The following is a 144,179-nucleotide window of genomic DNA, read 5'->3' as shown; positions in this document are numbered from 1 at the left end:
TTTTCTATTATCAATAATACATTAGCATGCTTAATTTCTGTACGCCTGGTATTCACACCTGGCAAGCATGTTTCTAGTATGCTCTTCCCGTCATCTTGCATTACACTTCATGAATTAGAGCAGATATTCAGACTACAAACCTCCATCTCCATCATCAGTGACACCCAGCATCAGACGCAGCAAGAACTGTGCCTTCTTCTGCTCCTTCAGCAGCACCTCAGCATACCCTGGCAGGCGCAGAAATAGGCCAAAGGCAGCCAGAGAGTGGGGAGGAATGGCCGCTGCCGAGCTCCCCATGCTGGGCCCTGACGTTGAGCCTTGAGGGGCGCAGGTGGAGGACGAGGAGGAGGAGGTTACCGTGGGAACCTGGGGAATGTTGGAGAGGTACGCCGATGGGAGCTGACTGGATCCACCAATCTGGACATTAGGTGCATTGGAGGTGGTAGTGAGGGTACTGCCTCCCACTGAGGTGATGGTGGTGTTGGGTGGAGCCTCCATGATGACAGGATACTGTAGACAACAGGAAGCAGCCATCAGTCATTCACTCTTAACACCTCATATTTTGTTTTGAAACATTGCCCTTGCACACATGCCCCTTCCTATTGTGATAGCTTCAGTTCTTTGTGTTCTTAGAACTATTCTATAGGAGTAAACAATTGTTTACCAATCAGCAGTGCTTTATCACACGACTTAAATGTACGAAATCCACATTTAATGGCCTTCACATTATATCGTATATACATAGTGTATAAATGATTTGGCCAAAAACCACAAATTTAACTCATTAAGAATATGCAAGATAGCTCTCAGCAATGAAACTATTGTTCCCCATACATGTGCTTACTGTAAGAAAGAGCCATGCTCCTGGTAAATCATGCATCTATTTGCGAAATGAAACATCATTAGTACTGTCATGCAACAAAAGTTATTGCAGGGCTCACCTCAAAGTCCTCAAACTCTCCCCAGTCCTTGAAACCTAGATCTGAGCTGTACTTCCACCAGTTGGAGGATGAGGCTGAGGACGCTCCTCCAAGCTTCTCTGAGGCACTCCCACCGTTGGTGCCTGCTGCGCCATTCTTGGCTTGCTGCTGGGCGAGAGGGGCTTCCTGGTAGAGCTGTGGCAGGTGCTCCGCAATCAGGGCCAAGCCTCCAAGGCGGGCAAAAACCTCCAGGAAGGAGGAAATGGGAGGTGTGTCCAGGAGCACCTGGTCTGGGATGTGATCAGATTCTCCAGAACTAGCCATTGCACTTGCTTCACTGCGACCTACAGAGCAGAAGAGAATTCATTTAGGAGGCAAGGAACTTTTCTGCAGCTTTTCTTGATTAAAAGACAAAATTTAAAGAAAAAAATTAAAGCAGGGCAGAAAATATCATAGAATAAGAATATTCTGCTGACTACTCTAGTCTGGACAAACAGGAACCCTTGTTTGTTGGTCAAAACAGCAAATATAAATCTATAATGGTAGCATTAAATTCAAGTAAGAGCACATGGCAATGATTGTAACAGCGCCAAGATATCAGTGTCAACTGTGAATGTCAATTGCAAATCCTAAACAGCTGTACATAGATAAGTCAGAGAGATAATGACCTTCTTGTGCTTCCTGTGTCTTGGAGCTGTCAGTCTTGGACACACCTAGGAGGGAGGAGCTCATCTTGATCTTCATCTCCAGGGTTGGACATCCCTCTGGGAGACCACGCCCCTGCAGGATGGTAATCACCTGACCAATGGTCAGCTGACCAGGGAAGTTCTGGCTGGCCATCAGCTCATGGGAGAGGACCAGGCCAGGCATGCTGAAGGAGTTACCGGCAGAGTTTGGGTTGGGGAAGGAGGAACCCGAGAAGAATGGAGGCCACTGATCCATGGACTTGGAGAGGAGATCAGCAGGGAGGGATGAGACTAAGGAAGAAGGCAGAGTGTTTCCTGGGAAGGAGACTGCCAACTTCTCCACGTATTTGCTGGCAAAGCTGGCTGAGGCTGTGGCTCCTGCATTGGTTGACGAGGACTGGGGAATGGTGGAGAAGATACCACCCAGGTTTGGAAACTGCGATGGCGATGGTGACGAGGATGTTGATAGCTTTGCCGCACCTGCCTGCTGAGATTCCGAGCTGGTCTTGGGCTTTATGTCTGCAAATGTCAGAAAAGAGATTCATACATATGGTTACACAGCACCTAAATAATATTACAAACCTCCTCACCGTCTCATATTCTTAACCAAGTAGACACATTTTACATCATTGCACTGGAGTTCAGAACATCCAGTCACTTGCAAGTCTGGGTAGCAGAAGATATCATTCAAGTCTGAAGGCTGAATTCAACGAGAAATAAACATCTGATACTACTCACTACTATGAGTATAATAAGATTTGATTAAAGTTTGATGACTAGATTCATTGGTGAATGAGTGATAATATCTTACCGATGGAGTTGCCCATGTTTCCATTGATTTCCGTTTCTGTGACATCCAGCTTGTCTGGAGACAGGTTGACCATGACAAATGACTGTTTGTCAGTCTTGTTGTTATCACTGCTAGACTTGGTCTTCTTGTCTCCCTGGATGCTCTTGATGCCCAGTGTATCTATTGAGAGACAAAATTATCATGCAGAGTCGTCAGATCTAGGGCATATACATAATATATCATCCCTCGGGTAACAAGACCTTGTATCTCAATTCTCATATATCAAAAAACCTTCTACTCAAATTCTAAATATCAAAGATACTGATTTCAGTTTTAAAACAAAATTATTAATGTAATCCTTAACAATTTCTTTTACATTATGTGAGGCCAACACTGTTGCTACTGTTGTACAAAATGTCTCTTTTTTTTCCTTGTAATTTTCTCCTTCATCTAACCACATATCTAACACTTATGACTAGAGTTGTACTCATGTCAATTCAATTTATCTGAACAGTTAACTGAAAGATGTTTCCAAACAGCTTTGACAGAAATCTTTATAGCATGAAACTTGTTCAATTAATCCTCAAAGACACTCACCATTAAGGTCTGAAATGAGCTGAGAACATGTCGTGGTCAGTTTGGTTTCCAGCAGGACATTCTTGTGCCCTACCCCATGGCTGGGATGGACAATGTGGCCTGTCCAGGACTGTGGTCCCTTGACCAGCTGGCAGACAGAGCTGATGGCGATAGCAACACTCTCGTCTTCCAGCATCAGCTGCAGGATGAGGCGGCGCATGAAGCCAGAGATGACGAAGGGCGATCCCATCTGGAGATCCTGCCCACAGATGACATCGCAGATGACCTGTGCCAGCAGTTTCTGGTTGCTAGGATGACAGGAAGTGCAGCTGGAGAAAAATGCGATGCTCGCATCCTCAAGAGCTGTCCTCTGTGCTGCACTCAGCAGGTGCTGTCGTCGTGGGGCACCACCAAAGCTGGGCATGGCACTCAGAAGAATGGTGGCTGTGTTGGATGTGCATAGAAGAGTCAAGAGTGGGGCCCAGAAGATGACACCATCGGGTGACGCCAACCAGTCCTTGATTTCACTCTGGGATGACAGGTCTTTGAAGAAGTGTAGGACTGGAGCAACAAGATCTGCTGTGAGAACAACCAAGGCATCGGTCTGGAGAGAGTCTGTGCTGCTCCTACGGGATGCTCCTCGAGGTGAACGTGGTGATTGGACGCGAGAGCCAGATGCCTTCAGCTTTGAAGCATCAGTCAATGGGTCACTGGAACCATTCAGTGTCTCACCTCGCATTAATTCCTTAGGAGGAAAAAAAACAAAAACAAAATAAGCAATACACGAAAAAGTTGCTGATGATGAAATAATAACCATTTCTTTATCAGGTGTGTCTCATAAAGAAATGTCAGAGAGAAAATGAGAAAGACTGCAAGGGATCTCACCTGTGCACAGAACTCCGATAGAGCTTCGGCCAAAAGGACCAGGAACTGAGAATCCAAGAGCTTCTTGGTGGCCACCTTGGACTGGCATGCCAGTGCCAACAATGACAGGTGGGCCTCGTCAATGATCACATGACTGAACTCCTGCCTGGTGATTGGCTGGTTGATGGACTGTGGGGGAATTTGTGGCGACACAGACTGGTGGAGCTGTTGTCGATTGGCTCCTTTGGTATCATCAGTGAGGGAGGCATTCATTTCGCTGCCTTTGCTGTCATCTGTGGTAGACATATAAAGAAAATGGTTGCAGACATGCACTGTGCTTGGAAGGAAATGAAAGTAAGAAGTATACTGCTCTAACCAAAACACTGTCAAGAACACTGACTTGCAACATCAATTACTATCCTTGAACCAGCAAATTTATCCTTTGAAACATTTTTACATGGTATGATAGAAGCCACTGTTGGTTGATTAAAGAACTTTTAAGGCAGGCCCCTGCTTAGTTGTAAGATTGCAATACATCAGTGTGAGTGTTGCAATACATCAGTATAGGATCTTAATTTTGCCATGAACATGTACAGTCTAGTATGTTTGTGATAGTACATCTCCTTCGCTATTCAACAAACCATAGCACATTTACCAATTGATATCTCATTGACTCAAGTCATTCCTATTGGTTGTCATAATGTTGGTTCAAAGCATTTTGTTTTGTTTCACATCAGTTGACAGATTTTACATTCGTTTCTTTCCCATTGTGAAACCGCAGTGTCGCTCTGCTATACCTTTGCTACTGGTTGCTGAACTATACTAGGACATTAGTCAGCTCATAAACAGCTTTGACCTGAACAACTCACCAGTCGTGAGATAAACATTTCTGCATAAGCTGCATAAAAAGTCACCAACAGCCCACAATTTCACCCGATAAAGAAATGGACACAAACCTGTGAGCGGTGCCTCTGTCTCCATGGCCCCTCCCACTATCACACCCATCCACTGCAGTAAGGAGTCAAAGTGTGCTGGCTGGATCATACACATGGCACACAACACAAAGTCAGCGGATCTCTTGAGGGCTGAGCTCACAGGGAGGACAGTGGACCACTCGTAGATGGAACTGTAGGGAAAACACACACAAGATTTAAAGGGATCGTACCATTTTGGCTTAGATGGGGCTGCAGGTTTCCAACTTTTTTGTGTGTCTGTTTGTGAAATAATGAGAACCCTTCTATGACATATGAAAGGACATGTAATTGTTACAGGAATTCAAAGTCAATTTGATGAAAATTGATCTTGAAATGGCTGAGATATCCAAACAAAGCCATCCTAATAAAATGCGACAGGCCACCACTACTATTACGATCACTTTGATTTACATTGGTTTTGGATATCTCACTCATTTCAATTTCAAAACCACTTTTCATCACATAAACTTAGAATTGTATGCTCTCTAACATTTTATTGAGAGGTTTCTAAATATCTTGCCAAATGTTAAAAGCTGATCCTCACCTCAACCAATACTATGCCATCTCTTTTAATAAAAAACTCACACTGCTGATTTGTAGATGATTGAATAATGTCCATTTACATGTTGACATGATCTCAGATTGGACTGTCTTTACTAGAATACATTATCACACATCCATATTAGGTTGTACGGACAAAAACAGGTACATATTAGCTCATATCACAAGTAGAAAGATATGAACACATAAATCTAAAAATCATCATAGATTTGATGTCCTGAAGGATTTAAGAGTGACAATATCATCACTGCTTTTACATGTACCTATCTTACACTCTTTACGATGATCATGAGATCGTTTCATCAACGAGTTCGTCGGAGTTTTCACCGACAAATTTGCCATCAGGCAATCAGACCAAGGATTTCATTAGCTTTTAACAGTTGTCAGTGTAAATCCTTGCGTCTGATTGGCTGATAGCAAATTTGTCGGTGAAAACTCTGACGAACTCGTTGATGAAACGCCCCCCAATGTGTAATGTGTAATTCACATTATCCATGGTCATCACAATGAGACAAATGAATTTAACTGAAACCGTTGTGAGGGATTTCTGACTAATCCATGCTTCTTACCTGAAGAGCTCTGTAGTGATCATATTGACCATGTTATGGATAGTGCTCTGTGTGAAAGTGGCCCACAGGACGGCTGCCACACAGTGGACATGGATCGGTGCTGGATGCAGCAGCCCAGACTCGACCGGCGAAAAGGTATGAGGGGCTCGCATGTAACTGCTGTGCATATGGAGTGCCACCCTAGCTGTATCTCCCAGCCAGTCCAGTAAAGTTTGCAGTCTGTATGGTGATATGTTGGAATTAGAGACATATTATTTCTCATAATGGTTACTTGGCAAAGTAGTGACACTGACACTGTAAACACTTGAATAAGAGAAGACATTGCTTGACCAAAGGCAAGAAAATTGTATGCAATGTCCATTTTCCTCTTACCTAAAATTTAAACCATAACTTCATAGCAGGCACTGTTCTTGTAAATAGGCTATAAATTGTCAAGTAATGAACACTCCACTCACATGACTAAACTTCACATATTCTCTGACTATACCAGATGCACAGCCACCAATAGATAGTGAAAGAGACAAAAATATCACATGACATCCCTATTATTCAGATATATAAATTGAGTCATAGTTCGAACACATATATCATCGATACAAAGACAAAGATATCTTTGAGATACACACCTGTCTCTAGTCCCTGAATCTGAGCCTGTTCCCAGTTGGTAGATGATGTCTACACTGGAGTCTGAAGCCAGACAAGATGGGCGTCCCAACAGGAACATGCCGGATTCTGACAGAAACAGAAAGAACAATCTGTCAACTCTCACAAAGTTACCTTGAAGAATCCTCAATGCCTTTACATTCTAGACTGCTTCTATAAACACCCTTTAAATGACATAAAACATATGATGTGGGGCTATCATTAGCTTTCATTAGCTTTCATCAGCTTTTCCTTTCTTTTCTTTTCTTTTCTTTTCTTTTCTTTTTTTTTTTTGTCTACAAGGGATCTAACATTTTTTTTAAAATGTTGATTCAATAACTATGAATTATTTTCTTCCTCACTATGTAAGATACAAGTATATTGTACATGGCAAATTACGATTTAAAATCATAACAATAATCATCAATGGCTTTACTACTCTGCACAAATGCATATGGGTGTTTTATTCAAAGAGTTCCAAAATAGCTTCTCACCTTGTTCCCCATGACTAAATGTGTAGTTGTTGCGTAGGAACATGTCCATGAGGGCTAGGCCCACCTCAGTCCTGGACCTGCTCAGCTGAAGGAGCAAGGACTCAATGTCCCTCCTGTAGGGCCGACAGTGAGGGGAGGCCAGCAGTGCCATGCAGGTGGTCAGCAGGCCAGGGGTCTGGGCTGCAGTCTGCGCAATACTGGACACAGTGCTGCTGAGGAAAGTTCCTGCCAGGCAGTGGTGGAGCAGTCTCAACCACCTGGTGCTATGAGTAGTGATGGAATGTTTGGTGGAGAGATGGTTGGAGAAAGAGATATATAAAAAGCAAATATGCACAAATCTCAAAATGAACACAGGAAACATAGAAAATAACTTGCATACAAAAAAAGACAAACCTTGGAGACACACATGAAGAAGGGTAACCATTTGAGTTGCTAAAAACAGTAACAAAAGATCCTGACGATAGAAAGTGCTCTTTCATGTAATGGATCTCACAGAGTAATTTTCGAAGTAATTTCAAGCTGGCTGAAAAGAGCTCTCTCCTTTTGAGAGGGTTTAATTACATCAACCCTCTTTTACATAACAGACTGGCAATTTAGTAATATAATATAGGATATAAATTTTATTAGAAAGGAAAGATTGCCCATCACAATTAAGTAATAAGCCAACTGTGATTAATTCATAAGCCATGGATGCTTTTCGTAGTGTCTCAAATCATCTGCATCACTGCCAGTATTCATAACAATCTACATAGTCTTTAAGCATAAAGCACATATCCAGCCACTGAAAATTAATATTTTTCTTGTCTACAGGAACAAAGCTCAATGTGAGTGATCCATCTAAACTTTTCTCCTTTACCTTCCTCTAACAGCTTCATCTTCTGCCATCTGATGGCCTGAGGCTCCCAGGAAGCCACTCAATGGGTGACTCACACCCCCTCCAACACCACCACTTCCACTCGTGGAACTGGCCCCAAATACTGTAGTCCCAAGCAGTCGAATCCGTGTCAGAGCCATGAGACTGGACTCTCTGGGCCGCCTGAGCTGCAGGCAGACGGATGACGTGACTGATGGATTTGGCATTCTGAGCTTGATGGAGGTAAGGCCACTGGTAGCTAGGGGAGGACAGACGGGCACTGGAGTGGAGCCATTGGGGCTGATCTCAATAGAGACTGCCGACGGACATGCTGTTGGTTTCAAACAGGAAAAAATATATCATCAATATTCCCAGATTTACAGTTAATACAATTATTTTATCATAACTGGAAATCTCACAAATCATTATGACAATTGCATAACACAATAACCTGGCAAGCCTGGTACACCTAGAGCAATATCATCCTAAAGGCATCACAAAGTTTGACTACCATATCCATCATATTTCCAAAAAAGTAACAAAAATTGTTCTCCTTCACATACATAATAAATCTCAGTGGATTATTTTCTGATGCTACAAAAATAAACCAATTTTTACTTACTCGCTAGGTTGGTGACATGCGGTAGAATGTGAATTTCCTCTAGTACCACAGCACAGGGAAGGGTGATGGTAAGGTCACACCATGTCTCCTCAGAAGAGAAGGTGTGGGCCCATGACTGCCTGCTGCGCCGGTTGGACAGGGTGGGCAGAAGGAGGGACTCCGCTGGCCGAGTGGTCATGTTGCTGCAACTTATCACGCCTAAACAGACACAGTCAGACACCAATGATGAGAGATCATAGTCAATGAATCGCATGCATCATCTTACACAAAGTCATTCATAATCACATGTAGTGCATATATTAGGAATTATGCACACTTGATGTATCCACATTTGAGCATATACACAGTGTGGGATGCAAAATAAAGGAAATCATGCATGTTCTACGGTGGCTTGAACTTAACTACTTATGAAATAACAGTCTCCTAAAATTCCAAGAAACACTACTTAAAGGTGCATAGTCCCGGTAGTGTAGAGGGCGCTGTTGATGATACTGCCGATCACTGTTAGCATTGATACGAAGATTACCGAAGTTGAGCTGTCATCAAGAGTAAAGTGCATAGGTGTTGCTAAGTAACGTTGCCTTTGTTGTCTTCTCTGCGCATCGCGCAGTCTGTAGTAATGCCAGGGTGCGTGCATATGTGCTTCTTATTATGACATCACAAAAGAAGTTTGCTAAAGCTGTCATCCCCCTCAGCCGAATCATGAGCCGAACTGTGATCGGACCACTGACTACAGTGAATCGGACTTCTTCGGACTCGGGGAAGTGGGCCACAGCGTAAGCGCTAAAGAGGAGTCGATAGCGTAGGTCTCTATAGGAAACTTGCGCCGTGCGCCCGCGTACGCATTTGACTAAAACACCGGGACCATGCACCTTTAACATCACAACATGCCCACACTGATCTGGATTTTAATCAACATACCAAAACTTAGAGCAACATCAATTTTGTATTATTTGAGATATTAGCCCTGATTTCAGCCATCAGATCTTTCCTAATTTTGATCATTACAATTGCAAAACGATCTACTACGTCTTCATATGCCATTTCCACTATATGCCTTTACAATTCATCGGCAATGAAAAGCATCAAAGTTGTCTATGTACATACCATAGGGTGCAAAGTTTGTCAGCCCTTCTACACTCTCTTCATCTGCAGTGGATGGCGCCCTCTTGGTGAAGCCCGGTGCAGAGCTGGTATTAGAGTTGGCCACACTGGTAGCCGCCGTCGGCCGAGATGGGTAGGTCAGTTGCATGATGGGAGAGATGATGCTGGGGTTAGGGTCGATGCTGGCTCGGCTGCTGTTGACCAGGTTTGTGCACAGTATCTCAATGCCTCCTAAAACAAATGAAAGAAAACAATGTCATATTGAATACTCTTGTGAAATGACAGGATGGTGTAATTAACATCATGTACAGTAGACCGAGTTCAGGGTGACAATCACAAAATATGTACTGCATGATTTCTGTGCTTCACTTTAACCTGCTTAAGACTAGTCCCGGGAATACTGGGCATCGTCCTCAACAGGTTAAGGTGACAACTTTGTCTATTGTTCATTAATGTCAAATAACTTTTGTAATCAAACGTGAGACAAATTCTTCAAAACATCATGGCAAAAGATGTTACATTCACAGTCACATAAAAAGTAAGTGTGACTGGCAGACAGGTCAGTCAGTCAGGTCATACCTATTTCATGCATAGAGTCCATGGCAGCTGGGCTGCTGAGGACACTGAGTGTGTACCACAGCAGCGGTTCTGACAGGATCTCCCCTCGTCGTCCATTCATGTTGTTGAGATAGGAGAGGATAGCCTGCAGGACAATCTTGACATGAGATGCCTCCTTGTTGAGGGTGGCCAGGATCTGGAAGATGTGATCTCCAATGGAAACTGGCTCCGGTCCCATAAGGGGTTCAGAGCCCTGGGAGAAGAAGCCAGGATTCAGCATGGCCGCCATGGCCATACTGCTGGAGTGACCTAGAGCATACAGGAGATTGGAAATGGTCTCCTTGTTGGTCAGCACCAGGTCGGTCAAACGTACGGGTGCCGAGGACTGAGGTGGTGTGGTGGATGACCACGATGATGCAAATGCATTGCTGGCTGCTGCAGAGAGTCCAGCATCTCCATTGCGCTCCTTGTCATCATCACTTATCGATGCTGGCATCAGGTTTGACGTCAGCGGGGTTGGATAGGCCACACCTCCACTGTGAAGCGAGCCCCTGCCAGCGACAGGAGACCACACAGATGTACCAAATGGATCAGGGGAGACTGTCATCTTTAGGAGTTCATTCACCAACTGCAGGAGTCCACACATGAGTGCTTCACGACTGTTTTCATTTTGCAACACCCTGGATGCGCTTCCTTTCAGCTTGCCGGCCAGGACATTGGCCAGGTTGGCTTTGGAGGAACCATTGGTGTCATTGCTCACTTGGGAGACACCACTTCCATCAATGACATGCTCATAGATGAGCAGGGCAATGTTGTCCACCATAGCTGCTATGCTGCCAAGGTCTGTGGAGCTGAAGGTTTGCTCAAGGATGAGTTCCAGGAAGGTGATCTGAGCATCCAGTGGTCCTACACCAGCATGAATGGCCTCTCTGAATACAAAAACAGAAATAAAACCCAACAAAATCAGTTTAGTTCTTATTCAAGTGAAACACACTTCATACCAAGGACAATCATCAATGTTTCGTTCTATTAAAGTACAATCATTGCACATTTTCCACAATACAATTATGACATAGAATGCTTAAGAATGGTTTACCATAAAGCTTATAGAGAAAATAAATTCACTGAACAGCATGACAGTGTCTGTTGTATATTGGTGATAATCCTACGAGTAAACACATTAATTCTGATGGGATGACAGCCACTTACCTTGGCTGTACCAGGGTCTGCACCACTCTGAGGAGGAGGTTTTTGAGAGCCTTGGCCCCTGATGAAGGTCCTGAGAAGACTCTCAGGTGCAACCTTAGAAGAAGCTGATGGAAGGCTAGGGTCACCGTAGGTCCAACCTGGCCAGTGAAGGAACATCAAACATTAAGAGTTTACAGGATGTGACGAAAAGACAGGAGGAAACTTGCCTAACAGTATAAGAAGACACAAATCTTCTCGGTCAAAAGAGAACAAATAGCAAAATACATGTAACATGGCTGTGCAAAATGAGACCCAAGAGATATGCATAGTTTAGTCCTTTACAAGGATTATATTTACGTTGTGAGATCACAACCATTTTAAGATATCAATTTTTTAGATATAATTTGTAATCAGAATTCACAACTTTTAATTAGTTATCTACTTCTATCCAGACTAATTAGTTCTTATCTACTTCTATCCAGACACACAATTTTTCATTTGAAATAAGGCCTACCCTGTTTCAGAAAATCTGAAATTTTGTTTTACACTGGCTGAAAAGCAGAAATTGCACACTGCCAAAGACTTTGCACATGAACAATAAGCAAAATTCAGATTATTCAAATTCATGAAAATTCATATCCTACTCTAGTATGTACGCCCATGATTTGTTATCACAGCTACTACTAAAAAACACTGATCAATTCAGTGCTTATTTACGTCGATGTAGGGCAATTTGTCAATCAGTTGCAATAAAATTCAGATTATCTTATAGTTCCACTTTTTCATATTCTGCCTGTTTTCCCTGGCCAAAGAAAATTACTGTCCCTCTCGATTTTCAATGTTTTACTCTCTTGTACACAGGATACCATAACTTGGATATACATTGATTACATGAAGTAGATATTTATACGGGAAATCTGGATATTTGCTCTGGACATACATGTAAGTAATATGACAGACCTGGAAATCTTGGTGTCCTGATCTGCGGCCCTGGAAAGACCCACCAGACAGGAACTTGACAATAGCGTGGAACATGTTGGGATCATTGACAATGGAGTTTGCTATCGAGACAGCTTCCTTGGTAGAACCTCTGGTATTTATCTGGACAGTCAAAACCCTGAAGGCTAAACACCAAGTCCATACACTGAGATTTCTCTCTTTCCTCAGAGTGGAGAGGAGGTGGCTAATAGAGGGCTTATCCAGGGGATAGCTGGGCACCCTGGAGTCATTGAAGTGGCTGGTGTTCCCTTGTAAGTCAGTGACACTCCCCTCATTGACAGTGAGCCACAGCTGGAGCAGGGAATGTACTCGGATGTGTCCCGTCTCCAGCTTAGCAAACAGGTGATGGAAACACGCTGAGATGAGGTCTTTGGAGGACCTGGCCGAGGGATGGAGGTTGCCACTTCCACTCAAGGCTCTGCTGGCTGCCAGATCGTCGTCAGTCTGTCCAACATCAGATGGTTCTAGTTCTGGCTCGGCTTCTGGGGCAAATGCTGGAGGTGGTGGAAGACTGGTGAATGTCTGACTGACTGTCTCTGCTTCCATCAGGGTGGAAACTTTCAGGAACCATTCTGCCCCCATCTCCAAATCCTGGTCCAGCCTTGCATCCACTGCACTTGACATGCGAGGGGTGAAGGTTGACCCAGAACCCTCGCCTTTCCCATCCCCTCTGACGAGAATCTTAAGCTTGTCCTTTCGATTCTTCTTAGCATAAGCAAGAAGGGCTGCTGCAGGGAATTTTCCCACTGGATCCACCAAGGTACCACCGATACCCTTGATGACAGGCTTCTTGGGAGTGTTCTCTGGATAGGCTATGCCGGCACCTGTCTTCCAAGAACCGAACAGAGCGTCCATTTGATACTTGTACAAGTCCCCAAGTGGGTCACTACCAACATCAACACCACCTTCAGGATCAGTACTCAGCTCATCTGTGGATCAAACAGATTAGTGATATAACAACATATTTTCACTGACTTGGAAAATAAGTTTACGATACAAATGTAAAAGTAATCACTTCAAAACGATGGTCTCGAGGACTACTAACATTCACACATTAAAATCAGGGAGGTTTCAAAAATGTAATTTCCTTGAGACTACCCTGCCCATACAGAGGAAGAATACCTCTGAACTACATTAATTGCACTACAGAAGATATTGGACATGAAACAGCCCACATGCAAACACTGCTATATGGACAGAGATATTTAGCATGGCTTTGTGTACTCAATCTCGGCTGCATCTGTCAAAGAGTAAACAGGGAGATATTTGTGTGTGACATGTATCTCAAATAATTTCTAATCCAGGAGATGGGGGAGGCTTTTATATTCTCTTTTCACAAAACTATACACTCCTTCAGGGAGACTACTGCAGAATCAGGGGGACAGGGGCAATTCTGCATTCTCATTTCATACTTATTACATCAATAACCGACAGCTACAATCATCTCAGCAACCTCCTCACCTATGATGAGTGGTTCCTCCAGGCCCTCGTTATCCTCTCCTTCTGCTCCTGCTCCTACAGAGTCATACTCGCCACCGAGGGCGCTGTTTGCTTCTGCATCAGCATCAGACATGGCATTCTCCGACCCGCGACTCAGGGCATCAGGGAGCAGGTCTGGGTCAGCACCTTGAGCTCCAGCGGGCGGGGCATAGGCAGCACCTCCAGTGGCACCAGCTGGCTCCTCTACATAGGGAAACATTCTTTCCCCTGGATGATTGGAAATCACAAACAAAATCAGATTATAATCAACTACTGACACAGGTTTCATTGCTCTTATATAATGAATCTTTTCTTACTGCAGCATCATGTTGTCATTGTCATTTTTACAAGATTTATACCACTTCAGTCAAAAGAAACATGATCATAAATATCACTTCCCTACCCCCATGTACATCATACATTTAATATCTGGTGCATTTCACATAAAAAAAACAGTGTGCAACAGCACATTAAAATTTTGCACCCACTTGCATTAGTAGTGACAAAAACTATCTTTACTGTAACAAATACAAATGATATTGGCATTCAAAAAAAATCCAGGAATGACTCTGAACACAAGCAATTAAAATGGCGGTATTTACCCGGATGTACTCTCTTCTAAAAGCACTGTTCCCTGATGACCTTGCCATTATCATCAAACAAACACTGCCATGTATTCATTACACATAAGGGGTTACGGGGATTATAGTGGTTAAACATTTTGTCCAAGCAAATACAGTTTGAGTAATTTTTTAACTTGAGATCCCAATTTAGGAGTCAAGAGCCTTCTCACAATGCCACCGAGCTGCATACATGTAGATTCTCCCCTCCCCTCCCCCTTCTTCAAGGACTGAGCCTAACTTTGCAGAGAGCTCCTTCTCACCTTCTAGTACATCCAGCATGAGGCATGTGATGGCATGGGAGGGCCAGGGACCACCCCATGAAGAGCTCCCTGAGCAGTACTCATTGCTGCAAAACCTGGACACTAGCTGGATCAGCTGGTCTTGATTCAGCATCTCAGACAGTGTGATGGCCGGACGGGTGGCATTGGCTAGCCGGGCCAGCACCTGGTAGAATCACAGGAGAGGCAACACAAGACATTATATACTTCATTTGATGAATCCTTGATTCTACATGATTAAAATCAGGGGCATAAATTACTGTATACGTCGAATATTTCACAAGGTTTTTATCTTGTGAATTTCATGAGTTGGATGCTATTTGCGAATTCAAAAACATTTGAAAATATTAGCTCTGATCATGACATGAATGTGACATGTACACACACATTCCTCCGTTCAGTAATGTACTCTACAATTGCAAATTTAACCACTCACCAAATTGTCAGGAAGTCTGGATTTGCAAAAAATTAGACACACTAAATATATGGCATATACATGAAACAAATGTCCACACGCAGCCCCATAGTACCAAAACATCGCTATAGTGCCATAGGGCCCTCAAAAACATGTAGTATACATTCTATTGTTTAATCCATTTTCATATTCTTGCATGATGGTTGTCAAAACCACACTCTCCTTTTCAACAATGAAGCACAAATAATTCTTCCCACCTTGCAGGTGACCAGGAACAGATCAACATGGCAGGTGAAATCCATGGCTAACAGGAGTCTCACAAGCCCCTGGACGACAGGAATACATTTGTCTCGAGACAGCAAGACTGTGGCACACAGGTCCATAGAAGCAAGCATGCTGTTGTCCACACTTCCACTGCTGCTCTGACCCTGCGCTGCCCGCAGGCTTCGGGCGTTGCGAGCCAGCATTCGGGCACGTAAGACATTGCGACACTCCTGTGTAGGGTTTTCATGGTAAGATTAAAAATGTGTTACAAAGTGTTGATAGGCCATTAGAGATGTGTAAACTGGCTTGACAATTTTAGACAACAATACATGTTACGAACTGAGGCTAAATTCATATTTCCATTTGGGAAAGAGATCTGACATTATCATTTGTATGAATGAACTATTAAACAATTTTGAAGCTTTTTTAATGACTCATGACCAGGTACGATATCATTTACACTGCAATCAGAAAGATTAACTTTGACAACAAGCAATTTATGGATAATGAGGGAAATTGACAATTTCCCACAAATGTGAATAAGGAACTGCTCTGGGAAAAGCGAAGAAGGAAACATGTATGCAGTGGCTTTCTTCCATCATCACTTTAGATATAGATTATATGTCTGTGCAAGAAAAGAAAAACACAACATAACAAAGCAAAAACATGAAATGAATTTTGTGGGACTATAAGGTTGCAAAGCTTTGCTTTATGTGTTAATTTCTTTCAATGAAAGCATGAACAAAGCCAAACCATGACATGAAAAGAGAGTACTGTTCTGAATCATCTGTTATCTATCCCCAATGACACAACAATCGCAATATCACCATTCAAAAGAAATTTCTAATTTGCTGGCAAAGCAAAAGCAAGTTTTCTGTGTGTGTGATTGCATAAGATATGCAGTTTTTCCTAATTATGAACTACATGGAAAGTTTTCATGAAACATTCGTTCTACATCCATGAAGTTAAGTTCATAAGCGATCATTAAGTACCCTTTTGATCATCAATACACAATGCGCGTTCTGTGGGACACCAGAAATTTAATCAGTTCCAGTTTGTTAGCTGATGGATAATAAAATGATTGAACAAAATGCCTAATTAAAGTAGCCATTTCACCTGTCCAACACAGCACAATGAAGGAAACCACACACATGTATGAGTTTTCCATCCATCTCGATTAGACAATGACTCACCATAAGTGTTAAGACTATTTATCATCTCATGTTAGTTTCGTACGAAGCCCAATTTACATGTCTGCAAACTGATAATCTCTTAATAATCCTGAAGTCTACATTTCTCAGAGACACACAAACACAGAGTTTCTATGGTGTGAGACTACAGTACCTGATGCCAGAGAGCCTTCTTGGATATTGGATTGCCCTTGGAATCTTCTCCATATTTGGCCTGACTTGACTTCTGAGAAGGAAAATGGGCAAAACCAGCCTAGCATTGCTTACTTTTTCTCTTCCTATTTATTTTGTGAGCACGCTCCACGGAAAGATTAAAACAGCTGTCTATTCAAGCAAATGGTCTAATACCTCATATATCTAGCCACACAGCATCACTGCAAACCATATCTCTTTAGAAAAATTAATCAGCGCACACCACGAGCAATAAGACCAGCAAACACCATCACTGCATTTTCCAGCAATATTTGCCCTGGCGAAATGATGAAAGTAATAAAAATTGCACTGCAATTGTTTGAATTGCAAATGCATGAAAATACAGGTTAACATGAGATGGAATCATTACAGAACACTCCACAATCAAATTAATCACAAAAGCCTAAATGATCATCAGCTTGACGACCAAGATGTGTAACATACAAATAAGTGAAGATTACAGGAAAGAAATCCCATTGCTCATTTTGAAAATGGGGTAAAAAAAATATGTTTGTGCATCATGCAAGGCACTTTGTTTCTTCTCACTTTTCAGTTGATTACATTAACAAATCATACTCATCTATATATAACACTATATTTGTCCATTCAAAATTAGGCCTAATATCTTGAAGCGACTTAATCAATTGTGAAAGATGTCTCTTGCTAAAGAAAAAAAAAAGAAAGGAATTGGTGTCAAGCTGCTGCTTATGAATGAAAAAAGCTGAAATGCTCATGAGGTTTGCTGTCTGATGACAAGGATAGATGTTGCATTTTGCAAGGCTCTATGGTGGTTGCTATGGAGACGGCTCGCCCTGCAGAAGACGTACCTTGCCACCTTTGATGTCATACAGCAGGTCCTTGTGAGATTGAATCTGTTTCTTGGCATTGCGGACCAAACTCTTGGAGCTACCTTGGCTGGAGTGGTGGGAGTTGCGTCCTGGAGCCTGGAGCTGGCTTGTCAGGAAGTCCCAGCGATTTGTCTCACTGCAGGCTGGAGCTAAGGACACAATGAAAACAACAAGGTTGACAGAGCAATTCACTTTCTTCTTACACATATAGCTAGCTATAAATGTTTACCCAACTCCCCATTTATCTACAAATCTATAAATCTATTTATCTCTCCACATACATATCTCTTTCTCTTTCCTTATGTTAAGACATCTTCATGCTGATCTTTGGCAGATCTGGAAAGACTAACATACTTTTTACTGTTAAAGTCATTATTTTTTGGTTTCATTTTTGCATAAATCAGACATGTCATTCTCATGTATTTCATACCTATACTACAGATATGTTCAACGCAAGGTTGTTCATTGCATCAAAACTGCCACTGTTTGGGCATAGCATCATAATCGACAGACATTACCTGTAAGCCAGTAAGATTTGCTCGCGACACCTGAGAATCTAAATTTGCCACCAATGCTTGACGAAAACAATTAACGAAGGAAATCATTGTAATTCTGTGCGCTTCACAGCAACATTCCACAATATGTTGACCCACTTCCCCCATGTAAACGATGATGAGAGAAGCATTTGGTACGTGCTGTAACTCACGTTTGTCCTGAGTATTGTCAGCCTTGGTGGGCGCTGCAGTTGCTCCAGCCGGGGCATCGGGGTCCTGGGAGCCCTCTTGAGACGTGGCTGACCCCTGACCACCACTGCTGTGGTCAAGCACACGGGACAGGAAGAGCAGCACCCATCCCACTAGAGGGAGGTCCAAGGATCCTGAACAGATGTAAAGAAAAGAAACAATTCAGACTTCTGGCAGGCGTTTCATGAAGCATTTTGTCCGACAAAGTTGTCTGACAAATTTGCTCTCAGCCAGTCATATGAAAGAATTTCAGTAGCTTGTAACAGTTTGGCAGAAAAATATCAGAACAAAATGTTTCATGAAATGCCTCCCTGATGTCAGCCAAGTAAGTAGTCTTACTTCATTTTGCAAGTTTCTTACATTTCAGATTTCAGTTTGTTTCATTTTGTTTCTGCATTTTTCCCTGAAAATCACATATGAAATAACAATAAATATGTTTCAGCAAAAACCTACAAAATAGATGCACAATATATGAGTCACACTAATTTTCATTAAATTGGATTAAAAAGACAATGATACAACTAATTCAAATTTAAGAGAGAGACAAGAAAATGCAGAAGTCTTTTACCATGAGGAGGTGCTTGATAGTTGATGGCAGCATCTCTCCCTGTATGAATTTATGTCTTAATCTAGACAAATACACCTTTATCAATGTCCATCCAGTATTTGCAGTGCTACAGTCTCCCAAGTTACACAGCAGTAACTGAATGTAAAGCAATGAGGCTCTGCCAAACACTTTGGCAAATATATGTACATATTATATGTAAACAAGGGATACCATCAACAGAATCTATCTACAGTCAAACCTGCCCATAGCGGCCACCCGAGGCAGATATAAAGAGTGGCTGTTATAGACAGGTGGCTGCTATATACAGGGTCTTTAACACTGCTTTTCTCTCGGGGGATTTTTTTTTAGTGGCTGTATATGGCAGGTGGTGGCTAGACAGGTGGTCGCTAAGACAGGTTTGACTGTACTTACCTTCTGGTGTACCATAACTAGTGGCATACTGACTGCCAAGCAGAGGGGAGAGCAACTCAGTGAGCAAGCCCAGAAGATGTTCCAGCACACTGCTGGCATTACTGGATGCCAGCGAGGTCTGCCCAAGTGATGTCAAGAGTAGAAACACTCTGCAACATGAGACAAAAACAAATGAATGAACACAAATCCAAAGATAACATCTCAAGGAGATTAGTAATAGTATCATGACTAGTTTAGGGTAGTGATGTGATAATTCTCACCTGTCTTGTGGGAACACTGTAGGTTGGTCTGACTGGAAGAACTCTCTGAGAGCTGAAGCCAGGAACTCCCCCCACCAGTGGCGTGAACCACACACCCTCACGAGCAGGGTGCCTGTCAGGAGACTGAGCCGAGGCGTGCCCATGACACAGAGGTGCTTGAAGATGGACTTGCAGGACTCTGCATCCAGAGCACAGCAGAGCGAGGATGGTAACGACACTGCTCCTTGAGTGACACTGAGAAGCGCACCCAGGAGATGTTCACACATGATCCGAAGGGCATCTGTAGAGGTGTTCCTAACGGCCAGTGTGGGGTTTGTAATTGGTGATATCGAGTGCGAGGGGTGATGGCGGTGCTGGCGAAGGCGGAGGATTGTGCGTTGGACGACATTGAGCTGCTGCTGGAGCTGCACACACTCAACATAAGCCTTGCGTATACTGCCATTCCTGTCTGTCTTCTCTCTTGACTGAGTAAATGTTCCATCCATCTGGCTCTCCATCTCATAACTTGCAAAAGTTTGAAGGAGTTTTTGCAAGCGGCTGGTGGCGAGACTATACCTGCACTGAATGTCATCCAGTATAGCCGTAGCCAGTCCCACGTACTGCTCTTTGTGTAGTTCCATCAGTGTGGGATCAGTAGAGTCTCTTTGGTTTGATTCCACATGGATGAATGAGTGGCCATAGAATGCTCCCAGGGGAACTTTCGACTTTGGATTGTTGCTGCCATAATTTCCCACGACAGTGATCTGGAAAAAAAGCAAGTATTCATGTTAAAGTGAAGTGATCATGCAATTATATCTTTATAAGCACTCCTGTTATCTATTATCTTAAAAAAAAACAAAAACAAACAAACAAACATAAAACAAATGACATGCTTATGCTTAAGCAACTCCTGAAGCAGTTCCTCAAATGAAAATCAACGCTTCACGAATGTGTAATTAAACAGTAGTCACATGTAATGAACTGATACTAGTCATATTTGAGAAGTCTGATCAGTCTTACAGCCTTTCAGCTCTCAACTTACCTTGAGGTATCTGCACACAGGTGGCGGAAGAAGGTCATTGAGAACAAGATCCCTAGACTCAATGTCCATGGCTACAGCCAGCCGCTGACCGTCCACCTCTTCCCCCTGGGTCCAGATGTCCACTGATAGGGATGTCAGGTCACTGCAGGCTGGAATGTAGATGTCGGTAAGGACAATCGGCCGTCCAAAGTCAAGCACTGCATACCTCCTGGCACCTGTGAGAGAGAAGGAAACAGATTGCTACAGGTAGCTGAGCAACACAGTGTATAGGGTCATTAGATAGCAATTAACATCTACAGGTCCTTGCCTTCATTTGTAAGGCAGCATTATTTCCTCAAGCACAATTAAATTCATAAGAAAAAGTTTATAAGATCTAACATATGGATGGCAAACCACATAACATCTTACTGTTGATATCAAAATCATTATAGGAAAAACATTCTACTGTTGATATCATAAGTACTATAGGAAAAAAGCAATTTGGTGCATTTTGCACATTTGATGAGTACATACACCAAATAACAAGATATGTAGCTGATGATTCATGATATAGATATATTCATCAGCTGGTGTATTTGAAGTGATGAGTACATTTTCCTGATAAAACATTATGGGAACAATAATTTCATTGATACAGAAGCAACATGTCATCAAGTGTGGTTGCATCAAGTGCCTCAGATACTGAGACACAAAACAGATAACCTGTGCTTCTGCTTTCCTGACATGCTAACCCATGACAAAACAATGTTCATATAACCAGCTTGTGTGATCATTAAAAGGTGAAAACAGACTCACACTCAAATGAGAGGTTCTTACCAGAGTGCATTCTCTCAATGACCAGCATGTGGGAGGAGGGAGGATGTAGAAGATTGCGCACTAGGGAGGCGCTTGATGGGACACCCTCCTCCATCTCTAACTTGGCAGCACCCTGGAATATAACAATAACATGGGTACAAGCTTTCCAATTCATTCAACAGGTGCACTGTCATTCTCCAATCACCATCCAAATACATAGCCAACTCATTATTAAAATGCAAACACTGCCTTCTTCTTATAGAAAAGCATGATCTCTACATATAATGTGCAACTGCTTTGTTGATTTCTAGCTGCGTTATTCCAACATACTCTACATCCACTCCTATCCATCACCTGCCCTGCACACAATGCCAACAGACCATCAGTTTTTCAATCCATACGCACAGGTAACTTTATCATCTTCATTACAAAAGCTTTATGAACTCTGGGATCATAACTAAAAATTTCAAGTTCTTTGAAAAATTATGAAAGTTGAGTCCATCCCAAATCTATATTCCCTCTTTTAGTACATTCTGCTACTAATGGTAATCCATCACAAATGACCCTTATAAATGAGCTATTGTTAAAGTGGACATTTCATGCAAGCAATTTTTTACTCTTGTGAGGGTCAGATGAATTTCGGAGCTTTAAATTCCGCGGAATCAAAAATACAAAATAGCATTACCTATAAAGAGCACAAAATTTGTGTGCTTTTCGTTTGCACGAGTTTCATGACATGCAAAAGGGGGGAAATTTCCACTATTACAGTATTTTGTTTAAGTACCTTGCTCCCAGCTTTGTCTGTCGCTCCTTTGCCTGCCTGAGTGCTATCACCAGACTGTGCCTGCATGCTGTACATCTCTTCAGTATCGGAAAGACTGAACACTAGAGGGGGCTGTTCCTGGCTCACCGGTCCAGCAGGCTCAGTAGGGGGTGAGATGGGCGGGGTCATGAATAGGGGAGAGTTCTTGGGCATTGGCTCTCCACCATTCTTTGCAGACGACTGGTGCCATGAGACAGTGCAGTAAAGAGAAAGGATAAGCATGATACATTACTTTATGCTTTTTGTCAAATGGTAATCTGGCCAAATTGTGAAAAGAATGATAAAGTGTTGATATTACTCATATCATTGTCATTCAGACAGGAGAACACACATTTTAATATTTTAGAAAATTTCATAATATAGACTATAATATGAGCATATAAAATTTCATTAAAAAAACACCACCACCAAGCATAATTAGTTGGTCACCAACCCTTCTAGGAATTCTGCAGTTATGAATAGCCATACATATAATGTGATAGTAATCAAGATTTAGTATAAACACAATGAAAGAGACACAACAATGAAGGCCTTAAAGTTCTTACAATCCAGTCAACGAGAAGATGTCATACACAAACTTAGGCTAGCAATTTACTCCCTCATAATTTTACAAACTTCATTTCACCGTGTGCTGCAACAAAGGCTACCATACTGTAAAAATCAGAAACATACGCGGCATAAACTTTCACAAGTTGGAGCCAACAGCCTTTTTCTACAGTGTGAAACTTTCAAGAATTGCAACTGGCATTTAATGCACTGTGCAAACACAAACTTTCATAAGCTTTTAACTTTCGCAAATCTTGGCTCATAACAAAATTTGCAGATAGCTCATGTACACGAAAATTATCGGTTTGAGAGTATCTCTCCTAGCCATACTATGAATGACCAGAATTTGATATTCTGAGTACCCAATACTCACGGAGGGAAAGTAGTTGTATTTTTGCAGTGTGACCAGAGCCTTGGTCTTCTGTTTCAGCTTCTGGAGCTGCTTCTCTGCCGTTGCCATGGCATTAGTGAGCGTTGCTAGGTACGCTGGTGTTGGAGGATTGCCTGCTTGGGACATGCTGCCCGTCCCTCCTGCCCCAGCTGATCCCGACGGAATGTTGGCTGTGGTGTGGACTCCTGTAACATGACAAGAAGCAGAAATATACACTGTAGTAGATTTCAGATAACAACTTCTCATCAGAACATATATAAACTTACAAATCAGATATTACCGTCAAGCCATATAAGTTTAAACAGCTTCACTGTGTAATGCATTTGTTACAAAGAGATACAAATGATTACTTCATCTGTGCACATCTATTTATGTTGACAAGGCAAGTTAGTGTGGTAGATGTATCTTGCTTGAAAACCAGTAATAAAATTGCATTTAACGACATGGACGAGAGAAGAATGGCTCTTTCACGAGCAGGTTAATCTATTCAAAAATGAAAAATAAATTCTCCTTGAAAAACAGTAACTGTGTACAAATTAAATGAAACATTACATTTCAAACTATCAAGTATTACCTCACACAGAGAATAATGAGACTACGTAAGCTACACAAGATTCCACGATATTAATCTACACCATACACTACATGTCATAATATTAGTCATTACTGACTGATGATGCCTTTCACGAAATGTGTGCTTTTCCATGTTAGGTCCATGTATTACTTCTCTGTAGGATAACTTTAATTCATGATTTGACAGTATTCGAGTACATTCAGTTTAAATTCAGTTCCATAGTGAGCAATGACATATTGCACATACCACCACTGATCCGTTCTATGTGAGCTCCATCACTCATGCCACAGCAGGTGAAGTGTAGTGGTTCCACCTCCAGAAGACCCTTCATGAAGTAGCCTCCACTTGTCAGGGAGCCGTCTCCATTCTCTGCCCCAACGATCCCACTCAGAGAGCCGCGGGCCCTAAGACCGGCTCCCTTGCTGCCAATATCACCACCAATGTCAAAGATGCCACTGCCCAGGGAGACGGGTAGGCCCTGTTGGGAGCCGTACGGCCCCGCCCCAGTCCAGGATATCTGCGGAAGGGGTACTGAGCCAGAGGCAGTGGTGCCTGTGGTAGAGGTGGTGGAGGGACCTGTAGACTCCAACTTTGAAGGAGGGCGGGGTGGCTCCACATCAAAGAGGATTGGCTCCAGTGGTGTGCCGTAAAATCCAAATCTGTGGGGATGGAGTTGCACACGATTATTTAAAGTTCCAGAAATGAGCATGACTTTTTCACCACATAACAGATCAAAACATATTCCTGTAACCTCATTTGTATGACATCAATGCCAAGGAGTCAGATTTGCCTTTAAAATTTAACAGTATCCAGTACATACACATCATTACAATTTCTTCACAATGAATATGATCCTTCAATCAGCAACCACTTCTTCTTCACAAAGTCACAATTTTTATCATTATAGCTATGAAAAACTGTCAAGATTAGATGCCTAAATTTCAAAGAAAATATTGAACAGCATATGTTATCTGATTAACGTTTGTTCAGGAGTTGACATTTTCCTTTGATATATTTCATTTTGTTTATCTTGTAATTTATTTCTTCTTCTTTTCTTTTTCTCTCTTTTTTTTTTTGCTGCTGCTGATTTGAATAACCTTTTAATCAAATTGATATTGAAGAATTTCCTGCACAGGAATGTGAATGTTCCTTCATCAAACTACACCCTGAGAGATAAAGATGTTTGAACACCGAGACTCACTTAGCCCTGAGGAGGATGTGCTGAGGCAAGGTAGCTTCATCAAGCTGTCTGGCTGCAGCCTTCAGCATCGCCATGCACTTGCCACTGGTGGATTCAAAGTCTGACTGTTTGACCAGTCCCAGCATGATGAAGAACCAGTGGATGGAGCCAGAGGAAGGGGCACAGGCCACAGTGGGCAGCCAGTGCAGCAGGGCCTGAAGGAGAGCCTTCTGGAAGGAGGCAGCCACAGTGGGCTTTTGGCTCCTCTTGGCACATCTGAGTTGTGACAGGAGGGGAAGGAGAGCTTGAGTATTATCCTATCATTGTATGCCATGGTCGGTATGTGCAGTCGCTTGACACAATTCCATTCAGCTCAACTCATGTTTATTTCTTATCAAATCAAAGCAATAAAACAATATGATAGGAATACATGAGTAGAGTAGCACCTTAAAAAGCGGACTGCTTGTCTAACAAATGTACACGAATTCTGTACTAAGATGGCATTTGGATAAAATGTATAGTACAGTAAGTAGATAGTATGCACAAAATGCTAAGTGATCATTAACAGTGTGATCCATGGTCAAACTTACCCCAGACACAAGACCAAGAATCTGCTGCACTTGTGGGCCAGACTTCTCTCAGCCTCAAGAAAGCAAATCCTGATGATGTCTGGTAGGATGCGCTGAGCAGCCTCCACCAGGCCAATGGGTCTGGGAGAAGAATAGGACATCATATCAACAAGATATTTCACCCATTCCATCTGATTTCATGTCAGCTGATTGTGATACAGACCTCCAAAATAAAATCCTGCTGCTGCAGTATTAAGATCTCTGAGTACTGTCCTCATCAGTTTCATGACAGGATCATTAATGCTGGGTGCATATATGTATCATGTATAGACATTTGCATGCATATCAATTTCAAGCCCTAAAAATGAAAAATGAGATGTATACCTATAACACTGAGTGACTTGATTAAAATCATAATATCAAACTGTTCCTTTTTGTATGCTTCTCTGCTAAAATTAGATTAAACAGTTATGTGACCTTTTCCAAGATAAGAATATATTTTATATAACAAAACTCTGCAGGATAACCATATCTTATCTGTGTCACCCAAGTTCCTTTTTACTCAGCTTTCCACGTGGATCTGTGACAGTCTCCTAGCTATGAAACTTTGCTACTGTTTTACACAATTCATTTGAGACGGCATTAAATTGACATATATGTACATCACTTGTGAAAAGACACTGTATCAGAAAGGCAGGCATACCTCTCTGGTTCTGAGATGTGAACACCAGCGATCCAGCAGAGTACGTCGAATGCCAGAAGCTGCTTTTGCCGATAGATTAAGATGGTTTGTGATGGTGAGCACTGTGACACAACCACATTCAATAGCTCTTGGTGGAAGTCTGCTGACTCAACCATCAGAGCTCGCTGCAACCTGTCAGAGCGAAAGAAAAGATACAAGTTGACATATTCTTGTCATTCAGCAGGTATTAAATCATCATTCATACTTGTCCCATTGTTCTACAGGCAGATAGATCAAATGTCAGTATCATGGGAGTTTAATAAAAATCAGCAATTGAGTTACATTAAGCACATATTGTATGATGGCACACAACAGTCCATGAGTCTCATAAAACCCTTGACCTACTTCACCATAATAGAACCTTGAATTTCAGTTTGACTGCTAATTCATGTTTACTGAGAAATGTAAATTTCATGAAACATACTGATTCAATATTCATGCCAAATTGTCACAAAACTTTGAGAGGCATACATTTTTATCATTTCATCATTCAATGTGTATTTAATACAGAAAAAAGGAAATTAAAGTGGCATTTCATTGAATGAGAACTCTCATTGATCATCTCTATCTAACCTGTCCTGCTTTTTAGGCTATTCATAAACAATATATTTCAACACTATAACTTGGCAAGAGTACATTTAGTCAAAATACTGAAAAGTGCTAATCGGTTTAACAGTTTCTGTATGTACATAGCATCATTCCAGCCACTGCCTAAATGCTGCATTCCTAACACACCCATGACTCACTTTTCTTTCTTGAGGTTGACTTTCTTTGACTTGCACACAGTAATTGACAGCTCCTGGATCCAGTCACAACCTGTGTACTTCTCCATGTCCTTGCGGAGCTGGACGGTGGTCAGACGGTCAGCAATGTCAGTATTTGTGTGGAACTGAGGGATAAAGCCTGTACCTGGGACATGAAAACACATGTCATGTAACATCAAACACATGTCTCACCCATTTGTAAAATATCCAACAAAATCAAACAATATCATATCAGTAGTGGAGAGTGACTGTGATGGTGACAATGATCTAGGGATTGCAGTAAATGTCAGATTTTATAAAATGGGTTCAAGAATGTAGCCAATAGGAAGCGCTGAAATGAGTCACATGTGCTTTGGTTACTCAGTCCCATTGCACTGCGTGTTAAATCCTATTGCCGATCGTCTGTGCGCGCGGCGGCTCCCTTGAATTGCATGCATACTACGCGCTGTCAATCCTGTAAACAACTTCTAGTTCGGGCTGCCGGCCGCCGGCCTTTCTTCCCTTGTGCATAACATGTGTGGCGTACGTATACTCGATACGTACAGTACAGTAGACCAAGCGTTGTGGGACCGGACGCGTACATGGAGTCACTTTGAAGGGCAAATCCAACAATTTAGCAGGTTAATTCTCACGCCGTTTTCAAAGTATGTTGTCTAGTAGGCCTATATGAGGAGTCTATCCAAGTCTTTAAGGTAAAGGGTGCATATTCTATGTAAAATAAGTAAGTTTTCATGCGGGAACTTAAGTGTCCGGAAACCCAACTCCCCATCATACTTATATGTGCGGGATTTCCGAGTGCGACGTGCGTAAATGTTTGGGACGAACATCTTCGGACGTCTTGACCCACAAAGGTACGTGAAAAACGCTGAAAAATGCTGTTAGTTTTCGAATTTTCGACCCATTTTATAAAACAAATGATGCACAGGATTATTTCGTGGCGTTAGTGGAGGCGTATAGCTCACTCTCGGGTATTTACAATGTAGTGCAACATGCACTCGGCTTCACTTCACTAACGCACTCTATCCTGTGCATCATTTGTATAATAACACAGTCACATTCCATTCATTAGCACAATTGTTATTTGTGCTGTATAATCCACTTCAATGAAATAATTCCAGAGGATGATCCATAACATGTAGAAAATATGACATATTACATGCAGGAATGCCTATAAAATAGCTTGCCAAGTTTGGCCTTCACTGTTTTAACCTGCAAACATCATTAAGGGAAAAGTGCTTCATGCCAACAGACAGCCATACCGCACAAAGAAATTTGAATCGGTTTTTGTGGGTATACAGTGAGACCAACTCTTCACATATCATTGCGAATAGAAAATGGAAACGAGTTGGCGTATAGTGCCATCAATATAATATTACAGATTAATATTTGTCATACACATGCACATTTGACTTGATTCATTGCATAAATTGTGAAAACAAATATAATTCCTTTGTGAGGAGCAATAAGAAGTTACAATATCATATTTGACTTACTTGTGTTGTATACATAAGAAGGAAGAAAGATAGATGGATCAGATGATAGACAGATAGACAGACAGAGAGACAGATAGATAGATAGATAGATAGATAGATAGATAGATAGATAGACAGATAGATAGATAGATAGATAAATAGATAGATACTGTATACGCCATACATTTAGCGAGTCTAAATTTTCATGAATCGAGACTTCCTGACGATTTCGCAAATGGTTAAATTCGCGATCGTGGAGTACTATACTGAACGGAGAAATACATACGTGTGCGTCACATTCACATCATGATCAGAGTCAATATTTTCATGTGTCCTTAATTTCACAAATAGCAGCTGACTCACGAAATTCGAAACTCACGAAAAATAAAAACCTCACGAAATATTCGGCATATACAGTAGATAGATAGCTAGATAGAAAGATAGATAGATATGAGGATTGGCAGGTAGGGAATTGCTAGGTTAAGGTGGAACACACTGTGCATACCTGAGCTTGTTGGACCAGTCTTGGTCCTGCCATTGCTGGCCTCCGCCCCTTCATCACAGGCCCAGATGTGGAGAAGGAAGGACCGTCCCTTACACAGCATCAACTCCCGACTGGTCAGCATGACCGTTCCTGCATGGCTGGGTGTGTCCACAAACAGCTCCAGGCCACATGGACCACACAGGATGTCTTCTTGGTGTCTCTGGAGGAAAGAGGACTCCAGCAGGGGAGAGGCTGGGGTAAAGTTGGTCTCAGCTGAGACCGAGGCCCCCGCCTCTTGGGATGGTGGTGTGGCCCCGCACCCCGCCTCTTCCACTCCAGCAGCATCCTCACCAAGAAAAGGAGGGGGCAGATCAGGGGGGTCCAAGTTCTGCTCCTTGGCCTCTGTTGGCTGAGTGCCTGTGGTAGTATTCATGTTGAAGTTGATCTGTGTGTCCACAGGGGTAGAGTTGATGTTCATCTTTTGCCTGTCACCTGGAATTCAATCAAACACAAACAGATAATGGATGCAAGCATTGGACCTGTGAAACTGCAATGACTTCTTATGGAAACTGAAAGTACTGTCACTTAGTAAAATCATGATTCTCTATATCGTGGACAATACTCATGTAATTGGTGAAATAATGAATTTGTTTAAATGTAATCTACAAACTTGCACTTGTCTGGTCTACTTGTCTGCAGAGTTAAAGCACAAATTATTTTATATGTTACTAGTCCTGCTGGTGTGTTTTGATAAAATGATTAAAATTGGCATTACTTCAAGGTCACATTTCTTCCCATAAAAATTCTTTGACAACCTCTTCAACTTACTGCCTTCACAATAACCTAAAGTTTCCTACACAGTTATAATCACTTTGCTATGGTTTCATGCCAGAGTAAGATCCCTTTAGCTCTCTGAAATTCAGTTCAGTACCTGCTCTGTATTTTTCACTCTGCTTCAGCAATGTGACCTGGATCCTTGGTGGGGTGCTGCACAGCGGTAGGAGGCTGAATTTCACATCAATGTGGCCCACAGCACACACCCGAGGTAGCACAATCTCAAAGAGGTGTTCTTGATTTGTTGACCTACACCACCAGTTACAGTCACAGACAAAAACAAAAACAAAAACAAAAACAAAACATAATGAAGATGAACACAGATACCATAGCGTAAGAATGCATACAATGACATGTGATTCTCTGCATACCATAACATTATTCTATCTTGAAATCTTTCAAGGCACCGTTCTGACTCAATGCTAGTGATTCTGCATGACATTCTCCTATGAAGCCTTTGATGTTTCTACAACAGATATATGGCGTTATACAAATGCTGTGGATCATCATCATCATAATCAGAAAGTCAACTCCTTTATATCACTACCATCCAGTAACAGTACACCATTTCCACTACAAAGTATTCCCTGCTTGCTCACTGCAAACGTGAAAAGCACCTGGACAGGTTGACCTCTTACTAGCTTTGAATTGCCTCATGTGAAGAGTGGCATTATGGATTTATGTCACACTAGACAACAGAAGCACCATGGTAGGTATTGCTCTGCCCCAAAACCATGTGGTTTCAAGTAAATGATATTCTTGGTATGACACAGAGGAGGAGAGACTTCAGGAAGACATATTCCATGGAGGCTCACCCATCAGGCTGGAGTTTCCAGGTGCGTGTATGCTGGAGGGCGTCTCCCTGCTGTCTCTGGTGGAGGTGCTGTGGGTGGCGGCGCTGCTGCTGCTCCTGCTGAATCTCTGACCAGCAGGGGGGCACCGTGGCAGAGAACCGTGGTACCAGGAGCTCAAACTTTGTCAGCTGGTGGAGTGTGCGTAGTGTGGAGATGGTCAGACTGGAGTTGATCACAAAATCTTTACCTGAGAAAGGAGTGGAGGAACATGTAGTAGATACACTCCTAAAAATACTGAATTGCACAATTGACATAAATCCCCAATGTTTATACTTTGTCCATTGTTCTCAGGGTATTAGAGCCGATACAAAACTCTACTTGCATCAAGCTAAGTTTAGGCAATGTTGGCATAAAACTGTATATTTCTTTGAGTAGGTACATGTATACATAATGCTTTGAAAGACATAGCAATACCAAATCCTCTATCAGCAAACAGAATATCCCTTTTTCCCCTTGAAAGCTTATGACACACTTGGTAATGACTACTGAAACCACAAAATGTTTGCAAGTGTGATGCATCACTCAATCCTAGTGCACTCACTTGACTTATCCACTGCCATGCTCAGCTTGTCATCCAGTCTGGATTGCTTGCCATGGTCGGTCTGGTCTGCTTTGCTGCTCCCTTTAGATTCAAACAATGCTTCCCCATCATTAACCACTAGGAAACTGATCCGCCCAGACCCAGTGCACACACACAGCCGTTCCATACCCGTACAGTACGTGAGGGCGACATAGCGGTTGGCACTTTCGTCAGGAGACAGAGCAGCCAGGTCAAACTGGGATGGCAAGACAGAGAGCAGTACTGAGAACGAAGCAGCATCAAATATGACTAGGCGGCCATCTTTGGCCAGAGCTGCCCATCTGCCTGGAGAGGGGGCAGTCGGTGCATCCATTTCATCTTCAGCAGCTGCACGAAGACCTACTGGATCCTCCACAGACAACTCTACTTCCTCGTCACTAGCCACATCGGTGACCCTTGACGGGAGAGGGGTGAGGTAGGTCAAGGAATCCTCAGGGGAACTGATTCTGTGGATGTGGCATGGCTCACTGTCTATTAACACCACCTGACTGTCACGCTTCAAGCGATACACCAGCACAAATCCACCTGATTCATTTGGGTGGGACGCATCATCTACATACTTTCTTTGGGAAGTCCTGGCATCATGTCCCGTTGAATGGAGTCCATCTACCTCATCCCCTCCTATACTTTGTTCCATATTGTTGGTATCACGGAATGAGCTCCCCTTATTCAAGTCATTTTGCACAGATTCCTGTGTTGTGTCCTTGCTAGACTTAACACCATCATCAGTCGAGTCCTTCTCAAAGATCTTGCCTGAGTGTGGGCTGAGGACCACCAGGAGATGCTGCTCATCAAGGGTTGTCCTCACTGCACTCACCCAGAGATCGTTGGTCTGCACTACTTCTGGCAACTCGATACACTGCACCACACTCACACTCATAGACACCTGCCTGCCCATGACAAAGCCGGACCCACTAGCAGCCGAGGGTGGGTTGTTGTTCACCATGGGCGAAAACTGAAAGTGAAGAGGATCATCGAGATCGCCATATCCCGTCAACTCATCATCCTCCAAGTCCAGCTTCTGTGTCTCTTGGGACAGAGTGAAGTACATGCTTTGCGTTTTGTGAAAGCTTGAGGACGATGCCTTGTCTCCAGACTTCTTTGCTACTGGCAGTGGTTGCCCCTTGTATACCAATCCGTACACCAGAAGATAATTGGTATACACATGTTTTTTCTGAGCGCTCTGACCTGCATCCACAGTGTCACCAAGGTATGCATCAGCAAAAACCATCTGTTGATTTGTGTTCCCACCAGTTCCTGCATCATCACCACCATCCTCCTCCTTGGTATCCTTACTGTTCTCACTCTCCCTACTGACAACCTCTTGGCCCTCCGTGTCGTCTTTTCGTATACTGACTCCCGCTACCAGACATGGGAAAGAAAGTTCTGCTGCTGCAGTCAGGTTTGCTATCCTGCTGCTGTTCATCAGACCAAGGGCTGAAACTACCACTCCATCTGATCCTGCTTGCTCTCCGTTCACACCTGGTGATTAAATAGATAACTTCCTCTTTTAGCGACTGATTTATCAGAATCACAACAAAACAGGAATTTATAGCGTTCAATACGAGTACTTACACAAGAAATGTCACTTATTGTTTCAATTTTTACTCTAAATAGTTTACCTTGATGAAAATTCTTTAAAATACTTCAAGACCTATAACCACATGATATCAAAACACTGAACATGCTGATATTTTGAGACAAGACATTAAAGGGATGGTACAGTATTGGTGGAGATGAGAATTGGGCTTTTAACTCTTTGCCAGATACCAAGAAAACACGTATGAAATAGTACAGAGCAAACCATTTAAAGAGGAATTCAAAGTTAATTTTATGAAAATCGGGTTTGGAATGACTGAAACATCCAAAAACAAAGTAAAGCAAAGCAATCGTAATAAAAGGAGGGTCTCACACTTTATTAGAATCGCTCTGTTTTGGATATTTCAGCCATTTAAAAACCAATTTTCAGCAAATAAACGATGAATTCTTCATGGAATTACATGCTCTTTCATATTTCATAGGAGGTTTCTCATTATCTCACCTGAAAATGTTAGAAACCTGAAGTTAGGTCTCAACCAAAACTATACAAATCCCTTTAAAGGCATGCATATTTCTCATTTCTATTATACAGGTTTGATTCAAACCATCTTGGTGAATCTGGACCTAAGAGTTTACAGGTTTGATTGACACATCTTCATGAACATGACATATCTTACCAGCATTCTGTGTCTGGGTGCTCTCATCAACAGATGAACCTTTGACCTCTGGTTTGCCCTCATCAGGAACCTTCCATGCACCACCAACCTCTATCACCTCCAGAGAACCAAATGCTCCTTTCTCTACACACACAAATGGGATTTCATAGGTACTTCAAATGTTCTTCAAAAGAAATTTCTGCCACTACCATATAATAACTCTTTTTAAGCATGACAAATCAATTCATGCCTTCCACTCATTAATCACCACACACTTCACAACTATTGTCTCTAAGAAATGTCCAACTACTGTAAAAGTGGAAATTTTCGCGGTGTTGAAATTTTTGCGCATTTCGCGCAACCCGAAACTAGCGCGAAAATAAAAGCATGCGAATATTTTTGCTCGCCATATGTTCCAGTAGTTGATGTCTTGATTCCGCGGAATTAAAAACACGCGAAACTCTTCTTATCCCACCGATCGCGAAAAATTAGTCGCGTGAAAATATCCACTTTTACAGTACTTTCAAAAGGATTCAAGACTGCATGAATTGAAATGGAAACCATGTCAATGAGAGTATCACAGCATTGTACAGTACTCTCCGCATAATCGGGTAGGCTCGGGCAGAGCGTTTCTTACCCGATTAAGCAGAGTACCCGATTAACGAAGAACAAAGAACGCATCTCATTCACAATTGACACACACAATGTGTATGTACATGCATTGTACACTGCACCAAACACTTACACTGTATGCTTAACACGCGTGCTTGCACAGCACATTATACATACCTCACACTTGCTCAGTGATGAGCAATAATTTACACTCTTTTAATGGACAAACAGGTCTTCAGAAAACTTTGTCGTTTGACTATAGACTCCTCTCTAACACGCAGGCGTTTTCCAAAATGAACACGTCTCTTTGGGTGCACTAGTCACGTACGACGTCGGGTTACTTTTCGAGAAATGACTGGGGAAAAGCAAAGTTATGGACCTGGCGCATGGCCTGATTTTCGTTGCAAACTTCTCGTATTGTGAATGTTGTTGCGGAGCAAGGGAAAAGCGCAAGTGTGTTCAACTCCTATCTGTCTATGCAATTGTGAGTGCCAGCTACATGTGTAATGTTCGTTATGTGTGGCAAGTCGGTACTGGTACATGTGTTTTCATGTTTAATCACTCCCCAAATGATCGGTCTTCTTTGCAAATTAAGCAGAGAATGCGATTAGCCATGGAAAATTTGACATTCATGATTTCTTAAAACGTTCTATCTGCGATAAAATGTAGGTAGAAACTAGAAATGTCGCTATGGCGACTGATGCCTCCGCCATAATGCATGATTCTCCCAATAGACGTATAGTACAATGTCTTCACATGTGTGATCCATGACAGTTTCACATAACTGGCAAAATATTGATATGACAGGTTTGTCAGAAATGACTTGAATATTCACTTTCCTCGAACTGGGTTTGCTAAAATTGTCGAAGAGTGCAGGTGCACATATTTGGGGAATTGAGAATTTTTACTTGAATTCTGACAGACCCTTTTATAAGTTTATGCATTGAGTAATTTCCAAGGTATGAAGAAAGAGTTAATTACAGTACAAAATAGATTTTTTTTTTTTTTTTTTTGGGGGGGGACGCATGGAAACCTGGCCTTTGACCCTTAACCCCTGACCTTTGACATTCTGGCTGGAAATTTCCTGGAGAATCTCCATTAGGTAATGCATGTATATATTAAGTTTGAAAACTAATAATGCAAGCATTTCATATATTAGTGTATGAGGGAAACAGTAAAATATTGAGGAGTTGACCTTGACCTTTGACCCCATGACTATTGACCTACGACCCCTAAATTCCCTAGATAATCTCTGCCAGTCAGTACATGTGTATGTACCAAGTTCTATGAAGATACATTGAACCATTTGTGAGAAAAGTGATATTACAACATTTTCACCTAACCTTTGACCTTTTGACCTTTGACCTTATGACATGAAACTCTCTCTGGAGAATCTATATGCAGTAGTACATGTCTGCACCAAGTTTCAAGAAAATACCTTAGGGCATTGCATAGATATTGGGGAAATAGCAACATTTTTGCATTTGACCTTGACCTTTTGACCTTTGACCTCTTGCCAATGTCACTAAAATCTACTCAACTAATTGTCCCATCATACATCATCCTTGGACCAAGTTTGGTGAAAGCTGCTTCATCCAGTTTTGAGTTATCACGTAAACAGATAAATTTCAGGATTTGACCTTGATCTTTGACCTTTGACCTCAGTCCGATTTCACTAAAAAACTAATCAAGTAATTGTCCCATCATACATCATCCTCTGACAAAGTTTGGTGAAATTTGCTCGATCCAGTCTTGAGTTATCGCGTAAACAGATACAATTTCATGATTTGACCTTGACCTTTGACCTTTGACCTTTGGCGGATTTCACCCAAAATCTAATCAACTAATTGCCCCATCATACTTTATACTTGGACCAAGTTTGGTAGAATTCAAGTCAATATTACTCAAGTTATCACGTAAACGAAAGCGGACGGACGTACGGACGGACGTACGGACGTACGGACGTACGGACGTACGGACGTACAGACGTACGGACGTACGTACGGACGGACGGACAACCCGAAAACATAATGCCTCCGGCACCCCTTCGTGGCGGAGGCATAATTAGATTAGAAGAAAATTATTTTCCCATTTATGCGGAGAGGCAACCCGATTATCAGGTAACTTTAATGTGCATTGGAACTGATTTTGACATTACTACCCAATGAAATGGAATACCCGTTTAAGCGATACCCGATTACGCAGAGAGTACTGTACTCCAGTACCAATCTTGACATTGTGAGATCATAATTTCAACACCAATCTGGCACACACTCTAGGAAAATTTATTGTCATTATCATTTCATCTGTTGCTGAGTCATCTGTAGTAATGATTTGCATAAGATATCAATCTTGTGCCATTGTTTATTGAGATCAAAAGAAGACCTTTATGTTTGTTTGGGAAGCAAATATTACTCAAAGTCCTACCTCGCTCAGATTCCTCAGTAGAAGGATCCTGCTTAGGGGCTTCTGACTTGGAAGAAATTTCGGGTCCATTCTTTGAGCTGCAGATTAAAGCAGTGATATAAAAAGATATGTCATATTACTGTACAAAATAACTGAAGCAAAACTGCTTCTTTGAAGAGTAAATCTGAATAGACTTTTCCAAAACAGACATTGACAGAGTTTTTAGGGGGAATGGTACCCTCAGAGAGTTTGACTCTTGATTACTTCAAGGTGACAGTAAAAACACAATTCTGAAGGCTTCATATAGACATGATCTTATTTGATTTACACTACCATGGAAAATGTATTTTCATAGCCTAGATATGCAAGTTGTGTAATTCAAAGACATTAACCATACATTTCTATCACTGTTTTGTTTTGTTTTGTTTTGTTTTGTTTTGTTTTGTTTTGTTTTGTTTTGTTTTGTTTTGTTTTGTTGTTTTGTTTTGTTTTGTTTTGTTTGACTACCACACTTTTCTTTATCCAAGATATAAAAATCTACTTATTTGTCTTGCCACTGCTATAATTCTCTTCAATGGATCTGAAACATGGCTCAGAGTGAAAATTATTGCAAGAAAATTAAGCTCAGCTAAAGACTTAAGAATATCAACAGGTCATAAAGTTGAGAGCATCACACTGACTTTTCATTTGGTGCAGGCTCTTCCTTCCCCTGCTGGTTGCCTCCGCTGCTAATACTGCTACCACTGGTTGTGCTACTTGTGGTACTACTACTTGTGCTGCTGCTGCTGCCACTGCTGGTACTGGATACTGGCACCTCCGGTTCCACCCATGCCTGCTTCACTCTCTTGGGCGGTTCCACATCCACAATGACTGGCGACTTGCCCTTGACAGTAGCATCCTTGGGGTTGACAAAGAATTTGGTGGCCAGCTTGAGCTGGTTGCTGACCTCCCAGACACAGATGCAGCCGGACTGGGTGGAGGTGGCCATCAGGGGGGATTTGTTACCTTCACTTACACAGGAGATCTGAGTTTAGACGGACAAATGGCTTACATAGGTCACACACTTGGAACCAGTTACAAGATAAAATCTATCTTTAAAAATTGATTAGCACAGCATTGTTATTGCCAGAGTGCCAATGAGGGGCAAGTATGAGACAAAACCTCCTATCTCTTTATTCTCCCATCCCTCCTCTCACTTATATGAATTGGAACAAACTAACGTGGCAAAGTAATGTTTCTTTCATTTAGCTGTTATTCACTCAAGACTTCAAGAAAGGGTAAAACACACGACAAACACACACACATTTTTTTCCAAAAGTTTTAATTTCATCCAAATTATGTAATGAGCCTTCTTGTCAATTTTAATGTTCACAACACACACACACACACACACACACACACACACACACACACACAAAATCAGACATTCCATGTTCATTTTTACATATAAATCAACTGAGTAATTCAAGAGAATTGACGAATATCTAAAACACCAAGGTGAAACATTGAATCAGGTATTCTATACACAAGTAACAACAGAACACACACTCCCAGAAGAAAGACTGGGATCACAGCGATCACATCACAAACTAGAGAGGGGCCGTCAAAGGCGGCAGACCCACGCCTAAAGTACAAAGTCGGGGTAAACATAATGTGCATTCGGTCATCTACCAGAATTCAGTCACTTAATTGCTAGTGTGCTTTATCACCAGCCAGTGAGTTCTACCAAAGATCGTACACTTCAGTGTACGATCTTTGGTTCTACAGTCACATCACACGCAAATCACATCATTTCACATACGGTAACACTCATTCACAACAGGAAAGTCCTTTAGTCTCCTCCCAAAATCCATCGAAAATCCCAAATTCCACCGTCAAGTGCAGAATCGGAACTTTTCCAAGCGGGCGCGAATTAAGTCCAGTTTTAAGAGTATTGTCTACGCGACGGGTCGCCGAAAAATGCTAAAAATCGAGAAATACGCCGTTTTCTTGCGGGATATTTTGATTTTAGCAAGCCGAGAGTGTGATGATATCAAAGGTCGTATGAGTGTACGATCTTTGATGGTATCCACAAAAGCGCAAAAGAAAAACAAAATTTACGTACCCCCTAGGCAATTACCCCTATGATTTATGGTGTCTACGGAAATTATTCAATGCAAGGGTTGAATGCAAATGTCTACTGCACCAGTATTCGGTCACCAACGAGCGCCGCAACGTCCCCGATGCAATTTTGCACCAACGGTGTAGAGCGCGATGCATTTTCAGCGGCCTTGCACACGCATTGACATTGAGCGCACATATCGTGCAGTGTGACTGCGACCGAGCAAATGCTCCTCCAACGAAAAAAACAATCAATGTTAATTTGAAAAATCATCAAAATACGGGCCAGTTTGTGACGACGGAGAACGAACTTTCATAAATCTAAAAGGACATAGTCCCTCAAACAGGCCTAAACGTAAATTTCGGAATTCTTACGAACATTTGAGCAGCGAAGTCGGATCGTTTGGAGTTTATGTTTTCGTATGGTAGCGGAAAATCGCAAAGTGAGAAACGGGAAATTTTCGGAGTGGTCACTATACCATAGGGTCAAAACTTCAAGGTCACACAGAATTTGCAAGGGTCAACCGATTATCACCAAAATCTAATCGATTCTTTCCTGCCATTATCTAAACATCCCCTGAACATTTCGTGCAAATCCGTTTACCCGTTCTCTTGTTATCTTGTACACAAACAAACAAACAAACAAACAAACAAACAAACAAACATACGGAACCCTTTACATAACCCCCTGCCGATTTTCATCGGCGTGGGTAACTAGAGAACGAGAGTCTCACCTTCTCTTTCTCATGGTGAACTTGCGCAGGGCCCGTGGCCAGAGTGACTGACAGGGGTACATTGTGGGTTGGTTCCCCTCTCACAAAGGGACAAGTTGGGGAATGTCTCTCATGTTCAGACCTGTACAGTTGGAGAAAATAATTCAGGGCTTCAATCACATGCAAGGGGTGCAAATTGCAGAGTGCATCAAACTAAATTGCAAGGTCCAACATACTGGATTTAAAAGTAGCATGTGAAGTGGATGAAAAGTTTTAAAGTCAATTCAACTCAATTCGATACCTTTTTTCTTTTAACATCAATTCATAGCCTGAATTGTGAATAAATCACAGTGTTAACAAAGGATATGAAGTACACATAAAATTATAAGGACAAATACAATAGCTTCACATTCAGGCTTGATAAGAATTAAAGTGAGTAACAGTATCCTAAATTGTCTTGCTGTTAGACTAAGGTAATGCAAAGTGCTAGAGTATTTGCAGTGAAATCGAGTTGAAAAATGTTTTGATTTGAGTTGCTGATGTTTGGAAACACTGCAACAGGGTTTTTAAGAATTTCTAAATGACTGCTTATGAAAACATTTACTACCTGTAAAAATGCAAGCTTACCAAGGCTCATCAGTAGGCTCCCAACAAACCAAGCACACACTGCATGTAAAGCACATGGCACGGTCATCCCCTATGGAGGAAGGCTGTCAAACAAACAAAAGAGTTTTGACATCAGGTTTGGGAACACGATTGTGCCTGTCATTTCAAAACAGAACAAGTAGTGATGTCTCTTTATATACGTTGATATTTTTTATGTTGAAATTTTATCATTTTGTTCCTGGTATTCAGACTGCCTAACCTTATGTGGTTTACTTGTAATGCAGCACAATGCTTTCACTTATTTCCTCAATGGAAAAAAAAAATCTAAAACAAGCAGTCAAAGAGAAAACAGTAACTCTAATGACATGTACTTGAAGGAATCTAGAAAACTTCATCAGGATTGTCGACCATATGACTAACAGACATGCCCCTGGTCATCAGTGTGCTGCTAATACGATCCAGAGTGGGATTAGTGCTTACCTTACAGTATGCATGACACTTTTCTTTGTGGAACATTAACACAGAACAGCTATACCATATGTCCAAAAGAAAATTTAAAAAAATACAACGGGACCCTACACAAGGGTAACTTTAAAAATAGTGAATCAATCCAAATACAATTTCAGGGTATGAAACTTAACTTATTACCCACATCTTACAGAAAATCCCATCCGATTTGCTTCAGTGGTCAAAAAGAAATGAGGATTTTTGTAGAGCATGTCAGGAATCCCTTCCCTCCATGTTCTGTCCATTGTGTTCGTACATCAATATGCAGCTCCAAAAGCATCCAAGTGCTAAACTTGGAAGAATCAGACCCATGACATGCTTTACAATGATTCACATTTCTCTGTAACCACTTAACCAAATTGAATGGGGTTTTCTGCAAAATGTAGCTAAGATGTTGTTTTCTAAGACCCTGAAATAGCATTCAAACAATTAAATCATATGAGAAGTTATCAATGCGAATATCCGGTTGTACTTTTTTGGGGAGACAAACTGTATATCACAACTTTCAATTTCCTGAAGGAAAAAAAAAATGTGTGTGATAAACTGAAACAACTTCCAAATAGCAATACCAATAACAAACTTGTGGCTATGCCTAAAGCAAGTTCATACAAAAAGTGCTTCTTGTACATCAATAATGCAATAGAAAGACAATACAAAATATGAATAAGTAAACAAACAAAAAACAAAAAGCATAACAATCATGATGTGGTCAAAAACAGAAGCAATCTACATTGGCATGTGCTTGAATAACTAGCTAAATACTATGTTGACTAGCACAAGGGTTGCCTCAGTCAGAATCAACAACCCTGTCAAATTAAACTGGCAATGCATGTGCTTCACCAAGCAAAATACACTTTGTACCGGTATTTGACTTTGTTCCTATATGACACCCACCTGATGATAGAAGCCAGCCTGTGCCATAGGTTCTGGGAGAGCCCATCTGTGTTAAATACAATGACAGTAGTATATACCACACGACTTTTACATAGCAGCCATTAATATGCATCTAGTAATAACGACACATGAAACATGCTACAGTCACAGTAGTATCCTTCTCAGGAGTACTTGGATCAAAGTTGTTGTTGTGTTGTTGTTGTTTTCCTAGGACTGTCTCACTTAGCCAAGGTCATTTTTTTTTTTTTGGGGGGGGGGGGGGGGAAGGGGAAAACAAGAAAGATTAACTGTTGCACAAGGGGACAACATCAAAATTGGGAGAATCCCCTAAATCTTCAAAACATTTTTGTAACTTCATGACATTAACTATTGCGTTTGAGTAAAAAGCATCCATACATCTTAAGCAAAATTACTTGAGGTTTGAAGATATCACTAATAATATTACTTGTCACAGTTACTCACAAAATAGAAATATAAACATGTAAGTAATGAGCTTTATACTTTGGTATGCTTTCTCTCATGGGGTTTAAAATAACAAATGGACTTTTACTTGTAGTCCATGTGAGGCCATTGAGCAAAGGTCTGCCGCCGACTGGCCTCGCTGTACATTTGGGATTTTTCAATGGTGGTGTCTCCCCCAATGACAAGGGGCTCAGCTCCATCGGGGTGCAGGCCCTGTAGACGATCCAGGATGGCAGTTGAAATGGGCAAGGCTTGGACCCTCTGGTGGGACTGACAGAGTGCCATGACTAGAGAATCCATCACCTTCTTCAGTGTGCTGTGTGGGAGACGCAGGTGGACAGTGGCCCACTGGAGACACAAACAGGCAAAGCAGTTTGATTAGATATAAAACTTCAAAACAAATAAGGTGATAGTTATAGATGTCATATAATTAGATAAATGTTTAACAGTGAAATAAGTGAAACATTCTAATAATTTTACAAGACATAAAACCAATAGGAAGTCATCCAAAAGGCACAGGTATTAGAAATAGACATTTTGTCTGAAACCTTGTTTCATGTGTGAATATATCTTCATGCCAATATATCATAAAAGTATTGAAAATGCTGAAAGTTACAAGTTCCTATTTTACTAAAGAATTTAATAACAGGAGGATGAAGTCTCAAAAATTGCAGTGTACAGCAGAGTGATGACTTAATTATGACAAAAATAAAGAACAGCAGGGGCAGGAAGGAGCTTATCATTCACTTGGTCTTATCAATCCAGTTGTTGAAAAGCAGCTAAGTTCAAATGTTGGTCCTTACCTTGGTGATCTTGTGATAGGCGTGGTCATTGGGGAGTTTGTATCGTTCCAGCTCTTCTTCCAAGTCGTCCATCACTGCCTCAGCATTGGCAATTTTGGTCTTCCTGAGACAGGCGAGCAACTGGCTTGCCTGCAGACATCAAACACAATGTTTAGGACTATTGGTGCTAGAAAATGGTACATTAAAACCACAAATCAACTGTCCTTCACTCGCGAGGTAATAATACATGTGAAAACACAGTGCATTCTCCTTGAATATGAGACTGAAATATTAAAGGAAATGTATGGTTTCAGTTGAGATTGGGCTTCAGCTTTCCAACGTTTTTTTATTATAATTTTTTTTGTAGAAAATGAGAAATCTCTTCTTTTTTTTAATGAATATATAATATAAACAAGCATATATTTCTAGGAGGAATTCAAAGTTTATTTGATGAAATTGGTTTGAAATGGCTGAGATATCCAAAACAAAGGAATCCTAGTAAAAGGTGAGACCCACCTTTTAATAGGATCGCTTTTGTTTCACTTTGTTATTTTGATATCTCAGCCATTTCAGATCCAATATTCCTCAAACACACTTTCAATTCCTCTTAGATTTGTATGCTCTGTAACATTTCATAGAGTGGTTTCAAGTATCACGCAAAACGTTAAAATCTGAATCCTCGACCGCAACCAATACTATACCATCCCTTTAATATCAGAGAACACCAGTATTATAATGTGTTTTTAGTATCACACAGGATAGAGGTAAACAAACTTTGCCCGAAGTGAAACAATATACCAGTATATAGCAATGCATTTCTTCGAAGGAAACCCCCATTAATCCACATGATAAACATATTTTTGAAAGACAGCTTAATACCACTACCTGATGTAGAAAGTCATGACATGAATCTGTTCCTTGCCTTTATTGCACCAAATTTCTTGTCAAACTTTTTATCATGGGCAACTGATGCACCGTGCATGAATGAAATGGCTGATGCTCTATCATATTATTACCATATGTTATGTTCTGTAGGAACTTAGTTTACAACATGCATCAACCAACAAATAAATACATGCACACTCAGTCAGCAACTACGAAGAATGAATACAACTGATGGGTTGCTGGCAGTTTGATGAGATAGAGATCATAGGCTAAGCTAATGACAACTACTGATATAGGCAAGTGTATCTTCTCACCTCAGAATATGGGATCTCCACCATGACATTGTCAAAGGTGCTGGACACAGGTGTTTGCAGGGCAGAGTCCAGCAGCAGCACCCCACCAAGATCCTTCCTCAGGCCCACAGCATGGCCATCGGTCAGGAACAGCTGGTCTGAGTCACTGACATATCGGCATTCCACACTCCTACCACTGGGAGCTGTACAGGAAAACAAAAACAAACATTGATTTGATATACAAGTAAATGGATAGATGATTAGAGGATAGATAGATATGTAGATCTATAGATAAATAGATAGATAGATAGACAGATAGATAGATAGATAGATACATTTGTAGATAGATAGATAGACAGACAGATAGATTTAAAAAGAGAAAAGATATTTTTGAAGAGTTCAAAATGTTCAGACAGTATCAAAATAATGCTACAAGCTATACACACAAACAAGGGTCTCCTTTCTGACATGACTAATTACATCCTGAGAATAGTATTGGCATTAGGCATTCTAGGCTCACTGCCAAGATCTATTATTGCGTTGCAAGCTAATGATAAGCCTGTAAATCCACCATTATAGACATACATTATGTATTCATGTAACAATACACAAAGTACATTATACACTTGAAACCATGCCCATTTTGTGCACTCTGTATGCACAGTATCGTCTATTCTCTGTCAGAAACACAGGGCAAAATAATGACGATGACAAGAACAACAATAATAATAATAAATGAATAAATAAATCAATAGAATAAGTTAATGGGAGTACATATATTGTGCATCAATCCGGACTAATACTATTTACAAATATACATGTACTAGGACACAGCCTTTTATGTTTCTCTTAATATCCCTTCTACATGTTTACTTTGGGGGATAAAATATCAATGAGATAAAGGATGCATGCGTCATGGTCTCAAAACATACTTTAAAAATAACATTTTTTTTCAAAAGAAATACATTCCTGTTTCTTTTCCAATTACAATATTGTGTACAGACATGACAAAACAGATGGCATACTGTGTACATCCCACAAGACTTACAAAGTTTGTAACAATCCCTTGTGTAACATAAGTGAAAATCCTTTTTTGTTTAATAAGGTGGTGTATTTAGAGTAAGAAACACATTATGAGAGAGTTAACAATTAACTTACCTTTGCAGTTTTGTTTTACACACTTAGGAAAATATAAAATGTACAGATCCAAGTGTACTGTCGTAAGTCACATTTTGGTTTAATCTTCTAAAGAGAATTGATTATTTGGAGATTTATATCAATTTTTTGGCTTCTCTCATTTCCTACTACCAACATTTGGAATGGATGTGATACTCATATTTACATTAGATTTTCCATATCAATGCAAAAGCAAACCAAAAGTTACAATAAATATGGAAAGAAATGCACAACAAAAATCATGTTACACATGTTCATACTTCTACAGTCATCACAACATGATACAAAGACTACATGTCACTGTTCGAGCCACATGTTTCTGCTCACATCAATTACCAGGGGCCTGTTGCATAAAACTTTTTTACCTGAGAAAAACTCTCGTTGATATTCAACAGTTTTTCCTGTGTAAAGTCAATGGGGGAATCATACTAAAAGCCCGGTCACACAGCGCTTTATGGCTTAATCACGGCCGAAACACGTCAAAAAGTGGTCTCCCGTGAAGCAGACGATGTTGTTCGCGTTGATGTTGAGTTTAAGACGAGCTATGGTCGATTTATAGACGTGGCAGGACGCGGGGAAAAATCAGAACGGCGTCGGATGCGGTAAAAAGTTTTGAACTGCTCAAAATGTTATTCCGCGGACAACCACGGGCGGTACACATGGTAAAGACATGCAACACACGTGAAACACATGTGATAATCCATGTTCCAGCAGTGATTAAAACTTGGGGAGACGCGGTAAGACGCGAAAGTTTAGCCGTCTGTCACGGGCAGAGCACAGTCACCTGACGCGTGTTACGTGTTGGTATCACGGGAAATAGCGTGTGTTTAGCGGCTTATCACTGACAAATGGATTTTTCCGCGTACATACACGTGGCTGGACGTGGTTAGCCGTGCTTAGGCAGTACTTCAGCAGTGGAACAGCCGCCAACGGCCATACCCCGTACAAAGCACGGCCAAACCAAAATTGACCAAAAAATTACCACTTACGACCACGTCCACCAGATTTTCATAACTTATTGAACGTGATTTAGATGTGGAGTGCTGTGTGACCGGGGCTTATCCCGAGTTTTCAGTACTTACCAGAGTTTTTCTCAGGTTTAATAAACATTTTATGCAAGAAACCCCTGAGTACCAAACCCACTGCCAAAGGCTACAGTATGCATGCAATGATTACAATGTACACTGTGGACTCTGTAATCCACCATGATCATCACCACGTGAGTACATCCCATGGCTTCCTGTCTTTAGCTATTTACAAGAGACATGACTGTATGATAAGACAGAGTCACACAGGTCATACATACAACTCACATATGAATATATTTCACAACACTGTCCTTCCTCTTTCCTCAACACAAGCCTTTACAACATTGAGCATGCTTACTGTACTATGAGATAAACTGTGATCACATTTGATGCATAATCTACATACAATGGTTCATGTATTATAAAACTGAATATGGAAAGTATTTAAACTGGGTGTGGGTACATTAATCACTTACGGTACCAGGAAAAAAAAAATACCCCAAAAATGAATATTCAAGACATCGGACTATTGAAATGAGGTGGTTTTGTGTGCCACAAATATCATCTTTTTCTTCTTTCATTCAAAATAGTATGTATATAATCTAAGTAAATTCAACACATTTTTTTTTTTCGAAATTAGCAACACACATATAAAATCAACATAAAGTTATTTTCTTCATAAAAGTTAGAATGATTAAGCAAAACAGTCAAGGTAAATACAATGGATGTACCTATGTGCCAGGTATTATTGTGTACACTAGAATATGCATGTATCCAGATCTGTACATTGTATTCATATTGTCATACTCTCATGTTCATGCAAATAGAGATGTACGTTATGCAACACTGCACACTGGCACTGGTCCGATGGTCCCTGACCAGTAACAATTGCTGTTGGACCAGTAACTTTTTAACCTTGATAGGTCTTGTTTGTTTGTTTTTTTTTTCTGATTCCAACACACACTATTATATCTCTGCATGATTCTCTTGTTTTCCATGTAAATATAATGTGCAATAAAATGTCACTTTGGTGAATTTTTTTTGGGGGGTTAGCATGTGGAATAAATAAATCAAATTGATTGAATTAAAAATGTCAGTATACCCCAGGGTGGTCAACAACTTGAAATTTGAGCATGTTGCAAGCTCAGAATCTGAGAATATAGCAGAATATCATGAGCACGTAGTAAGTATATTTTGCAACTTATTTCTTTGTGCTGCTTACATTCAATGTTCTCTCTCATGTTTTCCACACAAATATCTAAGTATCACGTATAATCACAGCGTAGTTTGATGTTTCTTATGTTTTGCACATGTTTTTCACATGTCTGAATACATTTTATTTTGAGCTTGTTGCAAATTCTGGAGGATGTTGCACAACATGTTGCTGGCTTTTGAGGATGTTGCGCAAGAATTTCAGCATGTTGCAGTGACATGCTGAAACTCCTTGTGGACTACCCTGATGCCCTCAACAATGGCACAAAGCTTGGGCATGCTCTGCAGGCTTCTTTTTTTTTCTTTTCTTTTTTTTGTCTACTCAAAAGGAATAAGTAAAAATTTACATGTTTTAGTGATGAAATTTAATACATCTTAAAAGTGATTGCAAGTGATAATACGCTACCATCAGGTTCATCAGCTTCTGTTAATGTTAATATAGACCCAAATCACAATTCGAAAACAAGTGTGGCATTTAAACATAAACATGTGATGAAACAAATGCAACTCAGAGAACATGGTAATTCTAAAGCCAAGAGTCTTATTTATCCAATGTCTGCAAAGCAACTGCTAACTATTGTCAAAAGTACACATAGCACATTACAGAACAGCGTTCAGTGAGTATCATGTACGGTATGTATGCATTCCCAATGCTTGCTTTCTTTTGCAACTTAGTCTTCCAAGAATCCACTTTAAGCTTGACAGCTTGAGCAAGTACTCAGTGCTTTTTAAGCCATGGCTATCAGAATGTTCTAAAGACCCTTCACCTTTAGGTTTTAATTACAGAAGGAAAGCATGTTCTTGTACTAAATTACAGCACAGCTACAATCAGAAATATCTGCAGGATGATAAACTTGCCTGTAGCCTGACCAAACGCCGTGCAAAGCAAGGCGTCTGACTGGGAACCCACACACCAACTGAGCTAGACCCCTCACACAGCTACAAAACTTTTGAAAATTTCTACATTCTAGGACAAATTTTATGTTATACTCGTGTGGAGTTAGAGCATGGTATAAACATATCATTCCATAGCAAGCCCATAGCAAGCAGGTGTGTGTGAGGGTGTTTGTGTGAATGAAAGAAGATTGTGAAAAATATGGTTATAAGACAAAGGTGAAAGAATAAAAAGAGAAAGGATAGGAAAAGGGGGAAAGGAAATGAATGAAAAGATGCTGAAAAAGGCAAACCTAGAAAAATGAAACAAAAGGTTTATAAAATAGAACATACACTAAAAGTGATAACAAAAGATAATGGGAAAGTTAAACTTGTATTATAAAGGAAAGTAAGGAAGAGATGAATATGTTTGAAAAAAGTAGAAAGCAAAGATGAAATAAAGAGTGAAAGCAAAAGAGCACTAGGCCAAGGTACAATAACAGAATGAGAGATGAATCAAAACTGGATGATGGCAAAGATGAATAAGAAGGAAGAAAAGAATTATACAGGTTGAAGAGGAAATAAAGAAAAGGATACATGAGAACGAAACACAAGAAAAAGATATTGGAGAGGAAAGAAAGGAAAGCAACACTTGTGTACAGCAACAGGGCTGTGTAGAGTTAGTTACATGTAGATGGAGGCAAAGATAATCCATGAAAGAAACAAAGAACAATTTGGCAGAAAGTAGATTGAATAGGAAATTGAGAAAGTATGAAAAGAAAAAACCCACGAAAAATGGTTACTAGGAAGGAAAGGGATAGTTAGGAATACCTGAAAATGAAAGAAAACATAGAAAAGAAAAAGAAAAATATGTAAACAGGCTGCACACATACACACTCAACTGCTTTGTGTAGAAGCTATACAGCTGCTACTGCAAAATTTGGCTGAGGAAAAGGAAAATCAAACACACTCTAGCTTTTCAAAGACACCATAGAAAAAATCACTGTGATCGCTACATTCAGATCAATCAATTGACCTTTACTGCATGCGCTGAACATCATATTGTGCCAACTGCTAGAACACAGAGCAGCATTTCAAGTAATCGAGATTTTCCGACAGCGACAGTTGTACAAATGTTAAAACTCAACATTTAACGTCAATTACCGTATAGTTGCCACTTGCGTGTATTTCCTATGCACTCCGGATTGGTGAACTAATGATAGGCACTGAATCAGTTCGCCGCCCACAACGCGCCAGCACGTGTGTTATACAGATACACACACTTCAAAGTAGGATGCATTGTGCAACATCGCGTTTGAAAAACTTTGTTAATCTGCCACCTGAAATCCATTCGAAATCAATAACATTCTTGCATCAAAAATGGTTTTGTCACCTGTTACATTGATGGTAAAATACATTTGGATTCAAATCATTTGTGTTTTTATGGAGGAAAAGGTGAAGAGGAATGTCTTTTGAGAACGATGAATATCTGTCGCCCCAGCTGATCTCTGATCACGGCGCGCATTACAGTGGCGAATCCAGAGGGGGGACGCAACCGGCGCACGCCCCTCCCTTTATTTTTCGTTAAAAACAATAGAAATAAAAAAGAAGAAAAAATGAAATGAAACCCGGAAGTGGCACCAGAAATATTAGTTGCGCCCCTTTACAGATTTCCTGGATCCGCCCCTGCATTACATGCAATGTGAATGTCTGGTGACTTCAGGTAGTGGCGACTTAATGGTAATCGATATTAGAGTCTAGAGACTGAGATGCAATAGCAATTATTCTAGTTTAGAGACAAGTCTACTGGATAACTAGGCTATAGGGTGAGTTTGTTGGCTGAGTTTGTGCATGTTTCGAAATCGATCGACAGGGTCAAGGAGGTGCAAAAGTACACGACTAGCGCCCGAAATTTATTGTGTCACAACTGCTAGTGCTACAAGTACAACAACAAGGCTACGCGCTACTGCAGTATCAGTAAATTTATCTACCACAAAAGCAAAAGCTGTTGCTGGAAATTGACATAGGCCTAAATTAAACTTGAGATGATGCAGTAACTTTCATAAGCTTGGATAGTTATTTCCTCTGGAAATCCCCTCAAACCTCCCATCCCATTTTGAAGACAAACTATGCCGGAAGCACGCCAGTAGGTCGCAATGAGCAAGATAAAGCAATCGTGTATTGATAATATGCGAGCCAGCAGCATGCATGCAGCATTTCACAGTCTTGCTCTGTTTGCGAGTGCGAACTGCAACTTCACGTTCCAGTAATAGTATGAAGTCTGTACTCATCTACACTGTAACAACACAGTACGATCGTGATTGCAAGAGAGATTAGGCTGCATCATGTCTACCTGAAAGGGATGATTTCTTGATAATAATCCCCGAGTTGACGTCCAAGACTTTAATGCTGGGTTCTTTAGTAATTGCTATTACAGTATTTAGCCTTGGATGATAAGCAATCCCGACCGTCTGCTCTCCAACAGCAAGGCTTCCATCTTCTTCGACGCTCCATCCCCGAGTAGCCATTGCTGATGAGTGACGTCACTCATGTGTAGTGCTGGAGAGGGTCGTTGCGAATATTGCCTAAACCATTCACCTATAATTATGCTGTTATTCACACAATAATATGCAAAATTTAAAATAAAACGTCCAGAATGAAGATCAAGTAGTCAGTTGGGGAGCAATCAGCGCGTCAGTTCCCTCGTAAACATCCACAATTGCACTGAAAACACGCAAAACATGTAGAAAATGTTGACCTAGCCCTCCCGTTCCGTGGGTGCGAATGGCAATGACTTGCCGCAGGTGGCGCTGCATCGGCATTTGCATTGGCAAAACTGACATGTCATCGCATATCAATTTTTTATGATGATAAAAAAATTATTGATATACATGACTAAAAACAACAAAAAGAGTCATTTTATCTTTTTCGTGTTTGCTTTAACTTTTGTTCTTTCATTCATGAAAGTAAATGTGATTCTGTTGTTTTTTTCAATTCTTGTAAGCTCTCTTAAGACTAAAAGGTAACAAATCTTCGATCCTCTGACTTCTGCTCTAACCTGACTCAATAATTATATTCAGATTTTCCATAAATCTTTCTACATTACCTTTGATTGTATATGTTGTAATAAGTAAAATATGTGGATGCAAAGTAAGAGAGGATAATATGACATTATTGAAGTGTGATCCATCATTTCATTATTATTCTAATTTTCTTCATATGGTACCTCTTAATAATCGAATGACTTTTGATCAATAGTGATGTTATGAATTGATATTTGACTATTTATTTAGTAAGCAAAATCAGTTACATCCTGCATTTACATGTAGTTGACTGTAGTAGGCATATTAAAATTGATGCTCTCTCCTCAGGTTTGTGTATTAACCCTAACCGCTTTGGGATGTTTTGAGCTGTAAAAATGGGGGGGGGGGGGGGGGGGGGGGGGGCATTGATCTCAGTAACGCAACGTCCAATGAACTTGAAATTTTACTTGCTGATAGGGCCTAATTCTCTATGTGCTGAATCTGGGCCCTGTTTTATGACGTGTTATAATTGATTGTATACATGTAATTGATTTCTGTTATAAGTCTATGGCAGCCTGTGTGGTAAGGGATAATTGATTATATCTTTTGATATAACGAGGCCCTGATGGCATAACTTATTTTAATCTTGATAATTTGCCAATTGGTTTATTATGCAAATTTTATGCATATTTGACACATTTTCATAACTTCAACCTAAAAAAGTATAAAGATATATGAAAACTGTGTAATAATGAAGAATGTTGCCCAAATGAGAAATGAATTTTTAAAAAAAGATACTCCCTATGTCAATCATTTCTGCTTATAGAAACTCAGTTTTCCCTCTCTAAACAAAAGACCCGTTACCTTTATGTTTTGTTTTGTATTGTCTATTTTTCTTATGTCTTTTTTTTGATTGTCTTCTACTTTTCATACATTTTATTCTTTCCAAACTTTGTTTCTACACAAACCAAAATGAAGTATGAAACAAGTTCAACATTCATTTCTGTGCAAGATCCATAAAGAAATGCAATCCACTGTGGACTGACAATTTGTAATTGTAGGCATACACAAATGTATGTGGTAATGAGTAATTTTAATGATATGTACACACTTATTGGCTGACATGTAATACCCCATAGGTATATCTGATTTGGGCAAACATGGTATCAAACTGTGTGCAAAACTTCAGTGAAAAAAAAAGAATCATAAGGCAAGAATCCAAACTTCTCAGTGGTTGCAATGCAGTCAGAGAAAATATGGAAGGGGGGGGGGGGGAGCTTCCACCTCTAAAATGAATGTTTTTGCTTCATTTTTTATTTTACCTTACAAAACACTAAGAATGAATGCTACAAATCCTATAACATGATAACAATGCTAATAATACCAGACATGTACTACTACCACTAGTACTGATGATAATGATAAAATAATAATAATAATAATCATAATAATAATGATAATTATAATAATAATAATAATAATAATAATAATGATGATAATAATAATAATAATAATAATAATAATAATAATAATAATAATAATAATAATATTATTATTATTATTATTATTATCATTATTATTATTATTATTATTATTATCATTAATTAGAATAAATATTGATGTACGTGTAGCACCTTATACGGGTTGTTTCTAGGTGCGTTGATACAGAACAGAAAAGTTGAATAAGATACCGAGTATGATCGAGAACATTGTGATATAGCAAAAAGAGAAGAAAAAAAACCATTGTGATTGATTGAATAAGTGAGTTCTGACCATGCAATATTTAAAAAAAAAATAAAAACTATATCCATCATCCATCCATCAAACCATAGAAGTACTGTTTATGTGACTTGATGTGTTAAACATTGCATAATGAACGATACCATAGGTTAACTCAGGTTTAATAATTATATTTTCATGTGTGTACAGCGGCTCACATCTTAGCATTATCATGAGGATTCCCTCAAGCTCATGAAATCATCTCTGCTTCTCAGAGTAAACAACTTTTCTTTTTTTCCCCCCTTCAATCATTATCAACAAATTGTACAAGTACTGCCACCTATACTTCAGCCAGAAATGTATGAAAATAAACATATAAATGCAACATAACAGTAGAAGTGGAAATTTTCGAAGTGTGGAAATTTTTCGCACATTTCGTGCAACCAGAAGCTAGTGCAAAAACAAAAGCACGCGAATATTTTTGTACGCCATATGTTCCAATAGTTAATGTCCTGATTCCGCAGAATTAAAAACACGCGAAATTCATCTTACCCGGCTCAGCGCGAAAATACTGTATCCATTTTTACAGTATATGGGGAAAAAAAATCTAATGATGCTGGAATAAATTAATGGTATCTACCTTCAATTTCTCATTACATTCCTCTGTTTACACATATAAAGTGCTGCAAATGAATGAATGAGCAGTTCCAAAGCCAACAAATTGTTATAATTCTTGTGACCTCTCAAAGCAATGGTTATATGTGCAACACATAATGATCTAGCTGGAGTCAAAACTTATTGGTTCATTGACAATCAACAGCTACCACTCTGTTTACACACATTTAAAAAAAAATCCATCCATCCATCCATCGATCAATCAATAACTGATCAATGTGTCTCTTTAGTAATCAATCAATCCATTAGTGAATCAGTCTCTCACATAACACATACATAAGAGTTCTTAAATTCCCAGCAGATGTAGCTGTCATTTTCCATTCAATTTGCCTCTTCATTCACACCTGTCACGCACAATACCACTTTGCCCCCATTACATGTAGGCTACTGAGGTAAAAGTGGAAATTTTTGTGCAAGTAATTTTTCACGTTTTTAATACCATGTAATCAAGACTTGAAATTTGTAATTTACGACTAGCAAAAATATTTGAGAGCTTTTATTTTCGCTCTGATTTCTAATCACGCGAAATGCCCAAAAAATTCCACACTGCAAAAACTTCCACCATTACAGCAGTCTACCATTCAAATCAGATATGAATGATAATTTCTTTCTAATTCTGCTTTTGGCACCTCCCTTAAAAATTGCAACAGATATTGAGATGCAGTCCAGAGTAACCACATATAGAAAATACAAAACATAAACAAACAAGAGAGTAAATATGATCTGAACAAACAAAACAAACGAAAACTAGAATCTCTGAATAATGCCATGGGCCATACCCCTGACCAATTTAATGGTGAACTCTAAGTCAAGAGAACATGAGGAATCTAACATTGTTTTGTTTGAACAAACAATGTAAGAGTTGACTTCTTTCAAAACATCTTTTACAATGAGACCATTTGGAAAAAGATAGCAAAAATTCCATTTCGTGCAGTAAAAATCTAAGTGGATGGCTGCCATATTGAATCATAGACTATTGATATTAACATCTTTACCATCCTGCATGAAGCATGAGACATGACTTGGTGAGCAGACTTTACTATACCTAGGCGTGGAGCTCACTATGCTCTATCTGTTTTATGTGAACCAGAGAGCACAGGCTGCAGACCAGGTAAAGAAAGGAAGATATGACTTTTATTTAAAAATATACACCTGAAAACAAATGCTACACACAATCTTTCAGGAGAAAACAACTACTGAGCTTGAGTGTAAAGGAACTAATCCTGACATTTCAGTAACAAAACACTCACTTATGAGAGAAAAAATTAGTACAATTCTAGCCTTTGATGTTATGTAGGCAGTCAAGTTGGGTGCTCACATGTGAACATCACATGAAGTATGAAGTTCACATGTTAACAATACAAAGTAGCTAAAAACAATGAAAAAGCAAATCAACATTCATAATTTCAAATCAAGGTTCATAAAGTGATATCAACTAGCGCAAACTTTAAAATTCTTCTTCTTCTTCTCGTATGGCACAATGCTGTGCCAGGTTGTTACCATAGGACCAAACCTATAACTTTTATGTCTTCTTCATATGTAATACAGACACATGAGGCAAATGATGCAGTCAGGTCATCATATGAAGTAAACTACTGTGGGAAAAAAAAATGTCTTTACTGACCTCAGCTGCACATATAATTCAAAAAATGAACTCTCTGACCCGATGTGACATAGAGGTACTTACAATCTTTGATCTTTGGAGTCATGTCTTTACGTAACATGAACAATCACTGATTAAAGTTCACATTCTGGCAAGAATGTGCAAGAAGTCAATCAAAAAGTCAGAAAATGTGATGTCACAATACTCGAAATGGGAAAATCTCTTCACAACGTGTCTACGCTGCCAATGTCAGTGTCATTGCTTGAAACAAACTGCCCAACACATCACAAAATCTGCAAAAAAAAAAAAAAACAAGTCTTTGAAAGAAAAAAAAAAACACCAAGTCTTTGAAAGTAAGAATATAACATGAACAATAAATGGCCCAGAAAGGCACAGGGAAACAATGTCTGGTGTGGTGTTTGTTTGTTTGTTTGTTTGTGTGTTCTTTTCCTCAAGGTCACTCTTGGATACTGTTATTACCCCTGATAAATTTCAGCACAAGTGTCAACAAAAACTAGACACACAATCGAACAAATTAAAAGGACTTACGCTGGAGAGAGGTTACACATTTGTTACAACCAGGAAGAAGTAATTGCTAACTTTCCTAATTGTATCATATTACCATACTGGATACTTTCATTGCACATTTGAAAAGTGAAGCATACACACCAAAAACAGTGTACATTGATTAAGAATGGCTGACAACTCATATTTTGGCAAACTAAACAAGAAAACATAAAAACATATGATTTGTGACAATAAACTGGGAAAAGAACAAAAAACAAATCACTGGCATTTACTAAATTAACAAACTTTGATAGAAGGCAGTAATAACTTCACTGCAAAACTTGTGCTGACAATCATGACATTGTACAACTAAAAATTTACAAATGCAGTGATTTTTAAGGAAGAATTGATATAAAAAACATAAATGACCAACATATCTCGTACACATGCTTGAATAGGATACACAGGTCAGCGAAAACAGTTATCATAAGCTGCGCTACGTCAAAGCAGTGGACCGTACCCCTGGGAGGGAGAGTGGGTGAACACTGGTAGTCTTACTCACAGACTTGCAAAGCTCTCACATCAGTTGCTAAGAAACTCATTCAGTATTTATGGCTAAAGATGCATGGTTTGTACCAAGGTGCAAGACTTATTAGTATTCCCAAGCCAAAAGTAGTAAGAATGGCACCATGAATCCTTCTTTCACCATGCAGGCATGAGAGAGAAGGTTACTCATGAGTGGAGAATGACTCTCCAATCTGAAACTCATAACTACGGCGACCGGAAATAAGGTACCTGGCGCTTGATGCACACTGTAAACACAGCCTAGCCATGGTTTCATGCCACCGATGCCAGGATCTTGGCAGATTGCACATGGTGTTACACTTGCTATGTCAAAACTACGGCAAAGAGACCCATTGCACTATCTATCAGTCAAGAACTCTGATTCAAATTCAGAGAATTGGTTTGAGTTTGCCAGCGGTCTCTTTAGGGGTAACCTGTGCTCTGCAGTGTAGGTCCAATCTCTAGTCTCTAGAAAATGTATCTAAACTATGACAGGAGCAAAATACTGTTCACGGCCGTAATATCAATTTAGTCAACATAACAGTGTTTTCTGTGCCTCTCAATGAGCCTATCGTAAAGCCTGACACTATTCCATGAGGTGATCACTATGAATGGTCAGCCATTCATAACAAATCTATTGATTTTTTTTTTTTTACATATATTTTTTTTGCATCCTCTCATTACACCATCATTAACATCACGACTCAGGCACAAAACCTTGTCAATACCCTCATTTTTAATAAAGTACGTAGCTGTTGTGATTTTAATTTTTTACAAAGCAGTACGATTTAAATATCAAACGACATATAAAAGAGCTCAACAATCACCGCTAGAGACAGCTGAACGCCATTGGTCAGCTGCCTCTAGCAGTAGCATGTGATTTTATTTTTCAATCACATTTACGGTGATTCTATCCATGACATCTCAGTTTACTCCATGAGCCCTGCTCGACTGAGACATCCGACTAAGCCAGGAGGTTGTTTCTCCAGCACTGGTAGTCAGAACTTTCCCTTCCCCCTTGTCCCATCCTCACTATGTCTGCATATTGGGGGGCTGTCTCGGCGGGGGACCTCTCGGATTCATGCCCTGCAGAACAGTCAAAAAGATTAAAGATGTGGCACAAATGTTGTGATAACAACTGAAACATTACAGAACTATGATAGTGGCATGACGGGGAGCAAAGAGCTGCATTATCAAGTTTGCTCATCTTCATATTCATCTTCCTTGGTGATAGGTTAAGCAATGCTGCACACTGGCACTGGTCCGACGGTCTCTGACCAGTAAAAATTACTGTCGGACCAGTAACTTTTTCAGGAATGAACCAATAAAACCTGGAAAAACTGGGTACCTACAATTCTGACAGACAGGTCGGACCAGTATAAAAAATGGGTTAGTGTGCAGCCCTGGATTAAGTCATATTTTGTGTATGGCTGGACAGCAGGAACTTGTTAAAAGTTACAAACATAATGTTCGCAAGTGCAGTGTGAAAAAACTTTTATCTCCTGTGAAATCACATGCATGAAAACGTGGTCGTTCTCAGTGATCTATCCAATGATTTCAAAATGGAATAAAATTTAAGCGAACGTGTAACAAAAAAAAAAAAAAAGTTAATCTGATGAGAACAAAGTTACCTGTGGGCCATCAGGTACCATTGGAGATGACGTCCTTGGACCTCCCATGGGACCTTCTGGAGCACCATACTGACCAGCTCTACTTCCTGGTCTCATACCTACACAAAACATTTACAAGAATAAAACAAAAAAACAAAACAAATGAAACTCTGGACTCACAGACAAAGTGGAAAAAAAAAGAACTTTTTTTTTTCTTTCCCAGAAACAAAATTCAATAATCAAACTGTGAAGTAAATTTCCTAACAAAAATACATGGATCACAAACATACCTATTGTAGTGCATGGCTTTACAGCAAATCTTACAAAGAACATATAAACTGTCAGTCATTACGTGGACAATTTGTTGGTAGGCATGGAATTGAGACGGACTTGTATTTTTCAATCAAGTTGCCCATAAGATGATACACAACAAATATTTGCAAACCCGTAGACATGTATTGCTTTCTTTGCTGTATTTGCGACTTTGAGTGAATTGATACAATTAATAAGTTACTGATGTGTTTGCAGAGAAAAATGTCCTGAATGAACAGAAATATGAAACACATACAATGCCAAATGCTGTGATTGATGTGTCTATTTTTTTATGTTAAACATTTGCAGTGGTGTTATTTTTTTTCCTTTATATAGAAAGGAAAAAAGGCAATTACAACTGTCTGCTGAGGGGAGAAACAACTGGATAATGACATCACAAAGAGTCAGAGCAGAGAGCCAAGCCTTATTAAGCTGTACAATTCCTAAGAGCTTGAGACAAAAAAGATTGTGGTCCAGCAAAAATTACTGCAGATGAAATATATGAAAAAAAAAGTTGTGTGAAGTATGAAGGAGGCATGGTTTCACAGGTGGATAGAAATAGCTACTTATCAGACCATATTACAAGAGAGAAAAGACTAAAGATTACCTGGGGGTGGGGGACCTCTTCTATCAAATAGTGGAGGTGGACCATCTCCTGGGAGGGGCCCTGGTCCACGCATGGGAGGGCCCCTGGGGTCCATAACATGAGGTGGAGGGGGACCAAACCTAGGACCAAAGTCTGGATCCATTGGAGGTGGTGGACCATGGGGATCAAACTCTCCCCTGCCCGGTGGAGGGAACCTGGCCATGGGCCCAAAATCTGGATGTGGTGGCCCAGGAGGGCCAAAGTCCATATCATCAGGATGGGGTGGGAAATCGGGCGGGAAATCTCCAGGTGGGGGACCATGCATGGGAGGTGGGCCATGTGGAGGGCCATAGGGATCATCATAGGGGCCTGGGGGCCCAAAGTCTGGGTGAGGCAGCATGGGTTCCCTGCCATATGGTGACGGGCCAATATCACGCTGCATCGGAGGAGGGAGCATTGAGGCAGGAGAGTCACGGTGTCTTTGATCTATTAGAGGCGGTGATGGTGAATCTGCTTCTATGATACTATTGCGACTTGGACCTGTGAAACACAAACACATTACACAAGTATTATCAGCAAATTTCACACATCCCTTCAACCATACTGTACTTGTTAAAATGTAATAAATCAGAAAATTTTTTACTTCTTCGTCCCTCCAGCAAAAAATAGAAAATCAAAAGTAATCAAGTTATACATACAGAATGAAACCTGAAGGCCAAATTAGAAGTTTAAAAATTGTAGCATGTATTTGTTTCTACATGAAAAACAATATTAACAGTATAGCCTTCTTTATCCATGACAGTGGCTTCAGTGTTGCCACTGCTCTACCAGAGGGCCCTGGCATTATTATTTTACCCCAGCATTGCCAGGTACCCATATATACACCTGGGTCGAGAGAGACATAGTGGGTAAAACATCTTGTCCAAGGACGTAAGCACTGGACTGGATTCAAACTTGGGTCCCAAATTGGGAGTCAGCAGTCTCATCCATTACGCCACAGTGTAAATACATATTCATGAAGTGCAACCAAGATACCATGGGAGAAAATGTCTTAGGTATGTATCAATACAGCACATACAGTATTATCAAAGATCGTGAGCTATCTTCTAAAATTCTAAGAAAAACCATTACACTCACCCCTTCTACCTGAGCGATTATTTCTTTCCCTGTGGATATGAAAAACATTGTAGACGCATTTTTTAGTATTCAAGACAAAAGTACAGTCAATCAACAAATTAATACTCTCATTATTCTGTTGATAAATATCAACAGAAAATCAAATCAAATACCAGTAAATCGCTTGCACAATGTTGACATATGAATGTGCCAAGAAATTAGTCAGATGTGAGCAATAACACATATGAAGTTAAATGGGTGTTTCTTAGAAGGATAATTTAAACCATTCTATGCTGGTGACTCTGGACAGTGTGTACGATGTTATGGGGTTTTCTGTGCCAATCTGTACTCAGAGCAAACAAAAGGTGAATAGTCCCTGTCTGAGTTACTTTGTAGCGCAGTATACAAACATTTAAATCAAATTGTAGGCACCCGTGAAGAAGCACAATTTAACCATTTCGTCTGAAGAGTTATCATAAATAAAGCACAAAAGCATGGTACATCTGAAAAATAATTACCAGTACTTTGAAAAAAAAAAGTCTTACAAACTCTGAACAAATTACCAAATAATACTAATACTAATACTAATAATAATAATAATAATAATAATAATAATAATAATAATGATAATAATGATGATGATAATGATAATAATGATGATGATCATGATGATGATGATGATAATTATAATAATAACAATAATGATAACATTAATAATAATAAGATAATAATAAAAATAACAATAATCATAAAAGAATCTACTTACCCTGGTCTGAATGATGGTGATACTACACCTGGTGGTCAATAAAGAAAGAAAAGTAGGGTTTAAACAACATTGCAGAGCATTTCATATAACAAGTAATCCATATTACAACCATTTACATTTCCATACTGCATCCTGATCACAGACTGCATATTTTCATCTAAATCAGCACACACCAATGCGCACACTGTCAAATATTCTCCAAGGTTTCCAAGTTGAATTCTCTCTTCATAAAATGCCACACACATAAACACACATAAGAGGATGATTATCAATTTGGTGCAATAGGAAAACCAAGATGGACTAACTTACTTCACTAAAGAAATATCCTTTGCAGTTTACTTACACATTATAAAAAGACAGATTGAATTCCCAATTTGCCATATTTTTAAAAAACTTTTTAAAAGCCATATCAGTAGGAGAGAAAAACATCCGAGAAGAAAACATTTAATATTTGTTACTCCAACAATGCAAATATAAACTTGACTTAACATGACAGAACCTAATTAAATCTAACAAGAAATCATGAACATAGACAATTACTGGATTTGATATCAGTGAGGTATACTTCTATTGTTTATGCTCCTAACTACTTGCTAGTTTGTAGTACTCGGTTCACTCACGCATTGGGGATGGTGCTGCTGCTTGGGGCTTCACCAATGGGGCATTCTCTGATGTGGCTCGCCTTCCTTCTAACTCTGTCAACCTAGGCCGTAAGACAGTTATCAAAGCTTTTTTTCATCAGGATTATAAGATAAGATATAAGGCTCGGTTTGGCTTTGCTATTACATATAGACAATAAAACAACCGGGGGGGGCTATTTGAGAGAAAAAAAGTTTTAAGAGGGAGAGACGAGAAGTCATGTTACCAATGGATAAAATATGTCATTTCCTGTCTACAAAGAGCTGCATATCAATCAAGGACTGGTCAAATGTGAAATTCCTGTTTTTCACATTGCATGTTGCAAAATCAGTACTTTGCTTTTGATTCTATTTAAACTGGCCTGAACTCAACATCAATTTGCTATTGTGCCACAGAGAGTGTACATGGTTGTGGGTTGGGAGGTTCTCTGGTCATACCTGTGTCTTAGTGTGGCCGCCTCTTTCTTGGATTCCTGTAGCTCTCTCTCAGCTGTTCTAAGTGACATCTGATGCAGAAAAGAGAAAGTTTCACAGATTTGGATGAGATATACAGGTTGCTAAGACATGATACTTCCCATGGCTAAGAGGTGTGCAATTTATGAGTTAGTATTCAAATATATAATACCTTTTAAGGGTTTAGCAAAAACTATGAGTTCATGAAGAGGCAGAGACAGTAACCTTCCCAAGGGCAGATTCATATCAAATTTTACTATACCTGAGGCTTGCTGAGGGTATAGTAAATTTGATATCAATCTGCCTCAAAGAAAAGTTACTTTTTATGCCTCTGAATGCTCATAGTTTACTAGAGCCAACAGTCAATTATCTTTATTACAATTTCCTTGTTAAGATAAGCATACATAATTCCCTATGCACCTTTAGCATCTGAATAAGTGGAGTTGGAGTTTACAGTTGTTCATTATTACAATTGTCATCATCATCATCAATCTCATCATTATCACTATCATCAACATTACAGCACAAATCATTAAATGAACTAGCAAATCGCTGACACATTACTTCATTTTTATTTGGGGGGGGGGGGCAGATTTATATTACTGAATGTAGTATCAAGATTTGATGCTCTAGATTTCATACAATTCCATAACTTCAGCATTTCATCTATTTTTGACACCATACACTCTGTCATCTCAATTCAAACGTAAACTCGCACTCATTTTATCATTACTCAGCTTAACCATCATTTTACAAGGGAAAGGTGCTAACCAGCAGCAACATAATCATGTGTTTCCTCAAATATGATTTCAGGCTGTGAATACTGTATGTGTTGAAGATCACTGACAAAAGGACAACTGTAAAGCAAGAAATATTCCTGGCATGAAATTTTTACGAATTGTAGCCGACGACAAATTTTTTTTTTGCGAATTACCACTGGCAGTCAATGCATATACAAAAGACAAAAACTTTCGCATGCATTTTAATTTCCAAATCTTGGCTCTCACGAAATTCACGAATTTCAAATGCATGCAAAAATTTATGGTTTTACAGTATCTGATTTAAGGTCCAGTGCTTCATAACATTTAACTTTTGTCTTATAAGTTCCTTTGAAACTTGACTCACCCAATGTTCATGGGCCTTCTTTTCATGAGCATTAACCTGCAGAGAAAGTAGAAAATGTAAAAATGCAGTTAAATTATTCACATAATATATCCAACAGATTTCATGTTTCTCTGACACAAAAGGACTGAAATGTATTGAATTTCTCATGAGTATACCCAAATGAAGAACATACATGAATTTGGTTACAGGACATTGACATGACTTCAACACTTCATCTGACTTCTATTTAATGAACTTGTACAATGAAATAACTTTTTATGGAACTCAAAACTGAAAACAGTACTTATCACCAATAAATAACAAGATAAACCCAAATCATTAGATGAAGTATAGCAATCACAAAAATGTTACGTTTCTTTGATGATGCTGGAGAACACATAGAAATCTGAATTTGAGTATGACCTCATCTTCTACTAGATGGTGATTTCTAATGAAAATTGACCTGTCCATTTTTTTTCCCCCGAGTGAGACCTGCCTTATATCGGTTCATAATACATACCTGTGTTCTGTAATTTCTCTCCGACTTATCCAATTCAGCTTTGAGATCAGCAATCTGTTGTCTGTAAAAGAACAAAATGTGTCAAATATTGAGGAAGGTTAATCACAATCTACAATCACATCCAAACATTACAAGAAAAAGAATAAAATAAAAAACAAATACGAAATTTCCTTTATCAATTGTTTCATTTCTTTCTTCTTGATGCAAGAGAATATTAAGTAGAGGGGTGAAGGTTCCCTCTAACAAATTTCATTTGTTAGAGGGAGACAAATTCTTTCTTCTTGTTTATCTACGATACATACAAAGTCAAAACTAGTTAATGTTAATGGAGTCAGGCTCTAAGCCAAGTAAAGACCTGTAAATGAGTAGCATTATCCTTTTGAATCATTCACCAATCTGCCATTAAAAAGAAAAATACATGGATCACATCTGAATCCAAACTTATACTCATATGATAACAACATTTTATTGATGACTAATAACTAGGTGAAATTCTCATTACTTGAGAACAATGTTTTGCACTTGCTTCAGAAGAATATACATCCATGAAGAAGAGAGTAAATAAATCATAACTCATAAGTTAAAATAGTACTTCATAACTCATAAGTAAATGAATGAGCGAATGTATGGATCATTATCATTTGGCATGGCTTGCACAAGGCCAAAGAGTGGTCAACTGACTGTCAACTGACCTGTAGTTGTTGAGGTCCACCTCAGCACTGATGGCCTTCTCACTCAATGATGTCACCTGTTCCTCACTCTGCAGCTTCAGGGCCTCCTCTCGGCCAAGCTTCCTGCACAAAGAACAGCCACCAAACAACACTCATTTAGTCAATATTCCACATTTCAACACCAATGTATGATGTCTGGTACAAATCAATTATGTATCAAAGTGGATCTGCTATTCTTTTCTAGCAATATTACCCTGTACATGATAAGACACACACACACAGTAGTTCCTGGTACATCTGGTAAATTACTCAGAGAGTTTTCAGTAGCAAAGTCAACATTTGATATCTAAGAAGCAGTGCATAACTTATTTGTTTGCTTTGACCCAATAGTGGTTGTACATTTTGTCCAATTCTGCTTGATAAATAATTTGGAGATAATCCTTGCATAAAATTTCTCAGGATGCAGAAGAACCCAGTAATACTGCAAACTTACTATAATGGTACCTTACCGAGTGTACTCCAAACTTCAATGACAATTAGTAAATCTGCTATGAGGTTTCAAGTTGTTGCCATGGTAGCCCTTCTTCCATAAGTGACTGTCTTCAGTTTTTCCATGGAATTGGGCCCAGGATCTCTCACTCACACATTACAGGATATCAACATTAATTGTTTACAATTCCAGGCACAAAAAAAACTGTACTACGATCTACACTGATATTAAAATGTATTCCCTATGGACCCCGCCCCCATTTGCGATATGCATTTGACAAAGACACTTCACTTCCTTCAGATGCCTTGTCAAAGGGGTTTACATCTATAGATAGTACTGTGTGTAGATTGTATTTTAACAGTTTTGATGGAATGTACATAAACACCAGTGGGAAATTAATCCTGTCAAGTGGTCTCTGCTCACCTCTGAAGATCCACCTCTTTGGTCTTGAAGTACTCCTGCAGGACCTCCATCTTAGTCTGGGCCTCCAGGTGGTCACTCTTGGCCTTGCTGTGCTCCATGCGCAGCCCTTCAATCTCCTGCCTGAGGGAGCCCGTCTTGGTCTCCAGCTCCCGGACAGACTTCACCTCCATGTCCAGCTTGTCCTGGAGCTCGTCGCGCTCCTTGAGGACCAGAGAGAGCTTGGCATTGACCTAGAGAAGGAGTACAACAAGGATGATGATCCATGAGATGGCTGCTATCATCCTCCTTATGGGTTGCCTTGCCCAATCAATGACTGTAAGGAGCTGATTTATATCTTAATTAAATACCCCTCCGGTCAGAGGGTGAGTTGATTTGAATAGGAATTTATTTGTAAGGTGGGTAGAATCCCACAGGTGTTCGACAACTATTGTCCTCAGCACACAGTGCTAGCCAGGGATGCGCAGTTCAGTTTGCAGCAGTCAGTGTAACCTTTTTGTCATACATCACAGTATTCCACTGAAGTGGAATTGGTGTTTTGCAAAGTCCATCATAATTATTCCTATTACTACATTGAGCATTACACAGACTCTGATCATTCAAATAATTCATCATTTTGAACAGAATTGAGCAAAATTTGGGATATCACACATAACTTGAACATTAATTTCAGTGCAAAAACAAAAGGCAGAAAACAAACTTCGGCATCTTTTCTTCTTTCTTTTCTTCTTGCGGAGTTGTGCACAATTACAATGTTTTCAAACATGATTCACCCTTACAAGTTAGTTATTAGCTGTGTTAGAGAAGTAAAAAGTGGAGAAAAAAAACACTTACTCTTGTTACATCCATAAGTTGTTGGATTTTGGCTTCTGAGTCAACCTCTGAAATGCAAATGAAAACAAAAACGATCACACATAATAAATAAAAATTGAAGGAATCAGTTTAAATGCTTCAGCATCATGGGCAGTAACAATAAAGTGCTTTCACAAACAATTTTATCATCTTGGATTCCTTCCATATCAGTAATACCACACACCACAGGTCAGTAGCACATAACAACAGTTCTTAATGTCCCCTACAAGATTCTGTCATTCTGAGCTACAGCAGGTTTAGTTCTTTTTTCCTATTTAGTTCTGATCTGTAACATGTGGAGCCATAACCTTTAAAAAAATCAACAAACATGTGTATTAGAAAAGAAAGTAACAACAATGAAAACAACTCTGTGGTGGATGTGGTGGAATATTTGAATCAATGTGCTCTGTTCCAGGTATACCATATATCTTATCCCCAATCAAGTCACAAAACAGCTTAATCTTCGCACACAAAAAATGCTTACCGGGACCCTCATTTTGAAGATGTTCAATCCCCTTCAGTTGTAGTAGACAATCTTTAAGAACCTGATATAAAAACAGATGTATTAACAAAGTGAAAAACTATTACATACTTGCACAATAAAAAGACTTTATTTCCAAGATATCATGGAGCAAATTGGTAATGTAATCTCTTCACATATGCATATTCAAATTCTGAAATCAAGCTACTCTTTCAGATACCTTGAATTTGATGTAACAGTTCTTAAAACTTGCAAAGAGGTAATTTAAAGGAAATCATTTGTACATGCAACATTGATTCTGACTGCACATCAGCATGGCATAACACCACAATGCAATAAAAACAATGACAGTCTCAAGCAAACAGGATCACCTATCTGGTACAACAATTTTCTATCAAACAATCTGAAACTGCTACAGCAGATAACTATAACGTACTTCATACTACAACAAAAGCAGACTTTCTGTCTACATTTAAAATTACCCACAATTCTAAAGCACTCCTTGATCCCCCACACTAGGCAGACTAGGTCCATACTCTACTGTACAATGGAGGGATCAGGGCAAGACTAGTTTGTACAACACCCACCTCAATTTCATTATCTTTGAAGACCAGGGACTCTTTCATGTCTTTCTTCTCTGTGTTCAGCAGCTCAATTTGTTCCGTTAACTCCGAAAATCTAACCACATAGAAAGTCATTTTGGAAATGATGTTATTATCAATGAATCACATGAATACAAATGAGACTCTATATATATGTAACATCATCCATATCATTCAGCCCATTTCATTTTCATCACATGCAAAACTAGAAAAGCATTCTGAGAGCGCAGACCTCCGCCAAGCAGCTACTTTCCACCAATGATCTTGCTCTTCCATAGAGATCAGTGATTTCCACCCATACCTATGCATGGTGAAAAATTGCCCAATTTCCCAATATACAGATGTAGAAGCCTTTGTTACATCATAAACCCTCAGCTGCGCAGCGCGCCTCTCCCTGGCAGAAATTACAGCATGCACTTTAGTGCGCGTATGAAAACCTAAAAAATGCGCAGCTTGAACTCTCAAGTTCATTAACCCTACCTGCCAAAATATCTAAAATCCTTCATAAAATCCATAAAAATTTCGGATCACTACCGAAATTTAAACATTTGTTCCTTGTGTCATTCTCAACCTTTCCTGCATGTTTCATCTAAATCCATTCACAACTTTTTGAGTTATTTTGCACACGGACAAACAAACAAATGGTAATGAAAACATAACCTCCTCCCTTGGCGGAGGTAATAAAAATCTTGCAAACTGCAGAAATAGAATCTCCAATATGTCAAATGAAAAGAGCAATGCTTCACAAAAAAACAGCAACAATGATTTGGTACATTTAAAAAGAGAATATTGTCAGTTACCTTTCATTCTGCCCTGTAAGCTCCTCTTGAATCTATTAAAAAAATAATAATAATAATAATAGAATGGCTGTTTACAAATTGACATCAACATGATTGTTGACACATACAACTATCAAACATTTCTATATACTGTTTCATATGCAAGCTCAGCAGTGATTGACTGATCTTAGATTTAACGTCTATTTTGTTTATTTAGTCAAAGCAATACAACCTAGACATAATTTTATCTTCCTCATGATCGAGCTTCAAATCTAGAAGCTTGAAAGACAATTCATCGTTTAAAAAAATATAATCAACTGTGGTTATGGGAAATATTATTTCACTCTCCAGATTCTTAACAGCATTTCACTATTTTAACATGCAGTCACAAATAATTCAGTATGTTTCTTCGGTGAATATCAACACCAGGATAAAAAGCTCTGATATTACCCAGAATAGAGCAAGAAGTGGACAGACTGGTGTCACATCATAGTCTTGCTGATACAGCTCTGATATTACCCAGAATAGCATGAGAAGTAGCCAGACTGGTGTGTTACCATAATCTTGCTGATACAGCTCTGATATTACACAGAATAGCATGAGAAGTGGACAGACTGGTGTCTTAACATAGTCTTGCTGATACAGCTCTGATATTACCCAGAATAAAGTGAAAGGTAGCCAGACTGAAAGGTAGCCAGACTGGTGTCTTACCATAGTCTTGCTGATACTGCTCTGATATTACCCAGAATAGAATAAAGGTAGCCAGAATGAGAAGTGGACAGACTGATGTCTTACCATAGTCTTACTGTCATGCAGCTGTCTGTTTTGTTCTTCCAGTGATGTGACTTCCTGCTTGAGATGTGATTGTATCTCTTCTCCCTCGTACACTTTTCCTTCAAGCTGCACATGGAGAAAATTGCCATTGAGCACAAAAAGACATTCACAACAAGACAACCCACACACTTGTAGTACACCAGTACTGAGACCTTCATTGGTTCTCCAATTCAGGCAAACCATTTTGCACCAGCAGCATACAATAGCATTTATAATATACAATACAATATGTTGGTCCTGAATCTATGCAATGTGCTCTGAAAACAAACAAACAAACAAACAAAATGAATAACACACAAATACCACACTTGAATGTACTTCCCCCCTGAAATGGCTTTCTTTTGTTAAAAGTTCTGTCCATTTTGTGTTCTGTTAGGCAAAATTCCCTCATTGGTAAACAGTCTGTGCCTTTAACCCGTCATGTTAAACTGTGGAACAAATGAGAAATTTACCAATTCCGAATGAAAACTTCTGGACACTTACATCACGCGTTTTGGCATTCAAATCTTTGATGGAGCTTTGGGATTTTTTCATCTGGCCTTCCAGTGACTTAATCTGAGGAGGAAATGAAAATAAAGCCTGAAATAATCAACAACATACATAACTATTGACAAATATGTTTATCTATGGTTTGTTGATATCAAGTAAATACTATTAACATATTCAATAAAAAGAAAATGACATTCAGAAAGTATGTACCTTTAAGGCAGGAAATCCATTTTCACACATAGTTTTGGAATGTCAAGACAGTGAAAATGAAATACGATCCTGTAAAGTGTTTTCAGTTTTGAAACTGCAGTCTGTATATTATGATTATGGCTGAACTTCTTGGGAAGATGACTGTATAACTAGGAAAATATCTGTAATGACCTCAGCAGAGATTTAAAACTACAGACTCACAACATCATATTCTTCAGTGAACGATACAAATTAAGTGAGCAGTATAGAAGTACCCTTTTAACATTAATATGCACAAGCACTCCAATAGTGATGAAGTAGACATGTAACATCACAACAATATATTAAAGATGATGTATATAAACTTGAAGTCTTCAAGTTCTCACTGACTTTACCTTTTGCTGACTCGAATCGTACTCAGTGCTCTTCTTCTTCAAAGATGACTTGAGTCTATCCACCTCCTCTTTTTGTTCCTTTGTAATGTGCTCTAGCTCTTTGCAGGTTTTCTGAAAGAATGTGGATATATCAATATAAAGTAACAAATGTAAAACATACATATTTAGATTTTCCACAAATGAGAATGACTGGCAACTTATATACTTCATCATTTCTGATCAACACTTTGGAGAATGTAATTTCATCTTCAACTCACTAATATCAAAATTAAGAATACCATAGCCACTCGTAAGGTGGTACATTTGTTTTCTAAATAGGCCACAGAACAAGTTATTCATTTTCTGTGATGATCCAGATCAATGGCTGGATCAAGAAATTTTCATTAAGAATTCTTTATCATTATGAGAAAGGGTCAGTTTTGACATTTTACTGCATGATTCATAAAATAATGTCCAGGATGCTTGTTGAAATGTACAGAGCAACCTCTGCACAAGATCTCTCACACCACAAAATTTGATCTGAATATTGACGATATTCTGATATACAAATTGGCTACCTTGGCAGAGGTATGTGCTCTCTGAGTACTTCTTTCTAATGGAGAATTAGAAACATTAAATCAAGCAAACACTTGTGTACCTCCAGCTTGGATTTGTCCTGCCCAGTCTGGTCCTGAGCTGACCTCAGCTCAAAGAACTCAAGGTTCTGCTTCTTGAACTGCACATTGGTCATGTCCAGGGCGTCCATGACCTCAGCCTTCTGGGTAGTCAGGACGTCCACCTCCCTCTTCAACATACTTTCCACCCCTAAAGAAACGATTGGCGAACAGTCACTGGATTGAATTTAATTTTCTTAGAGATGAATGGGATTTATTCAAGGAAAACACATCAGGGATTTGTCTGGACATTGAACAAATGCACTTTCATCACACAAAAAGACAGAATACTAATCCATCACATGATCACTAGCTTTGCAGTGGATGGTACAAAGATACACTATCACAATTGATATTACTAAATGGAATTGCAGCTTATCATGGTGTAAGCATTGTACACTAAGCTCCATGTTGATAAATAAACAGGGATGACTTTTACAGGGAACTGCTTCTCTGTACTTTTACAGGGAACTACTACTCTGTACTGTGGATGTACATTGTATGTACTTCTCGGATAAGTACATCCACAGTTTCAGACTAAGAACATACCTCATTGGCAATCAATGCTACTGATGTCGAGTATTACGAAGTATCTTTGTATAAATGTGCTGCAAAAGTCTTCTAGTAAATCAATAATGCAACCCTAGATTTGTTTTCTGATACTCCTGCTGAACATTTAAGTACTCTACACATTTAGCATCTTTGAAATCTTATATGAATGCAAACATTCCCTACTGATTCAGTGCCTCAAAGAGATTCACAGTATTTGTTAAATTAAGCATAAACAGCAAGAACCCTCTCTTACATTTCAAAAAGGGGAAATCATTACACTTACTTCTATGTCTTCTTGATCCACACACCTGCAAGAGATTGAAATTGAATGACTTCATTTGTGCAAAAGGTTTTCTTAATAAGGAACTTTACTTTACATTACTATAAAGTATTGAAATCTGCACATAACATGTTGGTATGTGATTCCTTGAAAAAAACAAACAGCTGCACAAAATGACGTGAATCTGTTGTGTTATGGATATTCAACTAAATATGATGACTAGCTTTCTTTAATTGCCCATCTATCTACTGCATACAGTGATTATGCATGACAATGATGAAGGCAAATATGCGTACTGACAAAAGTACCAGCAAAATGTTCAAGTATTGCCTGAGAGATTGAGGAATCTTTATTAGAGGCTTTTGTCATTGAAAGGTCGGTTGCTTCAGTACATCATTTCAAGAGTAATTCATATCAGCTACGCTAAAGCACCATACAAGCATTTGACAGTAACTTTTGAACACAACTACAAATTGATACTAAACTCCATGAAAATCAAAGATTAACAGCTAATGAACGATATGATCAGCAACTGGTCTGATAATAAGATTTGAATTGTCTAGTGACTTATGGTCCCAACTATTCTCGACAAAAGACAGCTAAGGTACACACATAAGATGTTTATCATCATACCATACAGCAGACGAGGCACATGATGAAGGAGAGGAGGGACACCTCTAGGATAAACAGGGAGATCCAGGGGATACCAAGGAAGTCTGGCTGCTGAATGGCGTGCTGGAACTGTACTGGGAACTGCCGAGATCAAAATCAGTAACAGGTCATTACAGATTGAACTTTGGCACACTTTGATGAACATATTGTTCTGGGTCTTCACCACTACTTTCGCACAATAAAATAATGCTGGACATTTTACATCAGCATGAGAATGATGATGCCATTTCAAACATATCTTTTGATATCTTATTTTCCAGGAAACACTTCAAGAAGAACATTTATCTCCAAGAAACCACCATAAATGAGGACAATTCTGTATGACCTTCATTTTGTCTACTGAAGTTATTAAGAGTACAATTAAATCTTGGATTTTCCTCTTTTCTTTTGTGAAGCATTACATGACAAAGGGGTAAAATTCCTCCAGAAAAGTTGAAATAAAACTAAACTTCAGTACCTGATAAAATATCTCTGAATATCTACTCACCATTTGAAACAGAGGAAGGAAGACAGAATGGTTAAGGGCATCAATGGCCGGCTCCAAATTCTTTTTCAGCTGAGTCATCAAGTCATCTTCACTTATGCTCACTGGTTCCTCCTCATCTTTCACTGTCTCCACGGTAACACCATCATCCAGGTCGGCATGCTGGTTCTCCTCCCTGGTGTAGAGCTGGTGGTGGAAACCCTCATGTGTTCCATTATCCTCTGCTGGCTCCTGACTGCTCGAGTCAATGGCTCCTCCATCACTAGTTTCTCCTGAGTTGTCATGGTAATGCTCCTGTTCTGCCGCCTCTTCCTCATACTGTAAAGGAAACTGATGGAAGGACATACAAAAGTACCTTCCTTTGACAATCTATTTCATGCAAATCCTACTGTCGCTTTAATACAGTTTAAAGGCATAATTTACCATTTGCAGATGAAACAAAAACCCAGCATTACTGCTTCAAAATAGTTCTAAACTGTGAGTTAAGGATAGAAACAACCAATGTAGGAATTTGAACCAGTATAATCGATGTTAAGTATTGTTAAATATACAAAATGAGAACAATAGTTATGATAAAAATGTTTCCAGATTAAACTGTCTACAGTTACGGTTTAATGAGAAAAATAGTGATATCTCCTTATATTTTAGGCTTTATTGCAAAAATTGTATCTGGTAGGATGTTTTGTGAAACAACTGACCTACACATATGCATCAAAAGTGATATCTTGAACATTTTTTAAAATCACTGCTCCCAAAGGTAAACAGGACCTTTAATGGCAAAATAAAATGGTTGATTTATTAGATATAAACAAAATAAAGACTTCCAACATTTATCACTATCGCTTTTGCTATCCAAAGTGAAAGATAGCTAAATTGTGAACATACTGTAGCAACAATTTTGAAAAAGTAGTCAGAATCTTACCCGTGTACTGCTGCGAATAAGAGGCTCTGCATAGTCATCAGGACCATCAACCTTTGTGTCACCAGAAGGCGCTGCCTCTCCAGTTTCCGGTGCTGCCTGGTCTTGGAAGCCTTCGGAAGGCACTTCTGGAAGAACGGGAGAAGTATTTACAGCATCTTTCACCTCTGCACTGGGGCTGTCTTGGGAGGTTGAAGGTGGCTCTTGATATTCTGCATGATTCCCACTTTCAACTTCCATTCCTGCAGGATCCTGTTGAAGTTGAGTGTCAACCACAGGATTTGGTCCTTCAGCTCTATCTACCACATCGGCAAGTTTTGCTGGGTCATATGTGTCACCTTCTTCCACTTGCTTGGATTCAGTTGCCTGATATGGGTTATGCGTTTGTTCCGTAGAACCCTGGTGGAGAGGAGGTTCAGGAACAGAGTCCGGAGGATGAGCATGTGGCTCAGGGTCCACACCCTCTGTCTTCAAAATTGTCAGTGGATCTTCAGGATCTTCCTTGGTAAAATCTCCAGGTTCTTCATTTTCAGTTTTTGGCTCAACAGGAAGTTCTGGCACACCTTCCTGGCTTTCTTCTTGGCGTTTTAAATCATTGGTCTGCTGAGAAACATCGCCATCTGCTTGTGGCTGAGGAACAAAGGGTGATAAAATGTCTCGCTTTGGAGCTGGAGGTGGTTTCACAAGAAGGGTCTTCTTCAGCTCTGGATCTCGGAGAATTTTCAGCATTTCCTGCTGGATGGCTCCTTCCTTGCCGCTGAGCTCTGGATTGGCATGGAGTCTATGCAAGATATTCCTATATGCCTCGGGATCAATTTCTTCCTCACTTTTCATTGAAAAAGTTGTTGGAGGAGGGACAACATCATCTTCATCTCCTTCTTCTTCTCTTTCTCCTTGAGGCATGTCAACAATATCGCTACCTTGCATTGTGAAAACAGAAGTCTGTTGTGGAGTTTGACTATTCACATCCTGACTTTGGATTGGAGGTTCATTTGGCATTGGTGTGGGTTCCAGATCGTCAAGATATATTGTGGTGCCATCTATAACCTCTATTGATGGGTTCGGAAGAATCTGCTCTTTGTGCTGATTGATAGCCCCAGGAATGTCTTCTGCCTCTACTGGAGTGTCCTGAATACCTTGGGTTGGTTCAGGAGTACCTTCTTGGTGAGCAGGAGCTTGGGTAGCCTCCACAACACCTGGAATAGTTTCCACTTGAGGGGTACTTTCATGTACATCTGCACCTGTCCTTTCATTGCTGTTACTGTCAGCATTTCCTTGATCTTCTCCTTGGTCTGGATGAGGATCATCAGCATCTTGAGTCTTGAATTCTCCAGGTAAATCAGCATTCTGGTCTTGTTGATCACTCACTTGCAATCCAAGGCCCTCTACAGTCTGCTGTTCACTATTGACTGGATTGTATTCTCCTTCATTAACATCTTGTCTGTCTCGTTCCATTCCTTCCCCTGCCACCGGTTCTTGTTGATCCTGCTCCACCACCTCCTCTTCTGCAGGCTCCTCTTCCAGTTGAAGATCAACCCTCCTATCTCCCTTATCTTCTTGGTTGTGTGGATCTGTTGCTTCATCTTCTGTTGAAAAAGAAAATGTTAATCAACAATAAACTTTAACTCCATGTACTATAAAGAGCGATATGCAATTTCTTGTTCCACGTACCTGCAACATATTAAAGCTATTATTTCTGTATAATACATTCTCACTTGTAACTTTGCAGCAATGAATAAATTATACCTTGATGGTAAAATGAAGTAAACATGAATTAAAACAACAATCATTTCATGACTGATTGTAGTTTGTAGCTCTTTTTTTTTCTTTTTGGCCTCTTCTCTTTACACCATCTCCAGTGACAAGAACAACTGGCAAAATCTGGAGGTCAAGAACCCCCTTCTTTCAAAGCTTTAGTTTTGGTGCAATGTGTGCAGAAAAGTTTGCAACAAGTTGTTATTGAGGAAAGGCCTTAAAGCTGTTACTGCACTTCTTGTTAGCATAAAGATGATTGTATTTAAATCTTTCACATATTTCAATACATTATCTTTTAAACATAATACCATATCAACTGATGAAATTTAGACTTGCAGCTTGGGTAAGTAGTTTTAACTTTGGTCACTATATTTATCACAGAGACATGATCACAGAATTCAGTCTGAAGGAGGTTACTACGCCAACATGTGTTAGGGTATTACAAATCAAGCGATAAGGAAATTAACTCACTAGTAGGAAAAATGTCAGGCACTGGGTGAGTATTTTTCAGTTATCCGAGATGCTCTTTTCTTTCTTTCTCTTTCGCTCTCTTTCTCTTTTTCCCGCTCCTCTCTCTTTCTCTTTATCCCTTATTCTCTCACATTTTATCTGATATGGTACTTTAAGACTCCCAGTTACTTACCGGTACGTATTTGTTTCAATCTATTATGTCATGATTCCAAGAATACAAAGTGACATATGACACAGCCAGGGAAGGTAATCATAATTTTGATGTCTTGTACTATGAATGTGTGCTATTTTTCTCTTCTACTTGGATATGAGCATATATACTTTGTACCTCTAGATTACTGGTACAACTTTTCTTTCTTTCTTTCTTTCTTTTTTTTTTTGGGGGGGGGGGGAGAGAAAGGGTTATGAGATGGCACATACATGTGAATATCTACTACAATGAATGGAATGATGAATTAGCATGAAATAATCATGTACATGTAGTGTGGTGTACTATTTCAAGTACATAGATGAAAGGACTAGTTAGTATAAACACAGCCAAATTGTATAGATCTGTTTTATGTTCATTTGAATCATACCAATGTATGCACTGCGGGTAATTTTAGAGGCACTAAATCTGGTCAATTTGGTTTCATAACTGACACTAACAATACTCCTGCTAGCGCCACTTAGTGTTATTTATTGAAAAAGTACTTAGTGTTGAGGTTTGCAATTTATTGGTGAGATATTTTCTTGAAACAACCTGAAAATATCCCCAAACCAAAGATTCCCACCAATCCAAGACCAACAGAATTCAGTGCTACCTCTAAAAGTACCCACATGCAACCTGCACATGCTCATTCACATGCTTCATAATCATACTACCGGTACCAAAAAGAATATGACCAATTATGAGAGTTGTTTGGGATAAGAAGAAAACAACTATCATGCAGAAACGGGTCAAATGTTTCATCCAAAATCCAACAAATGAGTAAAGAGTATGAATGTCTGCATGACAGAAATTATCAAAATTGCATTCTCTAGGCAATTCAAAATGGTCATTCTGATCACATGATCACGAAGTCTCATGATGCCCTATGACGTCCCACAACCCAATTTCTTCATACAAAAAGAGCACAAAAAACACTTTCTCATAACTGTAGTTTCTCTATGTTACATGATGTGTGAAAGCATTATAGTCTTAAACTGTACGTCTTGTTTTGAAGACATTCCTCCTTTCAAAAGAATTTGAATAATGGTTTTATTTCAGAATCAACACATGAAAGGTTTCAGCTAAGTGACATCACACTTGTGTAGTTCCCATAAGATGTCATGTTAAATGATGCCATCACATTTTAAGACCCAAAACTTTTTCTCAATAGTGTATATCTCAACCAACTTCAATTACAATTAGTTTTTGTTATTTTGTTGTTTTCCCCATTCTTGCCCTTTAACAACCTCCATTGGAGTACATTTTCTTTAACACTCTGATTTCCATTTCCATAAATTCACTGTTTCATAGTGTAAACAGTCATAAGCTGGGAAAGAAGTATTGTTCAATGAATTTTCCTTCTGCATGTAACAAGTGAATGCCATTACATATTCTACATGCATGCTACATTCAGCACTATGTAATACAGTGTACATGACACAAAATACAAAGAAAGGTCAGGAATAGAAGTCCTTTCCTGCATGTGGAATAGGATATGTGTGTACTGACTAATGTGGAATGATATCACAGATGAAGGAATATTATATGACAAAAATAGAATGATGACAGATTAGAGCAAACACAGTAAACAGCTAGGGTATCACACTTTGCCACACAGAGCCATAACACAAGAAGAACAAATACATGCATGAACATCATACTCTGCTAGCCCATAATTAATTCACATGAGACTACATTCGCAACAAGAGGATGAATGATATGGGAGAGAGAGTGGAACACACAAATGTTTGTGTAGGTGCACATGTTGAAGAAATCACTAAAACCAGAATAAAGTTTCAGTACATTACCTTCTCCTTCATACCCTTAATTCTGCATAAAAATTATCAATATTCAACAAGTACATTTTACTATTCAAAAGCAGTTTTGTGCAGCTTAACTTTGACCATGCCTGGTATATTAATCTGCAATATCCAATGTATATTTAGATCATTACTTGGATACTCCCATAACCATTTTAGAAGTAACTGCATAAATCTGAAGTGACCTTAACGTCTTGCTCTAAATACATCATGTGAAATTTAGGGCACACTGGCCACTGAGAAGGACGCACAAGACTGCCCCATGACCCTGAGAGGATAATTGGATCATACTCTCACCCACATTTCCTGGATATTAATTACACAGCAGATTAAAGGATATGTTGAGGGAATACTGCACCAAGATTTCGTTACATGATTTCAATGCAGTGTATAAATATTTTCTAGCAGAGTGAATTTTGGTTATGAACTTTAGCTAATTTGATGAACTAGCAGCAAATGTTGATTTTAATTTTGACATTTCTAGCATCATATCTCATAAATAATCTAAATGTTTTCATTTTATGAGGACGAGTTCACTAGTTTTTAGGGTCTTCAAAGCAAGAAATATAAATATATCATGAGCAATGCTAAACATCAAGAAACAATTGCTGCATCATAATGAATCTACCTTAATTACTTGTAGAAAAAAGATTTTGGGGTCATTCCTAGGTGTTGAATTCTGACTGCTTTTGCAAAATTTAATTTTGAATTTCTGCCCAGTGGTATTCACTGATCAGAACCTGCAATAATCTTGGATTTTTTTTTTTCTGGCTGCCTCTGCTTCTTGTATTTCTCTTGGTTTGGGTATATGTAATCTACACACATCTATTCTTGTGTCTACAGCCTATAGTAGATCTACTATGACATGCACCACAAAGTAGCTCTACAAAAGGTGTGTATACTTCACATGCAATCTGTGCGAGGTAGAAGAAAGAATCTGTAGAGGAAGTAGCAGCATTGTAGTCCACTCACCAGCAAGATGTCTATACAGTGGCCTGACAGGTTGGTGAGGGGGGAACCCATGGGATATAGTGAATGGAGCAAAGTCACTCAAGGAATTGGTGTAAATGACACCATTCTGGACAACATGGGGCACAAGGTGATTCAATAAGGTGCAGCTACCTAGGAAACCCTGACCAGAAAGAACCTGGCAATGGGCGAAGGAGTCCAACAGAAATTTATAAGCGCCTACACCAGATGTGACTAGGCTTCCTCCTCTCCTTGAGGCTTTGCGCCTCTTTTTCAATGCAGAGTTAGACAGACTGGCATCTCCTTTCCCCCTTTTATTTTGATTCACATTGATTTGGACGTAATCCTGAAATCCACATTCCTTACCCCTGCCCTGCTTGGTGAAGCATTGTTTCAGTGACAAAAGGACCTCCTTGTAGACACTATCTCTGGAAGATTTGATTCCTGCTGTTGAATTAATTCTGTCTACCATAGACGAGGGCATATAATCTGAAAACTTGCAGCTGTGTGAGTTCTCCTGATAGGAGAAACATAGCCATTGAGAAAGAATGAATTCTACATACAGATTTGTAACATCATGCTTGCTTCCTGGACTCTGTATCTCAGATAATTCTGAAGAGGACACCCTATGCTGGAAACTACAATGATTAGAATCATTCTGGTAAGAAAAGCAATACCACGGTGACAGAAGCACTTCTTCGTAGAGGCTTGTCATCTTAATTTTGCCTTCTTCACTGCCAATGTCAAGGCTTGCTCTTGAGGAATCTACATCAAAATAAAAGTCCAAGAGCATGCTGCAAGGGGACCTCTGGCATCTGTTGCTAATACTGATTGGACTATTTCTAACCAAGGCTTTGAAAGCAAGACAGTCTAGGCAATTGGGCTTCACTATATCCACTGTGACTTTATCATAAATGAAATGGTCAATGACAGAACAACTATTAGCCTCATTCTCATGGCCTGAGGAACAAAAGCCTTGTCTGGTGAGAAGAGATTTGTAAGCTTCACAGTAGAATGAGTGCTTTTCTGGTAAATCAACTGTTTCCAGATCATCACACCTGAAACATCTTCTATAGCGATGGTGAAGCAAGCATCGAGTCTCAGAAAGCATTTCATCATCTGGGTAGGAGATCCCTGCTCCTGAAAACAATGTTTTAAGGAAAGTCTCTTGAAGCCAATGTCTATAAAGTGACTCTACTGAATGGACCTTCAACACTTGGTTCTCATCTTCCAAGTAGTGAGCGACTGAGTCACATTGGTTGCCAGTACTCACTTGATCCCTTATCAAAGTGTATCCTTCATTGGTCATCAGGCATCTATAAAGGTTCAACTTGAAGGACCTCTCATTTTCCTTCAATACAGATTGATCGTGATCTTCATTCTCAGCAAAGTAGAGCTGAATTAAACAATTTTGTTGCCCCTCTTGTTGCTCATTTTTAAGGCACCTTCTATTTCTTGTCATGACCAAGTGGTACAATTCCCTCTTAAATGGGTCTGTTCTGCGATCATGAACACTGCTTGTTTGTGATAATTTGTCAGACCTGAAAAAATGTTCATAAATTGAACACTGGTGAAGGACAGACTGCTCCAAGGTTCTGCAAGCTTGCTCTCCTTCCATCAAAAATTTATATAACAACAGTTCAGACATGTCTTGTTTGTTTGATTGCTTTGTCTTAGCAGAAGACTTCATGAAGAATCTATCACTGAATGAACAAGATTTACTGTGAATGGCTTCATCTGATAACAGACACAATGGTCTGTTCTGGAGCACTTCTTTGTACAGCATATTCTTACATGGCAGTGACACAGTTTGTTTCCTACTGATATCACCAGCACGCAGCTTAAGAGAGAGATCATGATAATAACAAGACATAAAGGTAGCAGAGAGGTCAGTTACAGAGCATTGGTACACAGATGTCATGACCATCTCATACACAGACCACCCCAATGTCTCCTTGCTAATCTTTTCTCCAACCTGAGTACGATCGGGGCTATAGAAACCTTCTCTGAGGCTACATGGTCCTATTCCTGTCATTACCATCCTGTAAGTTTGAGAGTAACAACTGCTCTCATCAGGAGTTTCACTCTGCCCTGTCCAAACTATGTCATCTATGGTGATGTCATGCCATGAGCAGGTATGAGGCTGGGGCAAGATCTCCACAAGACACTGCTTCATCATGATGGCAATGTACTTAAAATGCTCAACTTGATGCTTACTCAAGAAACTTTGGGATGCATCTGTCTGAATGGGAAGTTGTAAAGGAGCACTGAGGTATTCACACCAACTGCATGTCTTGGTGTCCTCTGCACTCATGCAGAGTCCTCTCAACATGAGGAATTCCTTTGATACCTGCCATCTAACATCTCCATGGCAAGTATCTGTATTTACTGGAGCAACATGCACCCCCTCAGACATCTTCTCCTCATTAGGTATGGACGAAACCTTGGAATAATCTTCAGGAAAACTTCTCCAGAAAGAAGATATAATTTGTCTATAAGTTCTCTGAGGGCAATAGGATGAGAACAGGAAAATGGTAATTTGCTTGGGCATCACTTCACCAGCATAAGTCACATTGCTTAAGACTTCCTTTGCAGGATAATGTAACATTAAATTTTCATACCAAAGTGGTCTGGAGCAAGTTTCATTTGATATTTTTGTTGTTTCATACATTACAGCTTTTTCTGATGTACCAGCTTGTTTCCTCAGTTGTACTGAATTTTTCAGTAGTTGTATGTATCTTTCTTTCCTTGAACAGTATGGGTTGACTGTAGTGTTTTTATGAAAACTGTGCTTGGACATCGCTTCATCACCACTCACTGTTACATCTTGGGATGCCGTTTTGAAGTATGGCAGAAATAAGCTTTGATACCAGAGAAGTTTCATACAAGTTTCAATTGGTGATTTCACCATTTGATCACCAGTAGTGTTTGATGACAATGTAACTCCTTTCTCAAACATTGGTTGAAGGGTCCAGAGTTCCATGTACCTTTCTCTGGATGAACTGTAAGGATGGACAAGGGTTCCTAAAGATATTTTGTGCTTCAGTATTGGTTCTTTTGCATCAGCTGCCTCACTACGGTTTGCCCTCTGGTGGTGATGTGAAAACAGGTGTTGATACCAGAGTTGCTTGGAACAGGTTCCTCCTAACATCTCTGTTTGATAGATAGGAAAGAACTCCAATAATTCCATTTCTCGCTCATGTTCAAGTGAAAACATCACTGGTTCTATGTACCCTTCTTTTCTTAAAGAATGTGGGTGAACTGTGGTATTTGAAGGAGGGCTTTGTTCATCAGCATTTATGTATTTGTCCTTCTTAATGTCTGTTCTGAAATCATATCTATTTGCAAGGAACCAAATTTTTCTATAATCCCAAGGCAAGCATATCTCACTTTCGTCATCATATTTCCCTGAGTCCTGAGTAGGTCTAGGACGAGTGGTGTAGTGCAGGTCTGTTTGATTCTGCATTGCCTCATGGGAAGAGTCACAAAACGTACATGATGAGATTTCTTTCTGTCTTTCACTGATGCATCTACCTGTCAAAACTGAAAAATATTCCAACAACTGAAGCCCACCTGTCTGCAAGGTTTTGATTTGCACTTTATCTTCAAACTGTTCTGAATGACTGTCCGGTTTACAGGGTGGCATGCACATCCAGTTGAATGTCATCAATATATGGTAGTTGGACATGGACTGACACACACTTGGCTTGCAACTGGATGTCATGGATTGAGCTTTTACCTTGTGAGTGTGTTGAGTGGATTGTCTGGGATATATGCTACTTGCCGGTTTCTGATGGTCCCTAGTTTCTTGATAGCTGTTGTTTAATGACAATGGCAAGTGATTTTCATGATAAAAATCACTGACAATATTTTCCTCAATAAAGCACAAGTTTAAGTCTTCAAACAATGCCTTATATCTGTCTAAAATGGAACAATATGACTGGGGATAATGAAGAACTTTTTCTGGAGCATCTTTCATAAGGCACTTGTCTTTATAAGGAGTAAGAAAACATTCTTTATAATCCTTGATAAGGCAGACTTCTTGTCTAGATAGTACTTTCCTTTGACTAAGAGGTGTGGCAGAGTAGACAATGGGGTCTTGTTTGCTTTGGAGATGAACATTCATTGATGTAACCATCACTTCACCTTTCAGAGCATCACTGTAGTCACACCACACACACGAGTCTTGTGGTTTGAGGATGCATGTGTGACAGCAGAGATCATTCAGGACAGACAAGAACGATGGCAACCTGGGATGTATTGTCTGTCTGCCTGCAACTTTTTGTCCATCTTCTGGCCATATCTTATGATGTGCATCGCTACAGTTCTGTGCTGTGCTTACCAGAGGAGCACACAACCAATATGATTCAATGATATCCTTGAAAGCAACTAAGGATTGATCAGAATGAGACACTGGACTTGCTACATGTCTCACGGATCTCACTTCCTCTGCATTGTTTGTCATGTCTGAAACAGATTCCTCTGCACACTTCAAAGTGACAAGATCAATATACCTACTGATTTTTGAACAAGAGTACGCTGAGAAGCTCCCATCCTGAGTCAGGCCATGCTTGTGACCAGTAGCCACTTCCTTGATAACCAATGACATAGTCTGTGGCTCACAAACTAAATCAAAGAGTGTTTTGTACACTGACAATTTTGAGCTATATCTTGTCAACTCAAGAAGTGGCTTGAACTGCTTGAGTGCAGAAACTTCTTGAAGATGTTTATGGCTACCGGGAAATTCTGCAGAGTTTATAATGCTGCTCCTGTGCTCTTGTATGGCATCTTTTCTATGAATGTTTTGTAAATCAAAGTGTGCCTGTTTCCAGATTTCTACATACAAATGAAAGCTTGATTCAGATGTACATTCAAGCAACACAGAGTCATTATGGAAAGGGGTTTGTACCTTGTCAGCATCATACTCCACTGGATCTGGTGTTTTCTGAACCACTTGATTTTGCTTGAGTGTCTCATTGACATTAGTTTTCTCCACTCTTGGTAATGCTTCCACTTCATTGAGGACATTTGCTCCTTCAGATGTCAAACATTCAAACCATTCACTTAAGATAAAATCAAGAAAACTCAGTTTCAAAGAGACACCATGGAGGATACTGTGGGAATATCTGATATCTTGCCATTTCTCTGGACAATTTCCTGAGACTTCACGATGATGCTCTTTTGTTCCAGTGTCAGACAAGGGTATTGGCCCGCCAGGCAAACATCCAATCCATCCCTCATAAACAACATCCATAACACTTTTTCGAAAGCAGACATGATCAAGAACATAACTCAAGCATTTGGCATCTCCATCACATTTATCACCTGTTCTCTGAAGAGGCAATGTATCACTTTCTTCCCTGTCACAAGGCTTTTCATCTTTCAAGGGAGCATTGTCAACATATTCTGCTTTTGATGAGAAAGGAAAGTCTGAGACTGGGGCTATTTCCTTACTTGGGGCCAACTCTTGAGCACCTGTGTGTTCGCTATTACCCTTTTCATACCAACTTGTCACTAGCATTGACAGGAACTCAACCTGTGCTTCAGGGTAGGAAGAAACGTGGACCACACGTCTGGTATTTCTCATGGAATGATGGGTATCAGGTCCAGAGCTGATCAGGGGCTGATGATGACTGATGCCCTCCTTCCTAGCTGCCAATTTAATGTCAGAGCTATTGTTGCCAGGCATTTGGATGACAACTAATTCAAACTCTTCAGATTCTTCTTCAAAACAAATAGTCAAAGACTTCATTACCATTGGGTAGCTGAGGCTTTCACAGTAAGATTCCTGCCTAGGCAACATATTTGCACCACTTGCACTCTCTTTCTCTCGATTGTGCAAATCAGACTGCATACAAACTGAAGAAGATTGCAAAAGGCAGACATAGTCACATCTATAGCACGAGGGGAGTGTGCTCTGCCATGGGTGTTTGCCAACACGGATTTGCTGAATGTTTGCAGGACTGTCATGAACTTCACTGATCTGAGATAAAGCAAATGCTCTCACCAGTGAACTTACAGCTGTGCACACATTATACTTCTGCTCAAACATATGGCATTGATCAAAGGAATTCCAAGTCAAAACTGGCCACTTCACAGTTGGCATAACGCTGCCTAAAATATTCTGAGTCTCTTTATCAACACGGATCATGTATTCTTTTTTGGACACCTCTGACTTATGAAAATCATTGATAAGGCACTTATTCCAGTCAAGCCCAGGAAATACCCATGGACAATATAAACCCCTGTCCTGTGGAACTATCCCAAATTTGTGCGCTTCTTTCACTGCTTCTACAGGTTTGGGAGGGGGAGAAACTGTACGCTTTTCTACAAAGTGGATGTCATTTTCATTTGCCACAACTACTTTGTGAGTGATGTGCAATGAACCAGGTATACATGCAAACACAAAAACAGTACAAGACAGGCACGGAAGACAAAAGTTAAAACAGAGGGAAACAAACAAAACATTGTTAGTACTCAAACTATACCTCAACAAGCACAATAACAAACCAAAACTGTGGTGCAATCATAACAGTTAATGCAATGCTGCCATTAAGTGTTCACAGAGAGTTACACCAAACTGAAATGTTCAAGCTTGGAAGCGTAATTTCAAATGGGAGTAGCCATTAAATATTATGTTAGTGTCAAACAGATAGCACTTAACAGAACACAAACTCACAAGACAAAGATGTACACTGAAATATTTCAAATATTTGTCACATGGATCATGTCTATTGGCAGTCTCACAGTCAAGGCTCTACATGGTTTGGGGAAAGCATTGTACTTTATATATTTATTTATTTATTTATCTATCTATCTATCTATCTATTCTTATTACTGGACACTGTGAGGACTGTGAAATGTGGACAGCTGACACAAATTCTAACCCAACAAATTTAACTTTTATTAGTTTTAAAAATACAAAGCTTTAGTCAATACCTTTTTAACTGTAAGACCCATTTTGAGGCACAATAGACACAATTTATATAAACACTAATCCTCACACATATCAATTTGCACAAAATATGATTCAATCTGCTCTTCGCTGGACACAATATAAAGTCAAACACCTTATGTTTGACAGAATGGAAAGCTCATGCCAAACTAGTGGCCAAGCACCTGCTTCCTTAGTGAAGCTTGAGGTATACAAGTCAAATGCCCTTGTGATATTCTGAAATGATTGTTTGAAGTGACACTAGACTTTACCTTGCCACACCCTGATGCTGTTAACAGAGATACAAATGTTAGGAGGTTGACTGTCAAATGGGTGTCACTGGTTAAATAGAAGGATGGTCACGGGATGACATGCATATGAAGCGCCTTGATGTTTCGATGACATGCTGCTCCTTGTGAGATTATTGCTGGGGTTCCATGCTGTCCATGAATTAAACTTACCAATGGTTGTCTCTTTCTCTGGGGAGTCTGCACCAGCTGCAGCATCCTCACCAGCTTTCTGCTGCTCTTGCCTTATTGATTCAAGCTGTTGGGGTTCATCATTGACTGGCACAGGAAGAGTCTCTGCTACATCGTCTTGATCAAATGCCTCATCACTGGGTTGTGTCGCTTGCAGTTGCTCATTTGAAAGCACAGAAGTCCTTTCTGTATTTTCCATACTCTCATGTGCATCTCCTCTTTCTGGATCATCTTCGTCTCCTACTCCTTCACCTTCATCTTCAATATCTTTTCTGTCTTCATCATCATCTTCTTCATCTTCAACATCGCCTTCTTCCTCATCAGCCAGTGCTTCCTCTATTTGACTTTCATACTTGAGAATCTCTGCCTCCTGCTGCCTTCTTTCCATCTGCTGGTATTCTTCAACCTCTTCTGCCTTCATTACTTCACCCCTGGGAGGACCATCTAGAATCTTATTTGCCTGTTCCTCCCTCTTTCTCTCCTCTTTCTCACTATCCCACATGATCTTAAAAACTTTTTGCACAATATCCAGTTTTTCCTGAGGTGGGTTATTATCAATTGGTCCCTTATAGTGGCTTTTCTCAATCTCTTCCAAATCTCCTTTATCTTGGTCTTCCCCATGAGACGATACCTTTTCTTCTCTCATTTTAGTTTTCTGGAGTATGGATGTCCTCTCATCCCCTCCTCTCGCATCCAGCAATTCTTCTAAGAAATCTTCTTCTTCTTGTTCTTCAATATACTTTCGATCATAGTAACTCCAGTCATCATCATCATCATCTTCATCGTCATAATCATCATAATCATCGTCATCTTCTGATTCATCATCAATGTATCCTGTGTCATAAGCAGTTGGTAATTCAGACAACTGTTTATTCTCAAAAGGAAACTTCTCTTTACTTTCTTTGCTAAAAATAATCTTTGGATTAAGCTGTTTTTCAACAGTCTTATCAGTATTCTCAACAATATCAGACACATAGTTATCAACTTGAGGAGAAATATAGTCTCTGTTGTCACTTTGTACTTGAGGAGGCATAGAGTTGTTATTGAGGTTTGCAGTATTTGTATCTGAAGTTTTGTCAGTTACAGAGACATGTCCATCACTGATCTCTCTCCCATGATGTTCATTTTCTCCTGTGGTCATTTCACTTGGTACATCCTTCAATCCAATTTGATTGATCACAGTGTGCTTGGATATATCATCCTCCTCACTTTGATGGTCACTACCTTCTTTAATCTTTACTTCAAAACTGCCAACGAACTCTTGTTTAGGCAAGTTGTACAAAAACTTGCCATTTTCACTTTGAGGGTTATCCAATGAATTTACAATGGCCTGCTCCTTTCCATCATTTTTCTGAACATGTAAACTTTTAGCAGTGACATGATTAGTGAACCTGCCACCAGCTACACTTGTACCATCACCATCAAGATGATCCTGGTTATTCAAATCAAACTCTGTCAAGGAAATTCTGGCCTGCACTGCTTCCTGGCTGCCAGAATGACTACTCTGAGATTGTTCCTTGTGTAGCTGCTGTTCAGCTACAAACTTAAACCTACCTGGCCCACCAAAGTCTTGTCCCGGTTCGGTCCCATTTCCGTCCTTGGCATCATTCTTCTCTGGCTCTTTCTCTGGCTTCTGCACGTCCGCATTCCTGGGCGTCGGAAATGCAGGTAGTTTTCTCTGGAATCCATCCCCTATTAACCGAGCCTCAAACAAATCCTGCAGTAAAATACACAAATAATATTTGCTTCCAATAATAAAATGGAAAATATCATTGGATTTAGTACTTAGGCACTCTGATATCTTACATTATCAATGAAAGAAGTCCTTTTGTTTTTGTTGTTAGCTAAATTATGAATAGTAATACAACGCATGTGAATTCAACTCAGCATGATACATGAAATTTCCAAGGGTCACGCAGTTTACTCCATTTCAAAATATACACGAGTAAATTTGTACATTTGTATGTCATTACAAACAAGATATGGTTCTAAAATTTTGATGCTTTGCATATTGTCCTATACCAGGTCATACGCTCTGGTTAGGTATAAAAATCTCATGATGTTGAGGCTTCTTGTTGAGTTTTAGAAAGCTCCTAGATGTTGGCATTCACGGCCAAAAGTTTGCTGCAGTTTTAAGAGCGAGAAAAGCATTGATCATTTAAGTTCTTCTGGTACCGTAATGTGTTACACCAAGAAACTGCCAATGATATGTAGTGGTAGCTGATTAGCATAGCCATCGTTTCCACTAAAAATGTGAGCATGCTTACATTAGAAAATTTTGAGTAATTACACGATTTTTCAGCTAGATGTATTTTTTTCGTGTCGGGAAAATCCGCAGCGAGCGCACCCTCTGCGAGATGTGTATGGATCAAAAGTCTCATTGGTAAACCACACGTGTGTATGCTATTGATTCTGCGTGTATTGTCTATGCGGTTCCAGTCGCATTGTTCCGCTTGGATGCTGTCCTGCGGGAAGCTCTTTTGATTTTGTCCCTCAAAGAGGGTCGTCGGTCAAGTCTTTCATCCTTTTGTTTTGGTGAACGTCACCAATCGTCCCCACGCTAGCATAGGAATTGCGCGCGGACAAAGACCTGCCGATTTCAATAGAGTACCCCCCGCCTGTGGTCCACTTTTAATAGACAAAAGAAGGATTAGTAGGCTCTTCCTTCTCAAGTGGACAAAAGACACTCTTCCAGGGCCCGGGACAATCACTTTAGTTTCAAATACAGGATCTGGGACTAAAGGACTCAGATTTGGGAATGAATTACTGAGGCAGAAAGAGAAATTGCTATGACAAAATAAACTGCTAGTATCTTTGGAATCATACAATTCTAGAACGCAATTTTGTTATCATTTGAAAGAGGAGATGTTGCTCTAAAACTTTCTCACAGAGTCAAGGGAGCGTTCTATTGAAGAAAAAACATGACTGGCTCTTTTTTTCCATACTACACAAAAAATTTCTAATAATTTTTTTGATGTATCAATTATTTCTGCAATATTTCAGGTTCAGATAGATATTATGCCAAACTGACTACATGACACGAAAGAACAAACATTTCTTGATATATGTTGTGTAGAACTCAATTCAAAACAGTCAATAGTTTCAGAGATATGGCGGTTTTAAATTTTATTGTCAGGCTAATACTTTGAATGTTTTCTCACCTCAGCATTAACATGTAAAGATGGACGCTTGTTGAATACAACTAGTTCTTTTACGTGATCCTTGTTGAAAAGGCCAACTCTTCCAGGTTTCATTAGCAACTGCAAGGACAAAAATGGACACATACGAAACATATGCAGGGATTACCAAGTGCAAGAGAAATAATTCAATAAAAAAGACAACATGTGATTAGAAGTGTACACTATGTATGTTCATTCTCATACAAACTGGTATGGGTTTAAATTGCTGTCATTTTCATAGGTTATTACTAAATGAAGGTTTCAGAAATATGGGTAAAAAGTGAACTTCTAAACATTTTAAATTGTACTAATGAGGTCTGACAGTATAATAATTTTGTTTTCATTGAGTTTTCACTCTCACTTTGATTGGATTACACATCCATTGCACAATGGAAGCATCCTTTATCTAGTCAATATGCGTTGTAGGCATTACTGTACTGCTCATTTCACTTTAAACCAATTTTACATTTCAGAAGGCATTCACTGAAATAACTCACAAATACACAGTGCAATATATCATAATGTATAGCAAATGAATACAATTATAAAGCATCCCTCTGGTGCATGTAGGAGAGGATATACTGAAAGACTTAATATTCTCCAGCTGTACCCCTCCCCCTTTAAAAAAAAAAGAAAAAAAAACAGTTAAACTGGTATTTTTTTAATTTATCAAAATGAGATTAATCACACCATTTCTTGGAGTAATCTTACCAAGAAGAGTGATGTGAGTCTGAAATCTGATGTCATATGCAATTGATAGAAAAAATGCCTTGAATATCATTCTCTAACAAAGTGTGCTTGGGTGGTCACAGCTTTGGTGCAGTGTTCGCCAAGAAATTCCTTGCAACTGATTGACAAATTGGCCTACATTTATGTAAATAAAACATCTCGACGGAGGAATTTCATGAATTTGAAGAAATCCCTCTCCAGGTATTAGAAAAGCAGTGCAAGAGTTGTTCTGAATGACTGATTATTCAGAATATACTATCTTACATTTTTCACATAATTCTGCAAACCACTTCTTTAGATACAATGAGGATCTAAACCGGGTAAAAATATATGAATCTCTGATGACATCAATTGTCTCCAAAGTAAAAGGAGGTGCACTTTAGCTTCATTTCACAGAATTATAGTACTTGAGTATTTTTTAATCATATCATCACATTCATATGACATGAAGTATCTTTTTTGCATGATCATTATTGATATACTGCACATCATTGTGAAACACTTTTTAACAGACCTACCAAGGCTCACGCCTCCTACACACTCCATTCCTCCCCCCCCCCCCCCCCATCGTATAATGTCCAGCAATAACTCACTCCAAGCCAGTTGATAAACTTGGCATCTCTGTTCTAACTGCATTTGGGTATGGTAATCATGCAGAGCTAGAAGCAATAGAGACTATTATTGTGTAATGTCAGAAATTTTGCTGCAAACTGGACAGCGGTTTTCCCCAAACCAAATTAAATATCTACTTTTACATACACACATACACCTCTCCCCCTCCCCCCCCCCCCAAAAAAAAAAAAAAAAAAAAAAAAGAAAAAGAAAACCTATCTTTACAAATGTAGTCTTCAAATTATTCAAAATGAAATTTGAAATTATTGTAAGTGTCACACAATTAGTTTCAAAACAATCAGATTGGATATGGATAATTCAATAAGATATTACCCATAAATATTATGGATGGTGTTAAAGTACTCTTGTCTTGTGAGGGTATCAATAGTTGACTTTTACGCTAATGTATAGTTCAAGGGCAGATGTCTTCTACAAACCCACATAATTCACATCTGATTTGCATCTAGACTGTAAAAATATTGAATGCACATGCTGTACAGACAGTAATTGATATGAGCAATGGATGACATTATAAGTCTGCAACTATTTGAGAAGACTTAGTCTCATTACAACCACTTTAATTTACTAAGTTTTACCTTGTATGATGTATACTATGCCTCAGAAACTGCTTCATTTAATGTTTGATTCATTTGATTTGAAATGATAAGATGTTATATTTCTCTTTACCACTCAGCTAGAAAGTAAAAAATGCTTCTCTCCTGGTGCAGTGCATGTGGTTGGGTGTTTACCAACAATCTAAGCTATCTCACTGAACAAAACAAAAGATCCCTAGAGAGTAATAAGTGCTTTGAACATCATATTCTCTTTCTCTAATGTCTTCCAGCAGGTGACCCCTATACAGAATATATAAGAGAAAAGTGTGCGAATGGACAACCTGCTAAGGGGGAAGTTTCAATCAAAATCTGACACATGATTGACATAAACTGTGTACAGAGTTAATCTTTTAAAGATTTTAAATGTTTGCAATGAACATAGGAACTTGTACATGTAGTGTAAATTGAACTTATTGACTGGTTGAAAATCACCTCTCCTGTCCATAGTCCTGAATCATCCACATCTTTGGCAAACACCTGGATTACATCGTGCTGACTGAAGGAGAGATGGTGTGGATCTGGAGCATCATAGCTGAATACAGTTTGCACACGGGATATTGGAGCTGAAGAGAAAGATATTTGACCATAAAAGAGGGTATATACTCTTTCTTACTACATATCTCAATCAGAGTCACTCTCCAAACATCCTCAATTTTACATTACGCTTAGAATCTACGCTTTACATTGTTTTTGATGAAAATTGCATACATGTAAATATATCAGTCTCCTAATTTATCATTTTATTACTAATATTAGCTGGTAGACATAGGCTCCTACTATTTAGGCCTACCCCGCCCCCCCCCAAAAAAAAAGTAGGCTCCCCTACAATTGTAATTTAAAGTTTTACGTTTGCATGCTCTCTTCAGACCAACAGAAAAAAATAATGCACAGAACATCTGAATAGATTCCTAGTATAGTAATCCTACACTACAGCATTAACAAGTTACCTAGGTTACATCAGTTTTCATATTTTAGGAGAATGTATAGTAATCAATAGTAGATATAGGCATTCTATACCAACAGTCAGACCGCAACGCGGCTGTTAATGAGCTCAAATCAAAAATTTATCGTACGCGCAGGTTTTTGCGCATGTCCTTCTGAGCACCCAAGATTCTGCGAGATATTCAGAGACGGAGTGCATGGTCGACGAGATTCATTTAGGGACGACATTAAGATCTACTCTCTGTGACTAATTGACATGATTTGTGAATATTTGATATAAATCACACCTTTTAATGCTTACATCATGTAAAATGAACTTATGATACCATCATTCTTATAACTGCATCCTACTGACATTTTCAAAACGATCCTAAGACAGATTATGACAAGGCTTTCTATTTATTGATCACCCGACCCGTTCCAAGATTGAATCACGTCATTACTGATATCCAGCATTCCAGAGATTCTTGTTATAATAGCACAGTAAGAACTGAATTGGTCCCTCGCTTAGAAAACTATAAAAATTGAAAGTCTCGTCGAGTAAAAATAGTGGTGTGGCAATTTGAGATACATGTACATGCATGATCATGCGCGCTCAGGGTATCATTAGTTAAAGGACAAGTTCACCTTCATAAACATAAGGATTGAGAGAATGTAGCAATATTAGTAGAACACATCATTGAAAGTTTGAGGAAAATCAGACAATCCGTTCAAAAGTTATGAATTTTTGAAGTTTTTGTGCAGTACCCGCTGGATGACAAGACTACTGCAGTGTATGAATAACTTAGATGTCACATGCGTACAACAATATAAGGAAAATATAAAGAGAATTTCACAAAATTCCATCTGTTGAAAAAAGTATACATTCCCCTGACTCGTTACCGACAAATGTTATGGGTAATATTATTCCCCCTGCCTTTAGAGAGAGGCAAGTCAAGTGCTCTTTTATTATGCGAAAAAAGTGAAAATATGTTGAATTTTCTTTTACATTTTCTTTATACTGTTGTACGCATATGACTCACAAGCTGTAGTAGTCTCCTCATCCAGCGGTTCCAAGACAAAAATTTAAAAAATTCATAACTTTTGCATCGATTGTCCAATTTTCCTCAAACTTTCACTGATGTGTTCTACTAACATTGTTGCATTTTCTCAATCCTTATGTTTATGAAGGTGAACTTGTCCTTTAAATTACTCGGCAAAGAGCCCAAAAAAACTATGTGTGCAAAGTAAGTGTTAGATCTCTTATTATTGATTAATAATAAGCTATTCATTAATGCAACAGTTCAGTTACTGCATCTAGTTGAGTAAACAAAATCCAAGCCAAAGTTGAGCTGTCGATCAGAGTGGAGTGTTGTTCTTGTTGTTTACGTGGAGATCTTAGTTGCAGTTGCCTGAGCCCGAGCGTGTATACATACATCCTGCGCGTGCACACACACACACATAGGGTCCTATACTTTCATCTACACACAGAGTATTCCTGTATGTACAGTACACGTTTACTGTCCTTCCACACCGTTCAACTCTCCACTCAGAGGGCAATTAACCAATCAGAAACGCGTATTCGCGGCAAACTGAAATCTCGTCAAAAATTAATTGTACAACGCAATGATTTATTCGATTACCTAACCCGTTCCAAGAATCAGTCCACATGAAGTCATTACATTTTCATAGTATGATATTTCCTCTTTCATTTCATACCTCTTCCATTTTGGTCCACATTTATTTCATTGTTCTAATGTACCCCATAAGAAAAATGAAAAATATGCAAATTTTATGTTTTATAATTTCCTTGTTCAGTATATTTCATATGTCACAACCTTTCAAGTGGTCGGATGTCATCAAAGTACAACTTTTCAGCTTTTTATCGAGGTATATATCATGTAGATTGGTAATGTCATTTAGATTTACAGGGACTCTAAACATGTGGTCTTCCAGCTCATTACGTATTCATGTCTGCGAGGTCCATGCATATGCGTACGATAAATACGAGGAAGGCTTGAAAGGTATTCCTGTACAGCAAAGCTGACACAGCCAGCTTGAAGGCAGATCTGCTCAAGTTCCAGTCTACTTTCCTGAATAGCAGCCCAGGTTCCAGATCTGTACAGCAAAACTGGGACTCCTTTAGGACGGAAATCAGCAACCTCATGGATAAACACATACCGTCAAAGATGTCTGGAAAGAAAGGAACCAACCCTTGGATCACAAACACCTTGAAGAGAGGGATCAGGAAAAAACAGAAGATGTACAACAAAGCTAAAGCCTCAAAAACATCAGATGACTGGCTTAAGTACAAGAATTTCCAAAAAGAGCTTACGAGTCAACTTCGGCATAACTACTGGACTTATCAAAACAAGATGTTCTCTCCAGCAGACAAGAACAACAAAGCCTTCTGGAAGTTCATTAAATCTAGAAAGCCAGAGTCAATCGGTATTGCATTTCTTAAACATGGTCAGCAGCTTATCTCAGACAGCAAGGGAAAGGCAACAGTATTGAATGACCAGTTTCAATCTGTCTTCACCATGGAGGATCGCACAAACATCCCAGATCTCGGACAGCCTACCTGTCCATCCATGGACCGCATTGAGATTTCCGTGGAAGGTATTGCCAAGCTACTAAAAGCCATAGATGCAGGCAAAGCAACAGGACCAGACGGCATACCAGATAGAATCTTGAAATACCATGCTGAGGACATTGCACCGATCCTCGCCTTCATCTTCCAGCAGTCCCTGGACACAGGAATGGTGCCATCTGACTGGCGTCTTGCAAACATCTCTCCCATCTTCAAGAAAGGTGACAAGAGCATGGCCTCCAACTACCGCCCTGTATCAATCACATCCATTTGCAGCAAACTGCTTGAACATATACATGTAATCTTCACCAACATCATGGATCACTATGACGAAAACAACATTCTGAATGATGTACAACACGGCTTCCGCCCGGGCCATTCATGTGAGACCCAGTTAATTATCACATCACAAGACATTGCATGCTCTCTGGATCAAAAAGAGCAGATTGATGCAGTTGCTCTAGACCTCTCCAAAGCCTTTGACCATGTCCCCCATGAGCGCCTTCTCGGGAAACTCCAGCATTATGGGATCCATGACAGCCTCCTTCAGTGGATCAAAGTTTTTCTCACGGAAAGGTCACAACGGGTTGTAGTTGACGGAGAGTCATCTGAATGGGTACCAGTCACATCTGGGGTACCGCAGGGTACGGTCCTCGGTCCACTTCTCTTCATATCTTTCATTAATGATATAGTAGATGGGATCTCTTCCAAAATCCGACCCTTTGCAGATGATTGCCTCATATACCGACCTATCAGTGACCTCAATGACAGTCAGACCCTACAACAAGATCTCAGCCGGCTGTTCACATGGGCTGATACATGGCAGATGAAATTCAATACGGAGAAATGTTATCATATCACATTCTCCCTTCGTCACAAAGCCATCAGAAATACATACACCCTGGGAGACACTCCCCTTGCATCTGTACCAGATCTCCGGTATCTAGGGTTAACTTTTTCATCCAACCTATCCTGGCAAAGTCACATCAACAACATCACATCCCGGGCCAATCGGATGCTAGGACTAGTCAGCAGAAACCTACGAAAGACCTCGCAAAGGATCCGCCAACAAGCATACTTCTCCCCAGTGAGACCACACCTAGAATACTGCAGCTCAGTCTGGAACCCACATACAAACAAACACATTTCCCAAATGGAAGCCATCCAAAGGCGAGCAGCACGATTCACCCTCCAGAGGTATTACCGTCCAGACAGTGTCTCTGCCATGATTGAACGACTTAAATGGGAAAGTCTGGAGAGGAGAAGAAATGCTGCTAGCCTCTTCCTCATGTACAAGATTCAGCACAACTAACATGGCAGCCATCAATGCACAGCACTACACATCACCCATGATTGTTAGCAACACACGACAGTACCATCCAAACAAGTTGCTGGCAATTCCTACCCGAACCCAACTCTATCGGAACTCATTTTTTCCACGTACAGTAACTGCTTGGAATGGGCTTCCTAAAAACGCCCTTGAAGCCACTTCATTGGAGGCCTTCAAGGGAGCTCTTCCACTCACACTGAGGAACTGGATTTTTACTCGCACCATATATTTTAATTGCACCAACAAGCATGCACTGCAAATGAGCACCTAAGTTAAACTCCTTAGCACTACATCCTGACTTATGGATCCTGCTGAGTATCTTCGTAGAAGTAGAAGTAAATTTAGAAGTAAATGCGAAGGCTTTTCAGGGTGTTGCGGTCTGACTGCCAATAGCATGAACTAGACTAGTACAATAGATCTATGGCATGCCTCCTATGATGGTCCGTAGGCCGAATTAGCCTTGGGGCAAGAAGTAAATTTTCATGAATTCTTGTCAGTAGGGATACTTAATTACGAGCTAAACAGTAAAAAAGGCGCTTGCCGCCTATCCTTCATCTTGCTTGCAAAGCCCGACTTTGCTCTCGAGTTGTACATAATTACATGATACAGAACGTAACAGAACGGTGCACAGTGCAGTGCAGCTGCGGTGATCAGTATCGAGTAAAAGAATCTGTGATCTACTGTACTAACCTAACGTGCTATGATAGGCCTACGCTACCGGTATACCGCAACCGTGTACGCCGCGCCGTAGCACTATAAAAACACGTTGACGTTTACGACATGTAGAAAAGCCACCGCTGTTTGTGTTATTGTAAATATTGAGGGAATAGTACACAAATTCTACTAAAGAAGCGAAACTTACCTCTGCAGTTGGCATCTGCACATAACACCTTTTCTGGGAATTCAGCATTGACTGCAAGTACATGTAAAAGCACAAAACACACAATAATTTTCGTCCCGCCGGGCCCACTGGACGCAGCCATTTTTACACGTCGACGAACGAATGAAAACAGGAAGTGATTGTGCAGAGACACACGTTACTTAGCTTTTTCCCTGGAGTGAAACCCCATCATTGAGAACCTTCGCCCGCATTGGACGCGCAATGTAGTACAAGCAAAATTGATACCCAGGATGTTACACCAGTCTGTGTGAAAGGTTGCAGTTCCTCGAGTCGACTGTGCACAGGTGGAAAGTTGTTTGAGGGGGATTTAGTTAGTACACTAGTACCTCAAATATACCAAATAATTATACATGAGCATTCAGTGAATGCAGAATTACCCATCAGGAAGTTTTGGCAAAATCGGACAATCTGTTGAAAAGTTGTGAATTCCTAAAGTTTGGGTTAAATGTATGTCCCGCCATCGCTGGATAAAAAGACTACAATATTGCGTGATGTCACAGGAGGACCGATAGGGTAAAGATGTAGAGAGAATATACATAAAATTCCACAAAACTTAATTTGAATCACATATCTTTAAATTTTCTGTTAAGATTTTGAGAGGGAGATCATTGTGGCTGCACACAAACTCCATTGATCGGGCTGTAATCATTCGTGTATATATGTTCCTGTAATGCCGTTTTACCTTTTTAAAAAATATTATTATCATTTTAGCGGTCAATACAGTAACAGAATGGTCAACCCTTTCTTGATCTTAAAAAAAAAAAAACATTTTCTATCCTTTTACAAGCATTACATAATGATGACTTTCTTCCTTACCTTTTTCATAATGCCTTATAAAAAAAGAAATAGTTCTGACCAGATTGCGATTGATAGTGCATGAAATACAAAGGTTGTCTACCCTGCTACCCTAAAAGTGGATATTTTTGCGAGACTAATTTTTCACGCTCAGCCGGGTAAGAAGAGTTTCGTGTGTTTCTGATGCCGCGGAATCAAGATATCAACTACTAGAACATATGGCAAGCAAAAATATTCGCGTACTTTTATTTTCGCGCTAGTTTCTCAACTTTCTGGTTTCGCGAAATGCGCGAAAATTTCAACACCGCGAAAAAGTCCGCTTTTACAGATGTATAACGTCTTCCTCCATTATGTCATGTAGAATATCATAATATGAATATGAATATCTATACATGTACATATACATGTATATATAGACGTCCTCATAAAAGGTGGGTTCCACCTTTAATCAGGACCAGTTTGTTTTACTTTGTTTTTGGATATCTCAACCATACCCGATTTTCATCAAATAAACTTTTCATCCCCCTAAGAATATTGTATGCTCCTTAATATTAATTTTCATATAAATGATTTCTAATTATCTCGCAAAAAAGTTAAAATATGAATCCCCTCTCAACCAAAACTCTATCATCCCTTTTATCATATTGAGAACAATGATAGTATGCAAATATAACAAATAATGATGTCATTACTGACACTGACGACAATAGTCATCATCATTCATCATCATCTGCACAACATCGTCATAGAGGTCGTCATCTTCGCCATCATCATCAATACGGATTGCACCATAATGTGAGTGATTTAAAGTTCGGCCGCAAATACAGGTGTGGGTTTGTTGTGAGACAAAAATATACAAAGTTGCCTATGTGAGATATTAACGTCGTCGGTATGTAATAGCTCGCATTTAAGGACAACCCTAAATGGACTCAACCCGCGTGGAGAGAAAAGTTATACGGGAGAGAATTTCGCCACACATTTGGGCCTATATTAGCAGGGAATATCCGTGCTCTAGAGCGCATTCATGATGCGTGGTGGCAGAAATAAACACATTATTTTGTGCCATGACGACGCCTTTATACAGAACTCTGAGCTTTTCCTTCTTGAATGCACAAAGTTCATCGATTTTGTTGTAAAACACTGTCGTGTTGAGTTAGAAATGCCGCTTCTTACGACTTCCAGAGAAAATTCCTTATTCTAGAAACAGTTATTCTTGTATAATCTGAAACTGATACAGGTGATTATGGGTAAAAAGTGTACATTTTGACGTTCACACTGTCTTGATCGACGCAAGTCGACAAGTGCGGATGACACTTATATAAAAGGCGATTGAAAAAAAAAGGGGAGAAATCCATATTGACCCTATCCCTGCCCACTTCTTCACTCCCTATTATTATTCGCTCGAGATAATCTTACACACCAGCAGACATTGATTAACGTGTCACGACGCCTTCGCCATGCATCTTACATCTTTCTTTTTTTTCAATTCAATTCAATTCGTTTATTTCCATTTAAATCACAATAAAAACAACATGAAGCATTCGGAGTTACAGATGAACATAAACAACAATGACATGTAAAAGAAACCACAACAACAACATCAGAATTACAGTCACGAATTGTTCCAGAATACAAAAGGCAACAAGTAAAATGGAAAATGGTGTACACATAAAAAGCCAATAAGGCCTGTAGGCGCGCATACACCGTTGTTACAAATCGTGTAGAATTGGAATCAAAGTTGTTTTCAAAAATCATAAATCAGTTTTATACAGAAGATACACAAAAGAACATCAGACACAAAAAAACAAAACAAAAAACAAAAAACGATATGAACATAGAAAGAATTATTAGATACATCAATGTAATCTTAATAAAAAGATAAAAGATGTCTTTTATACTGCTTCTTAAATAAATTATTATGTTGCTTATTATAATTATCTGGGTTAATAATTGCATTCCAAAAAACTGGTCCTGTATGACGAAGAGTTTGTTTTAATTTCGTACGGGGACATTTCCATTGATGAATTTTATTGCAGCTCCGTGTGTTATGAGTGTGTATATTTGAATTTAATGTGAACATATTCATGATGTAAGGAGAGAGTGTATCTGTGTGGAAGCGTTGCATGAAAGAAATTATTTGAAGTTTATTTATATCGTGCAGCTTAAGTGTATTCAATCGTTTAAATAACTGAGAAGTGTGAGCTAAATATGAAGATTTTGTAACATTACGAATTGCTTTCTTTTGTAATTTGAATAACTTATCAAGTCTGGAATTAAAAGTGTTTCCCCATACGACATTACAATACAACAATTTAATGAGGCAATATAAACGAATTGTAAAGAGAAAATAAAACAAAAGATGGCAATTCAAACTTCAAACGATTTAAAACACCTACAAACTGCGCAACTTTTCTGCATACATTTTCTATGTGTTCACGCCAGTCAATATTTTCATCCAGAATAATACCAAAAAACTGAACTGATTTACATCGAGTTATTGGCTTTCCATATATTTTTATGTCATTTGTGAATTGCACATTTCCCTTCTTCTTATGAAGTAACATATAATTAGTTTTATCTACATTTAATGACAGTTTATTGCACTGAAACCATTTCACAATTTTAAACACATTTTTATTCACAATATCATATAAAATATCTATATTACTATGTGAAGCAAGAATAGTGGTGTCATCAGCATACAAAATGAAATCAAAATCAGGGCAAGAATTAACAATATCATTGATATAAAGCAAAAAAAGCAAAAGACCTAAAATCGACCCCTGTGGGACCCCGGTGCAAATCGTTTTAAAATCAGAAGAAACAGAATCAAAAACAGTATATTGCATTCTACCAGAGAGATAAGACTTAAACCACTTCAAACAAATACCTCTAATACCATAATACTCTAGTTTCTTTAATAAAATAAAATGGGAAAGAGAATCAAAAGCCTTTGAAAGATCCATGAATATTCCTATTACACTTTTATTAACATTTATTTCATTGACTATTCGGTCTTGTATTTCAGTGATAGCCATTTCAGTTGAAAAACATTTTCGGAAACCATACTGACTCGGAAATAAAACATTTTTTGGACAATAAAAACTTATAAAATCTATTATACATTACTCTTTCGAGGATTTTAGAAAAACAAGGTAGAATTGAAATGGGTCGATAATTACTGAAAACTTGAGAGTCACCTTTTTTAAAAACAGGAATCACTTTGGCTATTTTCAACTTATCAGGTACAATACCGTTAGAAAAAGACAAATTCAAAACATAAATTAATGGTTCAATTATTGCATCGATTACCCCTTTAACTACTTCACCATCAACATCATCAAATCCTGAACTTTTCCCGGATTTTTTTTCCGGATGTTAGGCGATGTTCCAAGAAGAAGAATAGAGAATATTTCAAGATATGATGATGAAGAAGCAGATAATCAGACAAGCAGAGGGTCAGTCAAAATAACAATAAGTGAAATGTGTGGGTTTCATTCTGCGTCATTGCAAATTTGGTAATCACGGTAATTCACAAGTATCATATTTCACGCCGACCGTTACCACATGTCCAAGATGATACATTTCGCGGAGAGATCGACCGATGTTTACCACATAGTTCAAACATGAGAGGGAATTATTCAATAAGGAATCAAATATTGCAGCAATGATACAGTACCTTCTCTAGATAATCAACCTTGGAACAGAAAATGGTCGTAGTATATAGTTCAGGTGTGGGATGAGAAGTGGACGTACGCTGCACCAGGTGGACTATGATACGGGGTGGCACATAGTGGTCACTCTCTGAATCCGCTTGAACGTGCAAGTATTCTTCACAAAGTCGGCATTTTCTCCGTGGAATGTTTGGTTCTTTCGTCAAAAAATAACACTGCACTATGATATACAACACTTGTGAAGATAATGAAGAAATGGACTTGGCAAAAAATAGCTGTATTATGATCAGTAATGGTCAGCTCTCTATCGATAGATATCGAGACTCTCAAAAATGATGCCTTCTTTATACTTTAATCTTAATGCAAAGGTTTCCTACACTGTACATCCCATGCAGTATAGAATAAAAGCCTCTATATAAGTATCACGTTATAGTTTCCTAGCAGCACTAAACTGAAACATAGCCCACTGAGATGATAAAAACTGGATTCACATTGGGTAACTTTGCATCGTAAAAATGTACAGCGATGCGCAACAAAGATTTTAATGCATGGAGGGGGTGCAATATTATGGACCGTTTCTGAAGGAGCGAAGTATAACCAAGCGGGTGCGGTCTAGTTATCACAGGAGGGATCTTTTCAAACGTAAAATTCAATTTATATTTTTCCAAAGTTTTTAATAGTTTTTATATAATTACATTGTTTGACACAGTCATGTCAGCCATGAAGAAAGGTCTCCGATCTTCTTTGTACGCGGTATTTTATTGAATTTTTCTAACCTAAGTTCAGCATTACCCATTTGTTCATGAGTGGATAATATGCGGTTGAACCCCTCCCCTTCCCTTCCCCTCCTGGCCTCCTCCCTCCCACTCCCTCTCCCTCCTCCCCTCCCCCTCCCCATCTCCCCAGAGTCCCCCGATCTCCCCCTCCCCCCTCTCCGCCTCCCCTCTCCCTATAAGTCACTGCAATGTTTGCTGATGACATCAATGTATTCTGTTCCAATCCTGATTTTCATTCGCTCCTAAGAACTCTCAATACTGAATTACCGAAATTATCTATGTGGTTTAAGAGTAATAGATTATCACTCAATCTGGAAAAGACAAATTGTATGTATTTCTATAATGTTATAAATTCTATATTCTAAATATATATAAATATTCTATAATGCAACATTGGAATAATGGTGGATGGTATATCATTGGAACAAAAAGAAAGTATCAAATTCCTCGGAATTTATATGAATGAAAATATGAAATGGAATGTTCATGTACAATATATCTCTGATAAAGTGTCTCGTAATGTTGGTATACTCCAGAAGTTAAAGTATTATGTCCCTCAGAATATTTTATTCATGTTATATAATTCGTTTATATTATCGCATATTTCTTATTGCAACATTGTATGGGCAACTTCAAAAAGCCACATTGATAGTATATTACTTTTACAAAAGAAAGCTATACGTATATGCACCAACTCAGGTTATCGAGACCATTCAGATCCTTTATTCGCAGAATTAAAAACACTTAAAGGGGAAGGCTAGTAAACTGATCAGTGGGAATCAGTGGAAATGCTGGGAGATGATTGTTCCAATCCTTATGGGATTCATTCAAGAGTACATTGTATATCTATTGTTGTGTGAAAATTATTTGCTTCAGAATGGTCTCATATTCAAGTAATGTACAGTTTAATGCCCCGTCACTGACGCTTACCTGGAAACATTAAACTGCACATTACTTGAATAGAGACCATTCTGAAGTAAATGAGTTTCACACAACAATAGATATATAATGTACTCTTGAATGAATCCAATAAGGATTGGAACAATCATCTCCCAGCATTTCCACTGATTCCCACTGATCAGTTACTAGCCTTCCCCTTTAAGGTAAATGACATTAATTTTTTGCAAAACTCACTTTTTATGTTCCGCTTAATGGTCAGTTGCCATCTTCTTTCTACTCACTATTTCAATTAAACAAGGACATACATTCTTATCCAACAAGACAATCTGATAAGTTTCATTTATATGATCCCAAAACAGTGATGGCTCTGAAATCTGTCAGACACACCGGACCCGATGTTTGGAATTCTCTTCCTTCTGAAATTCGAAGTTTATAGTCCATGTATTCTTTTAGGAAAGCTGTAAAAACAATGTTGCTTTCTGGCCAGTAATTCCATTGTCATTGTTAATGTATTATACACGAAATTCTTTCGCAGAAATATCAACGCATTTAATTTATTATGTAATAATAATTATGTAACTGACCATATGACCTGTATCACTGTTCACTTGTACCTCGGTGAGAAAATATTTTGTCATGCCTTGCTAATCAGTGATACAGGTGATTTTATTTTGTATAAACCTTTAGTGAAAGCAGACAAACCTCTCCTTTCCCTTTCTCCTTTCAACTATCCTATCTCTATGCGAGTCGTTATTCCCCTTCCGATGTATATTATAATATTATGCTACGGGGGCTGCATGCCAATCAAGCTACGCTTATGCTGTAGCCTCTCTGTATTATTCATTGTTGTATGTTTTGTTGTACTCTTGCTGTACGTTGTACAAAGGCAATGAAGAAGAAAATGCAACTTATATTCATGTTTGTTATGAATGTGTATGTACAATGATGATACAGAAACCAATAAATCAAATCAAATCAAATCAAATCGTCGATCCCCCTTAAAAACTTAAAAAACTATTTGCAATGTGCATTTGTGTGGATTTGCTGTTGTCTTCACATTTTTGCAGTCACTTACTCCCCAAGATGACTGACAAGCAAAAAACAAAAACAAAAACAAAAATAGGCCCCTACTAAATGACAACAATGATAATAAAAAAGAGATTTAAGAAAAAAGCCAGACAAGTGAATTATATCCCTGAACCCCACCGCTATCCGCCATTGTGCACTCGGAGCTCATGGAGCAAAGCAGTTCACTGAAAAAAAAGATAAAAAAAAAAAAGAAGACTGCACGTTGAAGGTCAACTTCGCAATCTAAGGGGGGGGGGGGGAGGGGGTAGATTTATGCCATTTCGCTGCCTCAAAATAGGTAACTATATGGGCACGGTGCTGCATTGCAGCAGCGAAATAAAGGGACGCAAGCTGATGCTTTTTCCAGGCCTTCTCGCCACAACAATGGACCTGTAACTAATACTTCCGTAAGTGATATGCTGTTAATGACAGTGTACTTCATATCTTTAAGTAACCCAGATTTGGCTTCAAATTCTGATCTACGGAATATGCGCTTTTTAGAGCATATCTTGCACGGCTGATATATTTGGTTCTGTTTTCTTCTACCCACTTACAGTAAAGAAAGATTGTGCACACCGCCAACACAACAGTGAAACGCAGAACGTGCTGCGGTGTGAAGTACAATCGGCACTCGAGCATTATCAGGCCTGTGGCTGTACCCACGAAGGGGAACACACGAGCGACCTGCGCCCGACGGAAAGTCAGTTCCAGTGACCGCAAAAGTCATCCGTCTTTTCAGATATAGATTAGTGGTTTTCACGCAAGATGTCTGGAATCGAGCTGAAACCAGTCAAAAGTGGGGGGACAAATATCTTACTTCCCTTGGGTAAAACAAATATCGGAAGAGGAGCCTTTTTCAGTGTGAGTACAAATTCGGACATATCAGTTCATGTATGTATACCTATTTGTGCCCGAAGTAAATGTGTCGCATCCCATATGGTCTAGTGGTTAGGATCCGGCGCTCTCACCGCCGTGGCCCGGGTTCGATTCCCGGTGTGGGAACATGCATAATTTTTTTATTTATTTATATTTTGTAAGAGCACTGGACAGTACCACTGGTTTGACAAATATATAGTAGACGTAGACGTCTAACTAACTGATAGTGCAGTGGTGTATGTCTCCAGACTGCAATCACAAGTATTCACTGGCACTACATTAGTGGGGCCTACCCAGGTATAGATAATACAGAAATGAATGTTTTCATATGACGAGTGCAATGCCAATGTGCAATAATTTCAATGGACAGAATATGTCATGAGGTGAAAGATAGATCAAAGATTTCATCTTTTCACCTCATGAAATATTCTGTCCATTGCACAAATGAAAAACATTTATTGTTTGTTTTGTATAACGCCTAAAACAGATCCTTGTCATTTATGTTTTAGAAACAAGAGAATCTGAGATCGACAGAGTGCTCACTGAGCACTTTACGTTAGCGCGCTGTCGCATACACACTGTAAACGCAAGCATTTTACATGTGTACAGCAGGGCTGCCAACACTGGAAACTAGTTGAGAGTGAGACTCCCATATAGGCCAATGCTATAATTTTAGGAGTCAAAATGAGTGAGATCAATAGAAATGCATGCAAATGAAATAAAGTTTTAGCGTGAGAAAGGACCAAAATGAGTGAGTCTCACGCTCAATGCGTGAGAGTTGGCAGCCCTGGTGTACAGTAGTGTGCCGGGCTCTCAGCGTGTGTGCAATGGAGCAAATCGTAAAGATGTAAGATTGCACTGTATATGGAGCCACAATTGCACGAAGGATGACGTCAAAAACGGCAAAACGGGACAAATGATCAATAGCAAACAACCAATCAAATGACAAGGATCTATCTTGGTGTTAGGGTAGACCCTAACCTAAGGCCTAATATATTGTATTTTGAAATAGATAGGGTGAGAATGATGCAAGACTTGAGTTCCATATGTACCCCCTGCTATTAGTATTAAATGCACACTGTCTGTCCCCATTACTTGCCAAATGTGCATGCATCCATGCGTTAAATGCGTAAGCTACAAGGGTAGGTTTGTAGAGTGGTACCGGTATGGCAAAATTAGTGGGGAGTACATAAACACTCTTTCTTAGATTACCACCACCAGCTTACAAGTGAATTTCTGAAGTTGATAAAGCTCATCATAACAAACTAGCACTCACTAGTCTCATGATTTTTTGCCAAATTACACTTGTGCCACGAATTTCAGCTGCAAAAGGTGTACGGTACGTAAACGATCTTTCTTAGATTAAAATCACCACCAGCTTGTGAATTTCTTAAGCTGATAAAGCTCGTCATAGCATGCTAGTACTCTGTAGTCTAATGATTTTATGCCATTATACTTGTGCCTTGAATTTCAGCTGCAAAAGGTTTATGTAAAGTTTAAATTTCACATTCTCTTCCCCCAAAACAGAAGAAAATGGAACCAAAACTGTCTCATTAATAGTGAAATGGTAGGGCTGTACAATGTAATGTATGTCAGAGATTGATTTGTTTTACATTGATTTACATTTGATGTGTCGTGTTGTTTGTTTAGTTTTTTTGTTCCATTATTTGAATGACTGTACTGCTCTATCTAACTAAGTTTCAGCATTTTTAGAGACTGTTTCATCTTTCTGTGGAAGTTCTTTGGAATAAAAGAAAATGGTTTGATTTACAAAAACTGTAAGCCTAGTCATGCATATTTCTACAATTCTAGCTAAGTGCATTCCTCTATGTCTGATGAAATAAATAAATTGCCGGTACTAAAATAAAATGTATATATTCCATGGAACTCTTTATAACCTAACCTACATGTATCAAACAGTTGTGATCCACTCACCCAGAAATGTAGTTTGATTAAATAGGGATCAAATGTATTGACAGTGTCACAAGTTTCTAAGATGTTATGTTTAAGGCCTCGGCATTTCTTTTATTCCTCACTTGATTACTTTCTTTTTGATTTACAGATTGGAGACAAACGAGTGTCAAGGAATCATGCTGTTTTTGAGGTGGAAGATGGCAAAGTGAAAATAATGCCAGTAAGAACGCTTTTGCTCATGTCTTCCAACCACATTTTTTCTGATACCATCAATGTATGTATAAAATACAAACCATTCTCAAAATGTGAACCAAGTTGTACTTGTATACTAGAAGCATGGAAGGATTTGTAAGCAAACAGATTTTCCGTTTATGGATGTTGATAGTGATGTTTAGTACCCCAGTGTACAAACTAAAATGCACCATTTTGTGGAAGTACATGTATGTACCCAGGGTTACCAACAAGTGGAAGAAAGTTATTTGAAGTGCTTTGTGCAAAAAGATTATGTTGTGTTAGTAATCTTAACACAGCAGTAAATGGATGTTGATGCATCAAATAAATCCTGTAAAGTGATTTTTTTTTTCTCTCTCTCTCTCACTCTCATTACTAAACAGTGCAATGCTAATGCCCTGCCACTGTAGTGGCAGTATCTAGGGAGTACATGCATATGTGCATCTCAGCAGCAGCACTCGGCTGCAGCAGCACCAGTACCCTGGCACCATGCATTAATTTTTAGTTCATATGCAAAAATTCAAACATTTTTGGTCAAATTTGTGTATGAAATCGGTCTCTGTCTGAATATACTGGCTAAACTTATAATAACGTTTTACACTATATTATATAGTGTAAAACGTTTTATTGTTTTAAAAAAAAATTGTTTACTGTAATTATGTTAAACACGTCATAGCAGGGATGAATTAACATTGGGATCATTAGCCCCAATCACTAAACTTTGGCTGCTATGATAGCACTGTGTCACTGTGCTGCTATGATAGCACTGTGTCACTGTACTGTCAAGAGCACAATGTGTCACTTCACAATGCTGTAGCTGTGGGTACTGTATGATGATACCCCAGGGTTACAGCATGCTGAATCATTATAAGACATGGATTTGATTTCCCATATTCCATTTGAGATGCTTGCCAAAGTCCAAAGTACACATGATTCAGTCTCTGGCATCGAGAGACCCTGTAGCTATCAATAACTTTGGTAGGTCTTGTGCCTATACATGCAGTAGGATCTTTAAAATTGTTTGTTGAAATCTTCTGAAACACAGTGAGCTATACGACCACTTTTGTGTGCAATAATGACTTGTCTCTCATGTGCACAGTTTGTCTTTCTATGCAAAGATTTCTATGAGATGCAAAGATCACAGCTAAGACTTCCACATGTAGCCACTACAGTTGTCACACCCCATTTGCATGCCTGGCTAATAGTTCTGTGGCTACTACATGGGGTGAATACGGATAAAAGTTTGAGCAATATTAAACTATGTTCCACAGATTGAGTTTGCAAAATATTATTGTACATAATTATGACATACCATGTTTTAGCACCACCACATGTCTTCAGTGCAGTAGGTAGAAAGAAGACACTTGCATGTTGTCAAGCTCAGTGAGTACAATCATCGCTGGTTTTTCTAAACTTAGACAATTAGTGGTATCAGAGTGATAATAGTCACAAGGAGTAGAAGGGGAGGCTAATGGAAACAAGTAGTGTTAATACAGAGACCTCTTGTTGCTTTTGTATTTGACAGATTCACACAAATCCCACATTTTTTCGCCGGGAGGGTGGAAGTAAACTGGTACCACTCATTAAGGACAAGTGGCAGGATCTCAAGAACGGTGACCGCATCGCGCTGACGCCAGATGAACACATCTTTGAAATTGTCATTGATGAAAGACCGATAGTACAAGAAACCCAGAGTCCAAGGTTTGTGGAGTGGAACTGGATAATTCATACTAATTCATAAGATGTACCAAAATACCGGTAATGTGTATGTTTGTCATTGACTAGCGATGAGCAGGTCAATTCGTATATTCTTACAGCAGACTTTGCATTGGAGTGTCAGATATGCTTCTAAAAGGCTAACAGTCCACATAATAATCTCCTGTATTTGAATACTGTAAAACATGATATATTCGCGGCATGAATTTTTCGCGAATTGGTGCCGATGGCCTTTTTTGTGGCATGGAATTTTCGCAAACTGCCACCAGCATTCAATGCATGTAGTGTAGACAAGAACTTTCGCGTGCATTTTAATTTCGCGAATCTTGGCGCTCGCAAAATTCGCGAAATTAAAATGCACGCAAACATTCCTCGTTGTACAGTAGTCTTTTGTTTGCAGAAGATATGTGTAATTAACTAATGATGACTTGTTCAGTACATATTGAAATGTTCTTTCAATATCCCATTTGGATTTGATTATGCAACATTTGCTGTGTGATATTCTCAATTCAAACGAATAGAAGATATTCAGCAAGAAGCATGAAAGCAAGCATGATTGGCCAATATTTGCCAAGAATAAATCAAATTCCCTTTTAGTTTCATCTAGGCAGGAATATCGCTCCAGCTGACCTGTGCCAAAGAATCTTCAAATAATTTCCAATTTATGACCACACTGAGGTGTCATACTGATATGGTTCACAGAAGACTCCATTTCAAACTGATAAAATTTCAAACAGTTGGTATATTGAAATATCCTTGCTAATATTTTGTTCTTTCTTGGTAATGGCAAATGAAACAATATCAACTACTAGTACCCTATACGTTTAGATTATTAGAAGAGTACAGTAAATATGTGATCATTAAGGGTCATTGTGACAATGTAGCACTCGACATTCTCATCACTTTCTTTCTTTCTTTCTTTCAGACACACACTGGGCGACAGCTCACCCTTGAAGCTCTCTTCTCCACAGCAAAACAATGGAATACATGATGCAAGGAAAGAAAATGGCCAGAATGACCCCATTTCAGGTAAGTTCATTTGATAATCATCACTCATGCTAAACGTAATAATGTCAGTATGAAGTCTGTTCTGGTATCTGTGCAGTCTCATCAATAGTTTCCTATCAAAGGCACTGTTTAACAATGGTCCTAGTTTGAAAACACTAAGCAGCATGCATCCTTCATAGTACCATCATGTCTGATATTTTGTTTTAAAAAAAAAAAGGAAGCTATTAGAAATAAAGATGCAACTGAACATGAAAGAAAATTCTTTTCAAAAAAGTGAAAATCTATGAACTTGCAGATTTACCATATTTGACTTTATGGTCAACTATATTTACCTAGATCCAGTGCATTTATATAGTACTTTATACAAATTCACATCAATGAAACTGTGACACTTTGATGGGTTGAGATAATGCTACATATGTAGTAACATGATGAAATGTGTATAAGAACTAGAGCCAAATGTATTTTGCTCTATTCAAGCTCCGGAAAATGGAGAACAACAGTAGTTTGTTTTTCCATGTAAATGATTCTTCCAGAAATGTCATATTTGACAGTTACAGGTATTTTAACAGCCTTTAAGACTTACCAGGGAGAATTTCTGTGTTTATTAATTGTAGATGGTCGTCAAAAAGAGAACAATGATATCTCAACAAACGCTGAAGGAAGGAGCAAAAGCCCAATCCAGGAGGAGAAAATAGATGTGAAATCAGAAGAAGAGGGGAGAAATGGATCAAGTGATGCTGCAGCAGACAGGGAGCATGAGGAGGATGCTACCAGCAAGAAGGAAGATGAAGTGAAAAAAGTGGAGGAGGAGGAGGAGGAGGAGGAGGAAAAGAAGACAGATGTGGCAGTGGAAGAAGAGAAGGAAGATGACCATGCAGGCATTCAGGTAAAGAAATGCTGTTTTTCATTGTTCATGCCAGAGGCTTGCAAACTTTTCCAGGTGGTAAACATATAGATTTGTTGTGATGCTCTCATTTTAGGGCATCTGATTCTTGAGGAATACTGTCCCATATTATAATCTGAAGAGTTTTCTACAGTAAATACATCATTTTATATAGTACAGGTGCCTATGTGTATTCAGACATGTTTTGATATTTACCTCCACCAAGGAGGTTATGTTTTTGTTGGCATTGGTTTGTTTGTTTGTTTGTTTGTTTGTTTGTTTGTTTGTTTGTCTGTTTGTTTGTTTTTTAGCAAAATAACTCAAAAATTTGTGAGCAGATTTGGATGAAACTTACAGGAAAAGATGATAATGACACAAGAAACAGATGATTAAATTTTGGTAGTGATTCTGGAATTTTTATGAATTTTTGAAGGATTTTTTATCTTTTGGCAAATAGGGTCAATGAACTTTGGAGTTCAAGCTGCGCGTATTTGAGGTTTACGTACACGCACTAAAGCGCATGCTCTGCTCAAGGTGCCGCGCAGAAGGAGCTGATATGATGAGGTAAACACAAGGCTTCTTTATCATATTGAGCGATTTTCAGCATGTGTGTATGGGTGGAAATGAGCTGCTTGGTGGAGGTCTGCACTCTGAGTGCCTTCCTAGTTTTAATCCCTACCTCACAATCTGCAATCTTACAATTCCATAAGCATACAGTCTTATAATCTGATATACAACAGCACACATCATTGAACCAACAAATGCTTTTTCTTTTGTCATGCTTTACTAAACTGTGTCTAAGGTATGAAATACATTTCCCTGTTAACAGTGTCTTTTTGTAACAGTGTCTTTAATTCCTCTTTGGTGTAAGCCATGCAGAGTGTGTGTAAGCTGTACGGGCTCACAACGTCTCTTGAGGAATGCTACCATGAGTGTACAGTACTGTGCTTATTTCGGCTGTTTTGTAAATTTCACCAGTACAATTGTATTACCAAACAAAGGAGAATATGGCTTAAATTCTAAAGGATAAATCATTCAATATTGACCGCGATGATAGCAATAATGATATTGGCACACATTCATAGCAGACTGGCTTGGTCTCAGCTCAAGTAATATATTCCAGCATCCCCCTCAAGGACGGCAAGTGTTATGTAAATATCTATGTCTTTACCATATCTTCTGTGACAGAGAACTGCAGCTGGAACAGTGGTTATAGATGGAGGAAAAGAAGTTGCCTTGCCAGTCCAGAGAGACCGTAAACTTCCGTCATGGATGACGGCAATACAGAAAGCTGACAAAGAACCAGCACCAGCGAAGGTCAATAAGCAGCAGCCACCAGCCAGAGCAGGTAATGTACTGAAATGAAAGAATAGGATAAATGGAATACCCTTTTTAACCAGATTTTACGCTAGGTACTATGCTGCAATTTGTGTGAAGAATCAGAATATCATGAATTGCAGCATTTTGAGATAAAAATGCTCCCTCCCCCGGTCTAAGGACATGAAATTCTGTTTGTGGTTATTTTTTTCTTTTTAAATCGAAGAAGACATTTGTTTGAATTATGAATTTGCCCCTTGTAAATGTTGAGGTCATCCATGTTTCACGGCATTTCCTTGTGGCCATATGCTCAATAGACGAGTCAATAACTTTATTCAACAAAAGAATGATAGACTTGTAAGAAAATTTTATATTGGAAGGATAGTCATATGAAGGATAGATAGTCATTGGAAGGATAGAGTTATATTGGAAGGATAGTCATCTCGTTTAGGTGCCGAGTGAATTGAAGGTAAACTGTCTGTAATGTAATATATTACCTTCAGCACCTAAGGAGGCCAAGGCGTCAGACGCAGCGCAAAAGCGGGGAAGGGGAAGGCCAAAGGGAAACAGCAAGTCACAATCTCAAGTCACGAGGACACCAGCCAAGTCGAGGAGTCGAGTGCGGGATGACTCGGAGTATGATGAGGACTACTCCGAGGAGGAGCCCGCCCCCAAGAGGTCCAAGTCATCCAGGTCCCAGCGAGGGACCACCAAGGTGGCGTCCTACGCCGAGGACGACTACGATGACTTGGATGAGGAGTGGGTGGCATCTGACATGGATGACGATGGGAGTGATTGGGAGATGGACTCACAGTCACAGTCTCAGAAGAAGGGCAAGGTTAGATGCAGAACTCGTTGTATCAAGTAGTGATCAAGAAAGTAGAATGTGGTTTTTGGATGGGGCTTTCTGCTAGAGAAATACTCATTTTGGTAGGTTTTTAGAGATGAGAGGGAGCGAATGGTAAATGCAGTTTGGGATTCCTCTTTTAAGGTTCAGGTTGGTCTGTTTGATGACATCTCAGTTGAGTAGGTGTGATGATTTTTTGGGGGACCTTGTCTAATGATGATGATTACTTTGTGTTGGTTAGGTTCTTGATCAACTCACAAGTTGATTTATCCCCAAGATTAGTGCAATACTGTATGCACATGAAATGTATGTGATTGGTTTTCAGAATTCATTAATCAACATCTCTGGTGGATACAGTGGGTATGATACATTGGTGAAAGGTCAGGCAGATCATTGATATTTTCTGATTGTTTATTTGTTTGTTGTTGTTGGGTTTTTTTTTCATTCTAGGGAAGGAAGAAAACTAGGAACAGCCCCAGAGGTAAAGCGAGCAGTCCAAGGAAGCGTGGTCGTCCAAGAAAATACACTCACACCAGTGAGGAAGACTGGAGCGAGGAGGAACTCTATGTTCCCCGCCCAACAAAGCGACGAGCTTCATCTTCGTCAAACTCGCAGCCGGTGGCACAAACCAAGAGAAGGGGCAAACAGACTTACGCGGAGCATGACGTCAGCGAGGAAGAGTCGGAAGATGAAGTAGTGCCCCAGAGGAATCAGAGAACTAATACAAATAAGGGGAAGAAAACTGATGCCAAAAGGAAGGATCATGATGTCAGTGATGGAGATGAGGAGGATGATGCTGCAACAACTCAGAAGAAACAAACTGGAAAGAAAAAACTCAAGCGATGTCAATTTGGAAAACGTTGTTACAGGTAATTGGCTGTCATGTTTTGTTTTGTTTTGTGTGTGTGTGTGTGCGCGTGTGTGTGAGTGTTATTTTGTAATTCCTTGTATGGTAGATTACATATTAGCTGTCAAAGTATAAATCAAGTTTCAAACGTAAGAAAATGCATGAATTAATATGTTGTGGTCGTTAAATATTTAAGAGTAATGTGTACTGCCATGTACCTGCATTAAAGGACAAGTTCACCTTCATAGACATGTGGATTGAGTGAATGCAGCAATATTGATAGAACACGTCAGCAAGAGTTTGAGGAAAATTGGACAATCCGTTTAAAAGTTATGAATTTTTTAACTTTCTGCACAGTTACTGCTGGATGAGAAGACTACTACAGCTTGTGACGTCACATGTGTACAACGATATGAAGAAAGTATAAGGAAAATTCAAGATATTTTCACTTTTCTCGTATAATAAAAGACCATTTGACTTCCCTCTTTCAGAAGGCAAGGGGGAATAATATTACCCTTAACTCTTTATGTGCCGTGGTGGAAACCCCCTCTGTGCCACGTTATTTTGAGACACGAAGGTAGTCACTCTTTGAGAAAGAATTATGTTTTTCCAATTTGTATAACTTCTACAAATTTCTGTTAAGCTGGTCGTAATACTGAGCAAAGTTCAAGAGGAATGCCAAACTTTGCTTTGATATACATTGCATGACAAATCTATTTTCAATTTTTCTTTTGAATGACCAGTTGCTACATTTGTACCTTTCTGTAAAGGCATGACTTTCGCACATAAAACCGTGACAGAAACTTAGAGTGTACATGCAAATCTAGCTCGGAACACCGCTTGATAGTTGATCATCACATAGAATGCAAGCATAGAATGCAAGAGGAACAAAAGCGCGAGAAACGCTTTGATTGTACCGCGGGATTAGCGATTTATCGATCGGTTTTGGGGGCTTTGTGTGTTGAGCAGAATATGCGAAGTTGGCACGCCGTCGATTGAGTCGGACATGCGAACGTGGCACATTAACAGTTAACATATATGTCAGTGATGAGTCGAGGAAATGTGTACTTTTTCAAAAGTAAAATTTTGTGAAATTCTCTTTATATTTTCCTTATATCGTTGTACGCATGTGACATCATACACTCTAGTAATCTTCTCATCCAGCAGTGACTGTGCAGATATTTTTAAAAATTCATAAGTTTTGAACGGATTGTCTGATTTTCCCCAAACTTTCACTGATGTGTTCTACAAATACTGCTGCATTCACTCAATCCACATGTATCTGAAGGTGGACTTTTCCTTTAAGTGACACTTGAGAAAGGAGAGAATCATTATGATAGTACTTGGTATTTTCTAATAATTGTAGTAACAAGGTATCCAGAAAAGAGAATGTATGTGTAACTGTCAAAGATAGATAGTAATCACTACAACCTGTTTGAACAAAACCAAGTGTGAAAAGTATAATGATTCAATACTTAGTTTCCACTGGATCAAGATTTTAGTAGTTGGCAAATAAAGACAATCAGTAAGTATTCTTGTAATCTTTTTAGGCTTAGTTGTGAGCATACTTTGATAACTTGATGAGAGTATTCATAACAACTCTTGTCATAATGTCACTTCTTTTATGTCGAAAGAAGTTCTCTCTTAATTCACGTTTGCCAAAATTGACTACAGTCGAATATTCAGCATTAGTGATATCAATTGATGGTTTGTCAGGGGCTACATCAAGTTCAGTAGATGAGAATGGAAGGAAGGGAAGCAAAGCAGCATCAGCTGATAATGCTTTGATAGTGCTCATCCTCTTGGCATGCTCTTTCTTTTTATTTATTATCTAAGTTGTAGATAATGGGAACTAGCATCCTGATAAAGTTTGTCAAATTCTCTTGTAAACTGCCTGATAGTGAAATATGAAATGAAGTTTGTGTCATCAAACTTTGATATACAGTACTGTATTTTTCCTGATTGGCCTCTGACATTTTTCGTGAAAGGACAATGAAACAAAGGGTTATATTTACTTCTGTAGCCACTATTTTACTATTTTTGTCAAGCCCACCGGAGGTGCGGGGAGACTAAGGGATCGCCTGCGGCATCTGTCTGTCCGTCGTCCGTCCGTCTGCCGTCATCCGTCCGTCCGTCGTCCGTCCGTAACGCTTCAAAAACTTAAATAACTCTCTACTGAGGATGTTGATTTCAATCAAACTTGGAGGGAAGAGTGGTTATACAAAGTTGCACAATTTACAAAACATGAAGGTCACCTCAAGATCAAAGGTCACAGACAGCGGTCAACGAACTTTAGGGCCCAATGTTAAGTTTTTACGGCGCGTTTCGATTATGGCTCATAACTTTTGATCCCTATGTCCATTTGTGATCAAACTTGATGGTAAATGTCCCTTGGGGAGTTTAAGTTCATCACAAGGTCAAAGGTCACAGACAGGGGTCAACAAACTTTTAGGGCCCAATGTTAAGTTTTTATGGCGCGTTTCGATTATGGCTCATAACTTTTGATCCCTGTGTATGTCCGTTTGTGACCAAACTTGGCTGGTAAATGTCTCTTGGGGAGTAAGAGGTCACCACAAGCTCAAAGGTCATAGGTGGGGTCAATGAACTTCCGGAAGTCCGAAGTTAGAAAAACATTAATTTCTTCTATGCGAATGGGCGAAACACATTTTGGCACTTGCCTTGTTTAAACCACACACAGCCTCTAAAAGAGAATTGGTACAAACAGTGTAGCTTTTGTATGAGGTAGAGTCAGTTGACTCAGTAGCATACCAGGTGAGGACTCTACACAATGGTAAATATGCACACACATTTTCCTTTTGCCTTCAGAAAAAATCCAGTCCATTTTGCCGAATATTGCCATCCTGGTGACCCAGACTATGACGTGAACTCAGAAGAAGATGACGACGGTGATGACAGGCTGGAGTGTGAATATGGGACGTCCTGTTATAGGTTTGTATTCGCGTCAAAATACTGTACATATTGTATATGTAGTGGTACAGTGTACTCCCGTCATAGCAAACACAGTTATAACTAAATTCTTGTTACACCAAAGAAAAAATTCAGGTCCCAAACTTGTCATCTATATATCTTTGTATGTATAATTTACTGCTCGGCTATAACGAAATGTTGATACAGCAAAAGAAAACTCCCGGTCCTGAGGACTTCGTTATAACAGGAGTCCACTGTAGTAAGCTGGCTGCCTTGCCTCCTATCACCAATGATATCTCATTTGTTAATTGCATAAGTTTTGGTACTATTATACATGCTAACTTCCCAGCTCACTCTAAAAAAGTACACCTGAACTGCAAAAGTAGATTCTTGAATGGGCAAATGACATTATGTTCTCCAAACTTTTTAAATCTTATTCACGTGGCAGTGAAAGTAGGCGTTTTCACATCAGCCCGATAAAAATCCAAGCTCGAGATATTTTTCGCAGAAAATAGTCAGCAAAATAGCGCGCTATTTCGAAACATCGGGCTGATGTGAAAACGCCTAGTGAGTAAATGTGCACTGTTGAATTTCAACTTAATTGTACATTCTGTTTTGGTCAAATGGGAGCTTATGTAACACCAAAAGTATGTGAAGCCAAGTTGCTCTTCATCAGAATTGATTGTAGTTTCACAGGTGTTTGTGTGGATGTTTCTATTGAGTCAGTACAATATCCTTCCCTGTATGATACCAGGTGTTCGTGCTGTACAGTGCACTCCCGTTACAACGAAATGCTCGGGACCGCCAGTTTTCTTTCGTTATAACGAAATTTCGTTATAACCGTGTTTGTTGTAACGGGAGTGCACTGTATGTTAAATGCACTGCTCAATTGATTCACTGTTGCTAATCTTTGTTGTTTGGAATCACTCTTAATCATGCAGGAAAAGTGAGGAGCACAAGGAAATCTACAAACATACCAAACCTCCTGGAAGACCCAAGCGGGAGGCAACCAAGAGAGGTAAGATTTCTGGCCAAAAATGTACAAATTCTTAGGGGGAAAAAATTACCCGGACTAGATAAGATATTATTTGATACAAATATTGAAGGGATCAATCAAGGTCAAGACCTATAAAATCCCATATATGTTTAAAATCTACTTAAGTATTTTCCCTCTTGCTCCACCTTTTCTTTTTCATTAAATTTCATCCCTAGGAATTTCAGATTTTATATCTGAATGATTGAATTCTAGTTTCAAACCGCCAAAGATAAAGTGTAACAGATGCATGAATCCTTTGAATTTACTTCTAAGTTTGCTATTATTACCAGAGTTCTACCAATGAGCTACTTTGGTGTTTTGATAGGATCATGAATGGAACAATGTCATATATTTACCTGATTTGTCAAAATGCAAGTTGTTTTCCCAGACCTTTTGCAACTGATTACAATTAACCTTCAATATATAATCAAGAAGGATGATATACATGTTGTGAAGGAAAGCCTCAGTGATAACATTTTTCCATTGTAGACCCCCAAAAATTAGGTAAAGTCAACTCCAGTCGTAACACAGTTGTTGAAGACAGAGATTACTTTTGCAGGAAAACATGGCAGATAAGTATTTCCTGTGTATAAGCTGCATGATTGTATCTGATCAGTGCATTTGGTTGACTTAACAAAAATGAAGTATGAGCACTCGTCTACACAGGATCTTGGATATGATCTCTCTGTCAGCCATCTGAATTACTTTGCCCTATCAAAATAATGCAGTACACCAAGAAAGCAAAATGAACAATTTAACGTTTCTGCAGGTCATAGCTCGGTGTATCACGACAACTTCTTGTACTTTGTGTAAAAGATTTGTATTGCTCGGCTGTAGAAGATTGACAAATAAATGTGTTTGTCATCTTTGCCAGGTAAAAAGAGGGGTGACGATAGTAATGACGATGATGATGAGCCAAACACCTACGACTACAATGACAGCTTCATCGACGATGAGGACGAGATGCCATCACCTCGTGATAACATTTCGGATGATTCAGACTGGGGTCCCGATCAGGAGGATAGCCAAGACGTGCAAGACCTCATGAAAGAGGCCAAAGGCTTCATGAGGAACAAGAAGATGCACAAAACCTAGGACTGAATTCCTTCTTCTGTATCTTACACCAGGAAGTTTTCTCCTCCCCCTCAGGTGAATGTATTGTAATACACCCCTTTATCAATTTCATCCTATAATGTCTTCATTGAGCCCCTTCTGTTCACGCTCAATGATCATGCCGAGGCTTGTGAATTCAGCCAGACATCTGGTTTAGTCAATAATGTAACTTTTTATTAGTAGAGGATAACCTTTTCCTACTGTGAAAAAGAATGTGCTTGCAACAATTGTAAATATACCCTGATAGCTAAACCCCAGACCGAGTTGAGTGACATCTAGTATGATATATTGCCAGGAAAAATGCATGGTAATGGTATGCATTGTGGTTTTTATTAAATTAATGAGAAATGCACATTCTTTGACGTTAGTTCTGTATAAGAAATGACAATATATAATCAGCTAATATGTGATCCAAGAAGCACCCCTGAAAGTCTGTGAAACATCTTCAGTGTATCTGTGATAAATGATCCGAGGTTGTATCGCATGGATTATTTTAGCAAAACAGTATTGATTGACACTTTCAACTGAAGTTTGTGGAGGAAGTACACCATCTCTTTTATTATCATTGTACATGTACATTATTATTGTATATTGAACCTTTTCTATTGTGATATCAGTTTTTGCACTGAATTTTAAGACATACAGCACACATCACATCAACTGCGATATTGTTTTCATTTGAAAATGAGGAAGAATGCATCACATTTATTTCAACTGCCATTTTTTATGTATTTTAAAGTTGTGTTTTTATCTTGAAATAAGCTATTAGAGCTAAATGCGTTCACTCATATCAGAGTGCAATAGATTCATTAAGTGCTGTCCGGATGCAACTGTGCACTGTGTTCAAACACTGTAATATAGCTTCGTAGGGAAGCATCAAAATACCAAAAATATTTGGCAAACTTAATTCTTGAGGGTAGAGAGATGCACAATATTTTTGATCCACTTGAGATACACAAGGTGCAAACTCTCTCCCTGTAGTGTAATTGCCTCGGCTTTTTAAGGAACCCACCTGAAGGCTTGCATACAGTACTTAGTACCATATTCATTGTTTCTGATTGATGTTACAGTGTGTTCCACTTTTAACAATCTACATCATGACCTAACAGAAAAATGAAAAGAGTATGTGCTTTCATAAGGAGGGTTTTCCTTGATCAGAACTGTCATATATATTCATTTGAAAAGTTGTACAATGTACAGTGTAATGTGATACAACTGAATATTGCCTCGTTTGAAATGTCAGCTAAGCCGAGTTTGAAATTGTGACAGATTAATGTCCCAAGTGCTAGACATTTTTTTTCACTGTATTTCACTTGGTTTGTTCCCATTATCAAAGTTTGTGATGTTCTCCTTAGTTATATGGACAGTAGTGCAAAGAGATCAAATGTACATGTATTTTTTATTTTCAACTCACTGACAACCCTTATTTAAAAGAAGTATTCAGATTTTGTTCTCTCTTCTCTTTTCTTTTTTAAATCTGAAATATTTGACAGGAATGATGAACTAGAAAGAGTAAAATGTAGGCTTCAATTGTTTGAATATGTGTTTACAAATCATGTCATTCAAGACTGGGTGGCATGATATGTGGAAATATGATGTACATTTCCAGATTGTCTTCTTGGAATCTTCCATGTACATGTGATTGTGGTATACATTGTAGTACAGTAGTAGTTTTCTTCATTTGAGGTATTCTTGTTTGAAGAGTCGAATGTTAATTACTGAACAGTAAATGTACATCTTGGTGATAAGCACCTGTGACTGTCTGTAGTAATGGACAAGTCAACCTTGCGTAAGTCGACCTTGCATAAGTCAAATAATCGCCTAAGTCAAAGGTCTTTTCAAGTTCTCTTCTCTTTATATTCTATTGATTTTAATCCCTCACAAGTCAAATTTTCTCTAAGTCGAAGCTATTTCTCTAGTCCAAGTAGATTTCACTGAGGCAAGGTTGACTGTATTATTTGCAGGTTTATACACCACAGAATATTTTGCATACCGAAGAGTGTGTTTACACATCTATGTGATCAGTTGTATAAAAATGATACTCTGATGGAGTATATGAAAAAACAAACAACAAACAAATCTCAGTATTCCCAAATTCATTTTCGTTTTACCCCCTCATTAGACTTTGGTTGTAAGTGTATGCACACTTTAGCTTTAGCCTCTTCTTTCAAAATTACAGCAAGAGAATCATTCGGGTGTGTGCCTAACTATTCTCTTGCATGAACTTCATGAAAGTGTGGCGGGTGGACCGTGTGTCTCACTAGAGAAGCCTCTCATGCACATTTTGTTTGTTTGTATACCACATTTGTAATGTTTGTAAATTATAGAAAATATATTTTAAACGTCAATTACTGCTCACTTTGTTATGAAGGCAAGTTTCAAACTTTGTAATGTCAAGAGGGGTGTGTACACTCCATCTGTCACATCACTCGAGTACAGGTGGATGCATGGATAGACAGCTGAGAATGTTGTATCATACACATCTTTATTCCACTCTTCCAATCCATGCGTCATATGCGTACAATTTGCTGTCATCACCACAACATGGCTTACACACCATACATATTTACGTAATCATACTTGTACAAATGCCATCTGTACAGTTCAAATTTCATGTGCCATCTCATATCATCAAGACATCTGGATGAACTCGGATGACATGTGTTGCAGTTAGCACCATGCTCTGTCATTGAGTCTGTCACACCTTCACTCTTCTTCCTTGGAACTCTTCTTTGCTGTAAATGTGCAATGTTGCTTCTTCCATCAGTCCCTATTCGATGCAGTGTGAATCATGATTTTGTGCTCATCACACAAAAATAAAATGAAAATCTTTTAATAACTTTGTGTCTTGACTAATGTTCTATATTTGTGAGTCTGTATGTAAATGCTAATACATGTACATGTATAGACGAAATCCCCATTGGAGCGAGGTTATCAAGTCTGCCAATGCCATTATGCATTATGACAAGATTATACAATGTGTACAGTGGACTTCCATTATAACGAAGTCTTTGCGATGGGCAGCTTTCTTTTGTTATATTTTTGTTATAACCCCCGCCCCCCAAAAAAACACAAACAAACAAACAAACAAACAAACAAACACATAAAGCAGATAATGTTGCCCCCTCAATTTTAACTTCATTGTAACCGGAATTTTGTCATAATCACGTTCGTTATAATGGGCTTGCACTGTACCAGTAGACCATATTTTCTTCTGATTTCAATTTGCTAAATTTCACTGGTTGCACTGAAATTTCTGTTTTGCCTGTACAATGTATTTGACTGTGAAGTGAAATCCGCCAAACTAGGTTTATCTGTCATGCATGTACTGTTTGAAATTACATTTCAAAATTGGCATATCAACCAATGACTAAGGATTATCTAGAAGAAAATCAGATATCTACCTTTGTTTATTTGCATGACTTAAATTACAGGATATGTCATAAAACACTCGCCAATGGGTTACATGTGCATATGTACAGTGGACTCCAATTATAACGAAGTCCTCGGGACCAGCAGTTTTCTTTCATTATATCAAAATTTTGTTATAACCGAACAAATAATTAATATAAAAACATAGAATGGATAATTTGGCGGCCTGAAATTTTACTTTTTGTAACCGGAATTTCATTATAACCGAGCTTGTTATAACGGGAGTGCACTGTACAGTATGTCCCCAAAAAAATTACAATCCAATTTTCGCATTGAAACCACCCAATATGATTAAACTGTCTAAACGCTACTTCAGGGTCTTAAAATACAATATAACGTCTTAGCTCTATTTTGCAGAAAACCCCATTCAATTTGATTAAGCGGTCACAGAGAAATGTGAAAAGTTGTAAAGCATGTTATGAGTCTGATTCTTCCAAGTTTAGCACTTCGATGCTTTTATATGTGAATAGAATAGACAGAACTTGGAGGGAAGAGATTCTTGACATCGTCTACAAAATTCCTCATTTCTCTTTGTCCAGACCACTGAAGCAAATCGAATGGGGTTTTCTGTAAGATGTGGGCAATGAGTTATTCATGTAGTTTCATACCCTGAATTTGTATTTCAATTGATTCACTATTTTTAAAGATATCATTGCGGAGGGTCCCGTTGTAATTTTTTGGGGGGACATACGGTATGCATCGGTACCGTACTATTATGTATGCAAACATGCAGGCATACCGGATATACAGAAGATCCCCAAAATAAGTGTCATTCATCATCCTCTGCATTAATTTCAGACATAACAGTATGACAGAGCGAATATAAAGTCTATCAAAATACAATTAAGATAACTGCCTGCCACTATATAGTGCACACTGGTGTGCAGTGCTGACATACATGTATATGAATGGCGAGTCATATCACAGCCTAAATAAGCAATGGGTACTGTAAAACGAGGAATGTTCGCATGCATTTTTATTTCATGAATCTCGCAAGAGCCAAGATTCGTGAAATCAAAATGCACGCAAAAGTTCTTGTCTATACTGTATGCATTTAATGCCAGTTGCAATTCGCAAAAATTTCATGCTGTGAAAAATGCCATTGGCTACAATTCGCGAAAATTTCATGTTTCTAATATACAGTATCAAGTTTTGTAATAACTTATACATGTATATCATTGCTGGGGTGACAAGACCTTGTATCTGAAATTTGTGTGAACATGACTTTTTTTGATTAATGGTCAAATAATGGGTTAAGTGATGTCCTGTCCAAATCCCAACTGTCTTACTCAAAAACTGAAGCCACCACGGCATGTCAAGGAAAGGCTATCCCATTCGCTATAGTGCTTTGGCCGACATGTTTTTTGGCTCTTCTGAACATTTGTCATTTTGTAGATATGAGGTCTTGTCACCCCAGCGACGATATGTACTTAATAACAAGATTGGAACTGGCAGACAGCCGGATGGATAGACAGCCCAAAAAATATGCCTCTGTCCCACAACCAACTCTGGGGCAGAGGCATAAATGGAAGAGGAAATGGAGAAGAAAAAAAGAAATGAGTTCCAATAAAGCCAATTTTGGGAAATCCTAATTGCATAAACAGCAGCAGGGTGTGCCACAAAGCAATTGGTGAGGATTTGAACAGATTGATCAAACAAATCCTAGCTGGTTTTGGGTGTTTTTTTCTTTTTTTAAACAAATTTGGATATATGAATGTTTCAGTGAATGATGAAAGAAAAATATTATGCACATGAGTATTCATCAAAATTCACTGGACAAAATCTTCATAGATAAGAGAAGGCCAACTTGTGTGTGCTTATTAACAGGGAATAAATACTGCACAAGTATTCCCAATTAATCTTGAAAACATCAGCACAATTCAAATGAGTTGAAGTGACAACAACAAAAATCCTGCTTCGTGTAAATCCATGGCCTCAAGGTGTCTAGATTGGATCGAACATACTACGGAGTAACATCACTTTGTACACTTTACAGGGAAGGTATATACAAGGTTACAATTTTAAAAAAAGAAAGTAGAAAAAAAAAAGGGTGGGGACAGGATTGTTGGATCCACTGTCACTCTGTCCACCGATGCCCACAGTTTGGTGCTGTGCACACATAGTACAGCCGCATCCCTTCCTGCAATGGGAGAAGTGTGAAATTTTCAATCCAGGTAGTCCCTTTTAATCTATTCAAAAGTAAGTAAATTCACATAACAAGCTGCTAATAGGTCAAATAACAGAGTACTTCACAATGAGCTGAAGTCAGCCATCCAAAACTGACCATGTACAGTATACATCGGTTGTGCAATGTGTGTCTTACTTCTGAGGTGCAGCTGACTGAATAGCAATGATACACTTTTTGACACTGACATGGTTCAAACTTCAGATTCAGTAAAAGTGCAAATCTGTGGAGTTTATGTCAATACTTTCATGCAATAACCAGAGTGGACATATCTCCCTATGAGAATTCTTTTAAAATCGTTTATACAGTGATCATGCACCCACAATGATTTGATGGTACATGGTATATCAAAAATAAATATATCAATCATTCAATTGCTCACAATCACATAGCTTTGTGAAAACTTAAGTAGAATTGAATTTCTGCATTTATTGTTAAAGTACAGTACATTCAACTCCTCCCTCTTCCTCTTCCCTTCTATTTCATCTTTCCCCTTCTAACAATGTCCGAACATCTTACTTGATTCTCACTCTATTCTTCCTTACCACTCTCTCTGTTCCTCTCTCTACCTTCTCCACTAGTGCAACTTCAACTTCTAGCCCATTACTGTCCCCCACTCTTCACTTTTTGCCCTCCGTACAACCCCCATATGCCGCTCCCCACATCCGAAAAATTCAATTCTCCTCTTTCTAGGCTCTTCTGCCAAACAACAATCCAGTTAAGGACTACATACACATGGTGTCACCGCAAATCTTTCTCCCTCATTTACTTCACCATGCAAACCTTCAAACAACACATAAAGTACAGTACATTGTACCTAAAAAAAAAAAAAACTGAACAGTGAGAGGACAGGAAGTACTTTTAGTACGGTACCAGTATTTTCCACTACTCCACTACAGGTTGTAGTTTGTGAAAACTGAAGTAGATTTGAATTTCTGCATTTATTGTTTAAGTACAGTACAGTGAAAAAAAAAGTGAAAAGACAGGAAGTACCTGCACTACAGGTACTGCTACATGCGCTTTTCGAATGTTTGATACATCTTGTACTAGGCTTGAACCATGTTGTCAAGCTGTATAGCACAAGCAACTTTACATATTACTAAGTACCGGTGCACTAAATTGGCATCAGAACTCACCTCCGCTCTGTTGGTTTGTGACTGGAAGAAGACGGACTCTCTGTGTCCACATCTCTCACATGGATGATCTTCAGTTCTTGGCAGGGTGGGATCTGCTACTACTTCGGCAACAATCTGTGTAAGCTCACTAGAATCAAGACCAATGCATTGCCTCTTATTCCAGGGTGTTGGTTTGTTCACATAGGAAAAGGGACTGCTGAGGTAGCTTTAAGAATCCAATCACAAGAACAACTAGAATATAGTTATCACTGAAGGTGATTAATACCCCCGCCTTATACATGTATACTCATTGCTACTTTTGCAATTTCTTGCACAACTTCACATCACAATCAGCATATTTGCCAAATTTCTTCTGAGTCAGTTATGGACGTCATAAGCATTTTAATCTGCAAGACTTTCTCCTGATTATGGAGCCCATAATGTCCCATAATCATGGCAACATACTTTCCACTACTCTTACATTTTTGTCCAGCAAACTTTACATGGGGTTCAGCAAGTATAAACAAATTTGAATCACTTAAATATCAAAGTAGAAATCTTCAGGTCTTTTTCCGAATTTGGGTGCAATAATGCAAGGTTACCATGGCACTGTACTTCTAGAATCCGTAAATATTTGTTGTGCACAACTTTATACCAAGTTTGGAGGAAACAAAGCAAACCCTTAAGACACAATATTAACAAAAGACCATAAATTGAAGCATGTTTGGATTTTGTGAATTCAACTTAATACTTACTCTACTTCATGGGTGATCTTGTTGACATACACACATGCATTGTCAGCTTCTTGCTGGTAGTCACAGTTTCTGCACTGTTAGAGTGAGCAACAATAAAACAGGTAGTTCATCAAAATAGATGTCCACTGCAGGAGAGGATCCAGGATTTCCGTAAAGAGGGGGCGCCTTTACAAAGTTAAAGGACAAGTTCACCTTCATAAACATAAGGATTGAGAGAATGTAGCAATATTAGTAGAACACATCATTGAAAGTTTGAGGAAAATCAGACAATCCGTTCAAAAGTTATGAATTTTTGAAGTTTTTGTGCAGTACCCGCTGGATGAGAAGACTACTGCAGTGTATGAATAACTTAGATGTCACATGCGTACAACAATATAAGGAAAATATAAAGAGAATTTCACAAAATTCCATCTTTTGAAAAAAGTACACATTCCCCTGACTCGTTACCGACAAATGTTATGGGTAATATCATTCCCCCTGCCTTTAGAAAGAGGCAAGTCAAGTGCTCTTTAATTATGCGAAAAAAGTGAAAATATGTTGAATTTTCTTTTACATTTTCTTTATACTATTGTACGCATATGACTCACAAGCTGTAGTAGTCTCCTCATCCAGCGGTTCCAACACAAAACTTTAAAAAATTCATAACTTTTGCATCGATTGTCCAATTTTACTCAAACTTTCACTGATGTGTTCTACTAATATTGTTGCATTTTCTCAATCCTTATGTTTATGAAGGTGAACTTGTCCTTTAAGGAGGGGGGTACACATCCCTCCCATTTTTTCTTTTTATTTCTTTTGTTTTAACAAAAAATAAAGAGGGGGGGGGGTGGGGGAGGTGTGCGCCGGTGCGCTCCTCCCTGGATCCCTCACTGCACTGTACTGTAGTAATTAATCATCAAATATTTCAGCTATGTGTATGCAAACCAGTATTCAACATAACAACAAAATTACTGGCACTGGTATAAATGACAAAAACAAAAAACAAAAAAAAAAAAAACTACTGTAAGTCAAACACACAGACACACAGACACACAGACACACACCACACATGCTTTCAGATACATATGTACAACTGTACATACATACATGTACAACACATGGGCACTGCTCCCTAAAACAATTCTTTTCATTTGTTTTTCTTTTCTTTTCTATTTGGCAAAATATAAAACAATATACAACTTACAAGTCATTACAAAGAAACGAATACATGCCAGGACTCCTAAGAAGCAATTATGTGCTTGTAGCTGGAGCCCTCAAACAATGTCCTTGGTTAAAGTGGATACTTGTTATACCTAAAAAAACACACAACTGAATTACAATGTATGCACATACTGATACATTTCATGAGCCTACAGTACTTACCCTAAATGTATAGGGTATCAATACAGAGACAGACACAGATACATTGCATATTCTATGGTAAATAATCTAACACCAAGACCCTTTCTCCACTATGTCATTATTGCTCGGTTAAATGCAATGCAGCACAAAAAAGAAATGATGCAAATGATCCATACATGTATATTTCTATCTTATTTCATGTCCAAAAGAAAATTTAGAGATTTATTACTGAGGCCATTCTCCTTGTCAAGCTTTTGCTTGTGATGATGGTCTCCTGCATTTCTGTTATATTTAGAGTTGCTTAATTTGTCTTTTGAACAGCAGGTACATGTGATTCTTAAGTCTTCACACATGCATAAAATAACATCTATTCATCTTCATTTTGTATTATTTTGGAATAATGTTGCACATTTTTATCAATCACTTATCTGTTTCAACTGGTGATTCAAATAAAATTGTATTCAATAAATTCATTCAATTGACTTTGTGTCACAAGTAGGCCTATGCATGAAAAAGAAATATAGGATTAAAATCATTCATCAATCAATCAATCAATCAATCAATCAATCAATCAATCAATCAATCAATCAATCAATCAATCAATCAATCAATTTAGAGATTTGTGAGTTCAATGGGCAATTTGTGAAGCCATATCATATTCAATTGCATATTGCTAGGTAATACCAATAGTACTGTCTCATGAAACTTCTCAAACTTTGAAGTTCCATAACTCTCTTAGTTTAGGTCTATTTTGATTTCTTAAACACAGCATTGTTTATTTATGTTTACTCTATGAAGCTAATTTAACATGGTAAGCAATTGCACTTACCTATATACAAGTCATATTCATCTCAATGATTTTCACTGTTTTGTGAGTTAATGAAATGCTGTGGTATCAGATAAAGTGAAACTAATAGACACTTACCGCATAGAGCAATATTCTGTTTTCTTTGTCTTCTTTGGGATACAGCATGTTGTTGCTAGAGACAAAGGAAAAATTGTTATTTCATTATATCAGAGAAAAAGAGCATCACAAATGTGAACAGGGCATGTATGAAGTATGCAAACAGCCTGTCAATGCTTTGTCCATTTACATGTACAAATTTGTACCAGTAATTTGTCCACAATTACATGTAGTAATTTAACTGAAAATCACACTGGTAGTATTTATCTTGCTCAACTGCCATAAAAATGTCCACTCATTACTACAGTGTATAATTTAAAAAAAAAAAAAAAAGGTAATCCAACTTTACAGGCAGGGCTACTATTTCAGAATTGTCAACTATGGAGAGCACAATGCTGACTGTGAGGAAAAGAAAACTCTTCTTCTTTCCATTGGTACGAAATTGTCTTGACAAATGTCATGCATGACTGAGCGCATTAACTTTAAAGACAACAATGACAAGATGCACTTTTTCCAAGTTTGAGTGTTACCACAGGGGCGGATCTAGCTTTTCATAAAGGGGGGGTTGGGGGCGGTATGCGAGGAAGCGTAGTGACTGAGCCCAAGCAAGCGGAGCGAGCGAGGGGGGGGGGGAGGGTGTGAGAGGGGGGTGTCCCCCCTCCCACAGTAGGGAGAATTTTTGAAAATCTGTGTGTGAAAATTGCATTTTCTTGCATCTAAAACACCACTATTTTTGGTATAGAGGTCATTGCCAAAAAAAAAAGATAAGATTGAAAAAAAAAATGGTCCCCGGATTTTTTTTTTTTTTTTTTTTTTTTGGGGGGGGGGGGGGTTGCAACCCCCCAACCCCCCCTCTAGATCCGCTTCTGTACCATGTCCATGAAGGAACAATGAATGTCTCACTGAAATGGACGAGATCTGTCAATAAAAGTGGTCAAATTAACAGGCCAGCCTGCACGACTGCAGGTTTGTGTGTATGGTTCCCGGATTCCTCTGGTTTAATATCTTATGGTCCACAACTCTTAGCATGGCCACCTGTCTAATACTTGTAACTTCGTCACTCCCACAACGGCAAACCCACATGCCACACAATCCATTTTTCTCTCTTCATTTCATTTCTCAAGACATGGTGACGGTCTGTCACTGAAAACTGCAATGCATGTATGTGTTAAATATAAACACATAACATTTGCATAATATGAATATTCAGCCATCAGTCATTGTTATCTCACTTGCATGTACCATGATGTTTTGATATAGACCAAATCATTCATTTCAAGATATAAATAGATAGAGGGGTATGTTATCATGAATCCACATGCAAGCATTTGGCATGCACCAATTCAATTCCATGGCAATATTCTGACTATTGATTTCTACAACATACAAGGGGGTGACTTTTTGAGGTGGGTTGAGTTAGAAGTTGGAAAGCAAATTCATATCCATTTCTTCCTTTTGCGGTTGAAATTCTGACTGGTCACTGCATGTGCACTAATTAGGAGTAATCAACATTAACCATTATCGTGAAATAGTCCACCACTCCATTCACTGCCATTCATTTCATCAATATCATAGCCAGTGATAGACAGAAAGATCCGTCTGTCCGGAGGACTCTTTTTATATTTTGCCATTAACGCTGTCCTCCGTATGACGGAGGGGATCCGTGAAGCCGGCCAGACGCAGTCTCCGCGGAACATTCCCCGACGGACAGATACAGTAGACCGATCTTTCGGTCAAAGCCAGTGACTGCTTTCAACCTCCATAGACTTTGCACATAGTGAAGACGCACACGCAGAACAAGAGGGGACCGATATCATGATTTGGCCCACTGAAATCTCAGAACAGAACACGAACATGACGAAAGAGATTGATTTTGAAGTGAACACACAAACATCAAAATCATAATATGGGACTACGACTCTGCCATGTGTATAAAAAGTGCCTACCGACCGGTACATACATGATCATGATACCAGGTATTATAAAATTTACATAAATTTACCACTCTTGACAAAACCGTATCCCAACGAAGCCAGGCCCTCGTGATCCGCTTTCGGTGTCTTGTCGATGAAGTTCCATCTCTCTTGGCAGTGGTGTGTACGAAATAACAGATCTACATGAAACGAGTACTGTAGGCCCTACTTGTACAGTCGCTTTATCACTGTGTACAGTCGCTTTATCACTGTGTAGCAATACGTGGGTCGTGCGCCTATTTTCGAGTTCGCAATTTGGTGTTCTGTACAGTACTCGAATTTGATGCTAACTAGTATAAATCCCGCATGCAATAATGGTCTCTTCGCTGGAGCGTACAACTCGACCAAAAATAACCCGACCATGGACAATACGGCCCGATCCTTGGATAGCTCCACTGGTGTCGAGATGTCGAGGTGTCGGAGGTGAGAGGATATTCAAGTCCACTTGACAGTGACTAAAAATGTGGAGACTTGACGAAGTCAATAGCGCTGTCATACCAGGATATCGACATATTATTGTCATTTTTCATTTTTAGAGAAGAAGCAATTTCAGAATTGATATTCATAGTTGAGTTGACGTTTCAACGTCAAAATGTGATGCATAATAATTGACCAGAAATGCGTTAGCAGTCTTTGTCTGTTTGGCAAACATACGAAGAAGATAGTAGGCCTATCTTTCCTATAATGAGAGACTGAAAATGTTTTGCAGACATATTATATTGAGTGCATGACATCGAAATTCAAAAATATAGATTGGCATAACAAAGTACCAAAAATAGAAAAATAAAAAATACAGAGTTATATACAATATATAATTATACTTAAAACAATTCATTTCCCTACGGGATAAGAGTGCAACATGTTGGGATGACTCTAAATAGCCAAATATACTTATCTTACCATATGCAGATGAAATACTCAGTGAAACCCAGCTTGTGCTTTACCGGGATTGGTTTGCAGATGAAACACTGAAACCCAGCAGCATAGTGCTTCAAAATGCACTCGGTGATTCTAAAATGTGGTAGAGGATACTAAAAAACCAATGATGTAAAATACAATTGTACAATTATTGTAAGCAGTATACCGCTGTAGTACACGTGTAATTGATTTTAAGTATTGTTAAATATACGAATTGTGAACAACACTAAATTGTTTCTAGAGAAATCGTCTATACAGTTATTGTTCATCGAAAAAGACAGTGATATCTTTCTATATTTTAGGCTTTATTGAGAAATTTTATATGGTACTTGATGCTTTGTGATATATACAACAACTGGCCTTGTTATTATACGCATATGCATCAAATGTGATTACATAACTCTAGCATTGGTTTGTTTTTGGTGGCTTTTTTTTTGGGGGGGGGGGGGTTGTTGTTGTTCAAATCGCAGTGTTCCCATACCTCACAGGCAAGTGTTTCAACAAGAGGTTCGGAAAGAGTGGCCTAGGCTGTTGGCTGAAAGTCAATATCATATCATTTAGTGTCCATTCAGATATGATCACTGGCATGTCTACATTGGTCAGTAACTCACTGAAGTGCCGATAAACCTTATAATGTAATTGTAAGGCGATGGCTCCTTCAGACGGCACAAGGAGTGATCTCATAGTCTAAGAAGTCGAAAGTCTCATAATTCTTTTTGCAACACATCATGATACGGGATGCTAAATCGATTCTTTTCTGACTCAAAAATTGATGAGTTTACATTGAATTGAAATGTATTTCATTATCGGATAATATCCATTGCATGCAGCCCGCAGGCTAAATTGCGGACATTATCTTTACATGAATCGGTATGAATACATTCAAATATATACAAACATAGTATAAAAAATTAACTGATGCACAATAGAGTTAACCTTTACCATTAACAAAACAGAAACAAATGTTACAATCACAATTTCTAACACCGCTATATTCCCATTTTCATAAATAATCATTATTGCTTATACAAATAACCTTACTAAAAAAAATCAAATTCTGTCTCATCTACTCATCATCTTCTTCTTCATCATCTTCTCTTTTTCTCCTCCTTGTAAACTTTACCATCCTCTGCCCTCCTTTAACCTCTTCTTATTCCCTGCAACAATATCCAACTTATCATTATCATAATCACACATATTTTCATCACAACAATAAAACTACCATTTACACTATATTACAAAACAACAATCAACATTGCATTCATCAAATATATATCATTATAACACAAAAACTGGGTTAATATCAATACAATTGTTAAAATATATCAAATACAAAAATATATGGCTGGTATAAAGACGAGTATATAGGCATGTATAAGCTCATGCAGAACGCCTTTTCCGAGTCAGTAAAAAAGTAGAGAGGCAACCTCCGGATGAAAGATGCAACTGACACTCAAACTTATGAACTCCCCGAATATCCATACATAGACCTACAAGTGATAAAATCAATAGCCAGAACTTGCAGGATACGGGTTTTCAGATCCAGCACCAAACATCTAAAACGATATTTCACTCAATCTTTATGCAATGAAAATGACATATTTTCACATGCGAGATTAATTTGTTCAGATAACGAAGCACATACATCGTAATATAATTGAACATTGGAGATACGCAGATCCAGCACCAGACACAGCTTCATAATCTATACTGACGCAATTTCGTGCTTCAATATCTACACATGCACAAAACTTGAGGTAAACGTTTTATGCAACTGAGTACAACAACACCATTTTACTTCGGGTAAAACATACGGCGTCAGTGTTTCAAGACATCTGCAACGGTTGCAGCTCGGTATTCCGAGGATTCGTTTACCCGAGAATAAAACAAAGGTCCATTAATCAAAAAGCGAGGAAGGGTCCGTTCATCAGACAATCGCATGAAAATAAAGATTTGCTACCCTACAATTTGAGTTACATAATACATAATTTTCAGCCACTGAAAATTCTTAAATATTTATAGGACAGACTAACAGGGGCGTCACCAACTTTTTTTCAAGGGGGGTGCGTTTTGACACTAAATGTAACGAGATTTTTTGGACAGACATTTGGAATATAGGAAGCTCTCAATCCCTAGACTTTTACTGCTTTTTGAGGGAAACCTAGCGGGGAAAGGGCACCGGCGTAGCTAGGATTTCATCTTGGGTGGGGGGGGGGGGGGGGGTAGTGTTAGTATGTGAGGGAGCGAGCAAGGGGGGTGTGGAAGTGCCTATTTCCCCCCCCCCCTCCTCCTCCCACGGTGAGAACTTTTTGCATTTTGATGTTATAAATGGTGCAATTTGATGCAGGCTTTTTGCGTGTTTTTATCGACTTCAAACAGTCCCACTTGTTTAAGGTAGCAGTACATTTTGATGGAAATTGTTGTTGAACAATGTGCCTATAAACCATATCATTTCAAGAAACTTCTTGTATTAGTTCTTACACTGATGTCATGAACGCGACCGAGCCCGAGCAAGCGAAGCGAGCGAGGGGGGATGAGGGTGTGGGAGGGGGCCAAACCCCTCCCACGGTTAGAACTGAAATTGCATTTTGATGTTGTAAATGGTGCAATTTGATGCATGTCTTGCTTGTTTATCGACTTGAAACAGTCCCACTTGTTTAAGGTAGCAGTATATTTTGATGTAGATTATTATTGAACAATTTGCCTATAAAATAGTATCATCCAAATAAACTTCCTGTTTTAATATTTACACTGAATATCATGAACGCGGCCAAGCAAAAGCGAGAGGAGTGAGCGAGGGGGAGGATGTGGGAGTGGGTGTCCCCCTCCCACAGTGAGCACTTTTTAGGTGATCCGAGTATCCTTCGGATCACCTTCTGTATCTGTACGGATTCTTTCTTCTTCTTCTTCTTTCTCCTCAAAAGTTGTGCAGCGGTTAGCTCAGAAAGTCCTCTTCCTATCAATTTTAAAATTATACCATATATGTATCATGTCCCAAAGACGACAGATCTAATAAAATCATAGTGATCAGTCGACCGTGACGTCACTATGACGTCATTATATGAAAACACATTCTCATTCACAACTCATTAATGGAATAGAATTTCTCAATGAAATTTACGTCACATATAGTTCAAATCAAGCTGATTCTAGTTGCATTTTGATGTTGTAAATATTGCAATTTGATGCAAGTTTTTTGCGTGTTTTATCGACTTGAAACAGTCCCACCTGTTTAAGGTACAATGTATCAGTACATTTTGAAGTAAATTGTTGTTGAACAATTTGCCTATAAATGGTATAATTTAAATAAACTTCTAGTAATAATTCTTGCACTGATGTCATGAACGCGACCGAGTCCGAGCAAGCGGAACGAGCAAGGGGGGGGGGGGGAGGTTGTGGGAGGGGGTTGTCCCCCCTATAAATGGATTATGGAATGACGGTGTGAAACGACAAATTACTGGCAGCAATACCAGGAGAATGGCATAACGACTACATGCGAGCGAGCGGAGTGAGTGAGCTTGAAATTTTTGACATTTTACAGCCCAAAAACTGCAGTTTGTACCCATATTTTTTTGCTTTGGAAATTAAGGGGGGGGGCGCACCGGGTGCAACTGCTGCCAATTACTGGCAGCAACATCAGGTGAATGGCATAACAATTAAATGCGAGCGAGCGAATATAGAGTGAGCTTGAAAATTTTGACATTTTACAGTCGAAAAACTGCCATTTGGAGCCATATTTTTTTCGCTTTGAAAATAAAGGGGGGGGGGGGCACCGGGCGCAACTGCCGGCAATTACTGGCAGCAACATCAAGAGTTGCATAACAATTAAATGCGAGCGAGCGGAGCGAGCGAGCTTGAAAATTTCGACATTTTACAGCAAAACAAACCCTGCCGTTTGTAGGTACCCATATTTTTTTTTTTTTTTTTGCTTTGGAAATTAAGGGGGGCGCACCGGGCGCAACTGCTGCCAATTACTGGCTGCAAGATCAGGTGAATGGCATAACAATTAAATGCGAGCGAACGAATAGAGCGAGCTAGAAAATGTTGACATTTTACAGTCCAAAAACTGTCATTTGGAGCCATATTTTTTCGCTTTGAAAATAAAGGGGGGCGCACCGGGCGCAACTGGCGGCAATTACTGGCAGCAACATCAGGAGAATTGCATAACAATTAAATGCGAGTGAGCGGAGCGAGCGAGATTGAAAATTTTGACATTTTACAGTAAAAAAAACAAACAAACTGCCGTTTGTAGCTATATTTTTTCGCTTTGGAATTTAAGGGGGGCGCATCAGGAGCAACTGCTGGCAAATATACTGGCAGCAATATCAGGAGAGCATAACGATCACATGCGAGCGAGCGGAACGAGCGAGCTTGAAAATTTTACATTTTGCAGTAAAAAAACTGCCGTTCTTAGCCATATTTTTTCGCTTTGGAAATTAAGGGGGGGGGGTCGCACCGGGCGCAACTGCTGGCAATTACTGGCAGCAACTTCAGGAGAATGGCATTACGACTAAATGCGAGCGAGCGAAGAGAGCGTGCTTGAAAATTTTGACATTTTACAGTCCCAAAACTGCCATTTGGAGCCATATTTTTTCGCTTTGAAAATAAAGGGGGGGGGGGGGCCACCGGGCGCAACTGCCAGCAATTACTGGCAGCAACATCAGGTGAATGGCATAACAATTAAATGCGAGCGAGCGAATATAGAGTGAGCTTGAAAATTTTGACATTTTACAGTCGAAAAACTGCCATTTGGAGCCATATTTTTTTCGCTTTGAAAATAAAGGGGGGGGGGGGGCACCGGGCGCAACTGCCGGCAATTACTGGCAGCAACATCAAGAGTTGCATAACAATTAAATGCGAGCGAGCGGAGCGAGCGAGCTTGAAAATTTCGACATTTTACAGCAAAACAAACCCTGCCGTTTGTAGGTACCCATTTTTTTTTTTTTTTTTTTTTTTGCTTTGGAAATTAAGGGGGGCGCACCGGGCGCAACTGCTGCCAATTACTGGCTGCAAGATCAGGTGAATGGCATAACAATTAAATGGAGCGAACGAATAGAGCGAGCTAGAAAATGTTGACATTTTACAGTCCAAAAACTGTCATTTGGAGCCATATTTTTTCGCTTTGAAAATAAAGGGGGGCGCACCGGGCGCAACTGGCGGCAATTACTGGCAGCAACATCAGGAGAATTGCATAACAATTAAATGCGAGTGAGCGGAGCGAGCGAGATTGAAAATTTTGACATTTTACAGTAAAAAAAACAAACAAACTGCCGTTTGTAGCTATATTTTTTCGCTTTGGAATTTAAGGGGGGCGCATCAGGAGCAACTGCTGGCAAATATACTGGCAGCAATATCAGGAGAGCATAACGATCACATGCGAGCGAGCGGAACGAGCGAGCTTGAAAATTTTACATTTTGCAGTAAAAAAACTGCCGTTCTTAGCCATATTTTTTCGCTTTGGAAATTAAGGGGGGGGGGGGTCGCACCGGGCGCAACTGCTGGCAATTACTGGCAGCAACTTCAGGAGAATGGCATTACGACTAAATGCGAGCGAGCGAAGAGAGCGTGCTTGAAAATTTTGACATTTTACAGTCCCAAAACTGCCATTTGGAGCCATATTTTTTCGCTTTGAAAATAAAGGGGGGGGGGGGGCGCACCGGGCGCAACTGCCAGCAATTACTGGCAGCAACTTCAGGAGAATGGCATTACGACTAAATGCGAGCGAGCGGAGAGAGCGAGCTTGGAAATTTTGACATTTTACAGTCCAAAAACTGCCGTTTGAAGTTCTAGTTTTTCCCTTTGGAAATTAAGAGGGGGTGGGGGCGCCCGGTGCGCCCTTCCCCCTGGATCCGCCACTTGTAGTCAAGGGTGTCGGTTTACGTTCATGACTTGGAGAGGATGACCAGCGAGGTGGCGTCGAAGTGACCAAGCGGGGGAAGGATGTCCAAAATCTGCACTACAGAGAGCATCCCCTATAAATTGTGCGTGTTTGTTTGTATGTGTGTATTATATACATGGAAAGGTTAGGAATTAGACAAGGTCAATTCTTTTTATCGGCAATGCAAGACATTTTTATATAGACTATAGTATGTACAGATAAAGCAACACTGCAAAATCAATGATCTAGCTTTGATATAACGAAGCGTAAGGTACAAATGTGTACATTCTACATCACACTGCGCAACATTGTAGCAACTCTTTTTGCCGTTCGGATGTTCTGAGTACACTGCGCACATCCTGCATATTTTTATGCAGAATGCCAACCAGGAATCACGCTGAATCACAATCTTTTGTCGGGTCCGGGCTTTTTGAACGATGTTTCACACTATGTACCTATTTGATTATGGGTAACGCGGGAATTATGATTATGTGGGGTGGGGCAAATGGTGCGCTTACCTTCCAATATTTTTCTTGGGGCAACATTTTTGTTTTCTTTCAAAAGCAAGAAAATCTTCTCATTTCGGGAATGATTATGGGGGGGGGGGCAAAATCAAAATATGCTTGCCCCTCCAATATTGTTATGGGGGTAACTTTTTGTTTTTCTATCACGAAAAAAAAAGGTGAGAAAATCTTCTCGTCTCTGAAATTATGGAGGGGGGTGTGGGCAAAATGAAAGTCTTCTCGTCTCTGGAATTATGGAGGGGGGGGGGTGGGCAAAATGATATGCTTGCCCCTCCATTTTTTTTTTTTTTATGAGGCTATAGGGCTCGCTCTTGGGCTGGCAATATGGATTGGTCAGAAGTAACGTACATAGACCCTACATACTTGTAAGTAGCACACCTACATGCAAACGTGTCCGTGCTCCTTATCGTACGGATGTACAGTACGGTCGATAAATAGTAAACACTGTATAGAATACTAGTAGATATGTATAAGGCCAAGTAAAAAAAGAAAGCAGTTTCTCGTCCGGGTTTTTTGAGCAAGGCGATGAGGGAGGTCCTTACTATTTGATATCTTACTATTTTTTCGAGCATTGTCAAAATGAAAGTAATATGTGTTTCTCGTCCGGTAATTCTGAGAAAGGTAACGAGAGAGGGCTTTACTATTTTCTATATCCAATTTACGAAATGAAATATCACTCTGGTAGCTGTGTAGAGACCAGGTCCCAAGTGTATGTCTTGCCTGCACTATGTGCATTTTCAAACAAATAGATATATGTACCATACTTGAAATGAAACTTCATGCATGCAGAAATACATTTGCTTTTTCTTTCCACTACAGATGTCGAAGGGAAAATGGCCATCTTAATACTGGTATTTAGTGTTGTAATGGCATTTCTGATACCAGTGTACTTGCAATTCTGATGTATTGTGCTATAAATTGAAACAGGTATAAAACATGTCTTTCAACAAATGTACGACTGAAATGAATTCCATGATATTCAAAACACTGCTTTATTTATCATTTGTGTTTGAGACTTTTTGTGTCCACACAGCTGGTATGTATCTGCATTTCTTCACAGTACAATTATTGTAGCACATTCAACTGGAAACTGGCTTGTTCAATAATTGCAGATGGATGTCAAAATGATACTGACTGATATGGCATTATAGCATTAAACATTTAAAGATGTTTCTTCATGTTCTAAAAAGTCATTTGATAATCACTCATCATTTGGATGATGAATGATTGTATACCAAAACTACATATGTTGTAAAACATGTATACCTGTGAAGGTAAGTCACATTCTCCCTTCATTTCTTCCATGGCCATCATTACAGTGCTACCAAGAAGCAGCAGTGATATAAACCACTTATCATTTGAGTGATGCACAATTTAATACCAAATCTGCGTATATTGCTGTTTATGCATGACAAGTATACCAATTTAACTACACTGTGACTGTATTCATTCAGTCATATCAAGGGTATGGAAAAGAAACACGTTTTTTTAACATAAAATATACACATTTATGCATCACTTGTTGAACCTACGAATCCAACCATAATATCTCTGGAAATGCACAGCATTATTTTTGCCTTTCAACACAACACAAACTTACTGAGTTAGATCTTTTCTCATATGAAAACTTATTCGCTCAAGGATTTAAAATGCCGCAGACAGTACTGCCAATTGTCAACCCTGTGAAACAACCACCTGATTTCCTTTTTACTGAAAGACAGAATACGAACCAGTTGAATACTAAAGCCGTTCGCTGTGCACTCGTGCGCTTGAGATCGGTTCTCTCCATCACTCCACGATTTTTTTTTCCAGCTCCAGAACGATGCTATGCTGGCTGGCTGGTCTCCTCTACTACAGTGAAATCCCGTTATAACGAGTTCGGTTATAACGAGGAACCGCTTATAACGAGGTGATCGCGTCGGTCCCGTTTTCCTTTGCGTGTAATGGCAGAACGAATCGGTTGTAACGCGTTCAGTTATAACGAGATTCCGGTTATAACGAGGACAATTTCGGTAAATCATGATAAAGAAAAACATAAGCAATTTGATCGGATATAACGAGGTTCCATTTCTTGACCAAATTGCCGCTTTCAAACACGCGACAAATGAAACATTGGAAACCGAAATCTCGCTATCCACGTCTTTTCCCGTTTTGCAGAGAACCGTTCCTTCCATGTTTTCTTCTTAATCACGCGATAAGACATAGGAACATGCACCTTCCGATGTTCTTACTAAATCATAAAACATAATCATTCGATTTTCTTTTTCGCGAGAAACGCGTGCGTGCTATGAGGTCAGACCACAGCGCAACGAGAAAAAAATAGATAACGCATTCAAAAACTTTTCATGTAGCGACCATAAAATCATAACCAAAAATGGACAATTGGAATGTGTGTGCACCTCATCATTATATCCTTTCCGATTTTAGTTCCAACTTCCAGTTCTTTTGCTGGTTTTGAGCAAATATGAGTTTGGATGATTAAAGCCGAAATAATAAAATCATCGCCCCGATCCCGCCGGGTGACAATTATTGAGTATTTTGCGTTAAAATAGTTGAGTAACGCATGTTAACCTATACTTAATCGGTGTTCAGAAAAAGAAGCAAACGCATTTATTAGTTTGAATAAATCTGGATTTTTTCATTATCATTTAACAAATGACAATTTAAATATGAGTGTGTATGATCAAAGCAGAAATAATTAGTGAAATCATCGCGATCCTGCCAGGTGACAGTAGAGTAAAAATAGTTGAATAACGCATGTTATCCTACTTAATCGGTGCTCGGAAAAAGAAACAAACGCATGTATTAGTTTGAATAGATCTGGATTTGTTCATTATCATTTAACGAATGATAATTTGAATATGAGTGTGTATGATTAAAGCCGAAATAATTAATGAAATCATCGCGATCTCACCGGGTGACAGTAGCGTAAAAATTGATGAATAACGCATGTTAACCTACTTAATCGGTGCTCGGAAATAGAAACAAACGCACTCAACAGTTCAAGAACGGATGTACAAAACGCGAAGAGATTTTCGGAAGAAAATAAAGAACGCATCTTTAATCCCTTCGAGCGCAACCGTCATGCATTGTATAAAATTACAGCCAAATGATTCATGAAATTATCGAATTCCCGCTGGGCACCAACAGCGTAAAATACCTCGCAAGTTAGCGGTAAACAACTACTCTGAAATCATCGCGATCTCGCCAGGTGACAGTAGCGTAAAAAAGTTGAATGACGCATGTTAACCTAAATCAGAAAAAGAAACAAACGCATTTATTAGTTTGAATAGATCTGGTACAGATTTGCGTAAACAGGATGACAACCTCCCACATTAAATACTGTCACATATAGATATTTTTTTAGATATTTTTTTTTTCATTTAGATATATTTTTCAAGAACGGTCGTACAAAACGCGAAGAGATTTTCGGAAGAAAATAAAGAACGCATTTTTAATCCATTTGGGCGCAACGATCATACATTGTACATGTGTACACGATTACAGCCGAAATGATTCATGAAATCATCGCATTCCCGCTGGGCACCAACAGCGTAAAAATACCTAGCAAGTTAGGCCTACGGTAAACAAGGCCTGTATGTTACTCTATATAATTATTTGCCCCCATATTTGCGCTGGTGTTTAGAAAAAGCTTCACAAACAAGAATTACAATAAAGAATTAACTTATCATTTCAGCCTCTATTTCTTCGTCTAATTCACAAATCTCCCTTTATTCTCTCAATAATAACGCTTAATAATTGTGTAATAACAACGCAAAGGATATGTCTAAGTTTCATTGATGGGTATATGACGTCATGCTTATGTTTTTCTTTGTTTTTGATGAGTATGGTTATAACGAGGTACCGGTTATAACGAGGTAGTATCGCCGGTCTCACGGACCTCGTTATAACGGGGTTTGTGGTTACATTGCGCAATCAATCTAGCAGCACATGAAGCGGGCAACAGCACGAGAGAAATGTACAGAAGGTGCTCAACGTCCTGTCTACATCACGACGTACCGAGTGCGCTATACATCACAGCCCAGGCCCGCCCATCCAACTACAGTTCAACTGCTTTGTGGGTCATTCCTTCTTGCCGAGCTCGCAGTGTGAAATGCATGCGTTATTACATACCGGTACGCACTACAGAAGCTACAGCTGTACTACAGCTAAGTAGAGGACGCTTAAATAAGACATCACGATTGGTAGGTGAATTGTCGATTTTTTTTTTCGGCGGCCGAAAAAATAGTAAATAACAAAAAAGTCGATGCGGCAACTGAAAATCGATGCGGGCGTGGAGCGGGCTGGGACGAGAATTATGAATTTCTTGGTATTTTCAGCGCCATTTTGAAAATAGTAAATAGTAAAAAAATCGACGCGGCGGCCAAAATCGATGCGCGCGAGGACGAGAAACTGGTTTCTTTTTTTACTTGGCCTAAAATCAGTGCTGCCAGAACCAAGAGTGCGAATTGTATTTGCCCACGATTTTTTTTTTTTTTTTTTTTTTGTCCCTGGTGCAAAATATAAAAAAAAAAAGAAAAGAACAATTATTTAGCGTCCAGCGTTGAGGTCGCTCGCAGATTGAAGTTTTGTGTGTTTTTTTTTTTTTTGCGATCTGAAGGGGGGTGCGTTCGCACCCAACGCACCCCCCCCCCCTCCCCCCCCCCCCCCCCCCCCCCCCCCCCCCCCGGTGACGCCCATGGCCTAACCCGACGCTTGCCGTAGATTAGTGTTCCGTTTTCCCGAGGGTTCGTTAAATCCGAGAACGAAAAACGGCTCACTAAACCGAAAATGAAAATGGGTCCATTAATCAAACAATGACATAGTAGGGTTTACATAAACCATGAAAATAAGATAGACAACTATCAAATAAATCATATCTGCGATTAAAAAGTCATTACTAAAAAAAAAGTATCTTATCTAATAGGATTTATATGACTTCAGACGCCTGCTTTCGTGTCTACTCTCTTAATTTCTAGGATTTATTTTTAAGTCCTAAGGATTTATTTCTTTAAGTCCTAGCGGACTGTAAATACAGACAAAACCTTAGGACTTAAAAGTAAGTCTTAGCTAGGATCTAAAAATTTAAGTCTATGTTCGACTTAAATTTCAAGTCTGTAGGATTTATTTTTTAAGTCTTATTAGATTACATTTAAATCTTTCTTAGACTTGTTTTTAGAATAAATCCAGCTTGGATTTAAATGACGAAAGACTTATTTTAAGCCTTCCTTGGATTTATTTCAAATAAATCCATCATGGATTTAAACTCAGACTCCTGAAAGTGACAGCCAATTGATGCACTTTCTTCACATGTAAAGGTCTATTTATTTTAACAAAATCAAACTGATGCATTTTTCACAAACATCGATAAGTTACAAAATATACAGATGATTGTCATACACATGTAGGCTCCAGAAAAAATGAGATACGACATGATGAAAACAGAGCATATTTTGCAATAGTCTCAGATGGTCACATCTTCACATTCATGTTACTGATGCTTCTTTCACTGTGTTCTGTAAACAAGTTACTAGACGACTGGAACCTTCATTGCCAAATAGATTACTTTTTTTTCACTTTTTTTTTAAATCTTGCAAGATGACTCCATACGACTCGATTCACTTTCATTTTATGTATTTCTTTCCCTGGTGAGCATCGTTAAGTCATAAGATGGAAACTATGAACAAATATAAGATTATAAATGAATTCTAATAACTTAAATTTTAGAAATGATGCTGTGTAATAAACAATACAGCCTCCATTAAGTTGACGTTTAGATTTACACGCTTTGTACGTCCCATGCATGCAATTTAAAGAATTATTTGATTTTTTGGAATGATGCTTAACTTTCCTTATTGTGTTATAAATTTAATCAAGAGGGAAGTAAAGGCCAAAATTAGTGTAATCAAATTAGAAAAGAGAAGAAATTTCCCTACACAGAATGGTGTAAAGACTATGAAAATCAGCTACGAAATAAGGAAGATATGCCTCTTTTCAATTTCACACATTTCCAGAAAATAGATCTTGTCCAGTCTTTATGAACGTCCAAATGAGGGAATTGATGATGTCATTCCTTCAAAATATTTTTACACTTTTCACCTGCATGTATTTGCACATTCATACGGACTAGTCAAGAAATGTTTTCTGAAAACGTGTTACATTTCCTTATTTCTTACCAGACTTCCCTAATTTTTCCACTCAAATTCCGTAGGGAAAATTTACAATTGAATCCAAACTGTATTACATACAACAGTAGGGAGCAAGATCTATGTAAACTCTGAAGTAAATTCACCTTAAAACATTAAGAAGCTCAAATAACAATTAACATTTTAAACTTACTTCTAAAATTCCTTGAATATCGATTGTCTGATATGGATTTACATAAGTACATTTCCATACTGCATTTTGGTAGACAAAATGTTTGACAAAAGAATATACAAATTCCTGCTTAATCTATTGATATTTAAGAATCCATCTCAACTGATGACAGGGAACCATCTCAAGAGACTGTTCAAGTGAGATGGACCACTAGTTTCTTAATTACTTTGATGTCATATCTCGTAACAAAGCACAATGTTGAAGTGATGCAATCTGAATTTTTAACTAGAATTATCACTCATTGTGATTAATATACCCCCACCCACAATTGAGGGAATTAGCTCAACCAGGATTATTTTTTCTTACTTTTTAATAAAGAAAAATATTACCATGGCAATGCACTGTTCC

General features: G+C 39.0%; 4 protein-coding genes and 1 non-coding gene across 5 annotated transcripts in view; 2 read left to right on the top strand and 3 right to left on the bottom strand.

The window, feature by feature from the left end:
- LOC139745613 (dual E2 ubiquitin-conjugating enzyme/E3 ubiquitin-protein ligase BIRC6-like) overlaps positions 1-50,816 on the bottom strand; it is a 64,145-nt gene extending 13,329 nt beyond the window's left edge. The window contains exons 1-47 of the mRNA XM_071656013.1: positions 50,398-50,816; positions 43,777-43,958; positions 42,599-42,727; positions 41,884-42,143; positions 41,334-41,379; positions 39,954-40,036; positions 39,348-39,468; positions 37,194-37,537; positions 36,535-36,611; positions 33,517-33,639; positions 31,262-32,782; positions 30,682-30,907; positions 29,964-30,115; positions 29,054-29,524; positions 27,059-27,221; positions 26,274-26,444; positions 25,592-25,711; positions 25,023-25,277; positions 24,068-24,480; positions 23,230-23,432; positions 22,272-22,490; positions 21,509-21,620; positions 20,693-20,907; positions 19,672-20,414; positions 19,412-19,560; positions 18,396-18,566; positions 17,669-17,838; positions 16,804-16,875; positions 15,453-15,689; positions 14,763-14,946; positions 13,862-14,107; positions 12,362-13,329; positions 11,423-11,559; positions 10,235-11,142; positions 9,659-9,886; positions 8,552-8,749; positions 7,933-8,260; positions 7,077-7,339; positions 6,567-6,672; positions 5,941-6,159; positions 4,793-4,962; positions 3,858-4,129; positions 2,994-3,717; positions 2,418-2,576; positions 1,589-2,125; positions 942-1,264; positions 141-510 (exon numbers count right to left, since the gene is read on the bottom strand). Of these exons, the coding sequence (XP_071512114.1) occupies positions 141-510; positions 942-1,264; positions 1,589-2,125; positions 2,418-2,576; positions 2,994-3,717; positions 3,858-4,129; positions 4,793-4,962; positions 5,941-6,159; positions 6,567-6,672; positions 7,077-7,339; positions 7,933-8,260; positions 8,552-8,749; positions 9,659-9,886; positions 10,235-11,142; positions 11,423-11,559; positions 12,362-13,329; positions 13,862-14,107; positions 14,763-14,946; positions 15,453-15,689; positions 16,804-16,875; positions 17,669-17,838; positions 18,396-18,566; positions 19,412-19,560; positions 19,672-20,414; positions 20,693-20,907; positions 21,509-21,620; positions 22,272-22,490; positions 23,230-23,432; positions 24,068-24,480; positions 25,023-25,277; positions 25,592-25,711; positions 26,274-26,444; positions 27,059-27,221; positions 29,054-29,524; positions 29,964-30,115; positions 30,682-30,907; positions 31,262-32,782; positions 33,517-33,639; positions 36,535-36,611; positions 37,194-37,537; positions 39,348-39,468; positions 39,954-40,036; positions 41,334-41,379; positions 41,884-42,143; positions 42,599-42,727; positions 43,777-43,958; positions 50,398-50,572 (13,663 nt within the window). The 5' untranslated portion in view covers positions 50,573-50,816. The remainder of the gene's footprint in view (positions 1-140; positions 511-941; positions 1,265-1,588; positions 2,126-2,417; positions 2,577-2,993; positions 3,718-3,857; positions 4,130-4,792; positions 4,963-5,940; positions 6,160-6,566; positions 6,673-7,076; positions 7,340-7,932; positions 8,261-8,551; positions 8,750-9,658; positions 9,887-10,234; positions 11,143-11,422; positions 11,560-12,361; positions 13,330-13,861; positions 14,108-14,762; positions 14,947-15,452; positions 15,690-16,803; positions 16,876-17,668; positions 17,839-18,395; positions 18,567-19,411; positions 19,561-19,671; positions 20,415-20,692; positions 20,908-21,508; positions 21,621-22,271; positions 22,491-23,229; positions 23,433-24,067; positions 24,481-25,022; positions 25,278-25,591; positions 25,712-26,273; positions 26,445-27,058; positions 27,222-29,053; positions 29,525-29,963; positions 30,116-30,681; positions 30,908-31,261; positions 32,783-33,516; positions 33,640-36,534; positions 36,612-37,193; positions 37,538-39,347; positions 39,469-39,953; positions 40,037-41,333; positions 41,380-41,883; positions 42,144-42,598; positions 42,728-43,776; positions 43,959-50,397) is intronic.
- A 5,769-nt stretch (positions 50,817-56,585) lies between these two features.
- On the bottom strand, positions 56,586-96,591 carry LOC139745612 (uncharacterized). The gene is made up of 28 exons (XM_071656012.1): positions 96,458-96,591; positions 91,187-91,317; positions 88,782-88,880; positions 87,175-87,337; positions 78,211-84,567; positions 73,006-74,588; positions 72,087-72,413; positions 71,561-71,680; positions 70,931-70,955; positions 70,080-70,246; positions 69,443-69,553; positions 68,853-68,924; positions 68,331-68,435; positions 67,557-67,588; positions 66,742-66,832; positions 66,158-66,218; positions 65,656-65,702; positions 64,825-65,054; positions 63,933-64,034; positions 63,241-63,301; positions 62,742-62,777; positions 61,602-61,669; positions 61,146-61,228; positions 60,526-60,553; positions 59,781-59,809; positions 58,665-59,183; positions 57,767-57,864; positions 56,586-57,221 (listed from the first exon to the last, which is right to left on the bottom strand). Exons 1-28 carry the CDS (start codon positions 96,576-96,578, stop codon positions 57,168-57,170), a joined length of 10,920 nt encoding a protein of 3,639 aa, XP_071512113.1. The 5' UTR covers positions 96,579-96,591; the 3' UTR covers positions 56,586-57,167.
- A 7,474-nt stretch (positions 96,592-104,065) lies between these two features.
- LOC139745593 (uncharacterized) lies at positions 104,066-119,436 on the top strand. The gene is made up of 12 exons (XM_071655986.1): positions 104,066-104,116; positions 104,266-104,570; positions 106,648-106,719; positions 108,256-108,431; positions 109,372-109,475; positions 110,072-110,343; positions 111,529-111,688; positions 112,161-112,495; positions 112,955-113,373; positions 116,178-116,300; positions 117,221-117,297; positions 118,190-119,436. The coding sequence occupies exons 2-12, from the start codon at positions 104,475-104,477 to the stop codon at positions 118,408-118,410; spliced, it is 2,055 nt and encodes a 684-aa protein (XP_071512087.1). The 5' UTR covers positions 104,066-104,116; positions 104,266-104,474; the 3' UTR covers positions 118,411-119,436.
- Trnae-cuc (transfer RNA glutamic acid (anticodon CUC)) lies at positions 104,640-104,711 on the top strand. Its single transcript has one exon. It is a non-coding gene; the product is annotated as a tRNA-Glu (tRNA).
- Positions 119,437-121,499: 2,063 nt separating the features above from the next.
- LOC139745592 (DNA-directed RNA polymerase II subunit RPB9-like) lies at positions 121,500-130,298 on the bottom strand. Its single transcript, XM_071655985.1, has 5 exons — positions 130,163-130,298; positions 128,182-128,236; positions 125,916-125,989; positions 125,182-125,308; positions 121,500-124,000 (listed from the first exon to the last, which is right to left on the bottom strand). Exons 1-5 carry the CDS (start codon positions 130,237-130,239, stop codon positions 123,938-123,940), a joined length of 396 nt encoding a protein of 131 aa, XP_071512086.1. The 5' UTR covers positions 130,240-130,298; the 3' UTR covers positions 121,500-123,937.
- Between the last annotated feature and the right edge of the window lie 13,881 nt (positions 130,299-144,179).

This window comes from Diadema antillarum, unplaced genomic scaffold, assembly GCF_040938485.1.
Source record: "Diadema antillarum isolate AM-2024a unplaced genomic scaffold, OU_Dant_1.0 seq00001279_RagTag, whole genome shotgun sequence".
Classification (NCBI taxonomy): Eukaryota; Metazoa; Echinodermata; class Echinoidea; order Diadematoida; family Diadematidae; genus Diadema; species Diadema antillarum.
The sequence above is the reverse complement of the archived record's forward strand: the minus strand, read 5'-3'. Positions and strand labels throughout refer to the sequence as shown.

Coding starts and splice junctions, on each gene's coding strand:
- LOC139745612 (XM_071656012.1), bottom strand. CDS start 96,578: ATGGCTGCGTCCAGTGGGCCCGGCGGGACGAAAATTATTGTGTGTTTT. Junction 87,338..88,781: donor CTTTACATGTTAATGCTGAG/GTGAGAAAACAT, acceptor ATTTTACTGCAG/GATTTGTTTGAGGCTCGGTT. Junction 65,703..66,157: donor TCTTCAAAATGAGGGTCCCG/GTAAGCATTTTT, acceptor TTTGCATTTCAG/AGGTTGACTCAGAAGCCAAA.
- LOC139745592 (XM_071655985.1), bottom strand. CDS start 130,239: ATGGAACTTCATCGACAAGACACCGAAAGCGGATCACGAGGGCCTGGC. Junction 128,237..130,162: donor ATACGGTTTTGTCAAGAGTG/GTAAATTTATGT, acceptor CTTTGTCTCTAG/CAACAACATGCTGTATCCCA. Junction 125,309..125,915: donor AAGATCACCCATGAAGTAGA/GTAAGTATTAAG, acceptor TCTTGATTCTAG/TGAGCTTACACAGATTGTTG.
- LOC139745593 (XM_071655986.1), top strand. CDS start 104,475: ATGTCTGGAATCGAGCTGAAACCAGTCAAAAGTGGGGGGACAAATATC. Junction 106,720..108,255: donor GCAAAGTGAAAATAATGCCA/GTAAGAACGCTT, acceptor TGTATTTGACAG/ATTCACACAAATCCCACATT. Junction 109,476..110,071: donor CCAGAATGACCCCATTTCAG/GTAAGTTCATTT, acceptor TATTAATTGTAG/ATGGTCGTCAAAAAGAGAAC.